The following is a 144,179-nucleotide window of genomic DNA, read 5'->3' on the forward strand; positions in this document are numbered from 1 at the left end:
GACACACTTCGAGAAAAAAGTACCCACCTCCCAACCAAAGTAAATTAAAAAATAAGAGTGACTGTTGCTTCAGATGCATAGCAATCAATGGAAAGACATAGGAAACATGAAAAAGCAAGGTAATATGACACCCTCTAGAAAACACACTAATTCTCTAACAATAGACCCTAACTAGAAATAAAACTCAAATAAAGAATTCATAATATTAGTGTTAAAGAAGCTCAATGAGATGTAAGAGAAAATATTGTAAACTGTGCATTCATCAGGGGACTAACATCTAGAATACACAAGAAACTCAAACAACTCAATGACCAAAACAAAAATAAAAAATAACCCTATTAAAATGTGGTTAAAGGACATGAATAGACTTTTTTTTTTCCGAAGAAGACATACAAATGGCCAACAAGTGTGTGAAGAAATGCTCAACATTACTAATCATCACAGGAATAACAAAGCCACACCAGGATGATATAATCTTACTTCAGTCAGAATGGCTGCCATTAAAATGTCAAAAAACAACAGATGGTGAGGATGCAGAGAAAAGGGAACTCATACATTATAACCTTCATGGCAAAAAGTAGAGAAAATTTGGAAATTTCTCAAAGAACTAAAAAATAGAACTACCATTCAATCCAGCAATCCTACTGCTGGTATATCTCCCAAAGGAAAAAAAAATCAATATATGAAAAAGATACCTGCACTTGTATGTTCATTGCAGCACTATTCACAATAGCAAAAATATGAAATCAACCTAAGTGTTCATCAATGGATGATTGAATAAAGAAAATATGATATATATACACAATGGAATACGATTTGCCTATAGGAAAAAACTAAATCACATATTTTGCAGCAACATGGGTGGAACTGGAGGCTATTATCTTAAGTGAAACAAGTCAGATGAAAGATCACAAATACTACATGTTTTTGCTATTAAGTGGGCACAAAAATGTGCACACATGGACGTAGAGAGTGGACTGACAGACAATAGAGACTTAGAAGTATGAGGGGGTGAGAGTGGGTAGATGATGAGAAATTTCTTAATGAGTACAATGCACATTATTGAGTGACAGATACTCTGAAAGCCCTGACTTGACCAGTATGTAATCTATGCATGCCACAAAATTGCACCTGTACCCTATACATTTATATGAAAAAACACAAACTTATGATGACATTAAATTTAACAGCATATTTGAAGGGAAAAATAATTCATTAAACAGACAGCCCTCAGAACCAGATACAGGCTCAGAGAACTCCCATCTCTTAATTGAAGTGAATATTTATAGGCAGAAAGTGGAGTAAAGAGTAGAAATAGCTGAATGGTTAAAGCTAGGTCTTTGACTTATTTGGAAATGGTCTGAAGAGTTGGCAGCTTGTGATTGGCTGAAACTTTTCTGCTAATGATTGCCTGAGACCCGGCTATGTGTTACAAAAATTGGACTCCTAAATCAGGTTTCAGCTTGTTTATGTACTAACTTAAGGTGCAGTTTGACAGAGAGAAACTTAGTCAAGAGACAGCCTCAAGCCAATGTGCTCTTGTTTATGTAATTTAACAAGTTGAAAATTAAAGCCACTAATTTTGCTTTGATAATTGAATATAGTGACCCAATAATTGAATATAGCGACTCAATAATTGAATATAGCAACTTTAGAGAATCACAAGAACCTATGTCAAAATTTATCTGAATAGGAAATAAGTGTTTATAGAGCTACAAAGATTATGGAGTTATTCTTACCCTCATATAACTTAGCCTATATTGATGAAAAACTTGCCATATTTTACAAATTTTATTCCATATTATTTAGGTCCAGTTTACATTGTTGGATTTGGTTTAATTATAAGAAAGTTTATTTTCTACTATACAAAAATATAAGAAGACTATAACATTATAAGAAGATATTTTATTAATAATTAGTATTAATACATATTCAAACCTGTCTACTTCAATGACAAAAAACTAATGAAAGGAAATTTTCCAAACTGGCAAAATAGGAAAATCACAGTCAAAGGTAAATATTATATCTATCTCCTGACTTTTAATGCAGATAGAGTTCTCATATATACTACTTCAAATAAAATTAATGTTATGAGTGGAAAATTGGAGGAGAGAGAGAGAAAGAATGACAGGGAGGTAGAAGACAGAAAGAGACAGAAACTAATGGCATAAAGAGCTGTTTTAGTAAAATGGGCCATATGATGATTTATCCATATATTCCTCATATTTATAAATTTAACATTGACTTGTATAGTCATGAAGAAATGAGAAAACAATTGATTTTATTTAATATGGATGAAAATAAGGTACACTTTTTATCAAAAGTAAAGGAAATCTATATGTATATCCAGAAAATGCATGGTCATGATCATAAAGAAAATTGTTCATGATATATGTAGGTGCAAATTACTATTTACTTCGAATAGTGAAAAATTGAAATCATCAAATAGGTTAAAGGAATATCTGACACCTTTGTATGCTGTTGAAAACACAGTAAACAATATTCAGTTCAAACTATTAATACTGTAATATAATTTCTGTTGAATCCATTTTGTTGCCAAAAAGTAAATTGAATTACATATGTAAAAAAGTTTTCAGACTATAAAAGTGACTTGCTAGAATGCTTACTAAAATGGAAAGTCAAAATAAATTAGAAGCCATTTAAAACTCTTTTCCATCAATTTTTTTATAATTAGATCTTAAAAGCTAAAAATTAAGAAACTTTGGATCGGAGGTGAAGGAGCTATTATTGTTGCCCTTGATTAAGTTTAAAAATATTCAGTGGAGCCAGGAATGAAAGCTTTGAGCCTGTTTCTGAGTCATTAATTATTATCAGTGCTATAATAAATATTTTCTATGGAAAAAAACAAATTGGATGTCAATTCAGCATTTCACATATGAGAGAGGCATCGGTAATTAAATAAGTGAGATTCTCTGTAAAAGAATTGTTTTGTTAAAAAGGAGTATGAAAGATTCAAATTGTTTCATTAAAATGAACTGAGGTAGACATTATTATTCTTATGAATTTAGACAATTATTTTCCACAGTATAACCATGCCTGAATTACATATTTAATTATTGACTTTGCAAGTACTTTCCATATTGTACTTCAACTCTACTACTATCTCAAAAATTTTGAAATAATTTGTAATGTATTGATTTATATAGCATTGATCAAAATTGATGGTAATACCCTATAGAAAATAACAAGCAAAAGAATCTCTAGGAAATCCAAGACTAGAAACGAAATTGCTTTTTTAAAGTTCGTTATTGAAAAGCAGTCGGAATTTTTCCAAATTTAATTAGGTATGATAACAAACTTTTTTTAGTCTAAAATGAAAATTAGCCTATGTCAAAATGAAAATCCACTTTTGTGTAAAACGACTCTTCTATTTATTTTATGATTTTCCTGGATGCATACTTGGATATTGTATTTAAGGACTTCTGTAATGTGGTACTGTGTGTCTAAATCTGGTCATTATTTTATAATCTCCTTGAAAATTAGATACTTCGAAAATTAGATTCTTGGAATCTAATTGCTAAAAATTATAGTTAGGGAATTCTATATAACTAATTATTTGATACCGTTCAGCAAATTAAAACATTTACATTAAATGCATAATTATGTTTAATTTCCAAAATCAAAACAATAAATAGAAAGTTAGTTTTTAACATGCGACTTCTACATCTTACATTTAGTAGCCATCTGATTTGAAAACATGAAAAGAAGTATTATTACTTTTAATTCTTGTGTTTTTGATTTTTAGACTCCTAGGTCAAAACAGTCTTTACCATTGTGAACAAAATATATCAGTGAATTACATTCATATTTTTCATCAGACATATATGCAGTATACCACTTGTTTCAATGAACACAACTTATTTGTATTAGTTTTCTTGGGTTGCTGTAAATCTGCAAAACAAACTGAGTGGCTTAAAGGAAAGAAATGTATTGTCTCACATTTCTGGAGGCTAGAAATGTCAAGGTGTGAAAAAGTTTGGTCCCTTCTGAGGTCCGTGAGAATCTGTTCCTTGCATCTCTGCTAGCTTCTGGTGGTGTGCTGCCATCTTTGACATTCTTTGGCTTGTAGATGCATCACTCTGATATCTGTCTTCATGTTCCTACGGCATTCTCTCTGTGCGCATATTTCCCGTTGTCCAAATTTCCCCCTTTAAAAAAGACACAGTTATATTGAATTAGGGCCGATCTTAATTGATCGTCTGCAAAATTCTATTTCCAAATAAGGTCGCATTCATAGTTACTGGGGTTAGGACTTCGACATCTTTTAGAGGTATACGATTTAACCCATAACTATTCAAAATGGCCAACCCATAACTATTCAAAATGACCAATCAATTGTAAGCACCATCCATAGGAATTGTGGGGAAATGTCAAAAACATAAAATGTGGTTTTATCATTTATTAAGCATGAAAGTTAAAAAAAATTGTCTGCATGTGAAATAAGCAATCAGATGTGCATAGCGACTTCAATTCAGAGAAAAGAATATGGGTAGTTGCTGCTTTGCCTCTATCTGTCTTATCTTAACCTCCATGAATCTATGTTTACTTAGGGATGAAATGCAGATAGTGACAGCATCTGCCTTATATTGATGTGAAAAATCAAATTCATTAAGTCCGTAACATTTTTAGCAACATCCCTGGGATATAATAAAGGGTTTATTAATAATAGCCATGAAAACAAAAATAATAATTAGCACTGAGAACTAATCCATGAGTACCAAATTTTACGTGTTGAAGTCATTAAATGAAAGTGATCAGGTTGCAGTGGCACATTTCACAAAGACTTGATAGTTAAAAGGGTCAAGAAATTAATTGTGCTGACAGTTAATAAAACCAACACATATCCAGAATCCAGCCACTCTACTTCCTTCTTCTCACATGCCTTGCTTTGCTTTTATGCACAGTAACCTATGAATCATGCTTACAAGTTAACAGGATTTCCTAATAAATCACTGAGGGCATATTCCCCTTGAAATACTGCTGTTCAAATACACATCTAGTTTATTTGGATCATATAAATTCTTAGGTCTAATTGAATAAAGGGTGAAATATTACTCAAAATTAGAAGAAGAAAATGACTTTTTATGCACGAAAGAACAAAATTAAATGTGGTATTCAATATAATGTTTAAATTAATTTTACCAATACTTTGAAAGATTAGTGAATATATTATAGGTAAAAAATAAACTAACCAACTCATTTCTTTATCAGAACAGAGTATTTCAATTTTTCATCTATCTTAATTTGTTTCTTTTACTCAGATATTTTATCTAATTATTATCAATTAAACTATGGTTTATGGTCTTTAGAGGTGCCATGAAAAATGTTTAAATAATATAAGTTTAGTTGTAAAATTTCAGTAGGGCAGGGTAGATTTTAAACTTGAAATTCAATTTCAGCATAGTCACAGACTATAATAGAGAGCATAATGGAAGTGCTGTGCCATTAGAGATGTTTTATTATTTATCATGAAATGTAAATGACATCCTGCAGACCATCAGCACACACAATTCACAGAAACTGCATGATGGGCATAAGAGTCATTCATCAGAGAAGATGTTTGATTTGCATTGAGAGGTGACAGTTTGTACTGCTCTGAAATTTTGTTTAATTTTTCTAACCAACTAGGTCATTCCAAATGTAGTGAACATTTTCAAAAGATCTGTTCGTACATAGCACAGACACCGTACTTAAAATTCATTTTATACTATCTTTCGTTTGCACACATAACTCATGTTGAAGTTTTTTGCAGTAGTGGAATCAAATTCAGTGAACCAGCCCTGGATCTAGGGCACATCTTTAAAATTTAAAAAGGCACCCTACTAGGACAACAGGGTTCACCCCAACTATGACATTGTTTTTGTGTATGTATCATATCCTCTAGTCTAGATGTCTATATTGTATGTATAATTAACATGTCTATATTTTAGAATTGATTATGCTTTGGGAGAAAACATAGCAATAAAATATGTTAAGAGACTGAAGTATATGACTATAATTGGTATTTCATTCACATAAAATTAAAAATATACTTTTCACAAATTGCAGTGATTATATTATCCCAACTGGCAACTCTTATTAACATCACTCTTTATGGAAAACCAAATTAACAATTAGAAAGATGCTTAGAAAGCATCAATCTAAAGCAAAAAGAAGTGATGTGACCGCTGTGGAGAAATTTTCTACTCAATTATTAGTCTTACTGAAATAATTCTACTCTTCCTGAGAACACAGCGTGTCTCTATCTTAGACTTTGTTGAGAAAGTTTTTCACTTCTGACTTTTGAGCCTTCCATTTTCTATGATTTACCCTGATGATGTCTTTTAATTGCACATTAATTTTTGAATCAGAGTTTCATAGGATAAATTAAGCTCCCCCATGTGGCATTATAATCACATTGTAATTGCACTTCTTTGAGATTAAAATTAGGTACCCTTGATTAGAGTTTTGAGAATTCAAGACTTAAAATTTTTCTTTATTTAGCCAGTTGAATGGCTAACCACATTTGTGTGTGGATTTTTGAAGTTTAAACCTCAGAAATCATTCATTGCCCATATAACAATGAAAATATTTGTCTACAGGACTCCAGAGTGAGTATAAAAATGCATTAGAATTACACAACTTTAAGCATAATAGAAATTTCAGTGTATCTTATGATACCATACAAAGCCAAGAGACCATCAAAAGGCAAATGGAAATGAAAAGATTTTTGGAGCACAGGATATCACAACTGCTATGATGGTAAGATCTAAGGTATCCAGCATTGTGTAATGAGTGTCAAACTAGATAAACATAACTAATTTCTGAAATTACTTCATAATAAAAATTCTGATTCAATCATGTTTAGATTAGTAACAGGAGCACCACACAGAAAATACATACATATATCAGTAAATTATTATTTGAAATATTATATATTGAATTAATATATTACTAGATATGCTATAGTTTTAGGACTGATCAATGAACATAAATTCTCAATGCATCCAATGGAAGCAACAGCTAAAATATTTTAAATACAAATTATTTTCATCATTCTTTGACCATTTCTTAATGTCTAGAAAAAATTGTTTCTCAGGTTTCTTTCACAAAATTAAAATTGAACATCAAAATATTCTGAAATCTTGAATTTTATATATCAAATAATAAATACTATATTATATGTTACATGCTCATGACAATGTACATGTCTACACATTCTGCAATAGTTAATACATGCCATTCTACAGTGGAATTTGTAGATGTGTCCTGATGGAGCCCATAGGAAAGTGATGTAAAATAGAGAAGTATTTATAATATATTTAATATGACAAATTAGAGTGAGCATTCTACTACAGAGGAAAGTGAGGGCAATATCTTTTGGCATAATGTATTTGATCATTTATAGATAATGACAAATATGATAGTAGTTGAGGTTTTAAAAATTCTTCTTTAAATATCTCAAAGCAGTAAAAGTCTTCCCATATATATATGATGAACTTCTGTGCGTCAATTTCCTATGTTAAATAAAGCACGGATGAAAAATTTAAAGTCTACTGTTTTTGACTGCCAAGGGTGCTGAAGGAGGTTTAAAAGTAGATCCAGTGCAGAAATAATCTTTCTTAATTTGGTACATCACATATCAAGTAGGATTAATAGGCTATTAGCCTTTGCATTTATTATAATGCTCTGACATTTCATCTATCATATTTGAGTTTCATCTGGAAGGTGTAAACAGCACATCTCCTTCAATTTATCTTGTGATATAGTATAAGATAGCAAATTGCTATTTTGTTAATTAACTTATAAGACTTAAAATTACTGTAAATAGAAACAATAATGAATGTTCAAGATCATTTACTGTGCTGAAATTAACCTGTATTCCAATAGATGCTCCACCTCTCACTATCAGTAAAACTTCAAAGTTTGATAAACAAAAATATCTTATTAAAGTTTGTTTTTAAAGTATTTTGTCCTCAGATTAGAACATACCTATCAATTAAAAACCATATGTCATATCTTCTGTGAAAAAAATGAATAGAATTTAAAGGAAGCTAATTTCATGTTTAAGTAATTTATTTTGTTTTTGTTCCACTAACTCCAACTTAGAAAACCTTTCAGTAGATTCAGAATTAACAGGAAAATAGAAACAATAATGATACTTGCTTTCATCTATGGTGACTATTTTCAACTTTCTCCTTTTAGTTTATTAATTTATGTCATATTTATTAAGCTTTTATGATGTGCTAGGATATAATATGACAATATACTGATAATAATGCTATAAAGAAGGCCATACGTGGTTAGGGAGACAGAGAGTGACTGGAAATGGTGGCACTGTAGATCAGGTGCTCAGAAAAGACACCTCAGAAAAGCTCACATGTGAGCAGAAACCTAAGTGGAATAGGGAAAAAGATGAGAATATCTCCCACAAGAGTATCTGGAGCACAGGAAAAATCCAGAGCAAAGCCATGGGGCAAAAATATAATTGACATGTTAAAAGCCCATATGAGAGTGGGAAGAAATTACATTAGAGAAGTGGCTTGAGTTTACCATAAATACTTTAAAAAAATATATCAGTCAGAATTACCTCTTTTGTGTATCAAATAATTTTCAATGACAGAGCTACTTTGGGATAAATAGGATTATACATAAGATATTCAAGAAGTAGACTGTTACAAAATTGCTTAAGCTAAATAATTTCCCTATTCAGTCATTCCAGTAAGCCTTAGAATTAATCTAACAGACAAAAATAAAACACAGTCAGATCCAGTCAGTAAGAAATGAACTTTGCTTCATTCTTGAGCTAGTACTACAGAAAAGTTGCATTCTAAGTTTTGCAGTTTTATGAAATTACAAAAAGTCAAGGGAAATCATCACGCTTCTCTCCATAAAATCATTTAGAGTTTCCTATTGCTGGCATTTTCCTTCCCCTAGTTCCCCAATATCTCACACACACTTACACCATTTTACAAGTACATTCAAAATACTAAGATCAAATATTTATGATGCTTCAATGTCCTAAAAAATAAAATGGAGGACACACCTGTGTTTGAATAAAGTTGGTTTTATTGTCTTGGAGCAATGAGGGTGAATGCACACCATGGTAATCGAATGGCTTTGATTTGAGAGTCTTTGAATATTTATTATAGTAATTTGTCTTGTGTTAGGGAATTTTTCATAGATTCAAGGAAGTAATGCTTTGTTCTAGATTGGCTTTTATCCGGAACTGAAGATAACTCTATGATTGGGTATCCCAGTATTGCTGATGTAGAAGCTGGGAAGAATAATGTAAAGCTAAAGTTGTCATGGATAAAGCAGCACCAGTAATTTATATTAGACTGATGATGAAAATATTTGATAATTATTGTAGTTTGGACATAGTTGCTGTTTTCTCTAAATTTGTACATGAATATGGAGTGGTCTTGTTTTCATCTGATCCACTGAACTCACAGAGAGGCTTTGTCTGATGTTGATACTGAATTATTTATGAAAAAGAGCATCACGGCAAGTGCCATACAAATTCGGAGGAACACTAAGGCCTTGTTTAAAGTGCAACACAAGCCCCAGGCCAGATCCTAGGTCTCAAAGGTACTTTTCTGTTCATTTAATGTGCATGTCGGGTTTGGGAGATAAAGTTTCCTGGACTTACAAAAACCCTCAACAACTTTCACTCTTATTTTCTAAAAGAGAATAAATAAGATACCTATCAAATGTTTGGAAGTAATGATTGAGGGGAAGACACCTGGGCCTGGAGATTTGGGGGGGTATTCTTTTAATTACAGACTCATTTCTTAAAATCAGTATTAAAAATTTCGACTTTTTATTGCTTCTTTCAGTTTTTAAGGGATATGCATTTGTAAAATTTGTTTTGTTTCTTCTAAAGTTTCAAATTATTGGAAAAATTTCTTTCAAATATGTTATTATATTTAGAATATGTTTTTGATATATAGTGACACTTCCTTTTCACATTTGTATTTTTTTATTTCTCTCACTTTTTAACCAATAATTCTGCTAAATGTTGGTCAATGTTTTTAGTCTTTTTAAAAAATCAAAATTGGCTATGTTTATTTTTATTTATCATATATATCTATTTTATTCCTTTGTAACTCTAGGTTCGGCGGTTGTTAACTTCTTGAGATGAAATTACAGATTCTTTTATATGCTTTTTTAATCTTATGCATTAAAATTATAAATTTTCCTTTTGGTTTATCACGAGTTTTGATATATTTTTAATTACTTAACTCAGAGTATTTTATTATTCCCATTGGGCTTTTTTCTCTGATTTTGAGATATTAGTAAGTATATTGTTTAATTTTCAAGAAGTTGGTTGTTGTTCATTTACCATGTTATTACATTCCAGCTTAATTTATCTATTGCCGTAGACTATTCTATGACTTTTTTTGAGGCCTCAAATTTATTGAGCTCTATCTTCCACTATGTGATTATGTGAACATGAATAGAATGTGTATTTTGCCATTGTCAGTTGTTATGTTGTATATATCAAGTATATAGATTTTGTTAATTGTGTGTTTATTTAATTATATTGTTCAGAGCTTCTATAAATTTGCTGATTTTTGTTCTATTGTCTTTAGGTATGATAGTTAATATTTTCTATTTTAGTTTTGCTATGGTCTGAATATTTGTGTCCTTCCAAAATTTATATGTTGAAATCCTAACCTGCAATGTAAGAATATTAGGAGGTGGGGCCATCAGGAGGTTCTTAGATCATGGGAGCAGAGCCTTCATGGTGGGCTGTTAGGTTTGGGAGATAAACTTTCCTGGCCTCATAAAAACCCTCAATAACTTTCATTCCTGAAGGTATCTATTTGATTTTTTTCTGAAATTTCAATTGAGCTGCTGGTTTCTTCCATGCAATATTTTATACTCAATTGTGTACAGAAGAGGCTGGTGAGATTTCCCTCTTACATAAATAAGCAATTGCAGTGTTTTGCATGCAAAATTTTTTAAAAATTTGACTTGTCCTGATTCTATTTTGTAAATGGAAAACAATCATATCTTTCTAAGCAGTAATGGAAGAAGACTAGTGCTTTGTGCGTTTTGATATATTTGAGTTTGCCATAATGTCATACTTTTGACACGATTGGGTTTCTCATAAGTATCCTAGTTCATGTACATCTGAATGCTAAATAATACAGTGTTTAAGTTTTGTGTTGCAAGAATTGTGCTACAAAAAGCAAGAAAGAAAATACAAAAATTGGCACTGTTATTAAAGAGGCCAGAGAGAGACCCTTTCCACTATCTGGGGACATAGCAAGAAGGCATCATCTATAAGCCAGAAAGCAGGCTCTCAGTAGACACTAAATTGGTCTTAATCTTGGACTTCTCAGCCTCAAGAACTGTGAAAAATAAGTTTCTGCTGTTTATCACCTCCCCAGTTCCTGGTAGTTTGATATAGCAACCCAAATAAACTACATTAAGTTTTTTTTTTTTTTTTTGCTTGTTTTGAGGTTGTTATAAGTTGGTGAAAAATTTAATACATAATATTTTCTTAGGTGATTTATTTTTTCCCATCAAGTGATCACTCTGTTTTTCTCTAGAAATGGTTTGTGCATTAAGGTTTGCTTCATCAGCTTTGCTGCAAAGAGTTATTTCCTGAAACATATTTCTCTATTATTTATTTTTAAATATTTCCTGTTTTAATTTTTCAGTTGTGCATCTTGTAAGCCAGATGTGCTTATTTTAGCAGTCAGAAATCTTAGTTTTATAATGAAAGATTTTAGTCCATTTACATTTAAAGTAATGACAGACATATTTGGGATTTGTATCTATCACCTTTTATTGATTGTTATTTGTATCATCTAGATATTCTATTTTCTTTCCCCTCTTGAGGTCCTTTTTTATTAAACAAGTATTTTGTTATTCCCCAAATTATCAATTCTTGCTTGATTTATTAAAATTTAATGCAAAATAGACGGTGGTTGATAGAATAAAAAGATGGTAATTATCAATTCATTTTCTTCTTTTACACAGATGGAACTTGACACACGTAGAAGTAAAAGTAGCCTGTCCTTTTACTTGCCTGGACTATACAACATAGAAGAAATGACACTGCGCTGGTTCCCAGGCTAGATTTTAAGAGGATGGTGAGATTGTGCTGACCTCCTCTTAGATTCCTGAAATCTCATGCAGGACATCATATACATATTATGTTTATAAGAGAGGAAAATCTATGAAAAATCATCACAAAAATATTGAGAAGTTCTACACTAGGACACATGTTTAAAAATTAGAGGAGGTATAATTTTGGTACAGTAATTAGCCAAACCCAAATGTGGAAAATAATTTCTCCAACAAATAGGAAAGTCTAGTCTACTTGATGGACATCTAAATTGAATATTAGAAAGTATTCCTATATTCAGTGGTAGGGTAGAACCAGGTAAGTTCTTACAGGCCCAAATGGAACTCAATATGGAAGTATCTATGTATCAAATTAAGGAATACAATAATTTGAGCTAAATTTTTTCCTTTTCTGCAAGACTTCGGCGAGTAAATAAGAAACCACACCAAAAGGCAGAATCATGTATACAGTTGCATCATGGAGATATTTTTAACTGTGACTTTTCATTAATCTATGCTATAAATTAATGTAAGATACAATTAATATCATACAGCCAATTAAGTACCCGGATTCAGGATTAAATTCATTCTTAAACAGTTTAATAACTGCTTATACTACTTATAAAAAAACTTGAATAGGATTTAAAATTTTAGTGGCACACAAGTTCAAAGCAAGAATATATCTTAATATATTACTATTTTCTTTGTAACAGTTCTAAAGCATTCACTTATATACTTGTTCACGTAACACAAGGTAATTATAATGGTTAGATTTTTGTATTCAACCTCTTCTGTTTTGTATTTTTAGCAAATATTTTAATTGAAATGTAGTCATATATAATGAACACTAGTAATTTTGTTATTATTATGTAATATTAATAAGAGAAAAATGTTTGTAATGTTTCATCAACTGTCTATCTTCAGCATAAATGGAAGAGTGAGTTCCACATTCAGGTTTTTATTTTCACTTATATTTTATACTGAAGAAATATAAAGTCTACTCACAACTTTGGGTCACTTGAAAAGGCAGAAGAGTGTGTTGATAACATCAGAGAACTCTGGATCTTCAAGTTGCAATGGGTTATATTATGGAAATGCTACAGAATATTACAGAAATATTGTAATACAGAATAATACAGAAATATATACTTATTTATGCTCTACTATGAAGGATTATATAATTTCTGGATATTTATGTTATTTTTTTTCCTCTGATATCAAGTACTGGGAAAATGTTGTGCTGTCTTTTGGGTAACTATATAGTATTTTTGAAACAATTCTAATCTCTTATTCTAACATTATTGTGGTTTTGCTCACATTTAAAAGGTTTGAGTTTTGAAGATATTGAATATATTCCTGAGATAAGACTCTTTCTTTACCAAATTATTTGAAATCATATTGCATGCATCTATTTTCCAGTCACAGACTCATGTGAAAAATGCAATTTTTCTCTACCTTAATTTAGTTTTCTATTCTGAACTCTCATTCTTCTTAGTTTAGTATTTTTATCAATCACATTCACAAAAACTTAGTCTGATTCAGTGATTACTCAGTCATCTCTGGTTTGTAACTGAGTCATAATCAGGTATAAAACTCAGGTTTTTTTTTTCTTCTGTTTTCTTTCTTCCTTAATTTTTTATATATATAATATATAAAATTAATATTATATATTAATTATAAATTATTTGCAGAAAAGATTATATATATAATTATATAATATATATATATAGCAAATAATTTTGAGCACTTAAGACCCTGGAGATATAAATGCTAACAAGACAGTCACAGACCTTAATTTTATAAGTTATATTATTTGGGAAAGAAGACAGACAACAAATAAGTAAATAGATGAAGGAATGAGGCATATTCAGATAGTACTCTAAATGCTATAAATAAAAATGAAGATCATGTAAAATAGAGTGGGATCTATTTTGGAAATAAATATAACTAGACAAGGTTACTGATGAGATATAATGAAAGGAAATAAATTAAGTATAATTCTTATATTTTCATAACAGCTTTAATGATCAGTTATTGAGACTGGAAAACGTGAAAGAGCAGTAGAAGGCAAGGTGTAGAGGAGAACCAGGAATTCTGTTTCCAAGTCTTAAAAGTTATTGAATTATTTGATTTTTTTTTTAGATATTTTATTTTGCAACTAATAGAGCCACAGTGCCTTTTTATTGATTTGATTTAGGTGTGATAACAGAGAGAAAAACTGAAAAAAGCAAGCTTTGTAACTAATTATTAATTAGCAAGTAGGAAGAAATAATGATTATGAAGGAGTAGATTAAATTTGGTGAACTGTACTAGGTAAGCTTTCTCTTTTTAGCTACCATTAAAAGAAGGTAAAGAAAATTATTTAATTGAGATGGAAGCATATTTTTTTCCCACATGAAATGAAGTCATTAGGAGGGCAACACAGGTCTAGTATGGCACTTTTATGATGTTAGCAAGGATCCAACTTCCTTCAGATCTTCTACTGCGTCACCTCTTGTGTGTGGCTGTCCATACTCAAAGCTGCCTCCAGGAGGCATAAAATTGAAATATAAACATTATTGTTTTCAAATCATGTTTGTGCTCCTGGCAAGAAGAAGAAAAATGTGGAGAGGGGCAAAAAGATGGCAACCACATAGTCTCAGAAACTAAGGAGTCAAGATTTTCTGGCAAAGTAGACTTGTGCCATTAATGAAATTATGATTCTACTACTAAAGCTTTGACATTTCTGCTGAATGTACAGTAAATACTTATTATTTTTAATGCATCAAATATACTTTTAAACAAACTTAATATGTATTATTTGATTAATATATTACTTAATACAACTTGCACAAAATTTGTAATCTTTCCTCCCAAACTTCTCTAATTGCAGTGCTATACTTACCATTTATTGAGAATTCCATTCTTCCAGTTACGCAGGCTAAAAAATCAGGAGCTATTATTTGATTTTTTTTCCTTACATACTAGCTCTAGTGTTTATGTTCCGTTGTCTTAACTTCCAAATATTTCCAGATTCCAACCACTTCTCATGACTTCCAAGGCTAATTTCCTTGCCAAAACCACATTTGGATTTTATAATAGGATTCTAACTGGATTTTCATTTATTCACGTAATTCTCAACATAGTAGTCTGTGTTATCCTTTAAAACTGAAATTTAGATTACATCATTCCATTACCACTCTGATTTTGTCATTTACTACATTTCCCTCAATCATTCTTCTGTCAGCCTCTGTCCTTGCAGTTTCTTCAACAGACCTTCAAGGATACTCTTGGCCAAAGATCTTTGCACTGGCTAGCCTTTCTATTTGAAATTGTCTTACTTCAGATAGCCTATGATTTGTTCTCCACATGCCTCAAATCTTGGCTCAAATTTTAATTACCTAGTGAGGCTTTTCTCTGGCCGGCCACCCTATTAGAAATTATAACATTCTGTCATGGTGTGAACATTTGTGCCCGCAATATTCATATATTGATATTTTTTTTCTTTTTCTTTTGAGACGGAGTCTCACTCTGCCGCCCAGGCTGGAGTGAGTGCAGTGGTGCGATCTCGGCTCACTGCAACCTCCGCCTCCTGGGTTCAAGCGATTGTCTGCCTCAGCCTCCCGAGTAGCTGGGATTACAGGCGCCCTCCACCACGCCCGGCTAATTTTTTTGTATTTTTAGTAGAGATGGGGTTTCGCCATCTGGGCCAGGCTGTTCTTGAACTCCTGACCTTGTGATCCGCCTGCATTGGCCTCCCAAAGCGCTGGGATTACGGGCGTTAGCCACCGTGCCCGGCCTTTCATATGTTGAAATCTTAACCTTCAAACTGTTGGCATTAGGAAGTGGAGTCTTTGGGAGTTGAAACCTTTAGGGGGTTCGAGGGTGGAGCCGCTCACGAATGGGAGAAGTGCCCGTATAAAAAAGACCCAGAGAGCTCTTTAACCCTCTGTCTGTCACATGAGGAGGATACAAAGAGAAGTTAGCAGTCTGGAAGAAAGTCCTCACCAGAACCAATCATGCTGGCATCCTGATCTCAGACTCCCAGCCTCCGTAACTGTGGGAAATGAATTTCTGTTGTTAGGCACCCCATTTTATGGTACTTTGTTATAGCAGCCTGGACTAACTATGATACATGCCGTTCTCCTAAATGGCATTCTCAATTCTTTTCCCTTTGTTTATTTTTCTTCATTACATATATCAGCAGTCAGTATATTAAAATTCCGTTATTTGTCCAGTTCTGTGCATATCTATTATACTAGAAAGTAAGCTTTTACAACAGGAGTTGTTTTGTGCGCTAGGACTCTAGTACCTACAAGAATACTTATCGCGTAATAAGTGTTAATTAGTTAATGAGTAAATGGATAAACGAATATAATGTAAATAATTAAAGGAAAAGGTGAGTGGACATTGCATAACAGTTACCATTCAGTGCTACAGTTGAAAAATGCCTTTGAGATGCCTGTTAAACACTTAAACACTAATGTTGGAAATGAGGAGCTACAGCTCAAGGTAAAAATTGGAGTTGCAATATTTTAGTGTATGGGTAGTGTCCAAAGTAATCACAAGGCATAGGAAGCTCTATTAAATTCTGGTAAAGGTAGAAAATTTACTTTAAAATAAATTCTAAATTTACAGAGAGCTCCATGACCCTTGAGCATTTTAATTTAAAATGTATCTGTATATTCCAGGTGCAGTGGCTCATGCCTGTAATCCCAGCAGTTTGGGAAGTTGAGGCGGACAGATCTCTTGAGGCCAGGAGTTCGAGACCAGCCTGGCCAACACGGAGAAATCCTGTCACAACTAAAAGTACAAAAATTAGCCAGGGCTGGTGACGCACACCTGTAATTTCAGCTATTCCGGAAGCTGAGGCATGAGAATTGCTTGAACCTGGGAGGCAAATGTTGCAGTGAGCCGTGATTACACCACTGCACTCCAGCCTGGTGACCAGAGTGAGACACTATCTAAAAAATAAAAATAAAATAAAATAAAATAAATCTATATAGAATGAACCAAATTATCAAACAAAAAATATATACACATATATAGTATTTTATTTGTATTGAATTTTTTCCTGTAGCCAGAAGCACTTGAATCAGATTATATGCAAATTCTTTTTCTAATCTTCAAGTTTGTATCTCTGATAAAGACAAAATAAAATTATTCTCTACCACCTGGTACAGAAGTAATTTAAATCTCTTAGAGATATGCTTTAAACTCTTATAGACAACATTTGAAGAATATTTTCTTGGAAAATTTCTGCAAATTTTCAAAATTTGCAGAATTTTGAAATTTGAATTCTTCAAATTGAATTCTTCAAATTTGAATTCAAATTTGAATTCAAAATTTGAATTCTTCAAAATTTGAAGAATATTTTCTTGGAAAATTTCTGCAAATTTTCAAAATTTGCAGGTGCTAAGAGGAAATTCCAGTGTTTTGTCTTTCCAGTTCATTCGTTCTTTTAAAAACTTCAAAGTAGACATTTTTTAAACATTCAGACTTCTGAAGTAGTAGTGTTTCCATTTCTAAGAATGTCCTTATTGTCAGAGATTTCATAACCTATAAGATTATGGGATCATTGTCTAAAATATTTCATAATAAAAGCTGTAGATATAGCTTGCATATTCTCTGGCCAAGAAGCTATTTTTATTTTGTAGAAAATCAAATATAGAACCCTCTAACCAGTTTATCTAATTGCTTTATTAATTCCAATAGGTTTATTTTTTAATTTCTATTGAATTTTTTACATCATTAGTATGTAGAGAATAGTCTTATTGGTTAACATGTAACTTTATTATCTTTCTAAATGCTCAGGAACTTATCATCTGGAATTCTTTCAATATTGAATGTCGATTTCAGTATTATAAACAATGAAGATAATATAGATTAATGACTATTCTCTATAATCTTGAAAATAATTTAGGAATCTCACTGTTTATAATCATGCTTTTTGCCGATATTGCAGACACTTTATCATTTGATAAATCTTTTTGTTTAATTTAATGTACAATTTTTTACTAGGAATGGCTTTTGAAATTATTCAAATTATACTTTAACACATTAATAAAATACTTTACTTGGCTATAGTGTAATGCTTTCATAATACATGATGCAAGGTTTTCTCAGCATTTGTGCATATCTAATTGTGGCTGAGAGCCTCATATAGTATTTTCTTTGTGGCGAATTATTAAATAAACTGATTTTTGAAAGACTTGAAGAGATATTGTAACTTATTTAGTTCAAACTAAAAGTTCCTGATTATTTCCTAAAATCCCTTCATAACAGAAACATCAAAAACGGGTTTTGAGTAAATAGTGCAACCCAACTCTATTACCCTACAGTTGTAACTACTTTTTTTTTTTTTTTTTTGAGACAGAGTCTTGCTCTGTTGTTGTCCAAGCTCGAGTTCAATGGTGCAATCTCAGCTCACTGTAACCTTCACCTCTCAGATTCAAGTGATTCTTGTGCCTCTGCCTCCCAGGTACTGGGATCACAGGTGCATGCCATCACACTTGGCTAATTTTTGTATTTTTAGTAGAGACAGGGTTTTGCCATGTTGGCCAGGCAACGACCTCCTGGTCTCAAGTGATCCACCTCCCTTGGTCTCCCAAAGTGCTGAGATTACAGACATGAACCACCGCGTCTGGCCTCTAACTATATATTTATGGCGATTCTTCATTTAGGCATAGATATCTGAATCTGAATGGTGAAGCTTTCACTGGTTCTTTATATGTTGAAATATATTATTGTCAATTAATTACCTTTATTCTCTATCTTACAGTTAGAATATTATATTAGATTTTTGGTATGTATAGTTTATCAATTAATGAGTATTGTTCAAACAGCATTTAACAGTATAGTTGAAACAGCACTACAGAATATGTATTATGAAAAGAGGCTAAAATATGTTTTCGGAAATGAGGAAATTGAACACACTCACATATATATCGCTCTCTTTTTGTGGTTTTGAAATTAGTGTAATGCTAATGTATAAAATAAATTGGAGTTTTTATTTTAATATATTCTAAAATAGTTCAAATATTTTGGAGAAAAATATTAATAAATTAACATTTCCTCAGTTTCAAACAATGTAGTCTTGGTGTCTTTATTTCAATAAAGTACCTTCAATTGCCTTTCAAGTCTTTTCTGTGCTACTTTGCTGTTGAAGCATCTGCTTTTTTTGGAGGTTAATTTTAATGATATATATTTGCTTAGAAATTATTTATTTTCTCTACATTTTAAAAGCCATGCTCAATAATTACCTGCAGTATTTTCTTATAATCTTTCTGATTTTAGTAGTATAAAAATATATTTTATTTTTTATTAGTAATCTTCCTTTTATCTTGTACTCATTCATTAATCTTTTCAGAGAAGCTTTTTTGATTATTTTTTGGCGTTATTTCAAAACTAATATATAGGAGAAAACATTTCAGAAAAACAGAAATTTCTAGAATGCTACATAAAATGGTTCTATTATTAGACATTCTAGTGACAGGATGCTTAAATTTATTTATATTATTTTGTTCAGCATTTAATCATTTTACTTTCATTTTCTGTTTGTGGAACTTTTGATTTTAAATATCTGTTTCTCATGGGAAACACTTTGAGATGATAAAAACTCTTAAACTCAAACAACAAAGAAAAAGCTGACTACAAGGTTCTACATTTTCTTGTTTTAAGCTTGTTCCTTGTTTCTGTTCCTCAAAGGCACATAATAGAGTCTTTACTCGTATGTGCACATGTGTGTTTGTATATGTGTGTTTCTTAACTCAGACACTACTTCTTGTGATTCATAGTGAGGTTTGACATTGAAAATCAGTAACCTTCAGTTAAGTGATGATTTAAGCTGCAGAATATAAAATGCTTATTTTGGGGCTTACATATTTTATCCTATAAAAATTCAGAATCTGTTATGAACTATTACGTTCAGAAATTCAGATGAAGGAAAGAAGTTATTTTTAGTAATTTTATATTTAGATTTGAATCTGTCTTGGATAATAGAGTCTCATTAAAAACTAGCAAATAATTTTAACTCTACATACATTTTTTATTTTGTCTACATAAAGACTACCTTACATATAGGTCTGTGTAATCAATCAGATTCAATACAATGGTATAATTGAAATGTAAATTACCATCAGATTTGTTTTAAAAGTGGTTGCTATATAATAGAAACTAATAGAACTCTCCATAATGGGTCTTGTGGGGTGCTATTTTAAATACTGAAAAGATAATTCGATTGAATGCACTTAGACCTTTCTAAAGGCCAAATAAATTATACATGTGTTCACTTGGGACATCAGTCTGAAATATTTCTTCAAATTCAAATGAAATCCACAGAGAAAATGTTCCAGCTACGCTCTACTGTGAAGAAATACAATTCAATGTTTTAAATCTACCTTCTTGGCAATAATCCCATTATATTTTTTATCATAATGCCATACTAAAAGTACACTCACGTGTCACTTCACAATGACGATACATTCTGAGAAATATGCTGTTAGGTGATTTTGTCGTTGTATGCATATCATGGAATGTACTTAGACAAACCTAGATGGTATAGTCTACTATATAACTAGGAGCTGTACTATAGCTTAAGGCTTCTAGGCTGCAAACTTGTACAACATGTCACTATATTGAATACAATAAGCAATTGTAACACAATGGTATTTGTGTATCTATACATATCTAAGCATGGAAAAGTTATAGTAAAAAATACTGTAATTATTTTTACTTGATAATTTTATGTTAATATAAATAATATAAATTTATATTATAAATTAAATTGTTTAATTATAAATATACAAATAAATTATATATTTTACTGAAATATAAATTTATAGATTTTATTATATACTGTATATTACTGTAATATAAACATATACAATATGTATATTACATAAATGTTATATAATAGGAATTTATGTTATATTTATACATTATTTACAAATTAATATTCATGTTCATACTATGAATTTATATTATTACAATGAAATACTGCAATTATCATCTTATGGAACCATTGTTGTCTGTGCTGTCCATTGCTGACCAAAATATCATTATGCAGTGCATGACTATAATGGAAAACAGTTGCACGTGAAGTGAGTAAGGTAAAACAGAAATTTAATACTTGAAAGACCTTATATTTTGGGGCTGGCTAATAAAGATCATAATAAAAAATTTTAACCTTGTTAATTTAATATTACATGTTAACTTATCAAGGATGTGTTCCAGAAGAACAAAAATAAACTGTATTTTAGATTAGTGGGAAAAAAAAACAATGGGTCAATAAAACTTCATTTAATTAAAAGAAGGCAATAGATAATGGGAAAATAAGAGCAAGACAATGACTTTAAAAAATGTTGGTAAAAGTGTACTCAAATATATGCATAATCAATCCTAAAATATGTAAATGATATAAATTATCCCCTGAAAAGTAGATCTGTAAAAGCAGATTAAAATATGACCCTAATCCAGCAATCTTCTGTTTTTAAAACATGCAGCAATAAAATATTGACAAAAGGGATGCTATAATAGGAAGATTTGATTTATAGCAATTGAATAGGTAAATCAGGAATTCAAAAACTATCTCTATAAAGGATCATATTATAAATATTTTAGGCTTCGCAGATTTAAATCTCTCTTGCAACTTCTCAACTCTGTTGTTGTAGAATGAAAGCAGGAATCCACTTGTCTGTGTGACAATAAAATTTTACACGTGGAAACGGTCCACGGGCAAGATTAGATGATCTGAATAGCCCTTATTGTTGAAATAACTAAATTGTTGGATTTAAAAAAATGTTGATTTTTTAAAAACTCAACAAACAATATCTTACTAAAAAAGTAAACCAAAGGTTTGAACAGATATTCCACCAAAGAATACATATGCATTGCAACTTAGGTACATGAAAAGATACCCAATATCATTAGACGGTAGGCAAATTAAAAATAAGACCCTTAAGACCCTTACATATCCCTGCCGTACGAAGATGGCTAAAATTTAAAAGACTGGCCATACCAAGCATTAGCTAGGATGTGGAGGAACTGAAATATTATACACTGGTGGTGAAAATATAAAATGGTACAATTACTTTGTAAAACAGTTTGATAGCTTTTTAAAAATATATACTTTTTTCAGAATTTGGGGCATTCTGGTTTCCTACTTGACTGTCATTTTTTTTCTTTGTGAGTCCCGTGTCTTCTCTGTAACCTGTGAATGTGGCTGTGTGAGACTTTCTATCATTTCTACCTAAAAGTTATAGTTAAGAAATTCTATCTAGTCTCATGGATTTAAAATGCTACATACAATGCTATAAGTAGAAAACTTTGCCCAGTTTCCTCAGGCTTAACTTTTCTTCTTACATCTACAACTCACATTCTTAATAGGCACATAAAATTTACATGCGAAAAGTAGAAACGTTATTTCCTACCCACTGCCTTTACACACACTCTCCTCCCTGCTTTTCCCTTCAGTCTTCCTCATCACAATAATCTTCAATCCTCAACTCCTCAGCCTCTCAAGCAAAAACATGAGACCCTTTTAATTCCCCTGTTTTGTCACCCACATATCAGAATCAATTAGGTTTGATGAATTTACCAAAAGTTTGGTACATATACTAGGCTGTCATCAAGATTACTTTTTTTGTTATTTAACATAGATTTTGTTTAATTTCCAGTTAAGGGAATTATTATTATGAATAATATTGTAAATATTATTCATAATAATGCTAACAAACAGTAGCAGCAAAAACTCAATATATACAACTATATAATTTTCAAGTCTACAGCAGAAAGCAGACATTGTTCCTTTAACTAAATAATTCATTTAATTAATCAAAATCCTTGTTAGAAGTGAACATGTACAGTTTGTTCAATACTGAAAATATTTGCAGAGAATGAAGTAGAAGATTTGTCAATAACAAAAAAGCAACCTTGATCATATATGTTCTAAAACTATGCATTTATTTATTAAAGTATTTCATAAAGTATTTCTAGCAGTCTGAATAAACAACTTACTGAAAACTTGTATCTATTTAGTATTAAATTTTTACAAATAATTAGTTGTTATATGCACTATAGTAATTATCCTTTATAGTTATTTACTTTATTTAGTTATTATGATAATTTAATTTAGGGGACATAATACTGGCAAGTATAACCAGAACTAAATTTCTCCCAAATGGAAAACTCCAAATTTTCTTGGGCATTTAGCATAATATTCTAATAATGTATAATGATTTCAAGATGTACTCTAAAATTAAAACATGAATACTTCATGATTGCAATTCAAATGACTGCAGGGATGGAGGTTGTGGATGAGCTCAGCAACATGGCCTTCTACTCACCAAGTCTGGCCTGGCGGTAGCCACTGCCCAGTACCCAATCTGCCAGCAACAATAATGAACACTAAATTCCTGATACGGCACTATTTCCTGGGGTAATCAGACAACTACCTGGTTTGCAAGCTGATTATATTGGATTTCTTCCATCATGGAAACAGAGATGTTTTGTTCTTAATGTAATGGACACTTACTACGGGTATGGATTTGCCTTCCCTATACGCAGTGCCTCTGCCAAACCTACCATTTGTTTACATACAAAATGCCTTATCTATTGACATGGTATTCATAGAGCATTGCTACTGATAAAGAAATTCATTTCACAGCAAATGAAATGTCCAATGGACCTGTGATCATGGAATGCACTGGTGTTGCCATATTACCCACTGCCCCTGAAGCAAGTGGTTTGATAGAATGGTGGTAGATAGCCTTTTGAAGTCTCAGGGCTTTGGGGTAACATCCCTGTCTTCTGTGGAGAGCTAAACAAGTTAAGGGCCAGTATACAGTGGCCACTTTTGGTCTATTTATCTAACAATTTCTTCTTCAATTTCCAGCCTTCTGAGCTGCTGACAAACTTTAGACCAGCAAGACGACACAATCACATCACATAACCCAATTAATATATAAATATATATATATATATATATATACATATGTTCTAAGGTTTGAATGTGTCCCTTTCAAAATTCAGATGTTGAAACTTAAATGGTCAATGTGATAGTATTAAGATGTGGAATCTTTAAGAGGTCACAAGGATTCTTCCCCTCACCAACAAGACTAGGTGCCTTTATAAAAGGAATTGACAGAAGGAATTAATCCTTCTTTTGTCCTTTGGCCTTCTGCCATGTGAAGTCACAAGTATTCTTGCCTTCTGGAGGTGGCAACATTCGAGGTGCCATCTTGGAAGCAGAAACCAGATTCTCACCAGAAATAAGCTTGCTGGTGCCTTGATCTTGGACTTCCGTGGCCTCCAGAACTGTGTGGAATAAATTTTCACTGTTTATAAATTATCCAGTCTCAGGTATTCCATTATAACTGCAAAAAATAGACTGAAACTATATATTCTTAAATGATCTCTAAAGTCCCATTAACTTCCCTGACCATAATCACATGTATAATAATTTCCCGTGCTCACTGTGTCTAAATACATTAGGCTCCATCTTGCAACTTGAAAGCATGCCAGGCCTGCTTTTCCCTTGAAAATTTTGTACTTGTTACCTCTGCTAATAATACTTGTCCTACATCCATCTATATGGCTCACATCCTCACTTTCTTCACGTCTTACTCAAATGTTGCCATCTCATAAAGCCTTCTTTGAACATACTCCCAACACAGATTTTCTTTCCTTGCTTTATTTTTTATTCTTAACATTTATGATTATTTAATTAGTACACATTTTCTAACTCATCTTGTTTATTATGTGTCTCCCTCATTAGACTACAAGCTTCTGAAGGGCAGGAATATTTGTCTCTTTTGTTATTTGCTGTACACTCAACCTTGAAAAGCATCTGATATATAGGGGTGGTTAAAATTGACAGATTTTTGGAGACAAAAGAGTAAATTATTATTTTCCCCTTATTTAAAAAAAATACACCCCAATAGTATCTTAACTGCTATGCAATTGAGTGCTCTCCCCTTTGTGTGTGGGGGAGAGTAGGGGTAAAAAGGCATCAACTATCATATTCTAGTTTTCTGTCTTAACAGCATTAATAGGCCATATTTTCTTTAAACAATAAACAAAGCAATTTTGCATATCTCCTGCTTATCTTTGAACCAATGCATATATTCTAAAAAATAGTGAGAATAATTATTGAACAAATAAATTTTTTTTCTACAATTGATAGATTTTTCTCAATATTGTGCTACTGGTAAAATATTCGCACTTTTATTTTCTCTTAACCCATTTCCCGTTTGCCCTGAAAATAGTCTTGCTTCCAATCCTAATATAACATTATATACATTTCTTTTTCTTTTTCTTTTTTCTTTTTCTTTTTTTTTTTTTTTTTTTTTGAGACCGTGTTTCACTCTTGTTGCCCAGGCTGGAGTGCAATGGCATGATCTCAGCTCACTGCAACCTCCACCTCCCAGGTTCAAGCAATTCTCCTGCCTCAGCCTCCCTAGTAGCTGGGATTACAGGTGCCCACTACCATGCCTGGCTAATTTTTTGTGTTTCAAGTAGAGACGGGGTTTCACCACGTTGGCCAGGCTGGTCTCAAACTCCTGACCTCAAGTGATCTACCCAACTTGGCCTCCCAAAGTGTTCAGTTACAGGCATGAGCCACCGTGCTGGCCTACATTTCTTTTTCGTTATGATTAGAGACAAGTGCTGTTTAGAAATAACTCCAAGGACAGTTTTTATATTTTATTTTCACATTAAAAATTAGTCAGATTTACTTCAGCCTCAAAGAGTTTGTTTATGTAAAATTAAGTGAGCTCTGGCAGTGAACTGACCTTTTTTTTTTGTCCCTGAATGGTAAATGGGTTAAAAGGTATATTAACTTGAAATATGGTTTATTTAAGTGTCAGTTCAGTGTCTTAAGCTTTCTTAATAAAACTTGTGATCACCAGTGTCTAAGTGACTTGTGGTAGTAACTCAATCTCCAAAACACAAAATAGTTCTACTTTGTACTGAAAGAGTTAAGATGTCTTCTCTACTGAGTAACTTACTCCCGGAAAGTGACTTATTGGGTCTATTAACTTCAACTAGATTACAAATGAACAAAAGGAATTGACCTGCCTTGTTTGAAATATATCCTAATCTGTTTTATTCAAATGGGAAGCATGAAATAGAGTTGTACATAACTTATAGATCCCAAATTATCTACATTTAATCAATAGCTATTGAGCACCTACTATGTGGAACATATGAGATAGTTACAGTGAAGAATATAACTGTGTAAAATAAATAGTCACATCATGGTTGATTTACACAACAGGGTTTATTCAATAGTCTTAAAAGTTTATACATTAGCAAAGTATGAGCAAACATTACTTCCAAAAGAAAGAGAAGAGAAGAGGAAAAGAGATAATACCAAAAGCACTGAAATATGTATTTTGGGGAACACAACATTATATGTAATACATTTAAATATCCTAAAATTTTATAATATGTTTATAATTATGATATATTTATAATTATTCAGTAGTAAGTTTATGTATACTAAGATAACATGAATTATGCTTTATCTTATCACATTAAAAGTCTAATTTAAAAACTTTTTAATAACATTTTATTTTTCTCAAATTACAGGAATACTAAATAGGATTAGGTGAATTTACAACCATTTTAATACAGACAAATATTTTTAATGACTTTCATTTTTAGAGCAAATTGGGGCTCATGACAAAATAGACAGGAATATACAGAGATTTCCCATATACCCTCTGCCCACAATATATGCACAAATACCAGCATTATCAGTATCTCCCAACAGAGTGATATACTCTTTACAATAGATGAATCTATATTGACACATCATCATTCAAATTCTGCAGTTTACATTAGGGTTCACTCTTGATGTACATTCTATGAATTTGGAAAAAATCATAATGGCATGCATAAACAATTATAGTATCATACAGAGTATTTTCACTTCCCTGAAAATGCTTTATATTCTGCCTATTCAAATCTCCCACTCTTCTATCCCCCAACCTATGGCAATACTGAACTTTTTATTGTCTTCATAATTTTACCTTTTCCAGAATATTATATAGTTGGAATCACACAGTATGTAGACGTTTTTCTATTGGTATCTTTAACTCAGTGATATGCATCTAGGTTTTCACCGTGTTTTTTTATGGCTTGATAGCTCCTTTATTTTAGTGATGAATAATATTCTATTGTCTAGATGTACCAGTTTATTTATCCATTCACCTACAGAAAGACATCTTGATTGCTTCCAAGTTATGGCAGTTATGAATAAAGCTGCTTTAAAATCCCATGTGCCCGTTTTTTTGTGGACATACGTTCTCAGCTCCTTAGGGTAAATGCCAAGAAATGCAATTACAGGGTTGTATAGTAAGAGAATGTTTAGTTATGTAAGAAATCACTAGCCTGTCTTCCAAAGTGGTTGTGTAATTTTGCATTCCGAGTAGCAATGAATGAGAGTTTTTGTTGATCTCTGCCGTCACCAGCTTTGGTGCTGTCAGGGTCCTGAAATTTGGCGATTCTCATATGTGGGTAGTGGGATCTCTTTCTTGTTATAATTTGGATTCCGCTGTTATATTCTTGTTATAATTTGGATTACCCTGTTATAATTTGGATTCCCCGATATGTAACATCTTTTCATATGCCTACTTGCCATTTGTATATTTTCTTTGGTAAGGTATTTGTTAAATTATTTGGTCCATTTTTTTGATAGTTTTTTAAAATAAGTTTTAAGAATTCTTCATTTATTTTGGATAATAGTTCTTTATCTGATATGTCTTTTGCAAATATTTTCTCACTGTCTGTGGCTCGTTATTTTTTCCTCTTGGGAATGCCTTTCACATAGCAGAAATGTTTAATTTTAATGAAGTCCAGCATATCAATTATTTTTTTCATGGATCATGCCTTTGGTCTTGTATCTAAAAAGTCATCAGTAAACCCAAACTTATCTAAATTTTCTCCTATTTCATCTTCTAGGAGTTGTATAGTTTTGCATCTCACATTTAGGTCTGGGATACATTTTGAGTTAATTTTTGTAAAGGGTGTGAGGTCTGTTTCTAGATTCATTTTTTGCTTGTGGGTATCCAGATGTTCCAGTACCATTTGTTTAAAAGACTGTCTTTTCTGCATTAAATTGTCATTGCTCCTTTCTCAAGTATTAATTGACTATATTTGTGCTGGTATATTTCTGGGATCTTTCTTATGTTAAATTGATAAATTTGTTTCTTTTTTCCATTACCACATAGTATTGATTATTGTAGTTTTATAGTGAGTCTTGAAGTCAAGTAATGTCAGTCCTCCAATTTTGTTCTCCTTCAATATTGTGTTAGCTATTCTGGGTCTTTTGCCTCTCCATATAAACTTTGAAATAAATTTCTGAATATTTATAAAATAATTTGCTGGGATTTTATTTGGCATTGTATTGCATCTATAGATCAAGTTGGGGAGAAATGACATCTCGATAATGTTGAGTTTTACTAAATATAGTCATGAGCTATATGTCTATTTATCCTTCTTTAATTTGTTTCATCAGAGTTTTGTCATTTTCTTCATATGAATCTTCTATATATTTTGTTAGAGTTATACCCAACTATTTCATTTTTTGGTGTGCCAGTGTAAATGACATTGTGCTTTCAATTTCACATTCTTTGTGTACATTGTTGGTTTAAGAAAAGCAGTTGTTTTCTGTATATTAACCTTGTATCCTTTAAGATTGCTATAATCTCTTATTAGTTTCATTAATTTTTGTCAATTCTTTGGGATTTCTATATAGATGATACTGTCATCTGCAAACAAGGATAGTTTAATTTCTTTCTTCCAAAATTGTACATATTTTATTTTATTTTTCTTGTTATTGTATTAGCTAGAATTTCAAGTACAATATTGAAAAAGAGTTGTGACAAAGAACAAACTCACCTTGTTCCTGAGCTTAATGAAAGAGCCTTAAGTTCTCACAGTTGAGTATGTTGTTAATGTAAATTTTTTGTAGATATTTTTATCAAGTTTAGAAAATTCTTCTCTATTCCTAATTTTCTAAGAGTTTTTATGATGAACAGATGGTGGATTGTGTCAAATGCTTTCTCTGAATCTAGTGATATGATTGTATTGTTTTCTCATTTTCCTTTTTTATGTGATGAATCATATTAATCAACTTTTGAATGTTGAACCAGTCTTACAAACCTGGAAAAAAAATTTACTTGGTAATGGTGTATAATTCTCTTTATACAGTTTTGGGTTTGACGTGCCAATATTTTGATTTTAGCATTTATGGTCATGAGAGATATTAATCTGTAATTTTTTTCTTGTAATTTCTTTGTCTGGTTTTGGTATTTGGGTGATGCGGACTTCATAGAATGAGCTAAGAAGTATTCCCTCTGCTTCTATCTTCTCAAATAGATTATAGAGAATTAGAATAATTTCTTCCTTAAATGTTTGTTAGAATTCACTATTGGACTCATCTGGGATTTATGCTTTCTCTTTTGGAAGATTATTAATTATTGATTCAATATCTTTAATATATATATAGGCCTTTTATGAATGTCAATTGTTTGCATGAGTTTTTGCAGATTCTTTCTCTCAAATAATTGGTCTATTTCATCAACATTATCAAATTTGTGTGCAGAAATGTTGTTTATAGTATTTATTGATTATCCTTTTAATATTCATAAGATCTATAGTGATGTCCCTCTTTTATTTTTGATATTAAAAATTGTGTCCTTTCTTTTTTATCTTAGTTAGCCTGCTTAGAGACTTATTGATTTTGTTAATCTTTTCCAAGAATGAGCTTTTGGTTTCTCTAATATTTCTCTATTGATTTCCTGTGTCCAATATTACTGACTTCTTCTCTATTTTTAAAATCATTATTATTTCTTGACTTCCGCTTACTTTGAATTTATTTATTTATTTTTTTTCATTTACCTCAGGTGGAAGCTTAGATGATTGATTTTAGACAGTTCATCTTTTTTAACATATGCATTCAATGCTAGAAATTTTCCTCTAAGCACTAGTTTTACTAAAACTCACAACGTTTGATATGGTGTGTTTTTGTTTGTGTGCGTGTGTGTGGTGGCCCTAGAGTTGCCATTTTTACAACTAATTCAATTCTACTTTTATATAACACTATACTGCCTCATAGGTGCTGTGTGTGTCCCATAATAACAAAATAATCCTATGTTTTTCCTCTAGTGTCTTGTATCATTTCTGTCATTTATTCCACTTCTATTCAAGCACACATATTACATATATATATATATATGCATATATATTTAAATACATTGTGGATACAATTATTTTGAACAAACTGTTGCTTATTAGACCCATTAAGAATAAAAAATCTTTTATTTTAAGTTCACTTATTCCTTTTAATATCTTTCTTGCTTTATGCAGGTCTGAGTTTCTAACCTATATTATTTTCCTTCTTTATAAAAAAATTAACTTAACGTTCCTTGAAGGGTAGATCTCCTGACAACAACTTTTCTAAATGTTTGTCTGAAAAAGTTTTATTTATCCTTCACATTTGAAAAATAATTTCACAGGGTACAGAATTCCAGGTTGATAGTTTTCTTTGTTTTTCTAATCAGTTTAAATATTTCACTCTACTGTCTTCTTGATTGCATGGTTTCTGAGAATAAATTCAATGGAATTCTCATCTTTGCTCCTCTATACTTAAGTTATCTACCACCATCTCCCACTCCTGGCTACTTTCTTCGATCTGCAGCTTCAGAACATACCAGGTGTAAGATTCTTTAAACTTATTTTTTTATTTATTCTGCTTGGTATCCTCTGAGTTTCTTGTACCTGTCTTTTGGTGTCTGACATTAATTTGGAGAAACTTTCATTCATTATTATCTCAGATATTTCTTCTGTTTCTTTCTTTCCTCTCCTTCTGGTATTCCCATTTCAAATAATTTTCAACTTTTGTAGTTGTCCCAGGTTCTTGGATATGCTATTCTGTTTCTTTTTTAATCTGTGTTTTCTTTGCAATTCTGTTTTGAAAGTTTCTAGCAATATATCCTCAAGCTCAGAAATTCTTTCCTCAGCCACATCAATCTCCTAATGAACCCATCAAAGTTGTCTTAGTTCTTTTTTACTACTATAACCGAATATCTCTGACTGGTTACTTTATTTATTTGAGATGGAGTCTCACTCCCTCACTCAGGCTGGAGTGCAGTGGTGCTATCTTGGCTCACTGCAACCTCCACCTCCTGGGTTCAAGCAGTTCTCCTGCCTCAGCTTCCCAAGTAGCTGAGATTACAGGCACCTGCCACCATGCCCAGCTAATTTTTGTATTTAGTGGAGACGGGGTTTCACCATGTTGGTCAGGCTGGTCTTGAACTCCTGACCTCAAATGATCCAACCACCTCAGCCTCCCAAAGTGCTGGGATTACAGGCGTGAGCCACTGCACCCAGCCTGACTAGTTACTTTATAATAAACAGAAGCTTTTCTCAGAGTTCTGGAGGCTGAGAAGTCCAAGATCAAAGTGCCTGCCTCTGGCAAGGGCCTTCTTACTGTGTGATACATGGCATAAGTCAGAAGGGAAAGAGGAAAAAGGGGGCCTAACTTGCCCTTTTATACTGGCATTGATCCAATCCATGAGGAGAGAGCCTTCTTTGACTAATCATCACTTTTTATTTTATTTTATTATTATTATACTTTAAGTTTTAGGGTACATGTGCACAAAGTGCAGGTTTGTTACATAAGTATACATGTGCCATGTTGGTGTGCTGCACCCATTAACTCGTCATTTAGCATTAGGTATATCTCCTAATGCTGTCCCTCCCCTCTCCCCCACAAAGGATTATAAATCATGCTGCTATAAAGACTAATAATCTCTTAAAAGTCCCTTCCCTTAATATTGTTACAATGTCAATTAAATTTTAACATGAGCTTTAGAGGAGGAAATCAAACCATATAGCAAAAGGCATTTTTCATTTCTATTACAGTGTTATTGAACTCTAGCATTTCTTTTTGCTTCTTTCTTAAGATTTCCATCTCCCTGCTTACAGTGCTTATTTGCTCTTGCATGTTGCCTATTTATCCATTAGAGTATTTTTAGTATTAATAATAATTATGTTAAATTCCCCGCCTTATAATTCCAATATCCCTGCTAAATCTGATTCTAAGACTTGCTGTTTTAGTGTGTTTGGGATGCTATAATAACATATCATAATGTATATAACTTATAAACAACAAAAATTTATTTCTCATAATTTTGAAGGCTGGGAAGTCCAAGATAAAGAAACTGAAAGATTCAGTGTCTGGTCAGGGACAGCTTTCTGATTCTTAGATGGTATCTTCTTGCTGTGTCTTCACATAGTGGAGGAGTTGAGCAATCTATCTTAGGCTTCTTTCATTAAAGCGCTAATCTGATTCATGAGGGCAGAGCCTTCATCACCTCATAACTGCCCATCTTCTAACACCCTCACATGGGAGATTAGCTTTCAACATACAAATATGGGAAGAAATACAAAAGTTCAGATCATAGGCTTGCTCTCTCCTTTTAAGCCATGTTTTGGCTTAAAACATTACAGTATGCCTTGTAATTTTTTTCTTGATTACCAGATACAAGGTAGTAGACAAAAGGAACTGCTATAAATAGGCCTTTGATTATAAAATGGGGAATGATCTACATTCCTATCATTCATTTTCAAATTTCGGTAAGCCTAGGTCTTTGGATTTTGTACTTCATAAGTGTTTCTCTGTTTTTTCCCCCTTTCCTTATGTGGGGTGGGATGACTAGAGTGAGCTGGAGTTGGGTGTTCTTCTTCCAAGTGGAGGGCTAGAGCTATCTGCAGTTGGTTGTTGCCCTGCCCTTAGATCAATTACGCTCTGATAAAACCTCAGCATGTTAAGCTAGTTTTTCCTGAGGGCAGATCTTGTTAAGAGTAAAGTGCTGTGACGTATTTCAAAATGGTTCCTTTTTCCCTCCCTCTGCCAGAAGCATGAGGGTCTATTTCTCTGATATTTACTGTGAGGATCCAGTGTATTTCCTAGAGGTAATGCTGACAAAAGCATGGGGATCCCTCCTTGTCCCCCTGGTGTTTTCAACTCTCAGACTAGTCCACACCTAGCCTCCAGCAGTTCATCAACTGGAGTTCAGATTTTTCTGCCCTATATTTGTTCCCATGAGGGTGTCTGCTCCATTATTGTGTATTTCTCTGTGATTACCTTTCTGTCTTCTCTTATTGATCTAAGAAGAGTTGCTAATTTTTCATTTTATTCACATTTTTATTGGTTCTTACGATGGTGTGATGACTTTCAAGCTCCTTGCATGCAGAATTGGAAACTGGAAATTCTCATTAATATTTTAGTGTAAATTAAAAAACATCCCAACTGTGTAGATTTCAATATTTTGAAGAGTAGGTAACAAATACTGAAGCTGAGTGATTGTTCATTCCGTCTTTAAAACTGAACTTCCATTATGAAGGTGCCTCATGAAATAGATTTTTTTTTCTCTGTACATCTCTGAAAACGATGTTCCTCATTTCAATTTTCAATAAATTAAATACCTGAGAAATATTCTAATTTTAACTTCAAATAATAAATTTTTTATTCTTTCTATATATTAAATATCTTGCATATTAAATACCCACTTTTCCTGAATTCAAGCTGAATGCATCAGGCCCCAAAGGGAGATCCAAAAGGGTTTGAGGCAGTATTTAATTTAGAAGTTTAAGGATCAATAATATTAATCATATTAGTTTGATAATTATTTTAGACATCTATTTCAAGATAGAATATCGGTGTGGTTTGATTGTCAAAATTGTAGGAACTGTAAGGCAGTTTAAAGATAAGTAAAAAAATTATAGGTCAAAACCCAACAACTATTATCATTTGACTATTTCATTATAGTTTTTTCATAAAATGTATTTTTACTAACACATTAAAATCACTATAGAGATTTATAACTTTTGACAACACTTCATTAGTATTAATTATTTCTAGTCAGTAACATATTCTTTCATAACTAGCTGAAGTCAATACCCAACATCATATTTATTGAAAAAGACCAGATTTCGTCATTCGTGTAAAAACAAAATAAAGAACTAATGTTCTTTTAATACTGTATATGTTCTTAAATCATTCTTTTTTGATTTGGAACATTAGAACATTTGATTTGTACATTTAGAAATAAATCCAAAGGAACTTATCAGAGGTGTGCACAAGATTATCAGTATATAATACTAGCTTAATCTATATAGATTACCAAATAAATTATTTAGTCAGACTAGGTAACAATCAGGAAATTATAATGATATAATATTAAGAAACTCTAAATCCTCAGTTTATTTATTAATATTCATTCATTGACTTTAAGATATAAAATAATATGACTAGCAGATTATCAATTATTGCTTAATAAAAATAATGAAATATCTTCATTTTTATTATGGTGTCAAATATTGTTTTAAAAAGACAACTACAAATTTTAATTTTTCTTTAAAGATGATACATTACAAATGAAGTCATTTTCAGCAAATGGAGAGTGTGATTAGTGGCCTGTGTTTTTCTCAAAGTCACAGTACATTTCAGCTTAAATTGAGTTGGCCATTGACCACAAAATATACTGTCTCTTCTTGGTAAAATGAAGGGAAGGAGAAGTTACTCTATAGAAGAAAATGCAGGGCATAAGGCATATTATATTAATGCATATATACATTAGTAGGCTATTTCACCAAAAAACTCTCTAGGTAAACTCAGGCTGCCATAACAAAGTACCATAGGCTGAGTGGATTAAGCAACAGGAATTTATTTCCCCACAGTTCTGGTGGTTGAGAAATCAAAGGTCAAGGTTGCAGCCAATTTATTTATTTTATTATTTTAGAGACAGGGTGTCACTCTCTTATCCAGGCCAGAGAGTGGCAGAATCACAGCTCACTGTAACCATTAACTCAGACCAACCTCCTGCCTCAGCCTCACAAGTAGTTAGGACTACAGGTTTGTACCACCATGCCCAGTTAACTTATTTTTATTTTTTATTTTTAAAATTTTTTGTAGAGACAGGATCTCACTTTGTTGCCCAAGCTGGTCTCAAATTCCTGACCTCAAGCAATTTCCCTGCCTAGGCCTAGCAAAGCACTGGGATTATAGACATAAGCCACTGTACTGGGCCCCAATACATTTTTTTGTAAAGGTTCTCTTCCTGATTACAGAGGTCCACCTTTTTGGTGAGTTCTTACACGGTAGGATGAAAGAGAGCAAGCTCTCTGGTCTATCGTCTTATAAAGGCACTAATACCTCATGACCTCATCTAAACCTAATTACCTCCAAAAGTTCACATGTTTAAATACCATCACATTGTGGTTAGGACCTCAGCATGTGAATTTTGGGGGAACACATTTCAATTCAAAGCTAAAACATTTTAGAATTTTACCAACTTACAAAATATTCATATTTATTGTTATTTCCATTATTTTTTGAACAATTGGGTAATACACATCCTAAAAACTAATTTGTCTCAACTTTCTCTTTTTTCTAATAAAATAATGATTGTAATATTTTGACATTGTACTATATTGAAAATTACTCACAATAAATATCTCAATTTATAAGCTCACCAGTATGACATGAATATGCTGGTTTGTATGCATAACATTAATATTTGATAATTTAATGAATAAATGTAATACCTATGTTGGTTATATTAACATATCCTAAGTTTGAGGATTGAGTTTCACATTTAATACCAACTGCCTGTATGCAGTTTTCTTTTGAATTGTTATTCTAGACTCCTATCATATTCAGAAAATTAGTGTTACAGGTGGTAATCAAAACAAAGTAAACTTCTTATATGCATTTGCTGAGTTTTACATTGTAAATTTTACAGAAATAGTTAATATTTTATCATTTTTTAAAACTTTATTTTAGGATTTACTTGATTTGATTTTGGAACAACAGGAAAAAAAAAGAAGACTTTTTCCATGACAATACTTAAGATTTTAAATTTGCATTCATTTGTTTTCATTTTTCTCAGGAAATTTCACTTCAATTATATATTATTATTGTCATACTTTTTACTTGAAAAATATATATTCATGTACTCAGGTAACTATTCTTTACTCTTTATCTACATTATATTCTGCTTATTTTCCTCTCCAGGTTTTATCCCTTTATTCTGGGAGGGCTTTATTTTCTGGCTTCATTTTCTGGCTTAATTTTCTTAAGGCACCATTGTATACTTTATTCACACAATATACATTATTTTCCTTATTACGTTTCTACTTTCTCTCTGTTTATTCTTCTTTTGCTCTCATCCTGTCTTGGTTTTGCTTGGAAATGAAGACTTACTCCCATGCCACTCAAATTTCAGTTTCTAACAGTATTTCAAAAATCTGAACTTTTCCTATTTGCTATTAATATTTTTTTCAAATGTTATAATTTCTCAATCATCCTTTGTTATCCTTTGTTATCTAGGAATGCCCCTTCTTGCCAGAGGTCCACTTCCAAAGTCTCCATTCTGCTGTTCACCATGGACACCATACTTCCAATTCTGCTGGGCTTCTTTCAATGGAACCTACATTTACAGCTCTCATTTATTAGTCTGTTCTCGCGGTGCTGTGAAGAAATACCCAAGACTGCATAACTTGTAAAGAAAAGAGTTTTAATTGGCTCATAGTTCCCCATGTCTGGGGAGGCCTCAGGAAACTTACAATTATGGCAGAAAGCACCTCTTCACAGGGTGGCAGGAGAAAGAATGAGAACCAAGTGAAGGGGGAAGCCCCTAATAAAACCATCAAATCTCGTGACAACTTACTTACTATCACAATAATAGCATGAAGGAAAACACCATCATGATTCAATTATCCCAGACTGAGCCCCTTCCATGACGTGTGGATTATGGGAACCACAATTCAAGATAAGATTTGGATAAGGACACAGCCAAACCATATCATTCTGCCCCTGGCCCCTCCCAAGTCTCATGTACTCACATTTCAAAACACAAACATGCCTTCCCAACAGTCCCCCAAAGTCTCACCTCATTCCTACATTAACCCAAAAGTCCAAGTCCAAGGTCTCATCTAAGACAAGGCAAGTTCCTTCTGCCTATGAGCCTGCAAAAATCAAAACCAAGTTAGTTACTTCCTAGATACAATGGGGTACAGGCATTGGGCAAATAAACCTGCTTCAAGTAGGAGAAATTGGCCAAAACAAAGGGCCAACAGGCCCCATGCAAATCCAAAATCCAGTGGGATGGTCAAATCCTAAATTTCCGAAATGATCTCTTTGACTCCTTGTCTCATATCAAGGTCACGCTTATACAAGAGGTGGGATCCCATGACCTTGGACAGCTTCACTCCTGTGGCTTTGCCCAGTACAGCCTCCCTCCTGGCTGCCTTCATAGGCTGGCATTGATTGTCTGGGGCTTTTTCAGATGCACAGAGCAAGCTGTCCATGAATCTACCACTGGGGTCTAGAGGATTGTGGCCCTCTTCTCAAAGCTTCACTAGGCAGTGCTTCAGTGAGGACTCTGTGTAGGGGCTCTGACCCCTCATTTCCTTTCTGCACCACCCTAACAGAGGTTTTCCATGAGGGCTCCACCCCTCAGCAAACATCTGCCTGGGCATGCAGACATTTCCACACTTCCTCTGAAATCTAGGTAGAGGTACCAAATCTCAATTCTTAACTTCTGCACACCTGCAGGCTTAACATCACATGGAAGCTGCTAAGACCTGGGGCTTGCACCCTCTAAAGCCAAAGCCCAAACTGTACCTTAGCCTCTTTTAGCCACAGTTGGAGCTAAAGTGACTGGGATGCAGGACACCAAGCTCAGAGGCTACACACAGCAGTGGGGCCCTGGACCCGGCCCAGGAAATCACTTTTTTCTCCTAGGCCTCCAGTCTTGACATGAGAGGGGCTGCCTCTCTGACATGCCCTGGAGACATTTTTCCCATTGTCTTGGAGATTACATTTGGCTCCTCATTACTTATGCAAATTTCTGCAGCTGGCTTCAATTTCTCCACAGAAAATAGGTTTTTCTTTCCTACTGCAGCTTCAGGCTGCAAATTTTTCAAACTTTTATGCTCTGCTTCCTCTTGAATGCTTTGACACTGATAAATTTCTTCCCCCAGATACCCTAAATCATCTGTCTCAAGTTCAAAGTTCCACAGATCACTAGAGCAGGGGAAAAATGCTGCCAGTCTCTTTCCATAGCAAGAGTGACCTTTATTTCAGTTCCCAACAAGTTCTATATCCCCATCTGAGACCACCTTAGCCTAGACTCTATTGTCCATATCACTATCAGTATTTTGTTTAAAGCCATTCAACAAGTCTCTAAGAAGTTCTAAACTTTCCCACATCTTCCTGTCTTCTAAGCCCTCCAATTCTCTAGAAAGTTCCAAACTTTCCCACATTTTCCTATCTTCTTCTGAGCCCTCAAAACTGCTCCAACCTCTGTCTGTTACCCAGTTCCAAAGTCTCTACCACATTTTCAGGCATCTTTACAGCAGCACCCCACTCTCTATGATACCAATTTACTGTATTAGTCCACTCTCACACTGCTGTGAAGAAATACCCAAGACTGGTTAATTTATAAAGAAGAGAGGTTTAATTGACTCACAGTTCTGCATGGCTGTGGAGGCCTCAGGAAACTTACAATCATGGTGGAAGGCACCTCTTCACAGGGTGGCAAGAGAGAGAATGAGAACTGAGTGAAGGAGGAAGCATCTTATAAAACCATCAGATCTTGTGAGAACTTACTCATTGTCTCAAAAGTAGCATGGGGGAACCACCCCCATGATTCAATTACCTCCCACCAGGTACCTCCCATGACATGCTGGGATTATGGGAACTACAATTCAGGATGAGATTTGGGTGGGGACACAGCCAAACCAGAGACACAGCCAAACCATATGATCAGGCTTGCCACCTTGATTTTCTGAGTAATTTTATACTTTCTCTATTTTATTTTCTGTATCTTTAGGGTATATTGCACAAATACACTAAGAATTTTTGCATTTATGCAGACTTTCTGTATCTTTCTATGTTTGAACAAATCTTCACTTTTTTAATCTTAATTTGTAATTTTATTCAGTAAACATATAGGTTGAAAGATTTTTTCTTTAAATTTGAAAAGTAAGATGGAAGGAAAAATAATTCTACCCAGAATTATAATTATATATATTTTAAAGTATTGCATGTACCAAAAAGTAACACAAAAGCTTTTAAAGTAAAAATTTAAAAGTCACATAAAAGATAGTGAGAACTATGAAGGCAATAAGAACAGTCACCTAAAATAACTGTGATCACAGGAACATTCTTATAGCCAAATATCAAAATGAATTATTCATGAAATACTGAGGCTAAAGGAATAATTTGCATCCTAATCATAAAAGGTAATATATATACTCCATCTTTGTTTATAATTTTAGCACAAGATTGAAGTCAGTTTCCAAATATAGTCCACGTAATTACACAACTGACTCTATGTGGAACACTATATAGAGTTAAGAGCTAAAAATAGTTCATAAATTCTCTTCTAATCTTTGGCATTATATTTTTTACTCTAAATCACTAAACTATTTTAACCTCCCAAGTGCTTACTTTAGCTGAGTTCCCTGAACCTTGACTTAGATAACTGTAGTCATCATACAGAAAAAAGTTATTTTAAGCCTGAATGCTTTCTTGGCTTTGCCACAGTTATCAGTCCTTCCCAAATCAGTCTCATTTCCTCTGGCATATATCAAATCACTGAAACATAAGTACTTGATTCAAAAACAAACCAAATAGTAACCAACAAACTTATATAAAATCTAAGCAGGAGCATGGGGAAAAAAGTATACCCAAATTTCTAAAATATATCCAAAGAACTCATCCAGCTATGGTTTGGATGTTTGCACTACCCACTGCCTAAATCCGTATGTTGAAATCCTGACCCTCAAGATGATGGCATAGGGAGCAGGGCCTTTGGGAGGTAAATAAGGTCATTAGGGTGGAGCCTTTACACATGGGATTAGTGCCCTTATGAAAGACACTCAGAGAGATTTTGCCTCTTCTACAATGTAAGGGTACAGTGAAAAGAAAGTCCTCTGTAGAATGTGGGTTCTTACCACATTCTGAATCTTCCTACAACTTAACCTTGAACTTCTCTGTCTCTAGAACCATAAGAAATAAATTCTACTGTTTATAAGTCAATGTGTGTATGTATTTGGTTAACGCAGCCCAGATAGACTTAAACATAACCCAAATTTCAAAAAATTCTTTCAGTAGTATCTGTTTTGGCATCATTTGTATTTGTTTCTTCAATATTTGTTTCTCTTATCTACGTAAATAGGCTAAAAATGTGACTACACATTTTGGCCAAAAATTTGAGAAAGCCACTTGTGTCAAATGTTTAATCACTTTAGTGATCTGTTTCTGACTGAACTTTTAGAAAAGACTTTTATTTACTTATAGTCGTTTATTTTCATATTCTTTTATGTGCAACACATAGACAAAAGTACACTATTAAATATGCTTTTTATGAGTATTCATTAATTTTATGAATAAGTTTTAGGTCTTTAGGTTTGCTGATATATGAATCTAAAAATGTATAAATTTTAAAATTATTTATAGTAATTTACAAACATTAAATAAACCACCAAGAGTATTATCATATATTGTTCACATACTGTTCACAACACCCTCTTCATTCTGCATCATTTATCATTTTCTTTCTCTCCTCAACTTTTTCATTTTATTCACATACTAATCAAATACAGCTTTTCATTACAAACTTGAGAAACTCAATTTATAACTTTTTATATAACAGCATTCAAGTTCTTAAGCCTTCAATCTGTAACTTACAATTATCTGCCTATTCAAAAAGCATTAACTAACATCAAATTCAAAGTCATATACATCATACCTGATTGTCATTCCATCAGATCAGTCTTTTGTATATATATATAAACTTAATTATTGTTGACAAGGCTAAATTGGGATTTAACTTGTAGCTGTAGCAGGGGTACATTTAAATGTAAATGTCTTTTTCAAAGATATATTTTGAGAACTTAGCCAGAAGAATGTGAATCTAATCAAAGTATTTGCACATACAATTTCCTGCGCAAAACAATTATGCAACTAATTTAGCAAGCATGCAATTGTCATCAAGTTGTAAACTTCCTTAATCTTATGTCTATAAGGCAAAAACTTCTCAAAAAGTAAACTTTGACCACAGAAAACATGATAAAGAGAAATAAATGGATATGTGATACAAGTGTTCTGGAGAAAAATCCATTTGAATAGTTAGTCTTATGTATAAAATCAACCCACAAAACATACAAAAGTCTGTAGCAATTTAATAAAAATACACCTTGCACTAATAAATGACATATTTATTAATTTTGGAGACTGCTAACCTAACATCCAAGCAAAAAGAACTTAGATCCCAATAATGATTGTATACTTAATACATTCTCTGATAATTGTCATTTAAACTTCAGTATATGAGCTAATGCAAAATTACAAACTATATTAAAAAATGTAACACTAGTCATTATGTTTTCATAGCACCTTCAGAAGATTGCTTTATTCAAATTGAGAAATAAAATATTGGAGAAAATTTCACAGCACATTGTGTACAGTTCTGTCCTTTGAACATCAGTAAATAAATTATTTTAAAAACATAGGAGCTATGATTTATAAATTCCAGGTTTACAATGAAATTACACAATGCATTCTATTTGAAATTAAGTATAAGATCTTAAACTTTATCTGTTTAGCATCTAAACAACATGTAAATCATTCAATTAAATAAAAATAAACAAATCAATGAAACTACAAATTTTGTTATTTAATGTCATGCTGACCTTCCTTCAAAATGTTGACTACAAATTTCTTTAAGTTTTGAAAAGGTACAATCATTTTTTCTGTAATAAGTAGCTCTTCAGCTGATGTGGTATTATCCCTATAAAACAGATATCACTTCCTATATCCTGATGAATGAAAGCTGAAAATAAAAAAAATGCGGCCAGGTGCAGAGGCTCATGCCTGTAATTCCAGTGCTTTGGGTGGCCGAGGAGGATGGATCACTTGAGGCCAGGAGTTCAAGACCAGCCCAGCCAATGCGGGGAAGACGTCTCTACTAAAAATACAAAAATTAGCTGGGCTTAGTGGCGCATGCCTGTAATCCCAGTTACTTGGGAGGCTGAGGCTCAAGAATCACTTGAACCAAGGAGGCAGAGGTTGCAGTGAGCCAAGATTGCACCACTGCACTCCAGCACAGATAATGAAGTGAGATTCTGTCTCCCCAAAAAATTAATTAAATAAATTAAAAAATAAAAATAAAAATGCAATAAGACTTTTACTTCAGTGTAACTTAAGTGTAGAAAATGGTAAATAAAAATAGCTAACATTATAGAGACTATAATTAACAGTATAGTAAAAGAGGTTGTTCTTTATTGAACTGGTAAATAAAACTATAGTTAACATTATATAGAATATTATTGACTATCAACAGATAATTAATAATGTATGTATAGAACACAGCTAATGTATTTTTTTATTATGAGTATTATTATAGTCCAACAAAATGTCACATTCAATTTCTTTCAAAAGCACAACAAATGATCTACTCTTTTTTGGACTTTCAGCCATGTTTGGCCAACAATAATACAGTTTTAGTGATATCTTCAGTAACAATGAAGCAGACTTCTAAATATCTTTAAGAATTATTGAATGATTAGACTTCTAATACTACACGCAAACTGTTTATTGTAAATGTCTTTTTCTAATTATTGATAATAAGTGCATGAAAACAAATGCAAAGTAAAAATAAATGTTAATTTTATTAGCATACAATTTAGATGATTATGACATATTTCTGATACAGATATTAGTATTAAAGAAAAACACTGTTGAATAAACTGAAAATTACCAGTGTGATGTGTTAGGTTGTTCTTACATTGCTATAAGGAAGTACCTGAGACTGGGATATTTATAAAGAAAATAGGCTTAATTGACTCACGGTTCTGTAGGCTATACAGGAAATGTGGCACTGGCACCTGCTTGGCTTCTGGGAGGACTCAGGGAGCTTTTACTCATTGTTGAAGGTGAAGCAGGAACAGTCATATCACATGGTAAGACCAGTAGTCAGGGGGAGAGGTGTCACACACTTTTAATCAACCAGATCTCATGAGAACTCACTATCTTGAGGACAGGACTGAGCCATTAGGAATCCAATGCCCCAGTAGAGTTTCTGTGTGGAAACTCTAACCCTACATTTCCCCTTGGCACTGACCTAGTAGAGGTACTCTGTGAGAGTTTCACCCCAGTAGAAGGCTTCTTCATGAGCAGCCAGGTGTTCTTTTACATTCTCTGAAATCTAGGCAGAGACTGCCAAGCCTCCTTCACTCTTGCACTTTGGATGTTCCCAGGCTTAACTCCACATGGAAGCCATCAATGCTTACAGCTTGCATCCTCTGGAATAGTGACTTGAGTTGTCCTGGGGCCCCTTTGAGTTGTGGCTGGAGCAATCAGGATCGGGGGAGTATGTCCTAAGGCTGAGCAGGGCAGTGGGGCTCTGGGCCTGTCCCCTGAAACCATTTAGTCTTCCTAGGCCTCTGGGCCTGTGATGAGAGGTGCTGCCTATTAGATCTCTGAAATGCCTTCCAGACTTTTTCCCATTGTCTTGGCTATAAGCAGTTGCTCCCTTTTACACATGCAAATCTCTTTAACAAGTGGTTGTTCTGTAGACTGCTTGGATCCCTCTCCTAAAAAGCTTCTCTTTTCTTTGCCACGGGACTAGGCTGTAAATTTTCCAAACTTTCACCCTCTGCCTCCCTGGTAAATATTAATATTAATATAACTTCCAATTTTAAGTAATTTCTTCATTCCTGCATCTGAGAGTATGCTGGTTGGAAGAAGCCAGGCCACACCTTGAATTCTGTGCTGCTTAGAAATTTCTTACACTAGATACCCTAAGTCATCACTCTTAAGGTAAAGCTTCCACAGATCCCCAGGGCATGAAGATGAGGCAGCTAAGTAATTTGCTAACTTACGAGGGTGACTGTATTAGTCTGTTTTCATGCTGCTGATAAAAATATACCTGAGACTGGGCAATTTACAAAAGAAAGAGGTTTATCAGACTTACAATTCAACGTGGCTGGGGAGGCCACTTAATCATGGCAGAAGGTAAAAGGCATGTCTCACATGGCGGCAGACAAGAGAATAGAGCTTGTGCAGGGAAACTCCCCATTTTAAAACCATCATCAGTCTCGTAAGACTTATGCACTATCATGAGACCAGCATGGGAGAGACCTGCCTCATGATTAAATCACCTCCCACCAGGTCCCTCCCACATGTCAGAATTCAAGGTGAGATTTGGGAGGAACAGCCAAATCGTATTATTCCACCCATGGCTCCTCCTAAATCTAATGTCTTCACATTTCAAAACAAATCATGCCTTCCCAAGAGTCTCCCAAAGTCTTAACACATTTCAGCATTAACTCAGAAGTCCACAGTCCAAAGTCTCATCCAAGACAGGGCAAGTTCCTTCCACCTACGTGCCTGTAAAATCAAAACAAATTAGTTACTTCCTGGATACAATGAGGATATAGGCATTGGGTAAATGGAGCCATTCCAAGTGGGAGAAATTGGCCAAAACAAAGGGGCTGCAGGTGTCATGCAAGGCCTAAATCCAGCAGGGCAGTCATGTCTTAAAGCTTCAAAATAATCTCTTTAACTCTGTGTCTCACATCCAGCTCACGTTGATGTAAGAGGTGGGCTCCCACAGCCTTGGGCAGTTCTGTCCCTGTTGCTTTGCAGGATATAGCCCTCCTCCACAGCTTTCACAGTCTGACATTGAGTATCTGAGGGTTTTCCAGGCATACAATGCAAGCTGTCAGTGGATCTATCATTTTGGGGTCTGGAGGATGGTGGCCCTTTTCTCACAACTACACTAGGTGGTGCCCCAATAGAGACTGTGTGTGGGGGCTCCGACCCCATATTTCCCTTCTCATCTGCCCTAGCAGAGGTTCTCCATGAGGGCCCCACCACTGTAGTAAACTTCTGCCTTGGTATCCAGCCTATGACATCTAGGTGGAAGTTCTCAAACCTCAATTCTTGGTTTCTGTGCACTTGCAGGTTCAATACCATGTGGAACCTGCCAAGGCTTGGGGCTTGCGCCCTCAGAAGCCACAGCACAAACTCTATGTTGGACTGATTCAGCCATGGCTAGAGCAACTGGAAAGCAGGGTATCAAGTCCCTAGGCTGCACAGAGCAAGGGAGCCCTGAGCCTGGCCTATGGAACCATCTTTTCCTCCTAGGCTTCTGGTCCTGTGGTGGGAGCGGCTGCCATGATGACCTCTGACATGCCCTGGAGACGTTTTCCCCATTATTTTGGAGATTAGCATTTGGCTCCTCATTACTTATGCAAGTTTCTGCAGCCAGCTTGGCTTTCTCCACAGAAAATGGGATTTCCTTTTCTATCACATTGTCAGACTGCAAATTATTATAACTTTTATGCTCCATTTTCCTTAAAAACCTGAATGTCTTTAACAGCACCCAAGTCAACTCTTGAATGCATTCCTGCTTAGAAATTTCTTCTGCCAGATAACCTAAATCATTTCTCTCAAGTTCAAAGTTCCACAAATCTCTAGGGCAGGGGCAAAATGCCACCATTCTCTTTGCTAAAACATAATAAGAGTCACCTTTGTTCCAGTCCTCAACAAGTTCCTCATCTCCATCTGAGACCACCTCAGCCTGGATTTGATTGTCCATATTATTATCAGCATTTTGTTCAAAGCCATTCAACAAGTCTCTAGGGAATTTCAAACTTTCCCACATTTTCCTGTCTTCTGAGCCCTACAAACTGTTCCAACCTCTGCCTGTCACCCAGTTCCAAAGCTGCTTCCACATTTTCAGGTATCTTTTCTGCACCACCCAACTCCTGGTAACATTTTATTGTATTAGATCATTTTCACACTTCTGATAAAGATATACCTGAGAATGGGTAATTTACAAAACAAAAAGGGTTATCAGATTTACAGTTCCACCTGGCTGGGGAGGCCTCACAATCATGGTAGAAGGGGAAAGGCATTTCTCACATGACAGCAAACAAGAGAAGAGAGGTTGTACAGGGAAACTGCCCTTTTTAAAACCATCAGATCTCGTGAGACATTTGTACTATCATGAGAACAGCATGGGAAAGACCTGCCTCCATGATTTGATCACCTCCCACCAGGCCCTTCTCACAACACATGGGAATTCAAGGTGAGATTTGGGTGGGGACACAGCCAAATCATGTTAGTGACCTTTGCTTCAGTTCCCAATATCTTTTTTTTAATTTCTGTCTGTTACCTCAGTAGCCTGGACTTTGCTACCCACATCACTATCCACATTTTTGTAACAACCATTTATCCAGTCTCTATGAAATTCCAAACTTTCCCTTATTCTCCTGTGTTCTTCTGAACCTTCCAAACTCTTCCAAACTCTGCCTGTTACCCACTTCCAAATACTTTTCCACATTTTCAGGTATATTTATAGCAATGCCCCTCTCCTCAGTATGAATTTTCTATCAGACTGTTTTTGCATTGCTATAAAGAAAGACCTCAGACTGGGTAATTTATAAAGAAAAGAGGTTTTATTGGCTCACAGTTCTTCTAGCTGTGTAGGAAGCATGGTGCTGACATCTAATCAGCTTCTGGGGAGGTCTCAAGGAGCTTTTTCTTATGGCACAAAGTGAAGCAGAAGCAGGCATGTCACAAAGCAATAGCAGGAGCAAGAGGGGAAGGAGGTATCACACTTTTAAACAACTAGATGTCATGGGAACTCACTCACTGTTATGAGGACAGCACCAAACCATGCGTGGTTCGTCAGCCTACCTCCTACCCAGTCTCACCTCAAAAACTGAGGATTACAATTTAACATGCGATTTGGGAAGGACAAATATCCAAAGCATATCAAGTAAACAATAGTTATTCCTCCATCTATTTGAGATAACTTTTTGTCCTCCCAATAGGCTAAAATTGATTACCTACCATTCAATTCTGTTTCAAGTGTCACAGTTACTTTAAATTCCAGTTTACTTTGGTATTGATAAAGGAGGAAGAAACCAGTCTCTCCTGATGAGCCTCAAAATTGTAGACACAATGAAAAATGCATAGATTTATTGAGTTTTTTGTTACTCCTATATCAATAATGACTCTCTAATTTACTTGTTATTAGCCAGAACAGAAAGCTCTCTGTTAATCAAATTTACATTTAGCAGCAATGAGATGAGTATGATTGTTTATTCCAAGTGGTATCTCCATACACTTTTAGTAAAAACTAGAATTGTAATGCAATTTAGAAAATATATTTTAAAAAGTTTGATACATGCCCTTCATTTGTTAAAACATGTATGATTACATATTATAAAAACACATTTTATATATGTATTTGGACATCATAATAAATAGCAGTGAACACCAGCAGCTTTGAAACCAGAGCAACTAAGATATTAGTATAAGCTGTACTTAAAAGACCTATAAGTATTCAGGTTGAATAACCAGCACCATGCCTGTGTTTTACTCCTAAATGTGCCACTCTTAGATTTGTAATCTTAGCATATAGCGCAACAATGCCCATATCACAGGGTTATTTTGAGGAGTAATGAATTAATGGAAGTAAAATAACTAGACCTAATAATGGCAATTGTAACTGCTCAATAAATGTTAGCTGTTTTGTACTAATACTATTGCAGAATTTTTGGGAACACAGCTAAACTAGCTCTAACTTTACAAATACTTTGAGTATGTGAGTGCCTAGTGAAGGATATGCAGTCATTCCTACCCCATGATGTTTCCTGAAATTTTCTCACTAGAAATTGGTCCCTCTGGATTTGAAGATTTTTTGGTTTTGTATATCCTCTAATAATATGCCATGAATGAACTATTGTAAGAAATGATCAGCTTACTCTTTCAGGATGAAATTGTCAACTCACCAAAAGTCATTATGTGTGCAGGGGAGGACAAGCTCACTGGTTGCCTTGAAGCTGGTGACCCTGAAAGGTGAAATGGAGCTAGAAACAAAGTTGTTCTAGTTTTCAGTATTGATTTGAACTTAATAGAATTAGAGATTTCCTAATATTGTATTCTTTTCAACAGTCCACATTCATGTTAGATTCTCTTTCATTCATCATTAGTCAAACAGTCTGAAATTTTTACACACACACATATATAGTATATGTAATATTTTTGTGAATTATCATTTGGTCACAAAATTGCTGATGAGTATTTCTTAGATGACATTGAGTTTTCACTGTACCAAAGAAATAATAAAAAGGAGTGTTGGTACTAACGTAATACGTAAGTCTCACAAGTCCTGTTGGCTTCTCTTAATGTAGACCTACTTTAAGCATTGTAAAGTCTATTTCTACCAATGAAGTACAATAGTAGACATTTTATTTAATCAAATACTCAGGAATTTTACTCTGCCTGTGGGAATTAATTTACTTTAATTATATCAGTCATCCCTGGAGAAGCCAGCCCTTTGTATATGTCAACTTATTAAAAAATGGTTTCTTAAAAACGTTATATTTATGTGATTTTCATGCTAGGTCCACAATATTTCTAACTGAACTTATTTTTGCAATAACCACATAGTTTGGGGTAATGACTACCTTCTGGTATTGAAAGATTAAGCAAAAAGGAATGGTGATTGGATGGGAGAAGCAGAAAAAGAACACAGAGCAGTTAAAGTATTAACATAATCTGTGAGTGAGGAGCTATACATGTTCAAGTTGAATTACTTGCATTCTGACTTATAACAGAAGGATAAATCCTACCTACATTTTTCCTGAAAACAGCAAGTAATATATTGCCTAATATTGGAAAGAATCTGTAGTTCTTAGGAACATCAAGCCAGCACAAGAAATTGAGGACACTAACTAGGAAAGGAAAAGAGATATTCATTTCAAACTTATAAAAGATAACTTCTACCTTGTTATTTGTATTTTAGCAATTAGTGAAAGCAAAACAATTAAAATAATTTTACCAAAATAAATCAAGAATAAGGAATATGTTTGATTCTTCCTGTTTAATTAGTTTCAACTAGCATGGGAGTCATTCATATTAGATTCACCTTTGTGAACTCCTCCTTTCATCTTATTTGAAAGAAATTCAGATCATTCTTTTCCTCTTGTTAAATGAGGACATTTTACATTTTTAAATTCCTTGTCTTTATATCTGACAACATCCTTGGCCTAAAAGTTAATGAATTTCTGATTTTTTTTACCATCTGATTAATCTGATTAATGATAGTTGGGAAAAGTATAGACTATTGTTGAAACAACTAAAAAAGCTATAAAACTACTGCATACTGTTTCAGTCACACTTTAAAAAGGGATATTACTGTAACTCTCAGGTGTGTGTGGGTATGAAGTCTATTAACAATTATCCTATTAATTGGCAAAATCTGAACATAAACTCTTATGGAGTTATATATATATATTATTTAAGTAAAAAATCATAGGCATTAATAAGTATCCAAGTTGAAATTTTTCTCTAATAGTTTTTGTATCAAATATATTAGTTTTGTATAGCACTGGTAGGTATATCATGGGTCATTTCTGTCTCTGCAAATAAAAATAATTTTCAAAGAACAAATTACACAGTAAAAATTCTTCACTGGTAATTTAAAATTCAATCTGTAAATAATATAAGTACCAATACAAATTAATAACTATATTTTGATATTTAAATTATTGGTATTTTTATAATTCCTGGTTATTTTTTTTCCCTTCCACACAGCCTAACCTATAGATATTGTAAACAGCTTTTCTGACTGTTCAGTGAGCGAATTGTGCTTTTCTAATGCCTTCACGTCGAGGTCATGACCAGGAAGAATCTCAGCCATCATTTTCCCAGTTAGATTTACTTTTCCTTAAATAATATTATATGAGTCATCTTTCTTTAAAAATTATTTTTCCATCATTTTTTGGTACTAAATTGTGTTCTCCCAAATTTGTATGTTGAAGCCCTAACCCCCATGTGACTGTATTTGGAGACAAGGTCTTTAAATGTAATTAAAGGTAAATGAGTTTATAAGGGTGAGGTCTCAAACTGATAGGGCTAGTGTTTAAGGGAAAGAGACATCACAGAGCTCTCTTTCTTTCTGCATTTTCAGAGGAAAGGCCATGTGAGGACATAAGAAGAAGCTGCTGTCTACAAGATAGGAGAAGAAGCCTCACCAGAAACCAGTCCGGCTGGCACCTTAATCTTGGACTTTTCATTTTTAGAACTGTGAGAGAATAAATTTTTGTTGTTTAACACTCATAGTCTGTAGTCTTATATTATAGCCACCCAAGAAGACTAATAATATTACTAATATTACAGCTAATTTCCTTAAAGATAATGTTTTTAAGAACCATAATTAAATGCTTCTATATATTTTCTGGAATTCTCTTTTCTATCTTCCATAATTGACCAGTTACCCCAAATTTATTTTACCTTCTTCTTTCTCTTTTTTACTCACCTACTATATTAGCCTTGTTTTCTTATATTTATAAATTAAAAGAAACACACTATGCAATATAATCAAAGATAATGAAAATGTTTTTACAATCATCACCATTATTATCAAATTACCAATTAGTTGCTATAGCAATACCTCATTACATAATATAAACCAAATGTCTTAAAGCAATTATCATTCTATTAAAACTCAAGATGAAGGATTCAATAATGACAAAATCAATGGCAATCTTTACAAAAAAAGTAAACATTTTAATCTTCAATATGAAAAACATTAAACCAAACCTAATTCCAATAGTAGTTTATACTTTCTTCAACAATATCATTAATCAGATTGCCCTAATGGTTAAAAAAATAAGAAATTCATTAACTCTTGGGCCAGGGATGTTGTGAGGTATAAAGAAAAGGAATTTAGAAATGTAAAATGTCCTCATTCAACTATTCTAACCCTGATTGTCATCCACTTTGCTGTCTTTTTTTTTTTTTAACTTTCTGGGATAGATTAATAAAAGATATTGACAGTAAGCATAGGACATCTGACATGAAAGGTATGCAAGTTGGAAATTAAAGAAGAAAGTAAGGGCATGCTTCAGAATGTTCACACATCCTTGAAGTCAGTAAGAGAATGATGGATTCCAAAAGAAGCAGTGATTTTTTTTTATTCCTCCACATGTGCTCCTAGATTTAAAATACACTTTTATTTTCTAAGAAACAGTATAATCTGGGTCCCAAGCACTATTTTTATTTTTGAATGTATCATAATCATAACTAGCATACTTAATCTGCTTCTGAGGCATGAATTACAATAGCAAGCTGTCCCATGACATCATCATTTTGGGGCGTAGTCCTCTCAAAATAACCACTATCTTTTAAAGTAGAGATTGAGACTTCTTCAGTACATCCACATCTTCTGATTTTCATCTTACCATTTTCTGACACAAGTGATATCAAAGGTACAGGCAAATATTGGCAAACATGTTGTACAAGTTACATGTTTGCCAAGTTTCTTGAACAGTGAAAATTTAGTTCTTAATTTTGGAATACATATGCATGTTTGTCTTTATCAGGTCACTGATAACAATGGTTAATTACAAAATAAAAGTGATCAAACAATAAAAAGTTAAAATATCAATGTCAGAAAACGAAAAAAGATTAGTAAACTCTATTAGTCTGTACTCACGCTGCTAATAAAGACATACCCAAGACTGGGTAATTTATAAAGAAAAGAGGTTTATTTGACTCACAGTTGCACATGGCTAGGGAGGCCTCACAATTATGGCAGAAGGTGAAAGAGAAGCAAAGGCACATCTAACATGGCAACAGGCAAGAGAGCTTGTACAGGGGAACTCCCATTTATAAAACCATCAGATCTCATGAGACTTACTACCATGAGAAGACTGTGGGGAAAACTGTCCCTAAGATTTAATTATCTCCACCTGGTTCCACCATGACACATGGGGATTATTACAATTCAAGGTGAGATTTCGGCAGGGATACAGTCAAACCATGTCATAAATCAATGTAGCAGAGGCATTCAGACTGCTGTCTATATAAATACTGGAACACATGCATTTCATGTACACCTAACATAAATTTTCTGCATTTTCCACTGACCCCAGGAAATGGCTGCCAAATGGCATCATAAATCTTATATTTTTTATTATGGACAACTGCCAAACTGGCTGCTATCCCACTGGCCAGAAAACAAAGAAGAGTGGAATTCTTTTATCAAACTTACCAGAGACCAGTAGGAAGTTGTTGTTTCTATCCACCCGTTGAGAACACTTTGTTTCATTCATAAAATGTGTGCATGTTGTGCTGAGCAAGTTAGGAGATATTAGTGTATCTGAAAAGAGTTGGAGAAATGGGCTATTTCTGTTGGCCCTTCTGCTTTAATCACCTGTTGAAGTGAGAAGTTTATGTTCACTTTCCTGGATTTCACATGCTATTAGAAAGACAATGACAAAACCTGGAGGTAAAAATGGAGGTCTAGCTAACAAACTCTGATTTATTAAAAAAAAAAAAACTCTTAGTAGAAATATAATAATAAGCTATAAATAAATATATATAAATAATAGCATACTAGGTAATAATTTATTAAAAATGAACAGTCTTCTAAGTGCTACAAGTAGATGTGTATGCCATCTATACACAGAGTGAATGCATTTATTAAAGAGTGACTAGGAGAACTTTCAGATAATGTTAAATATTACTAATAATTTAAATATACAGTATCAGTACACATTTTATAGCAAAGCACATCTATTATTTGGATATTATATCGACATAAGTTAGATTTCACATATGCATAAACATTCTGGAATGCTATTTTAACTCACATATTTATGGGCTATTAACTTTTATCACTAGAATTTTAGATAGGTTAAAATCAGAGAGTACCTTTCAAATTCCATATATTTTATAATTTTCAAAATAAGAAATTCTGTAGTAGTCTTTGATATGGTTTGGCTCTGTGTCCCCATCCAAATCTCATTTCGAATTGTAATCTGCATTGTAATCCCCAGGTGTTGAGGAAGGGACCTGCTGGGAGGTGTCTGGATCATGGGGATGGTTCCCCCATTCTGTTCTCATGATAGTAAGTAAGTTCTCATGAAATCAATGGTTTTATAAGGGGCTCATCCCTCTCTACTCTCACTCTTTCCTGTTGCCATGTAAAATGTGTCTTGTGTGCCCTTCACCTTCTGCCATGATTCTGAGTTTCCTAAACCCTTTCCAGTCATGCAGAACTGTGAGCCAATTAAACCTTTTTCTTTTTATAAATTACCCAGTCTCGGGTAGTATCTTTATAGCAGTATGGGTAAGAACACATACAGTAAATTTGTACTGGTAGAGTGGAGTACTGCTATAAAGATACTTGAAAATGTGGAAGCAACTTTGGAAATGGGTAACGGGCAGAGGTTGGAATAGTTTGGAGGGCTCAGAAGAAGACAGAAAGATGTGGGAAAGTTTTGAACTTCCTAGAGACTGTTGAATGGCTTTAACCAAAATGCTGATAATGAGGTGGACAATGAAGTCCAGGCTGAGGCGGTCTCAGATGGTGACAAGAAACTTACTGAGACCTGGAGGTCTTTATTGCTATGCTTTAGCAAAAAGATTGGTGGCATTTTGCTCCTACCCTGGAGATCTGTGGAACTCTGAACTTGAGAGAGATAATTTAGGATATCTGGTGGAAGAAATTTCTAAGCAGCATACAAGAGGTGGCAGAGCATAAAAGTTTGAAAAATTTGCAGAGGCTGATGATGTGGTAGAAAAGAAAAACCCATTTTCTGGGGAGAAATTCAAGCCAGCTGACTAAATTTGCATAAGTAACTAGGAGTTGAATGTTAATCACCAAGACAATGGAGAAAATGTCTCCAGGGCATGCCAGAGATCTTCATGGCAGTCCCTCCTACCACAGACCTGGAGGCCTAGAAGGGAAAAAATGGTGTCATGGGCCAAGCCCAGATCCCCGCTGCTGTGCGCAGCCTCAGGACGTGGTGCCCTGCATTCCAGCCACTCCAGCTCCAGCCATGGCTAAAAGAGGCCAATGTACATCTCAGGCCATTGCTTCAGAGGGTGCAAGAACCAAGCCTTGGTGGCTTTCATGTGGTGTTGAGCCTGTGGATGCACGGAAGTCAAGAATTGAGGTTAGGGATCCTTTGCCTAGATTTCAGAGGATGTATGGAAACGCCTGGATGTTCAGGTAAGGGTTTGCTTCAGGGGTTGAGCCCTAATTGAGAACCTCTGCTAGGGCAGTGTGGAAGGGAAAAGTGGGGTTAGAGCCCCCACACAGACTCCCCACTGGGGCATTTCCTAGTGCAGCTGTGAGAAGAGGGCCACTGTCCTCCAGACCCCAGAATGGTAGATTCACTGACAGCTTTCACCATGTGCCTGGAAAAGCTGCAGGCAGTCAATGTCAGCCCATGAAAGCAGCTGCAGGGGCTGAACCCTGCAAGCCACAGGGGCGGAGCTGCGGAAGGCTGTGGAAGCCCATCATTTCCATCAGCACACCCTGGATGTGAGACATGAAGTCAAAAGAGATTATTTTTGAGCTTTACAATGTAATGACTGCCCTTCCGGCTTTCAGGCTGCATGGAGCCTGTAGCCCTTTGTTTTGACCACTGTATCCCATTTGGAATGGAAGCATTTATCCAAGGCCTGTATCCCCATCATATCTTGGATGTAACTGACTTGTTTTTTTTTTATTTTTATTTTACAGGCTCATAGGTGGAAGAGATTTTTGTCAGATGAGACCTTAGACCTGGACTTTTGAGTTAATGCTGAAATGAATTAAGACACTTTGGGGTACTGTTGGGAAGGCTTAATTGTGTTTTGAAATGTGAGGACATGAGATTTGGGAGAGGCCAGAGGCAGAATGATATGGCTTGGCTCTGTGTTCCCACCCAAATCTCATCTGTAATTGTAATCTGAATTGTAATCCTCAGTTGCTGAGGGAGGGACCTGGTGGAAAGTACTTGGACCATGGGAGTGGTTTCTCCTATGCTGTTCTTATGATAGTGAGTGAGTACTCACGAAATCTGATGTGTTTATAAGAGGCTGTTCCCATTACACTCTCACTCTCTCCTGCTGCCATGTAAGATGTGCCACGTTTGTAAATTTTCTGGGGCCTCCCAAGCCATGTGGGACTGTAAGTCAACTAAACTTCTTTCTGTTATAAATTGCCCAGTCTTGGGTAATATCTTTAGAGCAGTGTGACAGTGTGAGAACAGACTAACATAGTTATCCTTCTCCTTTTCCTTCTTCTTCTTCTTCCTCCTCCTCCTCTCCTTCTCCTCCTCCTCCTTCTCCTCCTCCTCCTCCTCCTTCTCCTCCTCCTCCTCCTCCTTCTCCTTCTCCTCCTCCTTCTCCTCCCCCTTCTCCTTCTCCTCCCCCTTGTCCTTCTCCTCCCCCTTGTCCTTCTCCTTCCCCTTCCCCTTCCTCCTCCTCCTACTTCCCTCCTTCTCCTTCTCCTCCTCCTCCTTCTTCTTCTTCTTCTCCTTCTTCTTCTCCTTTTTTTCTTCTTCTTCTTCCTCTTCCTCTTCCTCTTCTTCATCATAAAAGAGATTAAAGTTTAAAGCTTATTGGGTTAACTTTATTTGTCTCCTGTAGCATTCACGGCTGTCATAAATCTAACAAACACCTTATTGGTCTTTTATATCCATAGTGGCACTCAATAGTCAAAAACATCTTCCATAAGGCTCTAGATAATCTTTGAAAGACATTCAATTAGAAATTTAGGCTGAGTCTCTCTTGTTTGTAAAATTTTGACCTAAGAAAATATAAAAATAGTTCAAATTATTATATAATTATTAAACTTAACACTTCTAAATATCATGAATGTTTACATATATATTTGAAAAAACATTACTCCCATTGTGGTATTGTGAATGATAGTTTATAACATTTCAAATAGTATTATACCAATCATTAAAACACTAGAAATTTTGATGCTGAATATAATGTCTACATGTTTGTATGTGTATATATACATTTACTTACCAAATTATTCAGTGCACACATTTCAGGAGCTATGTAAAATGTGACATTAAAGTATGATCAATATTTATGTGAAATTAGGGTTAAATTACTCTTTACATACAAAATTCAAGTGCTAAAAGAAAAATGTGCATCAAAAGCAGCACACAACGCATATTAATATAAAATGAAGTAAATTATTACATCATTGTTGATAATAGCCTTAGAAATAAAATTTTTTAATGATTTGTTGTATCTATTTATATATAAACAGTATTATAAGGTAATTTATTATTTTAGTAATTATGGTCCCACATATAATACAAATAATGGATTCATGGTTGAATACACAGGTGAACTGAAACATTTTCTGTAACATATTGCTTTAATCCTCACTCTGTATTTTAACTAAAACATCCATTCTTCTCTACACATTAAAAGAGATTGACAGGCAAACAATATTTAATAAGGATCTGTGATATATGAAATACTCTAGTATAATATCACAGAGCATGAGATTCTACTCTTGTAAATTTTGAGACTAACACCTTAAAAAAATAGAAAAAACAACATAGCTTATTGAAATAAAAAATGTTATAAAATTATTTTTGAAGAAAACATCAAGGTACGAAATAAACTTTGAAAGTTATGTTTGGTTATTTCTGTGTTTTTTATTTAATGGCACTTTGTTGCTTTCAACATTGCCCCTAAGTCTTATGTAATTTTATCAGTTATTCTATAATCCTTAGAATTTAACAAAACTTACATAAATTTATTTTCGCTCATTTTAATTGGCAAAGAAATTGAGACCTAAAATAAAAAGTCATAGCACCTGCTATAAAATATTTATATGTGAATAAAGAGATATCACGATTTCACTGGCACAACAGGAAATAAAAGCCTCATTATTTTGTAATATATGTACATATTTAGGGTAACTTGTCACTTTTTCAAAATCAAAATATGTATACGTTTACTTTCTTGCATAGTATTTGTGGACAAAATGAATGCAGCTATTTGCATGTATTCTTAGTCTTCTTCAAACACTTCATATCTATCAATAAGATAAACTGTGCCAACCTATAATAATATATTTAATCATTATGAAAACTATATGGTTTTATCATGAAAATTTGTGATAGTTTAATGATCAAGCATTTGCATTGCTTAGCTAATTTTATTATGAAAAAAAGTTAAAATTTGGCCAGTATGGAAACCTCATGCATAACTGGTGGTAATATAAAACAGTGCAACTGCCTTGGCAAACAGTCTGGCAGTTCCTCCAAATGTTAGACCTCGAGTTACCAGCAATTCTACTCCAGGTAAATAAACAATATAATAAAAGCATACAACCATGCAGAAACATGTACACAAAAATTCATAACTTCCTTATTCATATTAATTTGTATTTATATTGATCTATAGTGGTGATGAAGTCCTCTCTTCACTCATTGTTATTCTGACTGGTTGTTCTAGCCATAAGTGCAAGTGGGCCATGGAAGACTCCTACCATTACTGTGGAGTTGTCTATTTCTCCCTTTAGTTCAAAAACCTCACATGACCCAATTGTTTATTTCGGATGAATTTATTTAAAAAGTGGTATGTCCATACAATAAAAATGACCCCTGAATAAAAAGGAATAAAGTAGCAATACATGCTACAACATGAATGCACCTTGAAACAATTATGCTAAGTGTAATAAGACAGTCACAAAAGACCATATACTCTATGATTTCCTTAGATGAAATACATCCAGCAGAGGCAAACCCACAAGTAGATTACTGTTTTCCCAGAGTTGAAAAGAGGGGTGGTGGATATTGGTAGGTTAGGTGGGAAGAAGGATGTGATTGCTATTGGGAAAGCAGCTTCTCTTTTTCTGGGAAGGAAATGTGTGTTCTAAAATCAGATTTTGGTGGTGATCGAACAACTATGAATTCACACTTCAATAAAAGAAAAATATTCAACTGTGCACTTTAAATATATGAATTGTAGATTATGAATTACATGTCAATAAGTCTTCTAAAATCTAAGAATATTTTTACTTAGAACAATTTAATTTCAAATAATTATAATATTTTATACCTTCATTGGTGATTATATAGTATATGAAACTTCAGTGGGTAAAAGCATCTTTGAACATATGGAAGATAATGAAATGAAAAACATTTATTTCAATTCCCAATTAAACTGATATAGATTAAAATTAAAATGTTGGCAAATTCTGCATACTGAAATATTTAATAGGTGAGGCCCCAATACTGAATTTTTACTAAAATTGTAGAAATACTAACAAAATGACTTCATTATGAAATTCTGACTATTGTATATTTGAAATTAGATGTTAAATCACACTAAAATTTATGTTTAATCAGTTTTTAAAATACAATCAGTCTTTGAAAAGATTAGACTCACCTTTACCAGCACCTGTCTATCAAAGTGCTCAAACTCCGTATGTTTTTGATTTTTTAGTGGGTCATTAGCCCATGAATGGTTAGCAGTACTCTCACAAAAAAAAATCAACAATGCAATTTGAAAAGTCTCGCTATTGATAAATGAGACATGCTCCATATTGATTTAGGAAGTACTTATCATTTAACATTTTCAGCTTGATATAGCAAAATAAGCACTCAATAAACTGTTCACCTACACAGAGAACCATGCTACTTCGATTACACTCGAGTTGATTGAGGCCAATTTAATGATAATTAGTAACTTACAAGGTCAAGAGGCACACATTTCTAACTCCATGTTGCTAAAATGGTCACATCTCATATATCGGTAAGAATGCCAAGTGAAGTACACATATGAAAACTATGTGTAATAGGGTTTTGTATTTTATGAATCTAAATAAATTACCTAAAATTAAATTCAGCTACTTTTTATAAGATTCACATATTCATCTTTAGCTGCTGACACACTTTTATTTTTATGATTATTTCTAAACATAAAGATAAAACACCTGTTGATTTACTTCCAGCAAAGAAGAATCCATATATTTAATTCATTTTCAGTTTCTATATAATGCTGCTCTTTGATTTGGTATGACATTTCTTTTTTATTGCTAGAGAAGTCATATGATATTTTTGTAGTACATATGCATCCTTAATTACAAAAATCTTACTTTATTGTTGATTTCATCACTAAATTATCCAAAGGCGAAAACATATGTATAGGTACACACATTGCAAAACATCACACGTAACTCAGAAAATGTTAAAAATAAGTGATACTTACTATTTGTAAGTAAAATTACATTTATTTCATTTGAATGAATTTTTAGGAAAATTAAGTTGTTCTAAAACACAGGGAGTAAGAGAAGGACAAACAGAATTTGACGTATTTAATTTCTCAACCATTATACTCCACTTTTAAATTATAATAGCTATGAAGTACTGTGTAATACATTATTAGAAAATAAAACAGTCTTTATTTTCCTCTCTCAAACATATAGGCTACACATATACCCCCACACACAAACTTTTGCAGTATTAGAAGTAACTCAATATGACTTTGCAGAATGATATATATCATCCAGCATAGGTTTTAATGAAATATTTGGCATTGTGTTATCAAAAATATTGAGAGTGAGCTAAAACTATTTTCACTTGAAAAAAGCTGGAGAGACACAGGTCCAAAATGCTTAATATAAACTTGTCAATATACAACATCTGAATTTAAAAGATAAAAATGGAATATGCATTCCTTAATGGGATTTGTTAAGTATAAAGGTAAAACAAATAATTTCCTTATTTATAGCCATCAAAGAAAGAGATGAATTGAACTCAGTCCAGCTTGCTATCTTTTATTATTTTTAACAATGGTTTTACATTTTTCATTAAATGTTGAAGGTGTTTAGACTAAGATGTGTTTTGAAACCAAATATATATTATGTGAGATGTCCTTTACAACAGTACTCCAATTAGCAACATGATATTAATCTAGGTTTTAATATGATCCCAAAAGTTTCTCCGTAGATTTTTAATTTGTACTATGGAATCACTCAGTCTACTATTAGTAAAAATATGATAGATATTGATTCAGCATTTGTTGCTGTTATTATTAAGACATAATGTTCATAAAAAAACTTTGTAAATATGTCAAAAATACAGAAATGTGCCAAAAATACATAAAAGTCTTGCCAAATTAGGTAAATTCTCACCAAAATATACAAAAATACACAACTTGAAGTTTATTACACAATTTTTATTAATTTTCAAAGAAAACACATTTTTTGTCCTTTCGGTAAATGTAACATTATAAATTTATAGTCTGAAGCCCAAAATAAAATTGACACAGATAGAAATAATGTGATTTTGAAAGGTAACATTTAAAAAAAATTCATATTTGCCTTCAGTGATGTCAGACAGTTTCAATCGTTAAAGAAGATTCACTAGATACAACATGACAATGCTTAAAAATCTGAAGTTTATTATAGGAAAAAGATGCAATATGGTAATAGTATTAAAGTGAAGATACACATCATAGCTAGTGGCTGCCTCACAGTAAAGGGTTCAGAGTAGCTACACTTAAGCTCCTATCACCATTCCTCTGTAAGAGCCATGCTTGGACAAAATTTCTTTTTTAGATCAGAAACTGCTAACATGAGCAAAGAACACCTCAGAATTTTGAAGTCCAAAATCGGCTATTTGAAGTTTATTTGATGTTTAATGTTCCCTGTTATCACATATTTTAATTCTAACTCTTCCATTGATGGGTAAATTTCATAGGAACAGCTATGTTCTTAATATATGAATTATCTTAAGGAGGCTTCTTTGCTTTGTTCTTGGACCTACTGTCACAGGATCCTTAGGGTGTTGCTTTGCCAGTAAGAAACCTCTGTGGCTGGTGGTGCATTCTGCCTGAATACTGCTTGCACCTGCTGGGCTTGTTCTGCCTACTCAGCCCAGCAGACTGTGCTCTACTTGCACTACCAGCCCAGATCACACATCTACCACCTGCAAGCCAGTTGCAGAGTGGCAAGGGGTGTGTGGGTGAGCGAGCACAGGGTCCAGCCACAGCACACAGCCATGCACACTGGCTGCTGCTGTGGGACGAGAGGCTCCAGGCATCGGCACAGGGTCCAGTTCTGTGTGAGGCTGTTGCTGGATCAAATGTACTGCTCGTGGCTTCCACTGTAGGCACCCATGTCTGGAAGAGGGGAACACAGTGGCACCCAGAAGCTTGGAGATGCCAGAAACTGCTGAACCCCAAAAAGGGTGTCATAGCCCTGGCTCAGGGATCCCCTAGGTCTGGGTTCCCCAAAGGGATGCAGATCTTCTTTACTTCTCATCACTTGCAATGTGGCAAGCAGGGGTGTTTCAGCCCTGTTTCTATGTTACAGCTCTTTTATTCCTACCTTTCGGCAGGTCCTGTGTTCTTGTCTCATGCAGAGGAACAGTGAGGTATGCAGACAACTGGAGAGTGAGCAAGGTGGAGAGGAACTTCATTGAGTGGCAGAGCAGCTCTCAGGAGACCCAAACTGGGTACCTCCCTTCTGCAGGCAGGTAACCCTGATGTCTGGGCAACCCTCAGTGGAGAGGTGACCTGGAGTGGGTAGCTCCTATCCTCAGGCAGGTCTTCCCCTTATCCGTCCAAGTCTGGCTGAGTCTGGGGTTTTTACGGGCTTCAGAGAGGAGAAAAATGCATGCTGATTGTTCCATGGGTGGTCAGGGTTGGTCTAAGAAAAAGCACCATAAGTTCTCACTCTGGTCTGTAGAACTGGCAGCCCCGGCCCAGGCTTCAAGTCATCCCTGGCTTGAAGGTGGGGCTTCACTGGGGACCCACCCCTTTCTGCCCAGGAACCTGTCTGCCTCCTGCCATCATCAACCTGCCATCCATGGTGCCCAGGCTGTTCATGCTGAGGGACACCTGCAGGCCCACACTGAGCTGCCCTCAGCCCCTCCTCAGCCTTCCTTCTGTGCTCCTTGGTGCCCAAAGTCTGGAGGAGGCTAAGGCAGCACCGTCCTGGCATGTCAGCACTGCCCCATCTATGTACACACCTGGCTGGGTTGTGACAGTGTCTGGGCTAGACTTCAACTTTGCTACAAAATTGGAACAGGCACAATGAGCAAGGAGAATCCAGGCAGCAGGAGCAGGCACTTCTGAGCCTGTGGGATAAGGGGGACTTCCAGGGTCCCCAAGAATACAGGGATTCCTAGGTCTGCAGCCATGGCTGGGTGGCTGCAGCTGCTCCCTGGAGGGCAGGGCTCCCACCCCTCCAACTCAAAATGGGGTAGTGCCCCTGCCTGTTCCTGACCCTGCCAGCTCTGTGGAGTGCAAAGCCTCAGCCATGCCTCCCCCACTGCAACTGGCATCATGGCAATGGCCATGATGGGCTGCATCATGCCGTCACTACCCTCCTGTTTATTTCAACTCAATCAAAATTCCAAAAGATAAAGTTAATACAACCTAAAATTGAAGGCAGACAACTCCAACAGATCCCTCTTAATAGCCCAAAACCAACTCAATTAAAAACGATTTTTGTTGTTGTTTTTAATAGGAGCTCAGATTTATTTTGTATTTCTAGAACAGTTATGGATCAGAATGTATTTTCTTTTTTTATTATATTTTAAGTTCTAGGGTTCATGTGCACAACGTGCAGGTTTGTTACATATGTATACATGTGCCATGTTGGTGTTCTTTAAGGAGTAAATTCCAGAATTCTTAAAATGGCTAATAAGTACTTTCACAGTCTGAATTTAGTCTATTTTTCTTAGTACTATAAACTTAGATCCAAGCAATTATAGATTTGACAATACAAAATTATCATTACTGTGATTTCACAGGAGCACCCATGTTTATATATTTCTTCCTATAAATCATTTGTATCACAATACAAAATTATCATTATCGTATTGTAAAATCTATAATTCAGTAAAGAATTCTTGTTCTTCACAGAAAGATAGCGGCATGGAGCATTTTTCACCTCATGGACTCCTACTCATTATTAAATGAACATGTTTAATATCACCTCCCTCTGAATTCTTCCTGTGTCCCTGCATTTCTAGAAGTACAGGAAATGTAGTCCTTATAGCCTGCAACACAGTGAGATCACAAACCTTATTTAGGTAGCAGTGGTCCTAAATAGTTCTTGATTCACCTGACCTGTATTGAGATGAGCAATCTGCATCTTAATCATTTATTCCTGTTTATCTGTTGGTTTTGTTTGTGTTTTTCCACCGCATACTTTAAGCAACACTATTCTAAATACAATTGCTTAAGACTGAGTATTTGGGCACTGAAACGTTAAGGGGAATTTTCAACAGGTATTCATTGATTATAGAAAGCTAATATTTGAAATAAAATTTCATTAGGAATTATAAAGGCACCTGGTTAGTCTTTGCTATTAACAGATACTTATAATTTATTCTTAATTTACTTATGAAAATAACATTGGATAAATGATAAATTGTGTGTCATATTCACTGGTACACATTTTTAACTTCCCATTACTAATCAACTATCAATTTGGCCAAAGAATCTTGTCTCTCCTGGCACCATCTGGGTTGTCTCTGCTTTTCTTTCTTCAAATGATGATGCAATCCTCCCATATGATTTTTTTTTTCCATTCTCCCTGTCACAACTGGAGAGAAATGTACTGTTTTCCATTTCATTCCCAATTTTGTTGGCAATGTAGCTTTCAATAAAGTCCATATGAATGAATAAATTTACAAACAAAATAAAATGACTGTGAAGTAATATCTAACATATAAAAATTTGATAGTTTTTTAGTTAAATGTACTTTTAATGATTTATCTTTATTTGTATGTGCTTTAACAATGCTTTTGTTGTTCAGAGTTTTCTTTGGCATGATTATTTTATCCTGGGTTTAAAAATCTGTTACACATTTGTTTTGAATAGCCTTAGTAGGTATTCAAACCTTGAGGATAGGGAATTCTTTAAAAATAAACATATATGGCCGAGCGTGGTGGCTCATGCCTGTAATCCCAGCCCTTTGAGAGGCCAAGGCGGGTGGATCATGAGGTCAGGAGTTGGAGACCAGCCTGGTCAACATGACGAAACCCGTCTCTTCTAAAAACACAAAAATTAGCCGGGCAGGGTGGTGCCTTCCTAAAGCTTCTGGTGGCTTTAGGCATTCCTTGACTTGTGGCAACTTAATTTCAGTCTCTGACCTTCTTTTCTCTATGTCTATGTCTCAAATGTCTCTCTGTCTTTTCTTACAAGGGTATTTATCATAGGATTTAGGATAATAAATCCTAAATCCAGGATGATCTCATCTGAAGATACTTAATTACATCTAGAAAGATTTTTTAAATTTTCATTCCAAATGAGGTCATTTACATGGGTTCCAGGAATTGAAACTTGAGCACATCTCTTTGGGGGTTAATTTTCAACCCAAAGCCCATACCAAAACATTTGTGAACATTTCCATGAAGGTTTCCTGAAATATTTTCAATAAAAAGTATTGTATTGATTGAAGTAGACAACCGGCTGATAAACCATTTTATTCTCTCTCTCTCTCTCATTCTCTGTATTATTCTATATACATTCACATACATGTACACACACAAATCATCTGGTATATTACTTTAAGAAACAAAAGTAATCCCATTGCTTTAGGTTTACTTTACATTTCTCAACAACTTTTTTCAAAATCTCACTAATTATCATGGGACTAAACATGAAACTGTGCAAATATTAAAAGGGACAATAACAGAAATCCTGCAATTTGTATAGTGACTAACAAGTCAATATACAAGAAAAAGTGAGCATGTATAGCTCCTTTTCATCGATGAGGAAATTTAAGCTAATAAATTCATTGTTTTTGCAAAATTAAATCACTGATAGAGTAGAGGATGTCTACAAAGACCATACTCTTGACTTCAGGCTCGGATCTCCTCATTAGCAAACAGAATGTTGAACTCTTTTCATTTTCAGAATCTTGCTTGCTCCTCTCCCTCTGTCACTCTACTCTGAACTCAGTTTTGGATCAATCCATTGCTACTTCAGAGACTGCCTTTTCTTGAGAAACTACATTCCTCTTCCCATATATCCTCAGATGGCATGCTGTGCCTGAGCATCTTGAATAGACTCATTCTCTAGGTTTGGAATTTTTCCTCTTTAAAATCTGCATGCTCTCCAACACAAACACTACTGTGAGATATTTCAAGCTTGATCCTAAAAGGGGCAGGTGGTTCCAGAGATGAGATAAGTTTCCAACAGATGAAAAAGGAAGTGTTAAGGGGAAAAGCAGTTTCTCAAAAAGATAATATCACTGATATATGTTTCCATGGTAATTTTGTTCTTTAAAATTCTTTCTCTAATATAACTATTTTTCTTAGTATGCAATATAAGCATGTTTCTATCTTTTCAGTGTCTTTGGATGAAATGCAAATATATATATATCACTTACATATCACTGTTTCACATTTTGTAGGTTTAGTGATGTTGATACAGAAAAACTATTCTCTGTTTGTTGTGAGAATCCTCAACTGAAAGAACACAGTTTAAATTTAATTAAATAAGACATACCTACTTGCAGATCTATACTGCTTGAGAAGTTAGGAAGATTTTTACTTTGGAATTCAGTAACTTAACTAAAAATAGCATATCCAGTTTGGGAAGAGAAAGACCTCAAACTGATCAGTCTCCTTGTCTTCACATTGTAAGATATATTTCTGCTATCTCCAATTTCCAGAAATACCAAATGTGTTGAACATTACATTTTGTCCTCGGTGTTCTGGATTCAATTCAACAATAATATAGCCTAACAAGTTAAATAAAAATATACTTTAATAGAAAAACTAACAGACAAGCATTTCTTATTGAATCAATAAGTAAAAGAGTTTAAGTTGTATCCCTAAATAAATGGCTGCTGTTTCTGTTAGACCCTAGTATTTTACTAAAGAGAAATAATATTTTTCATAAGGTATTTATATGACAAGTTAAACCTGTCTCTCAGACATCACATTTAAATTTAAATACATTTTAACTTACTGAAATATATATTACTTCATATAAGTATAAATATACTTATAAATTAGTATAAATATTTGATGAACTAGTTTACAGAATTAAATCAAATCAAGCTATGTAGATATAAAGAATGTCAGAATATGCTACCATATTGAATTAAATATTTAAAAATTATGTACTAATCTAAGAATAAATTAAGGGAATATGCACTAGTCTAAGATGAAAATAAATTAATAGGTAAATGTAAGCAATACATTTTCTCTGACCAAATTAATCCACTATTGATGGTTTATGTAAATTATTTTAAGATAATATAAAAAGGTTTAGCAGCATGTACCGCAGTGCTTTTGTAACAGAATATGTGACAGAGATTTATTTAATAGTAAGATGGATATTTTTATATAATATGTAAAAAATGTTTTCCTTATGCAACAACCATTCATAATGGAGAATAGCAGAGAACAATAACTTACTGCATACCTTCATATAATTGAGCTTAGTCACAAAATATTTCTCCCAATAGGGAGTGAAATGGAGGCACGGACAGAATCATAGCCTGGGTTTTCTTTAGAAGATTGAGAAGGCTTTACAGAAGCTAAATAATGCATATGGAAATGTAAAAAATAGTTGATGATAAGTTTATATATGAAAAAAATATACTACTAAATCACATCCAGAAATTATTATCAACATATTTTTAATTTCATATAAATCCAAATGCTGTAAATAAGTTTTTGGCTGAGTCCAGAACTATTAAAATAAAGGTAAACCAATAACTTTGAATTGAAGTCCCAACTTTCTTACATTAATTTTAGATAAAAATATCCCTCAGTACGTCCTTTGTATTGCCCTATATCATCTTTCAGAGTAGATTAAAAAACACATACCAGTCTGTATGGTCTTCACAGGAGTCACATTTTAAACTAAAGACACCAAAATGTTGAAGGCAGAAAAACATGGTTAGAAAAAATGTGAATTTAGAAAGTTTGCTCAATACAATTCTGAATGATCTGGGCATACTTCAAAATGGCTACTTCTTTCCTTCCCCTGATGGAAGCACAAGATAATTCTCTGATCTTCACCCTGATTACCTAGTAGGGCTCTTAAAGATAAAATTTACAAAAGTGTATTATCTCCTCATTCCTCACCAAACCTAGACTCTAAGAGATTTTATCTTTCAAATTAGTCTATGTTCAAACTCCTGTAATTAGTTAGTTACCATTTAAGTGTTGCTAACAGCAAGCACTGTTGCTACTAGCAACTTCTGTTCTCAGTAAACTGAGATTCTCTCTTCATGTGTCTCCTCCTTTTGTTTTTCCCCCTTTGGGGTGAGAGGTTGTTGGTTTTTAGTTGGTACAGCTTTTTTTCTTGTTGTAAATGGGGGTGATGACTCCCAAGCTCTAAACATGTCAGAACTTCAGGGCTTTTCAACTTCTGCCTGATGTAAATTCAAGTTGCAGCTAAGGATTTAAGGCAAACATTGGAGGTGACTTTGAGTCAGGCCACAATTCTTTTTATACCCTAGTCACTGAAGACTTAAAATGTTACTGTAACTAAGATGTATTTGGCCTAATGGTTCAGTGTCCTATGCAACCCCAGAATTCAGCAAAGTCCCATTGGGGAAATTTGACTGTGTGTTTGAGGCTCTTTAACTATCTAGTTTGTAATTCTAACCTCACAAGACTGCTGGCAGCTTTTCTCCTTCCTTTTCAGAGAACAAATTTCCTCTGACTGTTCAAAACTTAGCCTCCATATGAAATGAGCAAATACCTGCAGGAAAAATGTCTGTCAATCACCAATATGCCTCTGAAGAGTTTAGTCCTCTCTGGAATTTTTATTTATTTAGTCCTCATTACTTTCTAACACCTTCACAAGGTATTTTTGTGTGTGATTTTCCCAGCTTTTCATTGTTGTTTTTTCCACAGGATCATTGACTAGCCATGGCCTTTACCTTTTACATGTAAATAAATGTTTCCTTTCTGCCATTTTAAAAGGTTATTTTAACTGTCTATGCAATACTGGACTGGCATTTAGTACTTTCATAATTTTTTTTTTTTTTTTTTTTTTGAGACAGAGTCTTGCTCTGTCACCAGGCTAGAGTGCAGTGTCGTGATCTTGGCTCACTGCAACCTCTTTCTCCCGGGTTCAAGCGATTCTCTTGCCTCAGCCTCCCCAGTAGCTGGGACTATAGGCACACACCACCACGCCCAGCTAATTTTTGTATTTTTAGTAGAGACAGGGTTTCACCATGTTGGTCAGGACGGTCTCGATCTCTTGATCTTGTGATCTGCCTGCCTCAGCCTCCCAAAGTGCTGGGATTACAGGCGTGAGCCACCGCACCTGGCCGTACTTTCCTAATTTTAAAGTTGTCTTCTGATTGTCCTTTGGTTTCAGCATTTCTTTTAACTTATATTTTGTTCATTCTCTCTGAATTTAAGATTTATTGTTTGTTTCTGATTTCCAGGAGTTTTGTTATACTATTTTCTCTGAATTTATATCACTTACGAATTACAGAACATTTGAATCTTTGAGATGCTAGTTAATTTCTAACATCAATTTTTGAAAATTCTCAACTACTATCTCCTCAGATACAATTTGTGTGAAATCCTTTAACCTCTGCTCTTGAGATTCCAGTTACATGTGTGAGAGATTATTTTATAGTATTCCAGGTCTTTTATTCTCTTTTATTTAATTTCCTTTAAAGAAATCCCCATGTTTTTAGTTTCTGAGGGTTGCTATAACACATTTCCACAAACTGGGTGGCTTAATAAAACGGAAGATATTATCTCACAGTCTAAAGTCTAGAAGTCCAAAATCAGGATGTCAGAAGAATGGGTTCTCTCTGAGAGCTTTGTTCCATGTATCTCTTTTAGCTTCTGGTGCCAGCTGGCAACTGGCTTGTCGATGCATCCTTCCGATCTTAGTTCCTATCTTCACATGGTATTCTCCTCATATTTCTGTCTTCGTGTGGCTGCCTTTCCTCTGGGTTTCTCTTCTCTTCATATAAAAATTCACTTATATTCAATTAAGAGCTCACCCTACTCCAGAATGACCCCATCTTAACCAATTTTATCTGCCAATAATTTTGTGTCCAAACAAGGTCCCATTCTGAGGTACTGGGGGTTAGGGCTTCAACACATATCTTTGGGGAATCACAATTTAACCCATAGCATAGCAATTGATTTTGCATATTTTCCTTTGACCTATCTTTAAGTTTAGTAACTTCATCATCTGCTCTTTAATTATTTTATTAGTCACAATTCTGGAAGTTAACCTTTAATGTTTTTTTAAATAAATTATAATTTTGAAAATTATTTCATTGATTTATTTTATTCCAGATTTATTCTATTTTTAATAAATAATTACATTTAAGTTTCTATTAACTTTAATATCTGGATTATATCTATTTCATTTTTTTCTCTTGGATTTGATTTATATTGTACTATGTCTTGAATGCTTGGAAATTTTTAAATGAATCCAGCACACTTTAAAAATAGTTTTGGAGTCTCTTAGAATGGGTGTTCTAGAAATAAATTCCAAGACAGAGTGCTTATCAAAAAATACATCTTATATAGATAGCTATGAAGTGGGATAGGAAATCAAATCGCAGAGCACAAATGTGGCTCCACTAATTCTGATCTTGTCTTGATCCATAGCAGAAGGTCTAAGAAGTATACCTTGTACCAAAGTGTTGAACCCTAACTCTAAAGCAATAGGATTGCCTTTTGTATTCTAAGACAATCATTAGCCTTGACCATATTTGATCATCTGACTTCTCAGATGATCTTATTGTCAGAGACTTTTTTTTTTTTCTTTTTTTCAAGATTGAATGACAGGCATAACTTTCCAGAAAAGGAATCGTTGAGTCAAGGAAAATCATTTGGAAAAGTAGGATTTCTGTTAACTATATTAAGTTCAATTAAATTTAGTCTAAAGCAGCCTCTATACATGGCAAACTGCAACATGACTTAGCATGTAAACAAACTGCATCCTGAGTATATTCTTAGTCCCTCAATCCAAGAATACTAGAACGCTTTCATCTGGATCTCCAGTCAATTTTATGTATGAGAACTGTGGACCCAGAAACTGTGTTTTCTGGGGAAATGGGTGAACTTTACCAAAGGTAAGTTAGAGTTACCAAGGATAATAGAGTTACAGCGGCCACAGTGAGGAAACTCTTTACAAAAGGCAAATAGGCACAGGTCTTTATAGCTACAACAGCTACAGGCATCAAGGAGACTCCTTCCTATGTATTTTAAACCCAAACAATGAATCTCAAATTTAAAAATTCTGTTTTCCTATATATCTCCCTTTATTGTTAACAGTCCAATCATTGGAAAATAAATTACCCACTTTTGCACCAGCAGTTCTGATGGACTCACTCCCTTTGGCCTGGAATGTTTCCCCGACTAGAGAGGCCCCACTTAACTCCCAGGACAACAATCAGCCAGTCTCTCAGAGAGATAAAATAATATATTTCTTTAGTTAGGGTTTTCAATAAAGTCCAAAATGTCTCCATTTCAGTCTTTCCAATTGAGAGTATTTTTTGGAAAACATTTATAAGAATCCTCTCTACTTTCTCTATTTCATCCTACTTCTCTCATAAGCACCACTCAGTCAGCAGAAACCCTTCTGCTCAAACCTCTTTTGACTATATGTTCTGCCAATTCTGTTCACCTTTCTTGTAATTATATTTGCTATACCCCCAAACTCCTTGAGGTGGGGGAGAGGGGACAAATTAGCCTGTCATTCAATCTTGAAAAAAAGAAAACAAAAAAGATAAACCAGTCTCTGACAATAAGACAACATTAGCAGTGTCCACGCTGGGTCTAGGCATAGAAAATGTTCTTCCTAGGATTCAGTAGTTCCACTCGCTCAGTATTCTAGTTAAAAGACATAGCTGAGTTAGGAAATTGTCAGTCTAACCAAATTAGTCTCCAAAATATGACTTTCTGTCATAAGAGCTATTTATTTTCAGCTGGTTATTTTGAGACCCTTTTGTAAAAGAAATTTACATCTATAAAGGAAATCTTCATTTGTCAAGGGTGTCTCCTTTACACCCAAATTACTAGAAACATTTACAATGGCGAAGGAATTTGTTTAAAAATATATAGCAACTCTTGTCTTTGTTAAAGGCACTCTTCCTCAGGATCTTGCCTTAACTGGGCCTTTATCAATACCCTTCTTTACTGGTTTAAGCCAATAATGGTATTTAGGTCTGAAGTCTCAGCTCTGTGCCTATGAGACATAAATTTTCTACCTGGTCTTACCTAAGAACCATCCCCTTGGAAATGCAAATTTCTGGGAGACAACATCAGAAGATGAGAGAGCAAAAGAAAAACAACTGTTTAGAAACTGGCAAATAATTTTTTTTCTTCTCTTTTTTTTCTCTCTCTCTCTCGCTCAAAAATTAGTTAAAGGTTTTGGCCATTTGAGTAGGTAATCTTTTTTCCTTGGGGAAACAGAATTTGACCAGATTTTCCTTAATAAATTTGTGAACTTGATAGTGTTGTGTCTGGCCCATGGCTAAAATTTTAGAATGAAAGCGGTAAGACCTGTTTCTGCCTTAAGAAATAAGACAAATTTGTGTATAGGATGTGTTTACGTATATCTGTGTGTGTAATATATATATGTTATATGTTTGGTTTCTCTCTTATCTTACCACATTGCCAAAATTAAATTGTAAACAGCTGTATTTAATTGGCTTAGAGAAAAATAATCACTTATATAAATTAAGTATCCGTTCAGAAAAAGAAAAACTAACCTAAATGCTTTTCAAGTTAATGCCATTTGGGTAATGTTTGATAAATAAGAATATTGATGGTTTGATTAAAGCAGACATATCTCCAGAGTTGTCAGCATTAAATATAATACATAATCATGGCTTTTCCTACCTTTGTTTACTGGTAAAATATGTTATTTCTATATCACAAAATTCATCAACTAAACAAAAAAGTTAAACATGATTGCCAGTTGTTTACTATACCATTTTCATAAGCATTCCAAACATGATTGTTAAAAACAAGTGATTTAAGTATATGTAAGATATAATTTTTATGTAAAAGATGTCCTTCTGAACCCGGAAGGTTTTAACATTCTCGAGACTGAGAGAAGTCTGTACAAATAACAATTTAATTCTCAAGCTCACCCAAACAAAAACAAAAGCAAAAACCTAAGTTGATAGAGATAAACTTTTTCCTTTTCTAAAGTTTCTTAATATTGACAGATTAAATATATATGAAATTGTTGGTAGACATGTTCTGTGCCACACTGACAAATTATACTAAAAGAAAGGATATGCTTTTAGATATTATGATTCATAGATTTGCCAAAGTACAGACTGCCAGTGTGCAACTCACAATTGCTTGCTTCCTAGTGTTCATTGGAAATTAAGGTCACTATGAGCTAAGACTTCTGATTAATATATGTAATTAAAATTATTAGAAATAGTAAGGCAAAAGCTTCATATGAAACTATAAAAGGAAGGTAACATATATTTTTGGTAAGAAGGAAATAAAGGGTATTCAATTAGGAAAAGAGGAAGTCAAATTGCCCCTGTTTGCAGATGACATGATTGTATATCTAGAAAACCCCATTGTCTCAGCCCAAAATCTCCTTAAGCTGATAAGCAACTTCAGCAAAGTCTCAGGATACAAAATCAATGTACAAAAATCACAAGCATTCTTATACACCAATAACAGACAAACAGAGACCCAAATCATGAGTGAACTCCCATTCACAACTGCTTCAAAGAGAATAAAATACCTAGTAATCCAACTTACAAGGGACATGAAGGACCTCTTCAAGGAGAACTACAAACCACTGCTCAATGAAATAAAAGAGGATACAAACAAATGGAAGAACATTCCATGCTCATGGGTAGGAAGAATCAATATCGTGAAAATGGCCATACTGCCCAAGGTAATTTATAGATTCAATGCCATCCCCATCAAGCTACCAATGACTTTCTTCATAGAATTGGAAAAAACTACTTTAAAGTTCATATGGAACCAAAAAAGAGCCTGCATCGCCAAGTAAATCCTAAGCCAAAAGAACAAAGCTGGTGGCATCACGCTACCTGACTTCAAACTATACTACAAGGTTATAGTAACCAAAACAGCATGGTACTGGTACCAAAACAGAGATATAGATCAATGGAACAGAACAGAGCCCTCAGAAATAACGCCACATATCTACAACTATCTGATCTTTGACAAACCTGAGAAAAACAAGCAATGGGGAAGGGATTCCCTATTTAATAAATGGTGCTGGGAAAACTGGCTAGCCATGTCTAGAAAGCTGAAACTGGATCCTTTCCTTACACCTTACACAAAAATTAATTCAAGATGGATTAAAGACTTATACGTTAGACCTAAAACCATAAAAATGCTAGAAGAAAACCCAGGCATTACCATTCAGGACATAGGCATGGGCAAGGACTTCATGTCTAAAACACCAAAAGCAATGGCAACAAAAGCCAAAATTGACAAATGGGATCTAATTAAACTAAAGAGCTTCTGCACAGCAAAACAAACTACCATCAGAGTGAACAGGCAACCTACAAAATGGGAGACAATTTTCGCAATCTACTCATCTGACAAAGGGCTAATATCCGGAATCTACAACGAACTCAAACAAATTTACAAGAAAAAAACAAACAACCCCATCAAAAAGTGGGCAAAGGATATGAACAGACACTTCTCAAAAGAAGACATTTATACAGCCAACAGACACATGAAAAAATGCTGATCATCACTGGCCATCAGAGAAATGCAAATCAAAACCACTATGAGATACCATCTCACACCAGTTAGAATGGCAATCATTAAAAAGTCAGGAAACAACAGGTGCTGGAGAGGATGTGGAGAAATAGGAACACTTTTACACTGTTGGTGGGACTGTAAACTAGTTCAACCATTGTGGAATTCAGTGTGGCGATTCCTCAGGGATCTAGAACTAGAAATACCATTTGACCCAGCCATCCCATTACTGGGTATATACCCAAAGGACTATAAATCATGCTGCTATAAAGACACATGAACACATATGTTTATTGCAGCACTATTCACAATAGCAAAGTCTTGGAACCAACCCAAATGTCCAACAATGATAGACTGGATTAAGAAAATGTGGCACATACACACCATGGAATACTATGCAGCCATAAAAAATGATGAGTTCATGTCCTTTGTAGGGACATGGATGAAATTGGAAATCATCATTCTCAGTAAACTATCACAAGGACAAAAAACCAAACACCGCATGTTCTCACTCATAGGTGGGAATTGAACAATGAGAACACATGGACACAGGAAGGGGAACATTACACTCTGGGGACTGTTGTGGGGTGGGGGGAGGGGTGAGGGATAGCATTGGGAGATATACCTAATGGTAGATGACGAGTTAGTGGGTGCAGCGCACCAGCGTGGCACATGGATACATATGTAACTAACCTGCACATTGTGCACATGTACCCTAAAACTTAAAGTATAATAATAATAAAATTTAAAAAAAAGAAAAACTTTAAAAAGAAGAAAATATATAACGTATGAAGATGTTTTGTTAAGAAAAAAGACTAATGCTTGTACTAAAGTAGAATAATTGGTTATTTCAAAATAAAAAATAAAATGGTAGGATGAAAAATGGAATGGATAAGAAAATTGGAGAAGGTTTGTGGAGTACAAATCTTGTAAAATAAATTTTATGTGTGATGAAGCTGGCTAAGATTAGAAGGGAATTATTTAAAGTTTTTCCAATAATTGAGCATTAATATAAAAGGAACACTGATAGAAAACTAAAATTTGGCCCACTATGTTAAAACAACACAACTTTCTTGGGCTACTGGTCTATTCTTAACAGAAAATTGTGAGTTTTCTTTACCTTTTGTAGCTGGTCTAGGAAAAAAGATTCTGTGTTTTACCACCATAATTTCCTGTGCTTTATGTTGTCTTTTTTAGGGGTTTTTCCATCACTTAAGAAAACTGAGTTATATCTATTTTAAGTCTAAGGTTTTTCTACCTCTGTGTATCTTTCTGTATTTTCCCTTGAAGTCTTTAAATTGCCAGTTTTGTTAAATAAATGACTATTCTTCACAGTGGCCTGTGATACTATTTTGATGAAATGTTTTAAACCCTTGATATTTTTTGATGTTTCCCAAATCAAAATCAAAATTATATTTTTATTTTTATTTTTACATTGAATTAACTGGGATTTTCCAAATGAGTCTTTGGAGCATCTCAAAGAATATCTAGTTAGATAGATAGATAGATAGATGATAGATAGATAGATAGATAGATAGACAGACACATACATACATACATACATACATACATACATACATACATAGATACATAGATTTTTTTTTTTTTTTTTTTTTTTTTTGAGACAGAGTCTTGCTCTGTCGCCCAGGCTGGAGTGCAGTGGCACAATCTCGGCTCACTGCAACCTCTGCTTTCCAGGTTCTAGCAATTCTCCTTCCTCAGTCTCCCAAGTAGCTGGGACTACAGGTGCACACCTCCACACCTGGCTAATTTTTTTTTTTTTTTTTTTTGTATTTTAGTAGAGACAGGGTTTCACCATGTTGCCCAGGCTGGTCTCAAACTCCTGAGCTCAGGCACTCCACCTGCCTCAGCCTCCCAAAGTGCTAGGGTTACAGATGTGAGCCACTGCACCCAGCCAACAGATATATTTTCTTACAAAATGAGGGATATTAAAATAATTAGGCTTATTTGTTTTGTTAAATTACATAAAAGTCATTGTTAAATAACAAGGAATGCTAAATATCCCTTGATTTATGGCCTAGCACCGTGGTTCATGTCTGTAATCCCAACACTTTGGGAGGCCAAGGCAGGCAGATGGCTTGAACTCAGGAATTCGAGACCAGCCTGGGCAACATGACAAAACTCAGTCTCTAACAACATAAAAGTTCACTGGGCATGGTGGTGCATGCCTGTAGTCCCACCTACTTGGGAGACTGAGGCAGAAGGATTACTTGAGCCTAGGAGGTCCAGGCTACAGTGAGCTGAGATCACACCACTGCACTGTAACCTGGTCAACAGAGTGAGACCCTGTCTCAAAAAGAAAGAAAAAAATGTATTGAGTTATTTTTGTATGGATGTCTTACCAATATGTCTTCTATAGTATGAAATTCCTAGAAATCTGATGAGACAATTGGACTAGTAGAAATTCCCTGAACTCTAGTGAAGAAACTGGTTTTATAAAACTGATAACCCAACATCAACAGTACAAACATTGACTAGATACCAAGAAAATTCTTTGGGATATTTTCATGCTATGCCAGCCAATACTGAAATTGTTAAGATTTGCAATTTGAATGAACTCCACAGGATTAATTGAAGTCAATTTTTCCATAATAACCTATTTAATAAAAAGTGATGCACCTGAATCTGGGAAACAAAATTTGTATTTAAGAGGATATAAATCCCTTGTTAAGCATAGACTCAAGGAAAGCCTAGATGGCTGCTTGGTCCTTCCTAAGTCCTTAAAGCTTTCATTTTTGAAAGCCCTGTGCTCTATGACTCATCATGGATTAGATAAAATTGTACAAATCATAAATATAAAGTAGTAAAACGACTGTTCTAAAATTCCTAAGGCGGTTTATAGCCAATGTTTGATTCATAAATTCCATAATACTGTCAAGACAATAAAAACCTCAGGTGATACATTTCCAGCACTGGATGGATCATTTGAACACTTACAGATGGATTTTTCTATAGAAATCTCTAGCAATAGAAGTACTCATTTCACTGGAAAATTTGTAAAACAGATAAATAAGGTATTACAAGCATGGTGGTATTAGGCAAAGCTAAGAAAATCAATTGGATTGCCTTGGTCAAATAAATTACCAATCGATGGCAATCAGATCCACTTTCACTGGAAAATATAGATTAATCCCCTGTGAAAATAGTTATTGCAAGGCCTATGCCACTAATAATAGAAACATATGCTCTCCTGCTCCTGTAAACTCTGACATGACTCAATATTGCAAAGCTTCTGATGCATTATGACAAAGTGTATTTTCACCAGGTGAAATAAGTCCTTTCATGATCCACCAACTGATGACAACTAGACCTTATTCTATAGAACCTGGACATTGAGTTTTTATGAAAAGACACCAGAGAAAGACTGCCCTTGAACTCTTTTGAAGAGACAATATCAAGTTTTTTCTGCAACAAAACCTCAGGGCCTTAAGTCTTAGATCCATATCTATCAACTTAGAAGAATGCTTCCAGACTCTTGGGACTATACAGCCATTGGAGACTTCAAGGTAAAGCTAACAAGGAAAAGTTTTTTCTTTGAAAGATGACATCCTAGATGTAGAAGGTTTTCCCAAGATATTAAATCAAGGCTTTCTTTCTCTGTCACCATGAAACATTTGTTCCCTTTCCTCTTTTCTCTCATTTTGTTTTGTTTTGCTTACTGCTTACAAATGGCAAGATAATGCAAAAGTTAAAATTTCATAATCAATATTCTATAGGGTTATGCATTTAGAGTCACATATTAAGATTTCTTCTTTAACTTTAACAAGAAAAAACCTATAGTAAAGCTTCTACATTTAAATTATACCAAAAAATTGAATAAGAAATCAACAGTAAGATAATTTAATAATTTTGAGACAAATTTATAACCCTAATTCCTTAATTCCTTCTAACCATGAAATGATTTAGTAAGAGAATCACAGACAAATATTATTAGTGTTTTTCCATTGCTGACCCCCAAAGCATCCCACAGAGAACTTTCTGTTGATCCCATCTAGAATATATTTTTATGTGTGTATGATTTAAATATCAACAACACATGTGAGCAACTCCATATATCAACAAATGGGAAATAAGAGGCAAGTGTGGATTAGGGATTCTAATGGTATCATTGTCACTCCATAACTAGTTGGAAAATGAAAATTGGTCTATGCTTCTTAATTGGCACTATAAAATAAAGAAGATTTGCCAGCAGGCATAAATCACTCTAAATGGACATGTTTAAGTAGAATTATCCTTTCTCAGCTTGGAATAAATGCAAATAAAAATATGATTAAAAATCCGTATCAAACATAGCTACTATAACTGATTCCACTTCAAAGATTATAGTAGTCCAGCACGCATTTTTAAATTCTATTGTAAAAGTTGTTTTAGACAACATGATTGTTTTGGACTATCTGTTGGCTGAATAGGAGAGAGTGTGTGTGATATCTACTTAGATGAATATGTTTGATACGGTAAAAACTTAGCTGTGAGAAATCAATAAACAAGCTACTTGAGGTTGCAATGAGCCAAGATCACGCCATTGCACTCCAGTCCGGGTGACAGAGCGAGACTCCCTCTCAAAAAAAAAAAAACAAAAAAAACCCCAAAAAACAAAAAAAAAACAAGTAGATTCCCCTTCTGGCTTATTTTTACTATGTTGATTTTGATCAGTTCAGTTCATGGGGGCTCCTGTTAAGGAGTATATTTTAGTCTGTTGATGTTGGCTTCCTAATAGCCATTATAATGGCCCTCCTGGTACACTGTTGTCCCTCAAGAGTCTTAAATGTCCCTGTGCAGCCATCATTATATGTCATCTGTTCTCACTACTGATAAAATAACAAAAACATGAAGAGGACATAAAAAAATTTCAGTTAACCTGCTATCAAGAATTGTGAATTTTATTCAGAGACAAAACAAATCTATTATGATGATAATAGAGAGCAGCATCCATGCCCACGATTTAGGTCAGTCTCTCAATTAGAGACTGACCCAAAGAGGGCAATTGTTAAATTTAATTAAATTGTGCCTAAAACTGACTCCACACGTAGCAAACTGCAATATAATTTAGTAGGCAAACATAATGCAACCTAACTTAAAACTATATTGTTGTAATAGATAGCTGAGTCTCAGCCAATCAGAGCAACCAAGTCTCAGCCAATCATAGGTTACCAACTTATAACACCATGTCCATAAAAGGCAAATGCCTTATCATACCATGCCCAAATAAGGCAACTGCCACACTGTAACCAATCAAGTGGTTTCTGTGTGTCACTTCTTTCTGTTTACAAATACTGTCTGTCTACATTGCTGGGTAGACCTCTATGAATCTCTGCTGGTTCAGGGTGCTACCCAACTTACACATTGTTCTTGGCTCAAATAAAGTCATCTAAATTGAATTTGTCTAAAGTTTTTATTTTAATAACTATTACCAAATAACCCTATCAGCAGTTAGAGATGTGGACATCAGCCTGTTCAGGAGGGTTTGAAACCAAAATAACATCTATTACAGAGGCTGAAGTCTACATCATTATTCTTCAAAAACAGCTCACTTTTTCTTCTGTATGATAACCAACATAGGTTCAATTCAACTAAATCCCTCCAGGATTTAGCTGAGTAGATGCTGAATTCTGGTTTTGACGAAAATCAGCATCCCACAAGGTTGACTTCTTCCAAGTGCCTAGACCTTCAAAGATGTTGGTTGGGTTCATTGTGTGTGTGCCCTTCAAGGCCACAGCTCTTTGTCTAGTTCTGGATGCGAATCTTTATCTCTTCAGTTTAATCTAATTTTAGAAAACTCTGCTCTCCTTTTAAAAGTTTTAAGTGAACTCTGACATCTCCCAGCTACATGGCTTCAGAATTGAGCAAATACGTTGAGGAAATAACTATGAATTTGAAGTTTCAAACTTGCTACTTCTCTCTTTAGCCCATGAGATCAACAAAAAGCCTCGAATATTTTGCTTTCCTACAGTAGTTCCTATTTGCTCACATAAAACCATATTTCAAGCTTCTTGAAAGTGACCAAGATTAGCCAATACTCTCAGGAAAAAAAAATGTGGCTACAAATTGTCAGGTAAGCATTCCATGGTTCTACCTCTCTAAAAACGTGATTCCTCTCTTTTTTTTTTTTCCTTTGATGTCTATATTTATTTTTCTAATTTTTCTATTTGCTCATGAAAAGAACATTGCAGCAAATTATTCTATCCTATCCAAAGGAAATATGTAAACATGGCTGGGCATCGTGGCTCAGGCCTGTAATCCCAGCACTTTGGGAGGCCGGGGCGGGTGGATCACCTGAAGTCAGGAGTTCGAGACCAGCCTGGCCAGCATGGTGAAACCCCGTCTCTACTGAAAATACAAAGATTAGCCAGGTATGGTGGCAGGTGCCTGTAATTCCAGCTACTCAAGTGGCTGAGGCAGGAGAATCAGAATCACTTAAACTCGGGAGGCAAAGATTGCAGTGAGCCAAGATTGCACCACTGCACTCCAGCCTGGGCGACAGAGTGAGACTTTGCTAAAAAAAAAAAAAAAAAGAAAAAAAGAAAAAGAAATACTTAAACATTTTTTTAATCTCTTAAATGGAAGTTACTGTATGGTGATACATTTTTGTTTAATGATTTTATTATAAGTTGGGGCAAATCAGCGCAATAACTATAGTATACAAATATTATGGAGTTTTAGAAAGCAGAGATAAATTATTATTTGGGGGAATGGAAATGTGAAAAACAAAAAGTAGCATGTGTTTTATGGTTTTGAAAACATATTAGTACAAATAAAAGTAAACATCCTAAGCAAAGAGAGCAATGGAACTAAAGTCATAAAGATAATCTATAAGGTATGGGTTGAAAGTTATGGATTGGCAGTAATAAAAGATAAAAGTATGAAGTTTGGCTGATACCAGGATTGCAGAAGGAGTGGATTGGCACCAAAAATGTGATCATTTGAAATAGATAAAGGCTTGCTGAGCATTTTGTAATGATTCTTGAAATAGTTAATACATATCAAAGTTATCCTGTAGAAAAATTAACCAGCTCTAAGTATTCAAGTAGGTTAGGAAATGTCTACAACATTCTTGAAGATCATTAAGAAAATCTAGAAAATTAGAAAGAATAAGAAATATCAAGTAGAATCTATACAGAAGTTACTTAAATTATTTAATAGCTATATAAAAAAAGAATTAACATTTGGTACTCAAAATTTGCTAATTTGATATAGCAGATTGGCAACGTGCCCTTAAAATGTTTTTTTCCATTTACTTATGGTAATAGTGAATTGCCTGAGCATATGGCCACTCTGCCAAAGACCAATTCCTGGCCTTTCTGGTACACAGCATTGTATGGTCATTTGACTAAGATCTAAAGAGTAGAATATGAGAGGAAGTGATTGTCCAGCTCTTTCTGGCCTCTTGCTTAAAAGAAAGTTGTCTGGCCTAGAGTTTCACCCTTTTTCTTTTTAGAAAGCCAATGTGATGGTTACCTATGCTCAACCATGAAAAGGAAGAACTTCTCTCTCTAGCAAGAATGATCATGTGGAATACAGCTTCCCTGCTATCCTGGAGCACCCACCTCCTGATTTCGAAATAAGAGTGAAACAAAATCATTTCTCATCTAAGTCAGGGACTTCTTATATATCAGCTTATGCTATACTCTGAAATACACAAATGTAGTGACAGGGTAAAAATAAATGTTCCTGTTAACAGAAACAGGTAACATAGAGAGTGGAGAAGACTGATATATGTTGGAGAAGAGGGTAAAAAAAGGAACCCACACCTCAGGTATAAAGATTGATTTTTATGGACCAGTAAAACATTCAAAAGAAAACAGTGACTAGAAAGTTGATGACAATATGAGGATTAGGAAGAAAATTGAAAAATAATGTAGAAAACCAATGAAGAAACCAAATTTCACAAGCAGTTGTTCCATGTCTAGCTATACAATTTATTTTTAACTTTAATAATTCATCATATTAAGAATAAATCACTTAGCTTCAGCAATAGGAAGTAGCAGGGTAGAAGGAAAAATTGTAATCTGTTTTCTTAGCTAATTGAAAACACATTTGTAATGTATCACTTCCATTTTTCTGTTCATTTGTTTCTTGCTTTTCTTAAAACCAAAAGTGACTTTTGAAAGATATTTTACCTTGGCCTTTATAATGGTTTTATATATTTCAAAACAGATAAACATTTTATTATAAATGAGAGGTGAAATATTTTCTTCTTATTCATAACTGATATATTTGGCATCTTAGCAGTCTTTACCATTATAATACAAAAAGTCAATATAAATGTTATTAATGAATCTATCATCCATTTAGACATTGTTAATATTTATCTTTATTCTGCAATACATTTGAAACCTAAATCTGTTCTAAAATATTCTTATAAAACACATGTCCATTTTTATGCTATTATAAGAAGCATCTTATGCCAAAATAGGCAAAAAGTACATTTTTCAAGGGATATTATTTTAAAATCATTAAATTTGTTATTGAAAAAGCCATCAAGAAATTGTAGAGACCAGTGTCCTTCGATAGCATTTAAAAGCAGAATGAATTATCTCAGAATTATCCCATGGGCTAAGAAAGATTATCCCATGGGCTAAGAAAGAGACAATTGGTTTTAAAATGAGCTTCGTCATTGCCTACTTGAAATAGAACTGCAGTTTATATCTTGAACAATGCTGAAGACATATACTTCAATATATATTTATCATTAAATATATAGATTGCTTATATTAATGTAAATGAGTTAGAAAAATAAGAAAAAAAAAGTAAATACCTTGAGACAAAATTATCATTTTATTTATTATATATTCTGGGTTGTGAAAAAAATTCACTCCTAATTTTATCAACCCTAAAAATAATTCATTTATCAGAATGCTATTTTTGATAGTTCATCCAATTAATTATGCCTGGAGAGAATACTAGAAAAGTGATGCAATAAGGACAGCTCTTCCCTGGAAAATGCAGTTTCTTTGGGTGAGATCACTGTGGGTGACTTTTGCTGAAGGTATTGGACCCTCAATTCTCTAGGAAATAATTATGGAAATCCCAAGGGGAAAAGATGTGACATGATTACAGAGGTCAGCAGAAGACTGGGGGTGGCTCCCATGATTGTTAAGTCTTATTTTAACTTAACATATTCTAGCATTATTGAAAAATACACCAACCGATTTACTGAAAAATGAATACAAAATTTTCCTAAATTTCCTACATACTTTTATCAACCTTTGCCAACACCTTAGTGTTTATGTTATAGAACTATAAAGCTTACAGCTAAAAGAAACCTAGCAGATAACGTCGTATTAATTTGCTTTTCAAATTATATTGTCTTGAGTTACAACAATGCAAATAATATTTTCCATATATTGCTTAAAAAATATAGTTCCACAAGACATTAATCAGGACGTTGTATACACTGAAATATTATAGATGAATAAATTAGCTAGCAGTAATCTATAATAGTATCCTTTAGCAAGACAAGATCTTTAACACACCAATAAGAATACAATTCTAAGGACAAATACTTGTCTAAATATACCTTTAGCATTTCCTGGTAAGAAGTGAGGATATGGTGGGAAATTGGGAAAATAGATAATTAATGTTATTTAATATTTTTAGTAAAAATTAGTACAAGCACATCTAAAATAATGACTAAAAATTATACAATATAAATTCACAAGGCTTTAATAATTCAATAAAAGTTTATGTCTACAAAATACCAAATGTAGTGTTACTTACTAATAATTACTTGCCAAAGAGAAAGATGTCTAGAAGGTATCTTTTTCTTTGAGTTGCTCAATTTTTGACAAATTATACAACTAAAAATAGTAATTTAGAAATTACATTTGAAATGGATGTAAATGCTTTTTTTCCCAGGCAAAATGGCCTAATAGGAACAGCTGCAGTCTGCAGCTCCTAGTGAGACCAAGCAGAAGGCGTGTGACTTCTGCATTTCCAGTTGAGGTACCTGGTTCATCTCATTGGGACTGGTTAGACAGTGGGTGCAGCCCATGGAGGACAAGCAGAAGCGGGGCATGGGGGCAGGGGGTGTGGGTGTCACCTCACCTGAGAAGCGCAAGGGGTTGGGGAGCTCCCTCCTCTAGCCAAGGGAAGCCATGGGGGACCCTGCTTTGAGGGATGGTGCATTCTGGCCCAGATACTACGCTTTTCCCACAGTCTTTGCAACCTGCAGACCAGGGGATTCCATTGGTTCCTGCACCACAAGGGCCCTGGGTTTCAAGCACAAAACTGGGTGCCCATTTGGGCTGACAATGAGCTAGCTGCAAGAAGTTTTTTTCGTACACTAGTGGTGCCTGGAATGCCAGCAAGACAGATCCATTCACTTCCCTGGAAAAGGGGCTGAAGCCAGGAAGCTAAGTGGTCTTGTTCAGCAGATCCCACCCCTGTGGAGCCCAGCAAGCTAAGATCCACTGGCTTGAAATTGTCACTGGCAGCACAGCAGTCTGAAGTTGACCTGGGATGCTTGAGTTTGGTTGGGGGAAGGGTGTTCGCCGTTACTGATGCTAGAGTAGGAGGCTTTTCCCCTCACAGTGTAAACAAAGCCTATGGGAAGTTCAGACTGGGCAGAACCCACCACAGCACCTCAAAGCTGCTGTAGCCAGGCTACCTCTTGAGATTCCTCCTCTCTGGGCCGGGCATCTCTGAAAGAAAGGCAGCAGCCCCAGTCAGGGGCTTATAGATAGAACTCCGAGAGCACCTGAGAAAAGGGGCAGCTGTGGGCATAGCCTCAGCAGACTTAAATGTTCTTGCCTGCTGGCTCTGAAGAGAGCAGATCTCCCAGCATAGCACTTGAGCTCTGCTAAGGGACAGACTGCCTCCTCAAGTGGGTCCCTGACCCCCGTGCCTCCTGATGGGGAAATACCTCCCAACAGGGGTTGACAGACACCTCATACAGGAGAGCTCTGGCTGGCATCTGGCGGGTGCCCTCCAGGATGAAGCTTCCAGAGGAAGGAGCAGGCAGAAATCTTTGCTGTTCTGCGGCCTCAGCTGGTGATACCTAGGCAAACAGCATCTGGAGTGAACCTGGCAAACCCCAGCAGACCTGCACAAGAGGGGCCTGAATGTTAGAAGGAAAACTAACAAAAGAAAGAAATAGCATCAACACCAACAAAAGGACAACCATGTAAAAACTCCATCTGAAGGTCACCAACAGCAAAAACCAAAGGCAGATAAATCCACAAAGATGAGCAAAAAACCAGTGCAAAAAGGCTGAATGTTCCAAAAACCAGAACACCTCTTCTCCTCCAAAAGATCACAACTCCTCACCAGCAAGGGATCAAAACTAGATGGAAAATGAGTTTGACGAATTGACAGAAGTAGGCTTCAGAAGGTGGGTAATAACAAACTCCTCCAAGCTAAAGGAGCATGTTCTAACCCAATGCAAGGAAGCTAAGAACGTTGAAAAAGCTTAGACTGTTAACGAAAATAACCAGTTTAGAGAAGAACACAAATGACCTGATGGAGCTGAAAAACACAGCACGAGAACTTCATGAAGCATACATGAGTATCAATAGCCAAATCGATCAAGTGGAAGAAAGGGTATCAGAGACTGAAGGTCAACTTAATGAAATAAAGTGTGAAGACAAGATTAGAGAGAAAAGAATGAAAAGGAATGAACAAAGCCTCCAAGAAGTATGGGACTATGTGAAAAGACCAAACCTAGGTTTGACTGGTGTACCTGAAGGTGACAGGGAGAATGAAACCAAGCTGGAAAACACACGTCAGTATATTATCCAGGAGAACTCCCACACCCTATCAAGAAAGGCCAACATTCAAATTCAGGAAATACAGAGAACACCACAAAATACAATACAGGAGCACCCAGCTTCATAAAACAAGAAGAGCAACCCCAAGACACATAATCTTCAGATTCACCAGGGTTGAAATAAAGGAAAAAATGTTAAGGGCAGCCAAGAGAAAGGTCGGGTTACCCATAAAAGGAAGCCCATCAGATTAACAATACTGGAGAGTATTGTTAGACTAACAGTGGATCTCTCTGCAGAAACCCTATAAGCCAGAAGAGAGTAGGGGCCAATATTCAACATTCTTAAAGAAAAGAATTTTCAACCCAGAATTTCATATCCAGCCAAACTAAGCTTCATAAGTGAAGGAGAAATAAAATCCTTTACAGATAAGCAAATGATGAAAGATTTTGTCACCACTAGGCCTGCCTTACAAGAGCTCCTGAAGGAAGAACTAAATATGGAAAGGAAAAACTGGTACCAGCCATTGCAAAAACAAACCAAAATGTAAAGACCATCAACAATATGAAGAAACTGCATCAACTAATGAGCAAAATAACCAACTAGCAACATAATGACAGGATCAAATTCACAAATAACAATATTAACCTTAAATGTAAATGGCTAAATGCCCCAATTAAAAGGCACAGACTGGCAAATTGGATAAAGAATCAAAACTCATCGGTGTGCTGTGTTCAGGAGACCTATCTCATGTGCAAAGACACACATAGGCTCAAAATAAAGGGATGGAGGTAGATTTACCAAGCAAATGGAAAGCAAAATAAAGCAGGGGTTGCAATCCTAGTCCCTGATAAAAAGACTTTAAACCAACAAAGATAAAACAAGACAAAGAAGGACATTGCATAATGGTAAAGGGATCAATGCAACAAGAAGAGCTAACTATCCTAAATATATATGCACCCAATACAGGAGCACCCAGATTCATAAAGCAAGTTCTTGGAGGCCTAAAAATAGACTTAGACTCCTACACAATAATAGTGGGAGACTTTTTAACACCCCTGTCAATAGTAGACAGATCAATGAGACAGAATATTAACAAGGATATATTCAGGACTTCAAATCAGCTCTGGACCAAGTGGACATAATAGACATCTACAGAACTCTCCACCTCAAATCAACAGAATATACATTCTTCTCAGCACCACATAGCACTTATTCTAAAACTAACCACATAATTGGAAGTAAAACACTCCTCAGTAAATGCAAAAGAATGGAAATCATAACAAACAGTCTCTCAGACCACAGTGCAATCAAATTAGAACTCAGGATTAAGAAATTCACTCAAAATTGCACGACTACATGGAAACCGAACAACCTACTCCTGAATGACTACTGGGTAAATAACAAAATTAAGAGAGAAATAAATAAGTTCTTTGAAACCAATGAGAACAAGGACACAACATAACAGAATCTCTGGGACACAGCTAAAGCAGTGTTTAGAGGGAAATTGATAGCACTAAATGCCCACAAGAGAAAGCGGGAAAGATCTAAAATTGACACCCTAACATGAAAATTAAAAGTACTAGAGGAGTAAGAGCAAACAAATTCAAAAGCCAGCAAAAGACAAGAAATAACTAAGATCAGAACAGAACTGAAGGAGATAGAGACACAAAAAACCCTTCAAAAAATCAAATGAATTCAGGAGCTGGTTTTTAAAAAAGATTAACAAAATAGATAGACTGCTAGCCAGACTAATAAAGAAGAAAAGAGAGAAGAATCAAATAGGCACAATAAAAAATGATAAAGGGGATATCACTACTGATCCCACAGAAATACAAACTACCATCAGAGAATATTATAAACATCTCTATGCAAATAAACTAGAAAATCTAGACGAAATGGATAAATTCCAGGACACATACAACCTCCCAAGACTAAACCAGGAAGAAGTTGAATCCCTGAATAGACGAATAATAAGTTCTGAAATTGAGGCAGTAATTAATAGCCTACAAACCAAAAACAGTCCAGGACCAGGCAGAATCACAGCCAAATTCTACCAGATGTACAAAGAGGAGCTGGTACCTTTCCTTCTAAAAGTATTCCAAAAAGTAGAAAAAAAAGAGACTCCTCCCTAACTCATTTTATGAGGCCAGCATCATCCTGATACCAACGCCTGGCAGAGACACAACAAAAAAGGAAATTTCAGGCCAATATCCCTGATGAATATTGATGTGAAAATACTCAGTAAAATACTGGCAAACTGAATCCAGCAGCACATTAAAAAGCTTATCCACCACAATCAAGTTGGCTTCATCCTTGGGATGCAAGTCTGCTTCAACATATGCAAATCAATAAACATAATCCATCACATAAATAGAACCAATGACAAAAGCCACACGATTATCTCAATAGATGCAGAAAACACCTTTGATAAAATTCAATGCCCCTTCATGCTAAAAATACTCAATAAACTAGGTATTGATGGGATGTATCTCAAAATAATAAGAGCTATTTATGACAAACTCACAGCCAATATCATACTGAATGGGCAAAAGCTGGAAGCATTCCCTTTGAAAACTGTCACAAGACAAGAATGCTCTCTCTTATCACTCCTATTCAACATAGTATTGGAAGTTCTGGCCAGGGCAATAAGGCAAGAGAAAGAAATAAAACGTACTCAAATAGGAAGAGAGGAAATCAAATTGTCTCTGTTTGCAGATGACATGATTGTATATTTAGAAAACCCCATCGTCTCAGCCCCAAAACTCCTTAAGCTGATAAGCAACTTCAGCAAAGTCTCAGGATACAAAATCAATGTGCAAAAATTACAAGCATTCCTATACACCAACAATAGACAAACAGAGAGCCAAATCATGAGCAAATCCCCTTCACAATTGCTACAAAGAGAATAAAATACTTACAAATACAACTTAGAAGGGATGTGAAGGACCTCTTCAACTGAGAACTACAAACCACTGCTCAAGGAAATAAAAGAGGACATAAACAAATGGAAGAACATTCAATGCTCATGGATAGGAGGACTCAATATCTTGAAAATGGCCACACTGCCCAAAGTAATTTATAGATTCAATGGTATTCCCATCAAGCTACCATTGACTTTCTTCACATAATTTGAAAAAACTACTTCAAATTTCATATGGAACCAAAAAACAGCCCGTATAACCAAGACAATCCTAAGCAAAAAGAACAAAACTGGAGGCATCATGCTACCTGACTTCCAACTATAATACAAGGCTACAGTAACCAAAACAGCATGGTACTGGTACCAAAACAGATATATAGACCAATGGAACCAAACAGAGGCTTCAGAAATAACACCACACATCTACAACCATCTGATCTTTGACAAACCTGACAAAAACAAGCAATGGGGAAAGGATTCCCTGTTTAATAAATGGTGTTGTGAAAACTTGTTAGCCATATGCAGAAAACTGAAACTGAATCCCTTCCTTACACCTTATACAAAAATTAACTCAAGATGGATTAAAGATTTAAACATAAGATGTAAAACCATAAAAACCCTAGAAGAAAACCTAGGCAATACCATTCAAAGCTTAGGCATGGGCAAAGGCTTCATGACTAAAACACCAAAAGCAATGGTAACAAAAGCCAAAATTGACAAATGGGATCTAATTAAACTAAAGAGCTTCTGCACAGCAAAAGAAACTATCATCAGAGTGAACAGGCAACTTACAGAATGGGAGAAAATTTTTGCAACCTATCCATCTGCCAAAGGCTGATGTCCAGAATCTACAAGAAAATTAAACAAATTTACAAGAAAAAAACAAATAATCCCATCAAAAAGTGGGCAAAGGATATGAACAGACATTTTTCAGAAGAAGACATTTATGTGGCCAATAAACATATGAAAAAAAGCTGATCATCACTGATCACTAGAGAAATGTAAATCAAAACCACAATGAGATACCATCTCATGCCAGTTAGAATGGCGATCATTAAAAAGTCAGGAAACAACAAATGCTGGAGAGGATGTGGAGAAATAGGAATGCTTTTAAACTATTGGGAGTGTAAGTTAGTTCAACCATCGTGGAAGACAGTGTGGCAATTCCTCAAGGACCCAGAACTAGAAATACCATTTGACCCAGCAACCCCTTTACTGGATATATACCCAAAGGATTATAAATCATTCTACTATAAAGGCACATGCACACATATGTTTTTTGCAGCAGTATTCACAATAGCAAAGACTTGGAACCAACCCAAATGCCATCAGTGTTAGACTGGATAAATAAAATGTGACACATGTGCACCATGGAATACCATGCCGCCATAAAAAAGAATGAGTTCATGTCCTTTGCAGGGACATGGGTGAAGCTGGAAACCATAATTGTCAGCAAACTATGACAAGGACAGAAAATCAAACACTGCATGGTCTCACTTATAAGTGGAAGTTGAACAATGGGAACATATGGGCACAGAGAGGGCAACATTACACACCAGGGCCTGTCGAGGGGTGGAGATTAAGGGGAAGGATAGCATTAGGAGAAATACCTAATGTAGATGACAGGTTGATGGGTGCAGCAAACCACCATGGCATATGTGCACCTGTGTAACAAACCTGTACATTCTGCACATGTATCTCAGAACTTAAAGTATAATTAAGAAAAAAAAGGAAAAGAAAATTTATGTAAATATTTTCTCTTCATAACCCAACTTTCAAACAGTCCGGTTGTCTGGCAAATTACACAACACTATTTCTGCATGTTCCTGTGCATGTGTACGTTTTGGCATCACTGAGGTTTCAGTGGAGCATTGAGCAAGCCATTTGAAAAACGTTATTTTAAACAAACGGTACATTCTAAAAAATAGCACTTACTGAGGTACAAGATTAATACTGCAACTTTAGTTTTCCCTCCATGCTCAGGCTTTTCATACAATTTTTTCTCTTAGTAATTGTTGAATTACACCCCCAGTTCACAGGCCAAATGGACTCCCTATGGCTAAAATGTTAAGCAGAATCAAGAGGTTATGACATAGTGAGGGAGAGGTCACATTCTCTGTGTGCTTGGGAATGTGTTACAAAACCTAGTTTTCTACAACCAATGCAAAGAATAGTTCCTGAAAACAACTGCAGGTGGAAATCGCCCAACTGACCACCAAGAGACCACCTGGTATCAACCTACTGACCACGTGGACACAGACAATTGAGAGACTGGTGATTTGAGCTTAAAGGTCATCCAATCAAGACTCTGTTCTTCACTTCTCTGACCTGCCAACCTCTGCCCTTCGGTTTTTGTCTTTATAATCTCCTACTCCATGACCTGTCCTCAGAGCATACAACTGTTGCATGCCAAAGGCTATGTTTCTCCAATCTGGAGGTTGCTTTTAGAAACGAAAATTCTCCTTTTGCCTCCACAGATTTCATTGGTCTTTTGTTAACATTACTTATAACAATTAACTGACAGAGCAAAATGAATTTTTATGGAACATAACACAATTTATGTAAAAATGCTTTTGTAAGCATTACATTACAAAAAATAGCATATTAACACTTAAATATTGTAGAATCCTAAAATATAGTGTAAGGAATAATTGGACATGGACTCAAAAGTAATCTTTAAGGATGAATCTCTACTACTTTGCCTTATTTAAAAAATGATATAAAAATGTCATTTTATTTTGATTTGTAACATGTACATAGTCATATAGCAAATATTGGTACCAGATTTTTGAAAAAGTAATAATTGATCACTGTTATGTGTTTTCATTTTCAAACAGTAGTATTTTATAGTTTCAGTCATCTGTCTTGAGAATTTAATTGCTCTAACTTTATATTTGATTAAATATAGTGAAATTGCTATTTGTAAAGTTGTGAAAAATAGGCAATAATAAACAAAATATTTTTTACATGAGACCTTACCATAAACCTAAAATTTCTAAATTATAAGTAAAAATTCTTATAAATACTATATGTGCAGTGATTAATATTAAGTGTCAAGTCGATTGAATGGAAGGACACGAAGTATTTTTTTCTGGTTGTATCTAGGTGTTTCTGGGTGTTGCCAGAGGAGATTAACATTTGAATCAGTGGACTGGGAGAGGAAGACCCACCTGAAATTGACTGCCAGCGCAATTGGATGCTAGAAAAAACAGACAGAAGTTGGAAGAAGCTGATTTGCTCAGTCATCCGGTCTTCATCTCTCCCATGCTGGATGCTTCCTGACTTCAAACATCAGACTCCAAGTGCTTCAGTTTTTGGACTCTTGAACTTACACCAGTGGTTTGCTTGGGGCTCTCAGGCCTTTGGCCACAGACTGAAGCCTACACTATCGGCTTCCCTACTTTTGAGGTTTTGGGACTTGGACTGAGCCACTACTAGCTCCCTTGCTCCTCAACTTGCAGATGGCCTATCGTGGGACTTCACCTTGTGATAGCGTGAGTCAATTCTCCTTAATAAACTGCCTTTCATATATACATACATCATATTATCTGTCCCTCTAGAGAACCCTAATACAATATACATATATATGTTTATGTGAAGTTGATCATTATTTGCATTTTCTATTTTATTGGGATTTTTCTGTTAAAAATATCTCATAAATAGAACTAGTAATAGAAATATAAACAGTGTTATTTTAAATTATTCTAGTAAACAGTATAATTTATTCAACTAATCCTCTTTTCTATAATTAGATTATTTTTAGCTTTCAAAATTAATAAAAAGGGATAATACCAATGCCAAATCATGACTGTTTCTGTTAATTCTTAACTGTTTTCTTAGGATGTTAATCTTAAGCAAAGTTGTAGTATATTTGGATAAAGTTACACAATTTTTATGGGGCGTGTGTGTGTGTGTCAGGGAGAATGAGAGATTATTTGTGTTCAAAATTATTAATCTGAAAATATTTTTGTCCTTTAAATTTTTATTACTTTAAAATTGGGCTAGAGTGGATGACTATTAAGTTTGAGAAAATATTTTTTATGTGAAAACATTTTATTAGAAGGAAGACAGGACATAGATTGTTTAAAATATATTTCAGGTGTTTGTGTTTGAGCAAGTTCGGGGGATGCTGCTCTACACTACTGCATATTAAAAGGAAAAGTGATACTTTACAACTTAATTATGTCTGCTAAAGAACTTGTAATGGATTGGATGGTTAAATAAGTGTTATCCTCACATACAATTTTTATTTAATAGTTAGGATTACTTTACTATCACATAGAATTTAACCAAAATAAATTTCCATACATATAAAATGGAATCCTTCTATACTCTCTCTGTAGGTTGAACATCTGTGTAACTTATTAGAAATAACCAAATATTTCATTCAATTTTTTATTGTCAATTTGGGTGACTGTCAATGAAAATCTGTATAATACTTTCAAGTACTATAATGGAAACATTGATATTTCGCTTCTTAGGAGTATGGAGGAGTAGAAAATTGAATTTGCTTTGTGTTTCTAACTCAAGTGAATACAACATACACACTATACACAATGTGTTATAAGTATTATGTTAACTCTCAGGCATACATTAACTTATCTACCCACCTCAAAGGATATTTCCTTGATTGGTAGTTAAGTCAATGGGGACTGTTTATAGTAACAATCATGGCTTTCAAAATTGGTTTCCTAGGCATTTAAAGACTATTTATTTACTTATAATTTAAATTTTAGTTTATTTTAGATTCAGGGAGTACATGAACATGTTTGTTATACGGGTATATTGCATGCTAGTGGGGATTGAGCTTCTATTGTACCAATAAAGTAAATAGTGAACATTTTACCTAACAGGTAATTTTTCAAAACTGGTCCCCTTCCCACGCTCCCTGCTTTTGGGTCCCCAGTGTTCATTATTTCCATCTTTACGTCCATGTGTACCCATTGTTTAGCTTCCACTTGTGAAGCTAAACGAATGGTATTTCATTTTCTGTTTCTGAGTTAGTTCATATAGGATAATGGCTTCTAGCTTCATCCATGTCACTGAAAACAACAAGATTTTATTCCTTTTTGTGGTTGGATAATATTCCATGGTGTGTGTGTGTGTGTGTGTTTATATACATATATATATACACACATATACATAGATATATACACACATGTATACATATATACACATATATACATATATACACATATATATACTTATACACACACACACACACACACACACACACATATATATATGACATTTTCTTTACCTAGTCAACCATTGATGAACCAACACTGAGGTTGGTTCCATGACTTTTCTATTAAGAAGAGCGCTGTGATGAACATAGAAGCCCAGGTGTCTTTTTTGTATAATAATTTATTTTCCTGTGGGTAGATACCCAATGGTGGGATTGCTAGGTCAAATGGCAGTTCTATTTTTAGTTATTTGAGAAATTCCCATACTGTTTTCCTTAGTGGTTGAACTAATTTACATTTCCACCAATAGTGTAGAAGTGTTCCCTTTTCTGCATATCAATGCTAACATCTGTTGTTTGTTGAATTCTTAATAATAGCCATTCTGACTGGTGTAAGATGATATCTCACTGTGGTTTGAATTTACATTTCTCTGATGATTAATGATGTTGAGTGTTTTTTCATGTATTTCTTGGCCACTTGTAGCTCTTCTTTTAAGAACTGTTCGTTCATGTCCTTTGCCCAGTTTTTAATGAGGGTGTTTGTTCATTTCTTGTTAAGTTGTGTTCCATGTAGATTCTAGGTATTAGTTCTTTGTCAGAGCCATAATTTGCAAATATTTTCTCCCATTCCATAGGTTGTCTGTTTAATCTGTTGATTATTTCTTTTGTATGCAGAAGCTTTTTAGTTTAATTAAGTCCCATTTGTCTTTTTTGTTTGCTTTTGGAATCTTCATCGTAAATTCTTTGCCTAGGCCAATAACCAGAAGAGGTTTTCCTGGGTTATCCTCCAGGATTTTTATAGTTTCAAGTGTTATATTTAAGTCTCAGTTCATCTTGAGTTCATTTTTGTATATGATGAGAGATAGAGGTCCAGTTTTTATTCTTCTGCACTTGGCTAGACAATTTTCCTAGGACTACTTATGCAATAGGATGTATTTTCTCCATTATTTATTTTTGTTAACTTTATCAAAGATCAGTTGGTCGTAGACATGTAGCTTTATTTCTGGGTTCTTTGCTATGTTCCATTGATCGATGTGTCTATTTTTCTACCAATATCATGCTGTTTTAGTTACTACAGTAGTTAATTTGTAGTATAATTTGAAGTCAAGAGATGTGATGACTTCGGATTTGCTATTTTTACTTAGTATTGCTTTGGCTACAGGATTGTACAGCTCTTTTATAATTCCATGTGAGCTTTAGGATTGTTTTTTCTAATGCTGTGAAAAATGACATTGATAATTTGATAGTGATTGTGTTGAATCTGTAGATTGCTTTGGGCAGGTTGGTCATTTAGTGGTACTGGTACTTCCGATTCATCAGCATGGATTGTTTTTCCATTTGATTGTGTCATCTACGATTTCTTTGATCATTGTTTTGTGGAAATTATTTACCTCCTTGTATAAACGTATTCCTAGATTGTGTGTATGTGTGTTTGTGTGTTTGCAACTATGGTAAATGGAATTGCATTATTGATTTAGCTCTCAACCTCAATGTTATTGCTGTATAGAAATGCTAATAATTTTTGTACACTGATTTTGTATCACAAAACTTTACTGAAATTGTTTATCAAGTCTAGGAATCTTTTAGAGGAATATTTAAGGTTTTCTAGTCATATAATCATTTCATCATTGAACAGAGATAATTTGACTTCCTCTTTTCCAATCTCAATACCTTTTATTTCTTTCTCTTCTCTGATCACTCTGCCTAGTATTTAGAGTGTTGAACAGGAGAAGTAAGAATGGACATCTTTGTCTTGTTCCAGTTCTTGGAGGGAGTGCTTTCAACTTTTTCCCATTCAGTATGATGTTGGCTGTGGGTTTTGTCATATATGGCTCTTATTATTTTGAGTTATGTTCCCTCAATGCCTAGTTTGTTGAAGGTTTTTATCAGGAAGCGCTGTTGGACTTTATAAAATACCTATTATACATCTATTGAGATGATCGTATTGTATTTGATTGTAGTTGTCTTTATGTGGTGAATCACATTTATTGATTCGTGCATGTGAACCATCCTTGGATCCCTGGAATAAAATCCACTTGATTGTGATGAATTCTCTATTTAAATATGAAGCCATAGCTATAGGCTGCAATCAAATAGATTGTTTCTGTTGATTTATTCATATTAAGTGCTGTCATAAATTAGATTAAATATTCATTGTCTAACATGCCATTGTGAGATGGCGGAAATCACCATTTAATTTTTAATGGATGTTTATGATTTATATCTTATATAAAGTAGGAAGTTCTATGTGTTTAATTATTCTTTAAACAGCATCAATATGCATTAACATTTATATCATTTCTGCATCTGAGTGCTGTTCTGAACACTGCAAAAAAAAATGTACCCAAGTAATTACCTATCACACTGGCTGTACTGTCTTTAAATGAATTTAAGACACACTACTCTTTAAGTAATGCAATTGATAATTCTATATAAATATTACTATACATAAAGTTTGAATGAATTCTATGTTTGCATTTATCCTATCTCTATAAATACAGTACACACAAAATATATTTTTGAAACAAATCAGAAGGGTTCAAGTAGTAAATTAAGATCTGAGACACAAACAAAATGTTGCAGAAATCCATGTTACCACTCTTCCAGAGATAGCAACAAAAGTTAAATTGACTATATTTTTTCTTTCTTTCATAGAGTCTTAAATGTCACAATCATAATTCTATGTTGTTATATTTTAGTAAGACTATTTCTTATATTTTAACTTATCCTAAAAAATCTAAGTCCCACCTTTGATCATTTCCACAGAACATATCTTCCCTAAACCAAATTTATTTTCTAAATTAATTTTTAGGGGTGCTGTATGCATCAAAGCAATTTGTAGAATTCCAAATTCTAGAATGTATCTATTGTCATATTACAGAGGAAAAGAAATAAAAAAGAAAACTTCCTTCTCCTACGTAAGTGGTTTAATCTAATATTTTGTTTTCCTAAATGCCCTTCTGCTGGCTAAATATTATCTAATGCAAGCCAAATGCTAAGCATTTTATAATAACTTTAATAAAAAAAATCAAATCACTTTTTATTGAATGGTTCCATAAATCAAGAGAATTTTCAACATTCATAAAAATTTTGCAGTGTGAAAACTGACAACATGTCAAATTATTTTGACTCTTCTTAGCTCTTCAATGGGAATAATCTACTTTCACAAGGCTAATTTTTATTATATGTACACACACAAACACAAATATATATGTGCACATATGTGCATATACATATATATCCACAATATGTGCAAAAACTTTTTATAATTTTAATTATAAGACAAAATATTAGCAATTTAGCAACCAGTCATTATCTTTCATTTTCAATAGCTATTTTTTCTTCCCTTAAATCCCAAATGCTTGACTATTTCTACAACTCTATCCAGCACAGCAGCAATAAGCCTCTTAAATGCAATCTTCTTTCAAATTAATAAAGTGAATAGCTGGAAAAATTTCAGAATGCTGAGTTGTGCAGAAGTAGGAAACATTTCTTCTAATTCATAGTATTATTTATCTTTGTTAAATTCCCAAATTTGAGGCAGATGTAAAAGCTTGAGCCATTCCTTTAGCTAAGCAAAATCGTACTGATTTCATAAAGGTTACTACTGTTCTTCACAAAATTTTAAACAATAGTATCTGTCTTTTGGATGGTAAGAGATACAAATCTCTGAAAATTTTCATCTAAAATTATAATTTGTTTCTCTTTTAATACACACTTTCTAACAATTTAATAAACTGTTGCAAACTCTTTGGCTAAAAATTGAATAAAAGATAACATCATATCATGGTTCTTTCTGAAATAATTTAAATTCTCATGTCTTGAGTTCCTTTTAACTTATATGTGGGCTTCTCAAAGAGAAATTCAGAATAGCGCTAATTAAATTCACAGTTTAGCTGGGTATGGTGGCTCATGACTATAATCTCAGCACTTTGGGAAGCCAAGGCAGGCAGATTGCTTGAGCCCAGGAGTTGAAGACCAGCCTGGGCAACATAACAAGAACTCATCTCTACAAAAATATGAAATAATTAGCCTGGCATGGTGGCCTATGCCTGTAGTCTGAGCTACTCAGGAGGCTAAGATGGGAGGCTAGGATGAAAGGATTGCCTGAGCCTGGGAGGTCACAGTTGCAGTGAGGTGTGATCAGGCCATTGCACTCCAGCCTGGGCAACAGAGGGAGACCCTCTCTTAATAAATAAGTAAATAAATAAAAAAGTCTCAGTAAATAAGTAAATAAATAAATTCACTCTTTAAAGAATCTAGTATTATAAGTTAAAATTTTGACATATTTTTCTTATTACATGTTTCTTTTTGTTTGGAGGCACATTTATTTGTTTTCTGTCTTTGTCTGAAGAGTGTGAAAATACATAAGAATATTCCTTTGTTGTAAATGTGTCATTTTATATCATGTTTCAAAATTCTTACAGAATTTACTTAACAAAATAAACAAGAAACAGTTTACTACTGAGATACAGTTAGTTTTAAAATTGAAGAAAACATCCTTTTGTAAGTAATCTGAAATATTAATGAATAGTAGCATTCTTAACAATCATGATAGAGTATCAAACACTATTAAAATTGGTATGACTCCTATTTTATTTTTTAAATTAATTAATTAATTTATTTATTTTGAGACAGGAGTCTTGCTCTGTCGCCCAGCCTGCAGAGCAGTAGTGTGATCTCGGCTCAGTGCAACCTCGGCTTCCCAGGTTCAAGCAATTCTCCTGTCTCAGCCTCCCAAGTGACTGGGACTACAGGCGCCTGCCACCATGCCAGGCTAATTTTTTGTATTTTTAGTAGAGACTGGGTTTCACCATACCCGTCAGGCTGGTCTCGAGCTCCTTACCTCAAGTGATCCACCCACCACCTCAGCCCCCTAAATTACTGGGAATATAGGCATGAGCCACTGTGCCTGACTGACTCCTACTTTAAAATAAAGCAAACTTAATCATTGGCCCTAGGCTCCCTTTGCTGAAATTTATCTTGCTTGGACCAGAGGACGAGCATCTTTTAAAAGATTTAATTTTGATATATAATTCCACAGCTACTGAAAGATATGTACATGTTGTATCCTATATCATACAATATATAGGATTATTCAATCCCATGTTATTCTGTTGTACTGAAAAGGCCATGTAATTAATTACCTTGAGAAATTAATTTATTCCATAGTGTATTGGTTAGATTTTTATATACAGTTTATAACTATTAATACCATTTATAAATTATAAAGTCATTATTCCAAATCTATTTTCAAAACTTTTAGAAGATTTTTTTTCACTTTAAAGTATTTACTTTTCAAATGATGATTTCAATTCCAATGACTGATAAGGTGTAACTATTAAGATAATAATTATTTACACCAGTTATTTGAAAGATAGATGTTTTGACCATTTATAGAATAATAGAAAAGACATTTAATTATCTGATAGTTTCTTTGTTGCTTAATCTTTAAATATTGGTTTGTGAAATGATGAATATACACACATTCTCATGTGTTTCATCATCTCCTCAAATAAAGACATTAACAGAGCTACAATGCTATAACTTCATCAATGCTATGTATTGACACTGAAGTACAGGTCACAGAATAATTACTAACATAATATTATGGCATGATCATAACTATACACTCCTGAATTCCTTCAATTATTTTAAAATATGATTAAGTAAAATCTTTGTTTATTAGCTTGGTCCCTTGTAGAACTACAGTCATTTGTCACTTAATGATGGGGATAGTTCTGAGAAACAAATCATTAGGAAATTTCCTCGTTGTGCAAAATCATAAGAGTGTACTTACACAAATTTAGATGATATAGCCTCCTACACACCAATGCCTGTAAGGTTTAACTTATTGCTCCTATGCTACAAACCTGTATAGCATGTTTTTGTACCGAATAATGTAGGGAATTTTAATACAATGGTAAGTATTTTTGTATCTAAGCATACCTAAATATAGAAATGATACAGTACAAATACACTGTAGGAGATTTAAGATAGCACACTTGACACATATAGTTTATTTACTATGAATGGAGCCTGCAGAACTGGAAGTTTTACTGGGTGAGTCAATGAGTCAGCTGTGAGTGAATGTGAAGGCCTAGGACATTCGTGTACACTATTGTAGATTTTATAAACGCTGTACACTTAGGGTACACTAGATTTATAAAGAATATTTTTCTTTTTTTAGTAGTAAATTAATATTAGTTTGCTGTAACTTTTTCACTTATAAACTTTAATTTTTTAAAACTTTTTGACATTTTTGTAATAATAATTTAAAATAAACACATTATGCAGCTGCACAAAAATATTTTCTTTCTATACATTCTTATTCCATAAGCTTTTTTTCTAATTAACTTTAAAAAATGTTTTTTAAACTTTTCTGGTACAAACTAAGACACAGACACACACATTAGCCTAGGGCTGCATAGGGTCAGGATCATCAATATCACTGTCTTACACGTCCACATCTTGTCCCACTGGAAGGCCTTCAAGGACACGAGCGCTGTCATCTCCTATGATAACAATGCTCTCTGCTGCAATACTTTCTCAGGGACATGCCTGAGGCTGTTTGACAAAGGACTATTTTTTATAAGTGGAAGCAACTATAAAATTACAATAAAAAGTATAGTATGGTAAATATATGCACCAGTAACAGAATCGTGTATTATCATTACGAAGTATTAAGTAATGTACATAATCGTGTGTTATACTTTTATACTTCTGGCAGTGCAGCAGGTTTGTTTACACTAGCATCACCACAAACATGTAAGTAATGTATTGCACTGCAACATTGGGAAAGCTAGGATATCAATAGACAACAGGAATTTTTCAGCTCCGTTAGAATCTTATAGGACTACTTTCATATATGTGGTTCATCATTGACTAAAATGTTGTCATGCAGCACTTGACTGTATGGGAATGGTGGAGACAATGTGGGTTCTAAGAAAAACAGCCTTGGCTGGGCGGGGTGGCTCACGCCTGTAATCCCAGCACTTTGGGATGCTGAGGTGGGCGAATCGTGAGGTCAGGAGTTTGAGACCAGCCTGGCCAACATGGTGAAACCCCGTCTCTACTAAAAATACAAAAATTAGCTGGGCATGGTGGCAGGCACCTGTGATCCCAGCTACTCGGGTGGCTGAGGCAGGAGAACCATTTGAACCCAGAAGGTGGAGGTTGCAGTGAGCTGAGAGTGCACCATTGCACTCCAGCCTAAGCGACAGGGCAAGTCTTCTCCGTCTTAAAACAAACAAAAACAAACAAACAAAAAAGACAGCCTTAATAGACCAAGAATTTTGATGAGTACAAAATCAGTGCATTTTATTCAGGGTTTTTCTGTGGTATCAAGTGCACCTGAGCACCAGAGGAAAGCCTGTCTTAGAATCTCTTTGACAGGAAACCAGTGCTCTTATGTACAAATGCAGAGAGCACAACAGGTCTGAAACTCTCACTGCAGACATAATGTCTACATCCCGTGGTCTTTTCCTCTAAGTGCAGAATGGCGTGTTTGAATCTTGAGCCAGCTCCTGCCAGTGTGTCAATTTGGTAAGTATAAAAGCTTTGAGTAAAGAAGTCCCATCAAAAAGGTCCTTGTACATATTTGCTAATAAAGAGAAAAATGCTTATTAATGATTCATTAACCCACTGCATTATAGTTTTAGAAATACTCCTGTAATAACACTGGAATTTCTTAATTTATATTGTCAAATTAATTGTCTTTTGGTAGATAATTTAAATAGCTCTAAATATATTAAAATTATTCCTTAATATTTTGAAGTTATTAATGTTCTAAAAGTATGTAGATGGACATCATGGTCATGTCTCTGCTATAAAAGTTGTATTTTCAAGCTATCCCAGGAAGACTATAAATTTCTATTTTTTCTAAAATTCAGGATGATTTAATCAAAATTCAAATAGTCATTGTTTAAAGATGTCTTAGAAACTTCTGTTTAAAAAATACATATGCATATGAAAATAGTTAAATTTTATTTAGCATTACATTAATATTTGTCTATATTTCTAGATAAATTACTGCACTAATGTTCAATAATTTGTAGTTTCTCTGATGAAAAACAATTTATAATTATTAAGAAAAGAGAAAAAGTAGTCATATATATATATATATATATAAAGTAAACCTACAGAAGAAATTCTATATGGAATACAGGCTAAAAGGAATGTGATTCATTCTAAAATGCGGATTAAACAATTTCAAAATGGATTCCACTAAAATATTAAAGCACCTTTCTATTTGGCAGGTGTAGAATTATCAGTATTATTTATTTACTCAGAGATTATAATCTCACCCAGAAAGAAATAAAGAAGGCAGTATTGTCATGACCAAGCTACTGAAAAAATTCAGAAAAAGCAGAGATAAAGCATGAGAAGATCCTGGAATCCTGAATTACATTCCTTAATGTCAGGTTCCGTTCATGGGACCTCCACTCTTGATATGGGTATGCAACTCCTTTTCAATGAATTCTCCTATAGCCAAATATAACTCTTGTCAAAGTGCACATGCAAAAATAAATAAATAATAAAAACCAGAAACAAAAAAATAAAAGAAAACAATTACTGGAAATCACAGGAAAGAAAGCAAAATTATATAGTTAACGGAGGGTAATTAGCATTTAAAAGAAGAGAAGGGTCCTCAGATTAGGTTTTAATGCTTTTAGCTTGAGGACAGGCACTAACTGCATAGGTCTAGACTGTGCTATAAAAACCATAGTCTTTGTGTTCTGAAGAACCAGAGAACAATCTTTTGGGAAACCATCTGGGAAATAAAGAAGGAACACAAGAGAAGTAAAAGCTAGAGAAATGCCACTCTATTTGTGTGTGTGTATAAACTATACCCAAACATCTGAATAACTCTCCACTAATGCAAGCACAGGACAGAATCCAAGCATCTCAGCTACATAGAAGAAATTAAACTTAGATCTAAGATGCTATCAAAAAAACAAAGGCTGTGCTTTGAATTCTCAAAAGTAATAGTTTTCTGAAATAACAAATAAAAACTGTTGATAATCTAAAACCTCTACATTTACAATATTCAGAATATAATCCAAAATTACTCCTTATATAAAGAAATATGAAAAAATGACAAAATTTCGGAAGAAAATATAATCAACAGAGACCAATTCCCAGAAGATACAGATATTGGAATTAGCTGGGAAGAATTTTAAACATTTTATAATTAGGATCATGAGATAATGAAAAATATGTTTATAATAAGGTAAAGATAGTAAGAATCAACAGGGAAATAGAAACTGTAGAAAAGAAGCAAATAGATATCTGGTAACTAAAAAAATACAGTATCTGAAACAAAGCTTTTATCTGTTTGCTTATAAGAGACAGGGATGCTTGTAAGAGGCCACAGGTTGTGAAATAGCTCATCCATCACAGAAAGGAAGTTGTGCTGTATTGCATTCAATCCTCTTGATATTCAAGTACTTGCTATCATGTGATTCAGCACCTCAGTAATGGCTTTTACCATTTGAGTTTATTCAATTCCCCTTTGCAATGAAGGATTTCATCGTGGTGGATAATAGATAAGAAGATTATGAAGTGCAAACTATCTTTCATGATTCTCATCTCTCTTTCCCTTTGTCTCTATCTCCATGTATATGAATGAAATGTATTTCCTTTTTATAATTTTAATTTTAAACTAGCAAATTTCTCACCACATGGATACAGACAACTTATTTATTCTTGTGATTACCAACTAAACTCACATGTGTCTCCTCTCTTACTTTGAACACGGATCTTGGAAATCGTGGGTAGATAAATAGAAACCCTGATCATATTGATAATGCCATGCTAAAAATAACACGTATATAGAATATATAGGAATGGATGAAGAGCTCAAGGAGCCCTAATCAAGTGCTTAACATATGAATGACTGAGCCTTGAGATGAATTGAGCCCCCAGCCTTTTAGTTGCCAAAGATAATGCCATATGAAGCAAAGCCACACTCCCTACTAAGCACAGCCCGGACTGCAAGTATGAGCAAAATTTGTGCTTTAAGAAAAACACAGCTTTATTAAGATATAACTGATGTGCCATAAGATTTACTCATTTAAACCAATTTTAATGATATTTACTCTATTCACAGACCTGTGCAATTACTCAAACATCCGTTTTAGAATATTTAGAAACTCTGTACTCATTAGACATTATTCCCCATTGCCCACATCTCTTCCCCTTGCCCTAGGCAACCATTAACTTTGTTCCTGTTTTTATAGATTTACTTATTGTAGGCATTCTTGTAAATGAAATCATATAATGGGTGTTCTTTTATGACTGCTTTCTTTCACTTAGCATAATGTTTCCAAGATTCATCTACATTGTAGCATATATCATATTTCATGTCTTTGTATTGCCAAATAATGAATGATTACATGAATATGCCACATTCCATGTGTTCATTCGTCATCTAATGGAAACTTCTGTTGTTTTCACATTTTGGCTATTATGAATAATGCTGCTGTGGATATTAATGTACAAGTTTTGTGTGAACATGTATTTTAATTTCTTTTGGGTACTTGCCTAGGAGTGGAATTGCTGGGTCATACAGTAATTTTATGTTTAACTTTTTGAGGAATTGCCAAACTGTTTTCCACAGCAGCTGCACAATTTTACGTTCCCACTGGCAGTTTATGCTTTCTCCTGACAGTCAGCTTTCTCCACAGCCTTTCCAACATTTGTGTTTTTTTTTATTTCTCTTTTTAAATGTAGCCAGCCTTATGAATGTGAAGTAAGATCTCATTGGGATTATATTTCCTTAATAGCTAATGATGTTGAGCATATTTTCAGTGCTTATCGTCTAGCTTATATCCTCTTTAGAGAAATGTTATTCTGACCTTTTGCCTTTTTGTTGTGTTATTTGTCATATAATAAATGAGTTGTAAGTGCTTTTCTGTAACAGATTCACTGACATGATTTACATAACATGGATTCACCTTTTAACGTATTTTTTTGTATGTTTATAGAGTTGTGCAACCATCACAACTAATTAACTTGAGAACACATCATCCCAAAAAGGAACACTATACCCATTAGCAGTCACTCTCCATTGCACCCCTCACTCAAATATGTTAATTTCCACATATTTGTGCTCTATAGATATCTGTAAAGTCTACTTGTTTTACCGTGTTGTTGAATTTTTCTAATCCCTGTTGATCTACTGTCTGCTTGTTCAATTACTGAAAGTGGAGTATTGAATCTCTAACAATTGTAGACACTATGTAGCTTTATTGCGTTCTTTTTAAATTCTGCCAATCACTGTCTTTGATTGGAATGTTTAGTTTGTTTGCATTTCTTATAATTATTTACAAGGTAAGATTTAGATCTGCTGTTTTTCCGTTTGTTTTCTATGTCTTATGTCTATTTTTTCTTTTTTTTCATGACTACTGTTTCCTTCCTTGTTAAATTTTCAGTGTGACATTTAAATCCCCTTGTCATTTAATATATACATAAAACATATGTGTAAAAATATATGTATTATATAAATATATTCATATGTATAAAATGAGAGAGGGATTATATATTTATATTAAATGTCCCATTTTAATTTACTTGTCATCTCATAGATACACACACACACACACACACACACAAACACACATACATAATATAGAGTTATAGTATTAGTAATTGCCCTGGGGATTACAATTAACATTATAGCATAAAATAATCTAGTAATATACTTTAGATTAATAGTAATTTAATTTCAATAGTAAAACAATTTAGCTGCAACATTGCTCCATTCCTTTTGGTATTATTTCTGTTCTTATTGTCCTGCAAATTACATATTTATACATTGTAAGCCCATCAACATGGCTTTATAATTACTGATTTATGCAATTGGCTTTAAATAAAATATAAGAAAATAAATAAAAACATGATATATTCATATTGCATTTCATATTTACCTATCTAGTTTATTTTTTATAATTGTTTCTCATTTCTTTATGTGGATTTGAGTTACTGTGTAGTGTTTCGTTTGTAGCCTGAAAGAATTCCTTTAATATATTTTCTAGGGTATGTCTGCAAGCAATAGATTCTCTCTGTGTATTTTCTTAAACTTATTTTCTCCTTCATTTTTGAAGGTTAGTTTTGCTGGTTATAGAATGAGTGGTTTGACAGTTCTTGGCTTTCAGCACTTTGAATATATCATAATATTGCCTTTCTGTTTCTCTGGTTCCTAATAAAAATCCATCTGTTAATTTTATTAAAATCCCTTTTATTCAATCAGTTTTTTCCTGTGCTTCCAATATTTTTTCTTTCTCATTTTTTATCAGCATGACTATGATGTTTCTGGTGTGATGTCTTTGCATTTATCCTAATTGTAAACATCTCTGGGAAGTGTAATGCCTTTCATCAGATTTGAGAAGTTTTCAGCCATTATTTTCTCAAATATTTTTTTCACTTCTCTTTCTCTCTCATTTGTTCAGACTCATATTATGTGTAAGTTGGTAATTCACTAGTGTCCCCCAAGTCTCTGTTTTTATATATCCTTTTACTTTTCTTTATGATCCTTAGCTGATTTTTTTAGCTCAAATACTCTGTTCAGCTCATCTATTGAATTTTTTAAATTTCAGTTATTTTACTTTTAACTCTAGAAATTCTGCTTGTTTCATTTAAAAAATAATTCTGTCTTTGTTGATATTTTCCAATTGATAAGACATCATTCTCATACTTGCAAAGTCAGATGTTCCCTGGACCCCCAGTTTACCGTGCCTAGCCCACCTTACAGAGTTCAGACTTGTCAGCCTTCATAACCATGTGAACCAACGAGCTAATTCCTTAAAATACATCTCTCTCGCCATATATACACACAGTCATCACAGAGTCATGTATTATTTAACAACAGGGATGTGTTCTGAGAAATGCATCTTTAAGTGATTTTGTTGTTGTGCAAACATTATAGAGTGCATATATACAAACCTCAATGGTGTAACCTACTATACCCCTTGGATCCTAGATGACAAATCTGTAAAGCATGTTACTGTACTGAATACTGCAGATTATTGTAGTGCAATGGCAAGTATTTTTGTATCTAAACATAATTAAACCTAGAAAAGGTACAGTAAAATACAGTATTATAATATTATTAGACTACTGTCATATACACCAGTCCATCGCTGACTAAATGTTGTTATCTGACACATGACTTTACATGTTTGTGTGTGTGTGTGTACAAGTGTGCATGTACATGATTATAAACACATTCTATTGGTTTTCTTTCTCTGTAGGACACTGAATAATAAATGACAACCTTGTACATGTTTCTATGCTCCTGAATCATGAGAACATGTCCAAGATTTTCAGACCCCACTATAGCCGTCTCTTTCTCAGAAAAAAAAAAAAAATTGCGGGGGGAGGGACCATCTCTTATCTAATACAACTAGCAGCACCGTCTCTGGCAGCTGCAATGTTAGACAACTACTTTTTTTAATTTTTGATAAGTGATTTGTGTATGGAGATTTTCTAATTGAGAAAGCTCTGAATCACTTCAAATAATGACTAGCTCTCTGAATGAGGCCTTTCTTGTGGGCTGCCAGAAAGGCACAGCAGTGACAATTTCATTTCTGGGGGTTTGCAAGCAGCTAAAAAACCATTCTACCCCCCTCTCCCCGCCCCTGCCCAGTGTCTGCTAGGCTGCTGGTTTTCACAGCTACCATCTTTGTAGAGTTACTATTTTTCAAGATTACTATGAAGTTCTGGAGAGGGTCCTAGGAATAAGGCAAGGCAAAATGCCACAAAGGTCACTGTTCTTACAGAGATTCAGGTCTTTGTTTACACTGAGCTCCCTGGGTTTCATAAAATGTTGATTTAGGCAATTTTGCCAATGTTTTTCTTGCTTTTATGGAAGAGTAGATTTTCTGACGTTCTTATTCTACCATTTTGGAAATGCTTTCAGATGTTGATTTAAGGCACTACATTCTTGGGTGTTCTTATTTGTTCAGTTGGTTTTTATTTTGTTTTGTTTTGTTTGTTGCAGCAATAAATAACACATATACATTATAGTAACAGAAGTATGGTGTTGTCATAACAGTAATCTAAAAATGTGATATACTCTTTGGGATTAGAAAGTAGAAAAACTATGGTACCTCCTCAAAAAATTTTGTGAACAGGACTTCAGGAAAGGCGTCAGTGATAGCTTAAAGGAGCATGAAGAGAATGTTATTGGAAAAAGAAGAAAATGAAATGTTTGTTATATACTGGCAGAAAGTTTAGCAACACTGGCTCTAGTACTGTGAAGAAGAAATTCCAAGGTGAGCCTGTAAACTACTTTCACTGGACTGCAGAAAGATATAACAGTCCTTCAGAGAATCATTTACTTAAAAATAGGTTCTCTGGAATTTTTAAGAACATAAATCACAGACTCAATCATTAAACAATAGGGCTTCTAGAATCTCAGGAATCTTTTCTCTCAACAGTCTTGCAAACATTCTAAGGTAGAATAAGGATAATCTGTAAGATATTTGTGGGTATGATTCTTGTCTAATGGAATATATTATCAATTGATTCATAGAAGCTTATGTATTTTGTAAAGAATTATAAAAACTTGAGCTGAAAGGGATAGAGAAGATATAAAGTAAAAGGCTATACAAATTTCTCTAAGCAGAAACCAGGCTAAGGAACCTGCTCATGTGCAAATATAGACTTCATTGTGTGGAACAAGAGGATATGTGGAGAGCAGAGTCAAGTCCCCAGCAAACAGGGCCAAAACAAAAGAAGAATCATCCCAAGCAGTAGGATAGAGTTCTTCTCAAGAAATTGGGAAAATGTTCTAGGCTGGACCCATGACTCTTAAGTGCCTTATTCTTCCAGGTTTTGAACAATAGGGTCTATATTGATTATCCTTTGACTGATCCATCATTATATGTAGGCTATGTGAGGATATATAACATTTTTCTTAGTTTACACTTTTTCACATTGAAAAGGACTCTGCATAGGGAATTGTACTTAAGGAGGCTCATCTGCACCTGGAGGTCCCAAATGATACCATAACCAGATGAAACTTAGAAATTTTAGTGGAGGGAATGAGGGCATTTTTAATGTGAGATGGTTTTGAATTATTATGGCCAGAGGGAGAGTCCTTTCAGACCGTATTTTCCAAAAATAGCTAAACCACCTATATATTTCATTATGCATAACCTTCGATCAAGAGATGAGATGCAGGTGCCTTCTGTTTGAAATTCTGTGGCCTTTTTAATAATCTTGACAAATAAAATGTGGCAGAAATATCACTGAGTGATTTCTAAGTATAAATATATTATAATATATAATTTATTATAAAAAATATATTATAACATAATATATATTGATTATCCTTTTATCCTATTTATTATAATATAATATGTTATCATATATTATGATAAATATTATGATAATCAGGTAGCTTAGACCTGATTCTCTGTCTTGAGACATACATCTTGAGTGCCCTGAGATGACATATGAGAAATATGAGTACTTAGAAGATACCATGCTGGAGATAGCACTTGGAGACATCATATAGAAATACAGTTGCCCAAGAAGTCACAGCTGTATTAGGTACAGGTTTTTGAATCTTCCCAGCATCAGTAATGAACTTGAGAGAGATGAGTGAAGTAGGCTTCATATATCTCAATCTCATCCTTTGAGACCGCCAAATGGCACACTAGACATTGTGAAAAAGGGGTAAGCCATCCTTACTGGGTCATCTCAAAATTTCTAATTCACAAATGACAAAATGTATTGTATTATGCAAGCACATAAAGTGGCAACGTGTTACTCAAAACCCCAATTATTTCAATAAAAACTCTAGCATAAAATATAATAAACTATTTCTTGAATTAAAATCAAATATTAGGGAAATTCAATATTAAATTAACAATCAAGGGACATAGTTATAGTATAGTTTTCTTTCTTTTTTCTATTTTCTCTAGAAGAACCACATTATGGATTCTATCCCTAGTAACTTGTGTCTTTGGAAATTCATTTTATTTGAAAGACACTGCTTTCTTTTCTATAAAGGAAGTGATATGGTTTAGCTGTGTCCATATCCAAATCTCAACTTGAACTGTATCTCCCAAATTCCCACATTTTGTGGGAGGGACTCAGAAGGAGGTAATTAAACAATGGAGGCTGATCTTTACTGTACTATTCTCATGATAGTGAATAAGTCTCATGAGATCTGCTGGGTTTATCAGGGGTTTGTGCTTTTGCTTCTTCTTCATTTTTCTCTTGCTGCCACCGTGTAAGAAGTGCCTTTCACCTCCCGCCATAATTCTGAGGTGTCCCCAGCCATGTGGAACTGTAAGTCCAATTAAACCTCTTTTTATTCCCAGTTTCAGGTATGTCTTTATCAGCAGTATGAAAATGGACTAATACAGTACATTGGTACCAGTAGTGAGGGGCATTGCTGAAAAGATACCCCAAAATGTGGAAGCAACATTGGAAATGGGTAACAGGCAGAGGTTGGAACAGTTTGGAGGACTCAGAAGAAGACAGGAAAATGTGGGAAAGTTTGGAACCTCCTAGAGACTTGTTGAATGGCTTTGACAAAAATGCTGATAGCAACAGGAACAATAAGCCCCAGGCTGAGGTGGTCTCAGATGGAGATGAACAGCTTGTTGCAAACTGGAGCAAAGGTGACTCTTGTTATGTTTTAGCAAATAGACTGACAGCATTTTGCCCCTGCCCTAGAGATTTGTGGAACTTTGAACTTGAGAGAGATGATTTAGGGTATCTGGTGGAAGAAATTTCTAAGCAGCAAAGCACTCAAAACGTGACTTGGGTGCTGTCAAAAGCATTCCATTTTAAAAGAGAAATAGAGCATAAACCCTCAGAAAATCTGCAGCCTGATGATGCAGTAGAAAAGAAAAACCCATTTTTTTAAGGAGAAATTCAAGCTGGCTACAGAAATTTGCATAAGTAACAAGGAACCTAATGATCATCCTCAAGACCTTGGGGAAAATGTCTCCAGGCCGTGTCAGAGAACTTCAGTGAAACCACTCCCATAACAGGCCCAGAGGCTCTGGAGAAAAAGTGGTTTTGTGGGCTGGGCCCAGGGTCCCAGTGCAGTGTGCAGCCTAGGGACTTGGTGCCCTGTGTCCCAGCCACTCCAGCCATGGCTGAAAGGGGCCAATGTAGAGCCCAGGCAGTTGCTTCAGAGGGTGGAAGCCCCAGGCCTTGGCAACTTCCACATGGTGTTGAGCCTGTGGGTGCACAGAAGTCAAGAATTGAGTTTTGAGAACCTCTGCCTAGATTTCACATGTGTGGAAACACCTGGATGCCCAGGCAAATTTTGCTGCAGGGGCAGTGGCACTCATGGAGAACCTCTGCTAGGGTAGTGCATAAGGGAAATGTGGGGTTGGAGCCCCCTACACAAGAGTCCCTACTGTGATACTGCCTAGTGGAGCTACGAGAAGAGGACCACTGTGCTCCAGACCCCAGAATGGCCAATCCACTGTCAGCTTGCACCGTGCACCAGAAAAAGCTGCAAACACTCAATGTCAGCCCGTGAAAGCAGCCAGGAGGGAGGCTGTACCCTGCAAAGCCACAGGGGCAGAGCTGCCCAAGACCCTGGGAACCCATCTTTTGTGTCAGCATGACCTGGATGTGAGACCTGGAGTCAAAGGAAATCATTTTGGAGCTTTAAAATTTGACTGCCCCACTGGATTTTGGGCTTGCATAGGTCCTGTAACTCCTTTGTTTTGGCCAATTTCTTCCATTTGGAATTGCTGTATTTACCCAATACCTGTACCCCCACTGTGTCTAGGAAGTAACTAAGTTGATTTTGATTTTACAGACTCATAGGTGGAAGGGAATTGCCTTGTCTCAGGTAAGACTTTGGACTGTGGACTTTTGGGATTAATGCTGAAATGAATTAAGACTTTGGGGAACTGTTAGGGAGGCATGATTGGTTTTGAAATGTGAGGATATGAGATTTGGAGGGGCCAAGGGTGGAACAATGTGGTTGTCTGTGTCCCGCCCAAATCTCAACTTGAATTGTACCTGCCAGTATTCCCACCTGTTGTGGAAGGGACCCAGGAGGAGGTAATTGAATCATGGGGACCAGTCTTTCCCATACTGCTCTTGTGATAGTGAATAAGTCTCACAAGATCTGGTGGTTTATCTGGGGTTTCTGCTTTTGCTTCTTCCTCATTTTTCTCTTGCTGTCACCATGTAAGAAGTGCCTTTTGCCTCCCACCATGATTCTGAGGCTTCCCCAGTCATGTGGAGCTGTAAGTCCGATTAAACCTCTTTTTTGTTCCCAGTTTCAGGTATATCTTTATCAGCAGTGTGAAAACGGATTAACACAGGAATAAAATGGATGAAAGTATATATAATTTCTAGAATACTTTCTGTAACAAATTCTTGTCATATGAAACCTTTACAACTTTTTCTAGATTTAATGTTGCACATACCTTATAATGGAACAGAACACTACAACTCTTGAAAAAGATTTTGTAAAAATATGTGATTGCCAGAAGGAGAAGTAATTGATTTTTAATTCTGGCAAGTGCAAATCTACATAGAACCCCCTAGGTAGGTTTATTATAAATGAGGTCATAGTTATATAACCAAAGAAACTATTTCCAGTTATAGATAACCCAAATACTGTGCCTATGTCCATATACTAGTGAGAATGGGAAGGCAGACTCGTGATTATTCCAAAGATTCAGATTAATGCTAAATTACATCCATCACAAAATTAACACCAGGAAGTAACACTGGGGTTGGCCTGAAGAGAGCTTTGTGCCACAATGATAGAAAGACATTCTAGAACATAATTCATTCCACAGAAAGAGTCAAGGTGGTTAAATCAGAATGTCTTAGTGTTGAAAGAAAAAAAGGATTTTCAATCCAATTGAAGATATTTTACTTAAAAATGTAAGAATTTAGCTGCCATATAATAGTAGTAATTCTCATTTTTGGGGGAACAAACTTTTAGAAGGAATGCAATTGATCAGACACTGGCCGTGATTCCTTTGTAGGTTCTTTTGAAGAAAATACAAGTATCAACACAAAGATAAGGACGTAAAGCTGGAGAGAATATAGCCATGAGAAATACCTTTTTTAAATCATAATATTTTGTTTCCAATCCAGTGTTTTCCAGGGATATGTTATGTGTATTAGTCTTGATTAAACATAGTTATTAGAAATATTTCTCAACTGTTGCCAAATAATTTATCATGTAGCTTAACTGATGATTATTAAATTTATATTGACACTCTCTTGCCTTCAAGTCAAAGTTTATGATTTAACAAATATATAAGTATGTATATATATAGACAATTGAATAAAATATTTGAAACTAGTGCTTTACTGTCAGTTTGAAAGTATTTATTTTTATTTTCCTTGAGATACCAGGCATTTCTATCCCTGAGGTGTCTATAATTACTATAAATTGTATAAAAATGTTTGAAGTACTTGACATAATTATTTTGTTTAAAATACTTGTATCTTTCTAGAACCAATGCATGGATGTTTACATTGTATGCTTGGAGCTCTAGAGAGTAAAGTGATTGAACGACCTATTTCAGATGTCTATAATAGTTTTGCTTATCTGAAACATACTAATCAATCATGGCAATCTTTTTCACTGAGCCTTGAAGAGACTTCACAATACTTCTCAACACAAGGGCAATTGCTATCAATCTATCTAAGCTAAAATTGGAAATAAAATATATTTTTCTATCCCTAGGCTAGAGCTAAAAACTTATAGTAGTATCTACTCTCCTGATATAGTAGTACAGATACAAGACACGCTAAGAAATGACATCAGAATGCAAATCTTCTAGCCTGTCCATTTCCTAACATGAAAGATTGAATGCATAAATTGTTAGAGTTCTGGGAGTATATTCCCATTATTTTTGTCATAAGTTCTGCTTTCCTCAGGGGCACATGGTAAGATTGCAATTTCCTGCCTCATTTGAAGTTGGTCGTATACATATGACTTGTTTTTATCAATGAAATGTAAGCAAACATGACATATATCTCCAAGCATGTAAGCTATCCCTTGCACCCTGTGAATTTGGAATTATTTGTTGAGATAGAGCATTCACTAGCTTGAGTCTAGAATGATCATAAAAACTCCTCCTACTGACATACTTTGGACAAAGTAGAAGATAAATACACACTTATAATTTTACACCATTGAGATTCAAGATAATTTGTTAAGGGAAATAACATAGCACCAAGTCTATCATAACTAATTCAGAAACTGGTACCTATAAGTCGGTGGCTGCCATTAAAAAATAACAATGATAATAACTGAAATACATTTATTTGGCTTATGGGCTGGGTGGTTAGTAGCTTGTGAGCTATTATCAGTGACGGGAAAGGTGCCAATCTATAATATCCAGTGGAAAACTGTTTTGATTGTCACCCATAGTAACACTTGAGGTAGAAATTGTGGTTAATAAAGTAACATATATAGAAGAGGTTAGAAGAAAGAATGTTTCAACATGTTTCTGGTTTGTGTTGGCTCAATTTGGCAAGATATTGGATAAATATTACCAAAGTAGTATGGAACTTCCAGAAGTTAGAGTGAGGATATCTGTAAATTTTTTCCCTCATAAAAGAAATGAAAACACTGCCAAACTATGAAAATCAAATAATTCAGCACGCTTAAAATTAACCAAAGGCACACACACACACACACACACACACACACACACATACCTGGAAAGCATATTTCAGGAAAAGGTACTGAACCTTAATATGGACAGTGAGGTCTTTGTCATTTTACATAGGGTTATTCCTACCTCCATGCTCCAACTCCATGATGAGATAGTCGTAAAAAGCTGGCCAGCCCACAGCCAACAAAAGGGACTTACTCCTTTTCAGGCTTGGTTAAGAGCCCCATTATTAGAAAATAGGCAAATGTTTGATTAAATTTTCACCTCCGTTGAAAAAATCCATTCCCAGTCTTGGCATTTGATCTTATGCCAAGCTTCACTGCATGGAAAACACCTTATTTCCAGTGGCTTATGGTAAACAGTAGTGATCAATAAGAACAGATAAAGGCTAGAATATGACTCTGAGATGGGGACGTTTTAAGAAAATCTTTTGAGACATGCAAAGAAATAGGAAAGTATGGCCCATAAATAGTGTGTGTGGTAGTGATGGGGATACTTGTTAAATGAAAAAGTCACTGAGGGATCCAGATATTGGACTTATTATACAATGACTCTAAATCAGCAATTATAAACATTTTAAACAACTAAAAAAAGTATATTTAAAAATTAAGGGAAGGTATGGCAATAATATCTCACCAAATAAAGAGTAACAATAAACAAAAATATTTTTAATAGAAATGAATAGAAATTTGGGGTTGAAAAGTACAACAACCAAAATGAAAATTCTCTGGAGATGTTGAAACTATAAGCTTGTAGAAGAAGGAATTATCAAACCAGATTTGTCAATATCTGAAGAATAGAAAGTAGAAAAGATATATATACATATATATATATATATATATATATTTTTTTTTTTTTTTCTTTTTTGAGATGGAGTTTTGCTCTGTCACCCAGGCTGGAGTGCAATGGTGTGATCTCTGCTCACTGCAGCCTCCACCTCCCGGGTTCAAGGAATTCTCCTGCATCAGCCTCCCGAGTAGCTGGGACTACAGGTACGCACTGCCACACCCAGCTAATTTTTGTATTTTTAGTAAAGATGGAGTTTCCCTATGTTGGCCAGGATGGTTTTGATCTGACCTCATGATCCACCCACCTCAGCCTCCCAAAGCAAACATTTTTAAGAAGAAACACTTTTAGTTTCCTCTGGCATACTATCAAGCAAATCAAAATAGGTACAATATAAATTACAAAAGCAGAAGACAAAGAAAATAATCAGAAAAAAAAATATATATGAGCTGGGAGATGGTGGCTTAAGCCTGTAATCACAGCATTTTGAGAGTCTGAGGCAAGAAGACCACTTGAGGCCAGGAGTTCAAGACCAGTCTGGGCTACATAGCAAGACCTTGTTGCCAAAATAAATTGTTTTTAAACATAGCTAGGCATGGTGATGTGCATCTGTAGTCCTAGCTACTCAGGAGGCTGAAGCAAGAAGATTGCTTTAGCCCAGTAGTTCTAAGCTGCAGTGATCCATGATTGCACTAATGCACCACATAGCCTGGGTGAAAGAGCAAGATCCTATCTCAAATAAACAAACAAACAAACAACAACAACGAAAATGTAAATAAATTATAGTCAAAACTTTATGAAATCTGATTTTTAAAAACACATTAATATCACATCTAAGAAGTTCAATGAACTCCTAATAGGATAAACTCAGAGATCTACACATTGACACATCACAGTAAAACTGTCAAAGTCAAAAACAAGAAGAAAATTTCTAAGCAGCAGAAAAAGATGGTTGCTTATGCACAAGGCATCTTCAATAATAGCAAATTGCTGACTTCTCATCAGAAACTATAGAGGCCATAAGACTGTAAAATGATATACTCAATGGACCTAAAAGAAAATGGTTGTCAACTAAGAATTCTATACCCAGCAAAACCATCCTTCACAAATGGAGAAATAAACACTCTCTCAGATTAAAAAAAGGCCTAGAGAATGTATCACCAACAGACTTGTACTGAAAGCTAATGAATTGTAGGATACTAGATGATAAATTGAATTCAAATAAGGAAATAAAGATCATAAGCAAATGTAATTATATGAGTAAATATGAAAGACAGCATACATATAATTTTGTTTTTAACCTTTATTACCCTCACTACCATAGAATACAAAATTAAATAAAGTCAAGTAAAAAAAGTAACTTCCTGAATTCGAGCAGAAAGTAACATATTTCTAGAAATACAACATGCTATTCTTAGGTCCATCCACTAAACAATTACAGAAACAATTAAATCTCAACTGTATTAAAACCATAATACTGAGCATTCTGAGTAGCCATGGTAAAGTTTGTAAATATCATTTACCATTAAATGGACAAAAATTCCTAGGAGAAATGACTGATGTCAACTCCATAACAGGAAGTATATAAGATAACCATTTTTTAGAGAAAAACAAAATTGACAAACCTTTAGCTAGACTAAGAATAAAGAAGAGAAAGTTCAAATAAAATTTTAAATGTGAAAGGAGATATTACAACTAAGTATCATAAGAGAGTATTATGAACAATTATATGCTAACAAATTAATAACCTTATAAAAAAGGATTTTTTTCCTAGAAACATATAACCTACCACACTGAATCATAAAACAAACAAACAAACAAACAAACAACAACAACAAAAAAAACAGAAAATCTTACCAGGCCAAAAACAAGTTAGGAGACTGAATCAGTAACAAAAAACCCTCTAACAAATGAAAGCCGAGTACCCGATGACATTTCTGGTGAATTCTCTCAAACAATTAAATAAGATTTAATTCCAATCCTTCTCAAAATCTTCCAAAAATTTGAAGATGAGGCAACCCTTCCAAAGTCATTTGCAAATCTAGCATTACTCTGAAACCAAAGCAAGTCAAGGACACTATAAGAAAATAAAATTAAAGACCAATATTCTTGATGGATACAGACTCAAAAGTTCTCAACAACATGCTAGCAAACAAAATTCAACAACACATGAAAATGATCACACACCATGATCAAGGGCACTGTATAATTTGGATGCAAGGATAGTTTAATATATACAAACCAATAAATGCAATATACCACATAAATAGAATGAAGGATAAAAATTACATAATCATCTCAATAGATGCAGAAAAGTAATGGACATAATTCGGCATCCTTTCAAGACAAAATCTCTGAAGAAATTAGGTACAGACAAAATAAACCTCCACATGATGAAATATGTATGCATCAAGCCCACAGCTAACATCACACTCAGTGGTGAAAAGGTGAAAACTTTTCCTCTAAGATTAGAAACAAGACAAAGATGCCCACTCTCGCTACTTCTATTTGACATAGTATTGGATCTCCTAGCTGGAAAAATTATACAAAAAAATAAAAATTAAAAACATCTAAGCCAGAAAAGAAGAAAAATTATTTCTGTTTGCAAAGCAGAATATGTAATCTTGTAATAGAAGGCTGGGTGCAGTGGCTCACACCTGTGATCCCAGCGCTTTGGGGGGCTGAGGCAGGTGGGTCATTTGAGGTCAGGAGTTTGAGACCACTCTGGCCCAGATGGTGAAACCCCATCTCTACTAAAAATACAAAAATTAGCCAGGCATGGTGGTGGGCGTCTGTATTCCCAGCTACTCGGGAGGCTGAGGCAAAAGAATCACTTGAACCCAGGAGGTGGAGGTTGCAGTGAACCGAGATTGTGCCACTGCACTCCAGCCTGGGTGACAGAGTGAGACTCTGTCTAAAAATAATAATAATAATATTAATAACCTTATCTACAGAAAATTGACTCTACCAAAATCTATTAGAACTAGCAAATAAATTCAGTAAGGTTGCAGGACACAAAACCAACCTTCAAAAATTAGTTTTATTTTTATACATTAATGAACTATTCAAAAAAAACTTTTAAAATTTTATTTACAATAGCATTTAAAAAGTAAAATACTTTGAAATAAACTTAACCAAGGAGGTGAAAGATGTGTATAATGAAAATTATAAAACTGTAATGAAAGAAACTGAAGAAGACACAAATAAGTAGAAAGATATCCTATTTTCATGGATTGAAACACAATATTGTTAAAATGGCTTTACTACACAAATTGATATAATGATTCAATGCAATCTCTATTAAAAATTTAACAGCTTTTATATAAAAGTATTAAAAATTTCTAAAATTCATATGGGAAAACAAAAGACTCCAAATAAGCAAAGCAATCCTGAGAAAGAAGAACAAAGCTAAAGGCACCACAATTTCTGATTTTAACTTGTATTACAAACCTGCAGTAATAAAAACGGAATTATACTGGCATAAAAATAGACACATAGACCAATATAATAGCATATGGGGCCCAGACATAAATACATCCATATATGGTCAGCTAATTTTTGACAATGATGAGAGGAAGGCAAAAGGGGATTACATTAAACTAAAAGTCTTCTGTAGACCCAAGGAAAAAAAAAACATGAAAAGACAACCTGTGGAATGGGAGAAAAAATTAACAAACCATGTATCTGATAATGGACTAATGTTCAAAATATTTAGGAAACTCCTACAATTCATTAGCCAAAAAGCAAATAACCAGATTTAAGTATGGGCAAAGGACCTAAATATACATTTATCCAAAGAAGACATGCAAAGCCAACACATATAGGCAAAAGTGCTCAACATTAGTAATTTTCCGGGGAAATGCATATTAAAACTTCAATGAGATATTACTTCACACCTAATAAGATGGCCATTACTAAAACAATACAAAGGATAGTGTATGTTGACAGAGAGGTGGAAAAATGGGAACCCTGGTATACTGTTTGTGTAAATGTAAATTAATAGAGCCATTGTGAAAAACATTATAAGTTTTTCTCAAAAAATTAAAAATATAGCTATTATAGGATCTAGCATTCCTATTTCTGGTATTTATCCAAAGGAATTTAAATCTGAATTTTGAAAAAGATACCTGCCTTCTTATGTTTATTGCAGCATTATTTACAGTAGATAAGATATGAAAACAACCAAATGTCTATCAATGGATAAATGGAAAAAGAAGATGAGGTAATACACATGAATTAAAATAGTATCCAGCCTGTAAAAACATGTACCCTTCCATTTGAATAAACCTGGATAGTCCTAGGGGACATTATGGATAGTCCTAGGGACATATAAGTAAAATAAGACAGACCCAGAAAGACAGATACTGTATGACTTCACTTATATGTGAAATCTAAAATAGCTGGGCTCATAGAAGTGGAGTATAGAATGGTGTTTGCCAGGAGCTAACAACACGGGAAAATGGGAAGATAATGGACAAAAGGTACAACATTTCAGTGACACAAAATAAATAATTTCAGTAGATTTATTTTACAGCACAGTGCTGATAGATAACAACACTGTATTGTATACTTAAAATTTGATATGATGGTAGATACTATGTTTAGTGTTCTTACCACAAAAATATATATTTATCGTGATAATAATAAAGGGTACAGAGGAAACTTTGGTAGATCATGGTATGTTTATGGCTGTGATGGTGGTGATGATTTGACAGGTGTACACTTATTCTCATACCCATTAAGTTGTATACACTAAATATGTGCAGCTTTTTACATGGCAGTCATACCTCATCAAAGTAGTTAAAAAATAAACTTGGCACTCATTGCAGTAAAAAAAAATTAATTAAAAAACAGCAACAAAATAACCCATACAGATAGAAGATACAGAAAAGGAGAGGGGAGAAAAATGAACAAATGAAAGCAGTTCATTTGCTGTTGTGGAACGTAATAGATAATCAAGTCTTTTTTATTCCACTTTTCATGTTAATGGTCTAGATACGCTAAAGGAGGTACAATGTCACAGTAATTATAAAGAAGGCACAACTAGTGTTTACTAGAAACCAACTTTAAATATAAAGATTAAGATTTGTAAAAAGGGATGGAGAAATATGTATCATGCTAACATAAATCAGCAGCAAGCTGGTGTAACTATATTTATTTCAAACAAAGCAGACTTCTGATCAAGAAATATGATCCTTGATAAAGAAGGATAATATATAATAAAAAATTATTCAGAAAAACATTGCAATTCTAAACATGTATGCACTTAATATCAAATATGTAAGACAAAAAACTATTATGACTTAAAAGGTAAATATAAAAATATACAATTACAGTTGCAGTATAATATTGTTATAACCTATTATAATTCTAATAAGACGTATAAGTTATAATAACACAATAGCCTCCCCCCTTATCTGTGCTTTCAATTACCACAGTCAACTATGGTTTGAAAATATTAAATTAAAAATTTTAGAGAAACAATTCATAAGTTGTAAATTATGCACCTGTCCAGTAGTGTGATGAAATCTCATGCTGTCTCACTCTGACCTGCCCAGAACATGAATTATCCCTTTGTCCAGTGTATCCAAGCTGTATATACACTACCTGCTCATTAGTCACCTGGGAGCCATTTTGTCATCATATCAACTGTCATGGTATCAAAGTGCCTGTGATCAAGTTTTCTTTTAAGTTTTTATTTTACTTAAAAATGTCCTGAAAGTACAAGTGTAGTGGTGATGTCAATTTGAATATTTCAAAGTGTAGTCATAAAGTGCTTGCTTTAAATAAAATGGTGAAACTTCTTTACTTAATAAGGAAAACAACGTATGCTAAGTTTACTAAGATGTACAGTAAAAATAAATCATATCTGTTAAATTGTAAAGAACAAAAATATGTGTAGAGTATATACTGGATTTGCTACTATCTGCAGTTTCAGGGATTTATTGGGAGTCTTAAGATTTAACCCCAAGGGTACATCTTAAGGGATGTACTTTAAAAGCCACAAAAGACAGATTAATCTGATATGCATATTGCTGAGTGAAGGAATCTAGTATGTAAGGTCACGTTCTATATAATTATACTGTCATTCAGAAAAAGGCAAAATTTTGCATTTAAAATATCAGTGGTTGCCACTAGTTCATGGAGAGAAGGAGGGTAAATAAGTGAAGCAAAGGGGAATTTTTAGCATGGCAAAGCTATTTGGTATAATAGTTGTAGTGGAGGGTACATAACACTTTGCATCCGTCAAAAGCAATAAAACTTTACAGGACATAGTATCAACTTTAATATGTGCAATGAAAATATCATTCTATAAAGCAAGCATTACCCTGAAACCTAAACCTAACAAGGACACTCACACACATGAAGACTACAGGCCAGTATCTCTGTGAATATAAATGCAAAAAATTCTCAACAAAATTCTACCAAACCAAATTCAACAGCCCATTGAAAGGATCATTCATCATGATCAAGTGGTACTCATCCTAGGAATGCAAGGACAGTTCAACATATGCAAATTGATAAATGTGATATAACACATTAACAGAATGAAGAACAAAAATATAATTACTTTAATAGACGCAGAGCAGGATTTGACAAAATTCAACATCCCTTCATCATAAAATCTTTCATGAAATTAGGTATAGAAAGTATGTATCTTAATAAAATAAAGGTTATGTATGGCAAAACTACAGTTAACATCATACTGAACAGTAAAAAAAGCTGAAAACTTTTCCTCTAAGATCTGGAGCAAGACAAGGATGCCCACTCTCACCATCACTGTTCAACATAGCACTCAAAGTCCTATCTAGAGCAATTAGGAAGCAAAAGAAAGAAAGAAAAGACATCGACATTGGAAAGAGGGAAGGAAGCTAAATTGCCCTTGTTTGCAGGCGACATGATATTGTATTTAGGAAACCCTAAAGACTCCACCAAAAAAGTTGTTAGAACTGATAACCAAATTAAGTAATGTTTCAGGATACAAAATCAGCATACTAAAATCAGTTGCATTTCTATTTTCTAATATCAAATTATTTGAAAAGGAAATTTTAAAAAATTCCATATACAAAAGATAAAAATTCTAGAAATAATTTTAACCAAGGAGGTGAAAGGTCTCTACAACAAAAACTATAAAACCCCCATGAAAAAAATTGAAGAAGATACAAAAAAGGAAAAGTTATCTTGTGTTCATGAATTTAAATAACATTGTTGAATATCTCTACTACCTAAAGTAATATAAAAGTAAATGCACTCCCTATCAAAATACCAATGAATTTATTCATGAAAACAGAAAAAATATTCTAAAATTGGTCTGGAACCACACAACATCTTGAAGAGCCAAAGCAATCCTGAGCAAAAAGAACAAAACTGGAGGCATCACATTACCTGACTTCAAAATGTACTAGGAAGCCATTGTAACCAAAAACAGCATGGTACTGGCATGAAAACAGACATACAGATTAATAGATTAGAATAGAGAACACAATATGTGTTCACTGAGAACATACATTGGAGAAAGGACAGTGTCTTCAGTAAATTGTGTTTGGACAACTGTACATCTACATGCAAAAGAATGAAATTAGTTACTTATCTCTCACCATATGCAAAAACCAACTCAAAATAGATTAAAGACTTAAATGTAAGACCTGAAACTGTAAGACTACTAGAGGAAAACATAGGGGAAATTCTTCATGACCATTCATATGGGTAAGAAATTTTTAGATAAGACCTCAAAAACACAGGCAACAAAAGCAAAGTTGGACATTACACCAAAAAGCTTTGCACAGCAAAATAAAAACAAACAATCAGCAGAGTAAAGAGGTAATCTATAGAAAGGGAGATAATATTCACAAGCTATACATCCAAAAAGAGGTTAATATCCAAAATATATAGAAAACTCAAACAACTCAATAGCAAGAAAACAAATATTTCTACTGAAAATGGGCAAAAGACGTGAATGGACACTTCACAAAGGAAGACATACCCGGTGCCCAACAGGTGGAAGAAAAATTACTCTAATCAGTAATCATCACAGAAATGCAAATGAAAACCACAATGAGCTATGACCTCACACCTGCTATGATGGGTATTAGTGATAAAGACAAAATATAACAAGTGTTGGCAAGGATGTGAAGAAAAGGAAATATTGGTATATTTTAGGTGATAATATAAATTAGTACAGTCACTAAAGGGAACAGTGTAGAGCTTCCTCAAAATATAAAAAATAGAACTATCATATGATTCAGCAACCTCATTACCCTCATTCATATATCCTCATTACTGGCTTTATATCCAAAGGACTTGAAATCAATATGTCAAAAATACTTCTGCACTTTCATGTTTATGGCAGCACCATTCACAATAACCAATACATGCAGTCAACCTAGGTGTCCATTAACAGATGAATGGATAAAGAAAATGTGATATACATATATGTAAACACACATGCACACACACACACACACACAACAGAATACTATTAAGCAATAAGATGGAACAAGCTCCTGTCATGTGCAATAACATGGAGAAACCTGAAGAATATTACGTGAAGTGAAATATTCCAGGCACAGAAAGATGTATTACATGTTCTCACTCACATGTGGTTTTATCATAGGTTTTCTCATAGAAGGAGAGAATAGAATGGTGGTTACCAGAATATTGAGTGGTTAGGAAGGAGAGAACATGGGGAAGATGTGAGTCAGAAGATACACAATCACAGTTAGATATGAGGAATACTAAAATGAGCACAATAGAAAAATGTATAGATACAGATACTAGGCAAGTGGCCTGGTATCAAGGGGTAGAAGGGAAGAAGAAAGAAAGGGGAGGAAGAGAAATGAAGAATGACTACTAATGGTTATGGAGTTTCTTTACTGGATGATGAAAATGTTCCAAAATTGATTGTGGTGAAGTTTGCTCAGCTCTGCTGTGAACATACTAAAACCATTGGATTGTATATTTTAAATAGGTGAATTCTATGATGTGTGAATTATATTTTAATAAAGCTGTTAAAAATCAAACTTAGAAATTACCAAATAAATTTCCCATTCACATATTATGGAGAATACCACTTCACATTTGTTAACTGAGTTAATGGATACCTGAGAACATTAATTCCTCTTGATGAAATGTGTAGGAGATTCTTCTGCAAAACTACATTAACTTTGGTGATATAATTATATCAAAACTTAATTTATAAGAACACATATTGTATAAACGAATTTAATATGAATTATGCATATTTTTAAAATGTTATTCAAATGGCTTACAGACCTGTGAGCATATTCTTAAAATATTATTCAATGGCTCACAGAAACAACACAGGAAAAAATACCTGAAAGGTAGTACCCAAACAGAAACATGTAGAAGGACAGGCAGAATGGTGCCGTGTTTAAAAGCATGGAATCTGAATCTAGACTATCTAGGCACAATAGTAACCTTGAGAAATTTACTTTCTCTATGCCTTGTTATATCATTATGAAACAAAGATAATAATAGTTCCATAGAAAGATAACTCTATATTTAAAGAGGTTTAAATTGTGTGTGTGTGTGTGTGTGTGTGTGTGTGCATGTGTATGAAATACTTACAAAAGTTGTTGGTACGTAATTACTACAGAGGTGTTAAATATTAATATTGTACTGAAAATATCTGCATGCAAATTAAATTTATTAAATAGCAATAAGGATCATTGGTGTTCATTCACTTTACATATTAAAATGTCACTTTCTTGTCCAGTTGCAACATTCCAAAATGCAGACCATTCTGTATATGATCCTGAATGTTAACATCAGCAGAAATCATGGTTATTTCACCTCAGTTTCTCCCTATATCCCATGAAGGCAATTTTGTGTCTGTATTTCCATGACTCTTGATGATGAAATGCATTTTGCTATTGTGTTGATTCAGTGTATTCTATTTCTACCAAGGAAAACTAAAGGATAAAATAGTTATAAGCATGAATAATATGTTAATAAGGCCTTACAAAGTACCTAAAAATTACTCCACAATGTTTATAATAAATTTCTGGGATAAATTACATCCTACTGTGTGGATTCTATTTTTTCCTTTGATATTTGATAAATACATTAAATGTTTATAAGAATTTATAAGACTATAATGCCTCTACATATCAATTAAATTACATCTTTTCCTTGTTCAAATATTTCTATTCTTTTGACATGATTTCTAACACCAGAAATTAACCTTTTCAACACTATCAGTAGCATAAAAAATTAAGTAGGAACATGGACTTCAGTGAGATAGCTGTGTACCAAAATTGTGATTGATAGAGTAAAACAGAATTTGCTTAGACCATTTTAGGTTGTTTTCAAACTCTGGGTTTTGACTCTGTGTCAGCACACAATGTGATCAACAATTTTAAAATGAAATAGTAGTTATTATATAATTACAGTATATATGTGTGTGTACACATCTGCACTATGCGGTTGGAAACTAGTCTTGAGGTGGAGAGCTGGAGAATGTGTAATTTGCTAGGGGTTTATTTTGTTTGAGGCAGAAGTATGGATATTGACATCTTAAACAGATACAATTATGATTGTGCTCTACCTTAAAATCTACTCCATTAGTGACATTTCTAACTACTGTCAGTAAATACAGTTCATATCAAATAATTTAATCTTCAACTATTAACATAATGTTAAAAATGCTGTGGTTTTTTTGTGTGTCAAATTTTACATATGAAGGAGAAGTACATAAGCTTATTTGAACTTCATTATTCTTTACATCATATCTCACTCTAGTTTCATTATTTAGGAAAGCATCATTTTGATCACAACATTCTAGAAACATATATACTATCACATGCAAAGGGTAACTGCAATTATTTGTATTTGAAGGTTAATTGAAAGGATAGTGAGAAGTGTAATAGCACAATCTTTCTTCTATAGATATTTTTATTCTTCAACAAGATTGAGATTTCAGAATATCAATTTATATTTTTTATTATCATTCTCATAAAATACAAAGTCTTTTAAAATGGATACATAATATTTGTACATGTTTATGGGATAAATGTGGCATTTTTCTATATGCATAGAATTGTATAATGATCAAGTCAGGATATTTAGGATGTCCATTACCTGGAGTATTTATTATTTCTATGAGTTGGAAACATTTCGTGTCCTCTCTTCTAGCTATTTTAAAATACACAGCACATTTTTATTAAGTATAGTGTCCCTACTCTGCTATCAAACATTAGAATTTATTCCTTTTATCTAACTCTACGTTCTTGTTGTTTTGAGACAGGGTCTCACTCTGTTGCCCAGGCTGAAATGCAGTGGCACGATCTCAGCTCACTGCAATCTCTGCCTCATCGGTTCAAGCAATTCTCTCACCTCAGCCTCTCAAGTAGCTGGGACTACAGGCATCTGTCACCATGCCCAGCGAATTCTTGTATTTTTTTTAGAAGAGGAGGGGTTTCACCATGTTGGCCAGGCTGGTCTTGAACTCCTGACCTCAAGTGATCCACCTGCCTCAGCCTCCTAAAGTGCTAGGATAACAGGCGTGAGCCCCCACACCTGGCTATCTAACTCTATGTTTGTATTCACTAACCAATCTCTCTTCATCTCTCTGCCACACATACATCTTTCCCACTCTCTGATATGTATCATTTTACACTCCACCTACATGAATTTGTTTTTTTTTTAGCTCGCACATGTGAGAACATGCGATATTTGTCTTTTTGTGCCTGGCTTGTTTCACTTAACAGAATGACCTCCAGTTCCATCCACAATGTTGCAAATAAGATGATTTTATTCTTTTTTGTGGCAAAATAATATTCCATTATGTATTTTCTTTTATCCATTTGTCCCTTGATGGACATTTAGTCGGGCTCCATATTTTTTTGCTATGGTGAATAGTTCTGCAATAAACATGGGGGAGTAGGTATCCCCTTGGATACACTGATTTTCTTTCCTTTGAATAAGTAACCAGTAGTAGAATTACTGGATCATATGGTAGTTCTAGTTTTAGTGTTTTAAGAAATCTCCATATAGTTTTGCATAGTGGCTGCCCTAACTTACATTCCTACCAACAGTGGATGAGGGTTCTTATTTCTCCACATCCTTGCCAGCACCTGCTACTTTTTTGTCTTTTTTAAAATAGTCATTCTAATTTGGGTAAGATGATAACTCATTGTGGTTTTGATTTTCATTTTCCCTGATGATTAGTGTGTTGAGCATTTCTTCATATACCTACTGGCCATTTGTATATCTTCTTTTGAGAAAGTGTATTCATGTCCTTTGTCCACATTTTTTAATTTATACAATTATTTATTTGATATACATATAATCAACATGTTACCAGGGATTCTGCATTGGGATGGATCCTTTAACCAAGATCAATAGAGCCAGAGCTCTGGACCAGCAATCCCAGTTCCTGTGATAGTGAGCAAAAAATTGCAGACTAACACCAAAAATGCAAGCTTAAAGTAAAGTTCATTGAAACACAGTAATACACTCTCAGAGGGATAGAGGGCTGACTTCCGTGAAGTGAAATCAGCCTCTCTCTACAGAGCTCAGGGTGCTTTTACAGGATTTGTGGGGAGGAATTGAGGCTTGGGCTGTGTTTGAGTGATGGGTTGATATTATTTGATTGGCAGTTTATGGTTTCATAATTGAAGTTAAACTGCACATGTTCTGTTTTACGCATAATTCATTAAGAAAAACCCACTCAAGGGGGCAAAGCCACATGTAAATTTTATTATAATGCTATATAATTAGGTTGGGGTTCCTGGGGGTTATGGCCTAGTTGGACTGGCCATGTGCCGCTTCAGGGGATTTTTACCTTTGCTCCAGTTTTTCTTTCTCCAGAAGGTTTTGGCCACAAGCTTTACCACAAACTCCATATGTTAGGGTGGAGTTAGGATGGTTTGGGGCTGAATTTAGGTGGGCCAGGATCTGTCTTAGTGACAGCCCTTTTGCTCTCTTCTCTCACCCCCTCCCAGCTGTTAATGTCTAACTAACTACCTAACAACAGCATAAGGTTTAAAAGACCAAATTATCTCAAAGCACTCAGCATCATGTTAATATTGTCTTCTGTTGGAACTAGTTTTGTTTGTATGTTTGTTTAGGAGATAGCTTCCCAAGTTGGTGATTGATACTCTTCCATGTATGAAACCATGCATGGAATTCAGAATCCCAGCTTGTAAAATAGCAGTATGGTCATCATTAGTGGAAAATTGTTTTCACAATTCTGAGCAGAGACTAATACTAAAATCGTGGCTATTATTCATTCTTAAGCATCAGAAATGCTTTCAAGTTCAGCTAACAATGATATACATGTTTTTGGACTTTTAAAAAATTTATTTGAGTTGCCTGTATTTTATTACTTTCATTGTAGGTTCCAACTTTCATTCTCGGTTCAGGGGTATTTGTATAAGATTGTTACATGGGTAAATTGCATGTCTTGGGGTTTGGCGTACAGATTACTTCATCACCCACGTTATGAGCATGTTGCTTGATAGGTAGTTTTTGTACCCTCTCCCTCCTTTCACCATTCACCCTTAAGTACACCCCAATGTCTATTGTTCCCTTCTTTGTGTCCATGTGTACTTAGTGTTTAGCTCCCACATATAAGTGAGAAAAGGCAGTATTTGATTTTCTGTTCCTGTGTTAATTTGATTAGGATGATGCCTCCAGCTGTGCCCACAATGCTGCAAAGGACATGATTTTATTCTTTTTTATGGCTGAACAGTATTCCATGGTGTATATGTACCACATTTTCTTTATTCAGTCTGCCATTAATGGGCATGTTGGTTGGTTCCATGTCTTTTCTATTGTGAATAGTGCTACAATGAACATATGTGGGCATGGGCCTTTTTGGTACAACAATATTATTCCTTGGGTAGATAACCCAGTATTGGGATTGCTAGGTTGAATGGTACTTCTGTTTTAAGTTCGTTGAGAAATCTCCAAACTGCTTTCCACAGTGGCTGAACTAATTAACATTTCCACCAGTAGTGTATAAGCGTTCCCTTTTCTCCACAATCTCACCAGTATCTGTTGTTTTTTGACTTTTTAATAATAGCCTTTCTGACTATTGTGAGATGATGCCTCATTGTGATTTCAATTTGTATTTCTCCACTGATTACAGATGAGTATTTTCTCACATGATTGTTGGATGCATGTGTGTCTTCTTTTGAAAAGTGTCTGTCTTTTGCCTACTTTTTAATGGAATTGTCTGTGTGTGTGTGTGTGTGTGTGTGTGTGTGTGTGTGTGTTTACTGTTGAGTTGTTTGAGTTCCTTGTGTATTCTGGATATCAGTCCTTTGTCAGATGAATAGTTTGCAAATATTTTCTCATATTGAACAGATTTTTCTCTTCACTCTGTTGTTTCCTCTGCTGTGCAGAATATTCTTAGTTTACTATAGTCCCCTTTTACTATTTTTGTTTTTGCTGTTTGTGCTTTTGAGGTCTTAGCCATAAAATTTTCCCAGACCAGTGTCCCCTATCTTTTCTTCTGTATTTTTATAGTTTTATGTCTTATGTTTAAGTCTTTAATCTACCTAGATTTGATTTTTGTGTATGATATGATATAGGGGTCCAGTTTCATTCTGTTGCATAAAAATATTCTAATTTCTAAACACTATTTATTGAATAGGGTATCCTTTCTCCAATGTATACTCTTGGTGCCTTTGTCAAAAATCAATTGGCTGTAAACATATGAACTTATTTCTACGCCCTGTATTCTGTTCTATTGTCCTGTGTGTCTGTTTTTATGTCAATACCATGCTGTTTTGTTTACTATAGGCTTTTTATATATTTTGAGGTCAGGCATTATGCTACTTCTAATGTATTTTCTTAATGAGTCTCTGCATTTGAGACAAATACCATCTCTAACCTCCTACCCCTGACCCAGACACACAAAGACACACATGCACATTCTCTGGTCTGATCATATGTGATCTCTTTGGTCAAATTTCATTGAACTCTTTTTATACTATATTCCTATACCAATGAATTTGCCCATACTGTTAACTCTGGAATACTCTTTCATGCAATTTTCCATGATACCTTCTCAGTATATACATCTTTGAGATTTTGTTTTAATTCTTATTTAAATATGCTTGCATGTTGAAGATCGATGCTCTATTTCCACTTACTAAATAATGATTAGCAAAACATGTAATTTTCTGTAGGTTATTTTTGTGATAGTCCTAGGAAGAATAGTAGTAAAAGCCTTTCAAAATTGTATTTAAAAATATATTTAAGTGTTTTTTTAATCCTTTAGGGTATGGGATCTTGGGAAAATTTCTTAACTTTTCTGAATATCTGTGTCCTCATTTGTAAGTGCTGAAATATAGAACAGCAAATTAGCAAGAAATAAAAAAACTTGAAATCAATACATATGCATTCATAATTTGCAAACACATTAATTAAAATATTATAGCATTATTTATTTCTTACACTACTCTAAATTTTCACTGAATATAAGGAATATATTTTCTGAACAAGTCAAGAAAAAAGTTTAGTAATTGAAGTGCTTTAATTAGAATTTCAAAATTATTTTAATAATTAACAATTTCAGAATGGATGTGGTGGCCCACATCTGCAATCCCAGCACTTTGGGAGGCCAAGGCAGGATTTCTTGAGACATAGAGTTCGAGACCAGCCTGAGCAACATGGCAAAAACCCTTATCTCAAAAATACAAAAGCATTTAGCTGGGCATGGTGGAATGTGCCTAAAGTTCCAGCTACTCTGGAAGCTGAGATGGGAGTCTGGGGAGGTAGAGACTGCAGTAAGCCGAGATCATGCCACTGCATTCTAGCCAGGGTGACAGAGTGAGACCCTTTCTCAAAAAAAAAAAAAAAAAAATTAACAATTTCAGTTAACTGATATTTTTAAAGTAAATCCTATTACACTATTGGTGAAAATTTGATTCCACCAATAAAAATGCCTATATTTGTTTTTATCTTTTGAAGCAAATGGTATTTATTTACTTAATTACTTCAAAATGAATTAACATTCTATGTTACTAAATAATCAGATTTGTTCTGTGTATTATTTATAACAACTTACTCTACACCCTGGAAAATAATCAGCTATCACTACGTTGGAACATTATGGTTCATAAGCACTCACTGTTGTCCCTTCATTTAAGAAACCTACAGTTTCTATATATGCCTCAAATTAAGTATACCCCAAGTTGAAATTTTTGGACTACCGATCACTTCTTAAATAACCAGCATACATACAGTGAACCATTCTAAACACCTTAAGGTACACAGTGTATTCATTTTTATTTAGTTCATGCATAGCATTATTCTAGGATGTGAATTCTAGTTAGAAGAAACACAAATGATACTTTGCCACTATGGATTATGAAATAATTTTGTTAAATGTGGACTATGTAATGCTCATGCACATTTTATACAAAAGTTCAAAGAAAGGTAATTTGGAGTCAAGAGCATAATTTTTATTTGCTACCAATCTTTTAACTCCTTTAAGCTAAATTTAACAGAAATCTTTCTTTGAAAACATTCTGTATATTTAAAAGAATCCCCTTTGTACAATCTAACAAATATGAAGAACATTTTTTGGAAAATGGCCAAAGTCTTTGTCCTGATTCCTACTCGACATAAACACTAACAAGAGGAATAGTCTATAGTCTATATTAATATTCTAGTGGATACCTGATTGCAGTATCTGCCAAAATTCGTGCCAAATCGAGATCTTGTGAGGCCTCAAAGATGCTAATTATTTTTCTTATATTTGTATAATAGAAACTATAATTTTGTATTCAATTGAATAGCTAAGAAACACGACGACAACAAAGCTATATAATTATGATTCATACACACAAAAGTCTTAACATCAAAAAGGCACTAATAATATCTTTTTGAGCACAGTTTCACTCGTTAAAACGTTGTCTTGAATTCTTGAAACTGTGTATTTGTTATGGGTAGTCACAACTCAATGTTTAGCTAGTTAATATTGCATAACGATACCAGAGGTATTGTACAAGAGATAAAGTGGCATTTCCCAAGAGTGTGCTAAAAATATAACATGTATATCAATCAATTCTAATGGTCCATATAATCTTGTATTCCATATCTCATAATCACTAAAGTTTTTAAAATGGTTTTATGAGCTCTAAGCTGAACAACCCTCCATTAGTATCACCTATAGTAATCTCTCTACCTCACAAAGGCGGTACTAATGTGCATTAACAACAGTCCAAAATGGATGACAAATTTCTTTATTCAATGAGATACTTCTAGTTCAGAGTCTTTCTCTGCCTAATGAGATTGAGTTTTTACAACAAAGATGCATTTCTAGCCGTCAGCGGTATGTTCATGACAATGGTTGCTTTAAATACTTCCTCAAATTACAACCGTTTAATTTCTCTTGATTCACATAAAATATATATCCATTAATTTTATTAATTGCAATTTAATCACAATAATTATATTTTGGCTAAGCAAAAAGAACAAAGTTGGAGACATCATGCTACCCAACTTCAAATTATACTGCAGGGCCACAGTAACAAAAATAGCGTGGTACTGGTACAAAAACAGACATATGGACCAATGGAGCACAATAGACAACCCAGAAATAAGGCTGCATACCTACAACGATGTAATCTTCAACAAACCTGACAAAAGCAAGCAATGGAGAAAGGACTCCCTATTCATTCAATAGTGATGGGATAATTAATTGGCTAGTCATATACAAAAGATTGAAACTGGACCCCTTCCTTATACCATATACAAAAATTTACTCAAGATAGATTAAAGACTTAAATATAAAACTAAAAACTATAAAATCCCCAGGAGAAAACCTAGGCAATACCAATCTGGACATAGAAATGGACAAATATTTCATGATAAAGACACCAAAAGCAATTGTATCAAAAGCAGAAATTGACAAATGAGGTATAATTAAACTAATGAGCTTCTGCACAGCAATGGAAACTATAAACATAGTGACAACCTACACAATGGGAGAAAACTTTTGCAAGCTATGTGCATGAGAAAGGTCTAATATTCAGCATCTGTAAGGAACTTAAATTTACAAGAAAAAGAAAACAATAAAAAGTGGGCAAAGGACATGAAGTAACACTTTTCAAACGAAGACATACATGCGACCAACGTTCATATGAAAAGCAGCTCAACATCACCAATCATTAGAGAAATGCAAATCAAAACCATAATAAAATAACATCTCACACCAGTCAGAATGGCTATTATTAAAAAGTCAAAATACAACATATGCTAGCGAGGTTGTGGAGAAAAAGGAATGCTTATACACTATTGGTGGGAGTATAAATTAGCTCTGCCATTGTGGAAGACAGTGTGGTTGGCTCCTCAAAGACCTAAAAACAGAAATACCATTTGACCCAGCAATCTCATTACTGGGTATCCACCCAAAGGAATATAAATTGCTCTGTTATAAAGACACATGCACGCATATGTTCATTGCAACACTGAATAGCAAAATCATGGACTCAAACTAAATTGCCCATCAGGGGAAGACTGGATAAAGAAAATGTGGTACACAACAGAATACTATGCAGCCATAAAAAAGAAAAAGATCATGTTTTTTTGCAGGAACATGTCTGGAGCTGGAGGTCATTGTCCTTAGCAAACTAATGCAGGAACAGAAAATCAAATACTGCATGTTTTCACTTATAAGTGGGAGCTAAATGATGAGAGCCCATGGACACATAGAGAGGAGAAACACACACTCGGCCTACTTGAGGGTGGAGGTTGCGAGAAGGGAGAGTATCAGGAATAATAAGTAATGAGTACTAGGCTTAACACCTGAGTGACAAAATAGTCTGTATAAAAATCTCCCAGGACACGAGTTTACCTATATAACAAACCTGCCATGTATCCATGAACTTAAAAGTTAAATAAAAATAAATTATAAATTCATATTTTGTTAAAAGTTTCCTACATTAGTCTGTATTTATCCATTAATTGTTGCTTTTTGAAGTCCTTCATGCCGTTCTTATTCTTGATGGTTTTATTTCAATAAGATGTATATTTTCTTCTATTATGACCATGATTTAATATAAAATGAATTAATACTCAATTTCTAAAATAATGCTTTTGATGGGAGTAAATTCAAAGTAAAAATGTCAAAAAGACAGAATGAATAGCTAGCTAGCTAACTAACTAGTTGATAGATAGATAGTAAAAGATAAATAAAAAGAGAGAGAGAGAAAGGAAGAAAGAATGGAAATAAAATTTACCATAAAATTAGTTTAAACCATTTTCAGTTACTGGATAATGACATATTATGGTGATTTTGCTTTTATATCTACTTTGCCATATTCACAAATCAGATACCATTAGGATTGTTATAAGTTGTAATTTAAAATAAATGCTACAGAAAGACATCATCTTTAAATAATAATGTAAATAAAAAAGACAGGGCATATGCATATGGTTAACATAGTTAAGTCTGATTAAAACTATAACCTAAGAAAACTATAACTTAATAATTTGAGAAAAACTACTAATGTCCAACACTAAAAGGATAAAAATAAGTAACCCCAGAAACACTTTCATGTTACAGTGTAGACCAAAATAAACTAAAGCTACTAATTTATCTGATATATATCAAATACTGTTAATAAGTGAAAACTTTTGGATATTTTGCTACAAAATATGAGGTAGATTCTCTATTAATGTAGAAATAAAACAGTATAAACTTCTCTACATATCTTCAGACAAAAAAATTTCATTTTAGAAAACCTCAGAAATATTTCTAGTTTTTTTTTCCTGATTTATAAGAAAGTAGGAAAAATGGTAAGAGTAAATAGCATGAGAATTTAACTTTGTTATGTTCACTGTCTCCTCCTCACTGAGCTTAAACACCTGTACTTAACATTTGATATTACTACCTTTAAAAAATGTGTTTTGCTGTATTTTAGAAATATGCTAGCTTTAGAAAATATCCCAACCATACTGCTTATTATTGGTGTGCATAGAAATACGTTTAAAGATGGTTGTCCCTTAAATATATTCAGATACTTGTCTAGTGATCTATCCTCACATAGCCTAACATACCCACAGGGAATGTATCCAACATTGTTGACACTCCACTTCTTACACTCTCAGCCCACATCTCAGTTCACCTGCATTGTCTACTGACAGTTTCTAGGCATGGATTGCTTCCCATCTCCAGTGACTGCACCTCTGTTTCTCTGCTGAAAGCTTTCTCCAGCAGTTAATGCCCTCAGGTCTGCTCTCAAAAAATGAAGGGTAGGAATCTAAGGATAAATACCATGGACTTCAGGTTCCACAATGGGATAATTATGAGGCATACTCCACATGAGGGACCATAGCAGGATTCAGCCTAGTGATCTACAACATTCACCTGCTCATTTACATGATATCTCTAGGCTTTCCTTCTTCCTGGTTTCACGTTCCCTCACCTGTGCTTCCTGGATTTATCTCTCAAATTAACTAAACATACCTAAATCCCTACCACAGGGTTAGCTTCCAGTGGAACCCAAGCTAAGACAGTCAAAATGTAAAAAATTTCTCTTGTAAACACATATCCTACTGTTAATGTGGCTATAATACAATGATTTATCAGATTCTTTGCTTGTTCAAAGATAGTAATTTGTAAGTCAGTTTATTAGCTGAAGAACTGTGCTAACTTCAGTTTTTCCTTTTGAGACATAATTGTCATAATTAAAAAAATTTTTTTTTACCATAAAGATTTCAGTAAATCATTTGAAGGATACAATAAGATTTCATATAAGCTTGAAATCATTATTTTTTTTGGCTATCTTTCATTATCATTTTGTTTTATATATGTTTTTGAGAAGCAGATAATCTGGATCCATTTAAACATATTTACACAATGGCTATTGTGGTGTCCACCACTAAGTCCTGTGAATCATGGAAAAATTATTCTAATACCTACTCCAAAGGAGTCATCAGTTTATAAACAGGCACAAGGATACAAACATCACACTGTAGTTTAAAATTAGAATTATTTACAAATTCCAAAGATGTTAAAGGATGATTTCATGTTGAATTTTGAAGGATTGATGTAATTTATCAGGACGACGTGGAGAAGGATAATTAAGGTAATAATGCAAAATGTTTAATCCATAAAACTTCTTTAAAACAATCTTAAACTTCAAAGTATTTCTTTTCTGCTTTTTAAATATCTCATGTTTGTTTACAGGGTAAATTCTTTCTAGTATTTTTATCTTCTAAATTATATTGTTATTTTTGAGGTTTTGGTACCACATTATTTTTTTCTAAGTTTATTCATATTTTAACATTTTTGTGGAATTTAAATTTTATTATAGTAAGCTTTTATTTTCTGTCTTCTCTCGTTTTCCCAATTTAAGTTGCTATAATTGGAAAATTTATTAAAACTATTTTCTATTCTATTCCATCAACACTGTATTAGTCAGTTTTCACACTGCCACAAAGAATACTACCAAGACTGGGTAATTTATAAAGGAAAGAGGTTGACTCACAGTTCCACATGGCTGCGGAGGCCTCAGGAAACTTACAATCATGGTAGAAGGAAAAGAAGGCACCTCTTACATGGCTGCAGGCAAGAGGGAGAATGCATGTATAAGAGGAACTGTCAAACACTTATAAAACCATCAGATCTCATGAGAACTCACTCATTATCATGTGAATAGCATGGGGGAAACCACCCCCATCATCCAATCACCTCTGACCAGGTTCTGCCCTTGATACATGGAGATTATGGGGATTACAATTCAAGATGAGATTTAGGTGGAGACATAGAGCCAAACCATATTAAACACGTAAAATGTTTTTCCCTGGATAGATTGCTAGGGCACCCTACTCCCTGGGTTCTCAGATCAGCAGAAAGGTAGTTACAACAAAATATACCCTCATATCAATCAGTCAAGTTGAGTTTTCTTGGCCTGGAAGTAAGAATATTGTGAAGGATAAAATTATAGAATCACTACAATAAAATTAGATTGTATTCATGATTTCTACATGGTTAAGTTTCTCTTTCTATGAAGGGAATAACCAAGGCATTTAGATATTTTCTTAAAAAGAAATCAGATAAATGTGGGGAACAACATCCAGGTTTTAGATTCATTAAAAAGTATTGTGTGACCATGACTACAAATAACTCCTCTGAATCTCAGTTTTCTAATTAAAAAAAAATTTTTTTTAAAATAGACCCGATGACTTTGCAGTTCTTAATATCAAAAGTCTCATCAAGCAGTTATTGTCAATACCCTATACTTGTAGTCTGGTGGTGATAGCCTAAATTCATCTCAAAACTAGCTCAAAGGAAAAGCAGAGAATGAATATAAAATTTAGAATTCTATAAAACCTGAAGGGTTCTAAAGACAATCACAATATTTTAAGCTGTAGGAAGTATGCACTTTGACTAAAACAAATATTAAAGTTAATGAAACAATGTCAGTATTCACGCTATGGTAAAACTCAATGATGTTACAATGGCTGAGAAAATGAAGGACATGTCACATTATCATAATATTCATTTCGATGTTAAATTTTCAGTTTAAGTTTTTAAATCAGGTCAGAGACAATTTATGCACACCCATGTTTATCTATTCTGTCAGTCATCACCTCTCCATTTTAATGTGTGGCATCCAGCATTTAATCGAGTTTGTAAAAGGGACTAATTAATCATGAAATATGTTTTAGCCAGGATTTCAGGCTTAAACTCATTTATTCCATATCTACTTGAAAGCAAAAGATTACACCTGACTGGAAAATGAACCATGCTGTTATCTCACTAGAGAATTAGGCAGTAAGTGTCACTGTCTTGAAACAGCATGGATTCCTTTAAACACAAATTCATAATTAAGTCCTGCTTTGCATGGACACTGTGAAAGATACTCTAGTGCTTCTTTCTTCAAAAAAATTACCCAACTTTAAAGTTTATGATTAAAAATATTTTATTTAGGAAGATTATATTTTTATTAAAGTACATGGTATGGATATAATAGGATTTAAAAAATAAATTCTGAATTATTCATAGAATTTAGCCCCTTCTTTCCCATTAGATGATCTAGCTGTATTTAACTTGCAAATGTGTATGAGAAGGGGAGAGGATGGGGAGTTTTCCTTGTTCCTTTGCATTAGCTGTGGAGTACAGATATAAATCTGAAGGTGATGGAATTTATTAGCTCATTAGCTTAGGGATTACATGGAAAATGTTAAATTTCAAGACTCAGTCCTCATTCTCTTCTTTGCTCATTTATCAAAAAGAAGAGATGGGGAATTTTAGGTATTCAAAGTTTTAAATTAAATTTTTTTCTTTGTTGTGATCTATTTGAAAATTAGTGATTTTTAAGTTAGTAATTCATATCCAGTGAAGTAAACTTAAAAAATACCAAAATGAAAAAAGTAGAGAAAAGAAAAATTAAAAATTATATGCCCAGCAGCCAGAAATAGCTATTATTATCATGTTGAATGCCTTATCACTAATTTCCATGATTTACCCTGGAAATTTGTTTGTTCATTTATTATAAACATGTAATATTGAACATTATTCTGAATGTATAACATATAACATTTATTTGTTCATTTAACATGAACATATGAGCAGATGGTATTATTCTGTTGGCGATATTTTGTAGTCTGTTATTATTTACCATCAATATATGCCAACTCCTTAGGACATTTTCTTAAGATGATTTTGATGGCTGGAAGATGTTCCATAAAAGGGATATTTAAAATTTTACTTAAGATTTCTACCATAATTTTATATATTTAGAAATTTTTTTATTCTCTACTTTTAAAATTGACATAAGCTACATCCTTCTGCATTCAACTTTAATATTTATGATAAAACCTTTAGGTTGATATTTATATGTAATATGACTGGGTCAAATAACATAAACATATTTGATGATTTTATATGTATTTCCATTTATTTTTAGAACATATTTTGTCTCACCTTTGACACCCTATTTTATGCTTTTAATTTGTAGGAGACATCTATGTTGTAAGTTATGTAGCACCACACCTTCTTCTAAGAACTTCAGTCTTTCTTGCCTCTCAATAAAATGACTATCCAAGGACCAGTTATCTTCTCAAGAATTAACCTGCTTTTATTCCTGTAGCTTTGTAATATATTTTGGAATCAGGAAATGTGTTGCTTCCAACTTGGTCTTCTTTCTCAAGTTTGGCTTGGACGTCTGTGGTCTTTTACACCATGTGAAATATATAATTGTTTTTTCTATATATTTCTGTAAAAGTACCTTTAGGATTTTGACAGATTGCTTCAATCTATAGATCACTTTATAGTAAGTCTCCTAATTCATAAAGACAGGATGTTTCTTCATTTGCTTGTGCCTTCTTTAATTTCTTGTAAAAACATTTTGTAGTTTTCAATATACAAGTCTTTCTTCTCCCTACTTAAGTTTATTCCTAAGTATTTTATTCCTTTTGTTGCTATGATAAATGGGTTTGTTTTCTAATTTTGTTCACTGTTTTCCTATTTTTTATTATTGTTAGCACATAGAAATGCAACTTGTTTTTTATGTTGAAATCGAGATCTCAAGGAGATATTAGTAATCTCATTTTCATTACAGAACTATTCACAATATCCAACATGTAGAAACAACCTTAATGTCCATCAACAGAAAAGCATATAAATAAAATGTGGTATGTATGTACATAAAAAGGTAGAAAATTCTGAAATATATGACAACACAGAACATTATGCTAAATGAAACAAGCCAGTCACACAAAGACAAACACTGCATGATTCCAGGTATATGAGGTCTCTAAAATAGTAAGATTCATAGAATCACAGTGGAGTGGTGGTTGCCAGGGGCTGAGGGAATGAGGAGTTACTAATCAATGAGCATAAAGTCTCAGTTAATCACAATGAGTAAGTTCTAGAAATCTGCTATACAACGTTGTACCTATAGTCAACAATATCATATTATACATTTAAAAATTGTTAAGAAGGTAGATCTCAGGTTGTGTTCTTCCCACAATATATTTTTTAAAAAGTGAACTAACCTAGATTGGATCAATGAGCTCTTAGCTACATTATACTCCCCAATGCGTCTCTAGGAGTTGGCTCAGAAAGAAAGGGGATAATTGAAATTATTTTTTTAGGCAGACTCTGGAGAACATTAAAAGGCTGATCAAAGGAGTCACTCTACTGCCAGCAAAATAAATCACATGTGAGTTCAACAGAAATCCACTGTTTAAAAATATACTGTACTCATTTACATCATGTCAGTCCAAAGAAAGAAAATTACAGAATGCAAGAAGAAAAATTGAAAAAGATTAAAATGTTAGTAAATTTACATGAATAATGAAACATTAATAACTAAGTTTGTGGAGGTTGGAACAACACAAAATTAAAATATAAAACAATACTAAGTTAAATCACTCAGTGTATACTTTCTTGGAGTAGTTTAGTGATATTGACTAAATTTGGAGATTGTTAAGTGAACATGTTTAAATTTATTATAACCATTAAAAATGATAGGAATGTACTTAGTGCTTGCTTCTGCTAGAAATGTCCTTTCCCCAGATCCTCACATGACTTATTCTCTCTAACATACCTTGAACTATTCCCTGACAATCTAACTTTAAATAATCAATCATTTACAAATATCTTTATTTTCATAGAACTTACCAACACCTGAAATTATAACACATATTCAGTAGTTTTTTTCTGTTTGTCTCCTTTGGGAATATTAGCTCCAGGAGAGGGATTTTGCACTGTATTCTCAGTGCTTACAATGCTGCAGGACAAATAACAAATGCTCAGTACAAGCTTGCTGATTGAATCAAAGAATGAATGCATGGGTACATCAAAAGTCTTTTTTCCTAATGCTGATATTTTGTCATTCATCTCTGGTTTCTTAGGTATTTTCTTTTGTTCACATTTGTAATTTATAATACAGAATCAATTCTGCGGTGTTAATTTCATTGAAGCCTTTTTCCTTGAGTTTGCAATATCAACATCTATTTTCCTTGACTTTTATTATAAGTTCTGTCAGTTGACTACTGTAAACCTAATTTTTTTGTTTGACCATATCCAGTATCACAAAATCAATTCTCCCCTTTTTCATTTTATTGAGTGCTTGAGATATTTTGGCCTAATATATTTTTCTTCTATTTCCTGGAATAAATATTGTAAATAATTTTTTTCACAAATATGTTGAATAATGCAATATTTTAACTTGGATTTTCATAGAACCAATGGTGTTTTGTGGGCTGATGTTTTGTGGATCTCTTTTTCCTTTCTTAATGTAATATACAGTAATGTTATATATTAAAAATAAATTATAAATGCAGGTACCAAATATTTATTCTTTGATTATATTTATTTCTAGTGTTGCATAATTATGCCTGAAATTGTTGTTTTATATGGAAAGAAACACACTACTATTAACTGTAAGAACAGGCCATATTTATTGATATTAACATACTTATTTATACTCAGAAAACACTGAAAGCCACTGTAATTTTATATTATTTAAACAAAATGTCAGTTATTAAGAAAAAATTAATAAAGCTATACAATTTGAGAGGTAGATATGATTATTGACAAGTTTTATACTGAATTTTGATGATTTTACTTTAAAAATCATTGAATAATTTCTTCTAAATAGTTTTAGAAGGTTAACTTGATCATTTTAACTTAATGAAAACAATCTATCACAATAGACGGTTTTTCTCGCTCTTCTGTAACTTTGGAATGCTCGTACTATGTCTGAAAGTTTTGAATTTCATAAATCTACACCAGGTCAGAATCCAGAATTTTATAAATAATTTTCTCTGCTTTTTTTCAGTCAGGATGCTAGCATATTATGTTGGCTGCACCCAGCTGTGATGTATCCATGCACAGCACACATGAGGAAAAGGGCTGGCATTAAACTCTTTTTATCAGTGAAGGTGAAGGCATCTGACTTTCAGGAGATACTGTGTCTATGAAGCCAGTTTCTCAATGCATTGGTGTAATTAGTGAACATTAAATTATTTTTCTGTTGATGAGGAAAAAGTGATAACAAAAATTTCCTAAGGCTGTTTTTTTTTTTTTGAGACAGAGTCTCACTCTACAGCATGCTCTTGACTCAGTGCAACCTCCACCTCCTGAGTTCAAGTGATACTCCTGCCTTAGCCTCCCAAGTAGCTGAAATTACAGGTGCATACCACCATGCACAGCTAATTTTTGTATTTTTAGTAGAAATGGGGCTTCACCATGTTGGCCTGTATGGTCTTGAACTCCTGGCCTGAAGTGATCTGCCTGCCTCGGCCTCCCAAAGTGCTGGGATTACAGGCATTAGCCACCACGCCCAGCCTCCTAACACCATTTCTGCTGAGGATTTTAGACATTGATTGTCTCTAGAACTTTAACCTGGAACTTGGTTCTCTTATCTTTATAATTCTCTGAGATACCCATTATTTCTTCAGCAGAAACCTAAAATCTAATGTTCCTCTCCTCTTAAATGCTTCTCTATTTGGAGATATTTTATTCTCTCAATTATGTTTGACTAGCACCTAATTATATTTATGATTACTTCATAAATACTGGCAGGGATATATAATCCTCATTGCTTAATTTCTTCTGGTAGTACTTCAGAGTGGCCTAAAATTGAATATATAGTAACTTTATTCCTAAAGAAAAATGAGCAGAGGAGATAAATATGAACATAATGATTGGAAAAATATTCTCAGGAGTAGCATTTATAAATGGGTAATCAGAGACAAAATTGAAAGGGAAGTTCTCACAATCATTTTTAGAGTCATATTCTTCTGTTTGTTTTTTTTTCCTTCTCAGTAAATATGACATATATTTATGTGTGTGTGTGTGTGTATGGATGTATGTGTGTGTGTGTGTGTATTTTCTTTGTATCCCACTTGTACACTGGGTGTTATTCTGGGTATACTGCAATCATCTCAATGTTTCTTATGTGAATTAAAACAAAGACCTTTCTTCAGAGCCTTTAATTGTTGACACTCCGATAATCTCAATTGAATAACTCATTTCAGGTACCAAGTATTTCCAGACATTATAAATTTTGATATAAAACAGTTTATGGGGACAAAAAGCTGAGAGATTCTGTCAAGGCTAGTTGTGTTCTGGCTCTCGCTCTGGAGATTCCAGGAGTATCAAAGCTAGTTCTGAACAACTGTGAACCATAGTAATTGCTTTGCAAAATAGGATAAAGCCATTTAATTCAGATGTGCAACCCACAGAACTTTACTTCTCTTGAAATATTGGGAGATGACAGTGAGACTGTGGAAGACTTGAGAAAAACCCAGGAATAATATCAACAAGACCAAGGTGAACATAAACAAACAAACATGAGAATTTTCAGTAAAATTTAAAAAGTTATAACTAGATCAAAAAGGGATTTAAATTGAATTTTAACATCATAAAATCTAAACCAAATTTAGATTGTATTTTAAAAATTGTAGTCTTTTAATTAAACAAAGTCATATTAACAAAGAGAAGTATGTCATATTTGTACTTCTCTGTAAAATAAGTATTTTCATCCAAATCGGGTACAGTGAGATTAAGCCCCGTAGATTAAGTCCTTGGAAGATGTTCTCTGACTTCTAGCAGTAACAATTCACTTACGATGACAGGATACTAAGATTAATGACAGCAGCAGAAAAGGTGTGATTGCCCATTAAAAATTTTTTAAATTTTTTGACTACAACAAACTTTCCCTTTGCTTTTCATACTTTTCTATAATTTTCATCTTGTTTTGTTTATTTAATAATCACACAGCTACAAGGTTGGTATATAGTAGTAACACCTAATCTTTTAAGAATATTTTCATATATAATGTTCCATCAACTATCATAATCTACTTAATTCTTTTACTTGTAGTCAATATTTCAGTTATTATTACCTTGAAAATGATGATGAACTCCAGAATATGTTTAACATATTTAGTATCATTGCCTCCTGTTGGATTCTAAAAGTTAAATAAATCCTTCTACTAATAAGAAATATACATTTTTAAAATCATATATTGTTAGAGTCCCAGAGAGTAATGGTGCACTAACCATGAAGCCAATTTGGTATTCAGTAATAACATAGATGTCTTCCTTATAAAAATTTTTTATCAATCAGGTTACTCTTAATACCTCAGATCATATATTGACTATTCTGATCTTTATACAATTATTACCTGTCCCCAAAATGTCCCCCAGTTCAAACATATGGGTTCATTATTGACACCAAAAACAAAACAAAACAAAAACTCAAGTGATATTTGTAGAATAGTCTTTGTTTTTTTAACCAATCTTTAATTCTCACAAAGGACCAGAGGAGTTTTAGAGTCGTA

Source organism: Pan troglodytes, chromosome 2, assembly GCF_028858775.2.
Source record: "Pan troglodytes isolate AG18354 chromosome 2, NHGRI_mPanTro3-v2.0_pri, whole genome shotgun sequence".
Taxonomy (NCBI): Eukaryota; Metazoa; Chordata; class Mammalia; order Primates; family Hominidae; genus Pan; species Pan troglodytes.